Genomic DNA, 141,678 nt, shown 5'->3' on the forward strand with positions numbered 1-141,678 from the left:
TGCGTTGCGGCACTCTCCTTACTTCTGGCGCCGGAAGGAGCGATGCCCTTTCAGCTTCCTTCCGTGAGCGGTCAGTGCCCTGGCTCTGCAACATCCCTGAGCATCTGCCTGCATCCCTCCGCCCCCGAGCTTTCCCATTGTTCCTCCCTCTGATTTCTCTCCTCCTCCAAGTCTCTCCCTCCCCCTCTGGCTGCTTCAGAACCACTGGTGCTCTCTGTACTTGACAAGGTGGACGTCAGGATGATGGGGGCTGGCTCCCTGTAGGGCGTCGTCCTTACACATGCACTTCATGAAGAAGGACTTTTTGAAAATCTGTTTCTGAATCTTTCAACATTCAGCTTCATTGGATGATGATGAATTGTAGTGTCATGAGAGGGGGAGAAAAAATTATCTTTATCCCACTCCAGGGGCAGAGGAAGGGGGTGTGGTGGGAGCGGCTCGCCCCAGGTGTCTTCGCTGAGGGGGGGGGTGACATTTGGCGCATCGTCCGCCTGTGACTCCCAAGCCTACCCCGACTCCGAGCCGTCAAAGGAAAGGGGGAGCTGTGCCGCTTTGCCAGCAGCATCCCTCCTTCCCCCTTCGTTTTGACAGCTGGGGGAGGCTTGGGAGTCGCAGCGGGCAGAGTGCCTAATGTCCGCCATTGGTGGCTCGCTCTGCCCCTGTGGGTGGCTCGCTCCGCCTCCGGCTGCAGGGCGCGCACACTGCTCCGTGCACCCGAGCGGCTATCCCATGCCTGGGAGGGCACCCTCCACAAAAGTCCCAAAGCGTGCCCGCCCTGGGCCACGCAGGCATATGCTCCACTGCTGTCCAAATCGAAAGTTCAGTTCTGCAGATTTCCACACCACAATAACAATCATTCATTCATTTTAAAAGTCCTCATGAGAATTCCAGAGCATTTTGGTGCAGATTTTTTGTCTAATGTACAGTGGTACCTTGGTTGTCGAACTTAATCCATTCTGGTTGTCGAACTTAATCCGACTACTGGAACCGTTCAAAAACCAAGGCACGGCTTCCAGCTGGCTGCAGGAGCAAACTGATGTGAATTTCTATCAGGCACCAAAATGCTTTGCTTGGCATCTTGTGCTCGCCCCTCTCTCCAGAGCACAGCACAATCACCATCGCACACTCACACTTCTCTCCAGTTTCCGCCGTTCATGTTCGGAAGCCACCACCTCTTCTGGCTATGGCAAGAAGACACAGAAGACAGCGTGCATTAGATTTCTGCATACGAAAGAGATAAGGGCATCAGAAGCAATGGCGGAGGAAGAGGAGTGCGGGGGGAGTGCACCGCCCCTGGCAGCGCAATCCCGCCCCCAGGACATGCGCTAGCCCCACCCCCGCCTGCTCTCCGCCCTCCAGTGCTGGAGCATGAAGCTCCACCACCGATCAGTGCATCAGGCCAAAACCCTGTCTAGTGCAGCACTCTGTTCTTGCAGCAACAAACAGCAAGGACAGCAGGATCACATGCAACTGCCCTGATACCATCATGAACACACCATAAAAAGGAATGGATGGTCCCTTAGATGGCCACAAATGCATACCTTCACTTTGCGGGCAGAGAGGCGGTGCACCAAGGCTCGCAGCCTTTCCAACTCCACAGAACCCTTGTTGGTTTGAGCTTGGGACTTGGGGCTGTTGCCTCGGGCATTGGCCAAGTTCAATAGCTCTCTGCTAAGCTCTTCATTCTTAGCGACCTACAAAGCAAAGCAGGTGAGTGTGTTATGGAGCTGCTGGTCATCCCTTGCGTTGGGAGCCAGCTATTTCGAGCTGGCCAGTTTTCAATTTCTAGGTGTTGGAAGTTTAAGGAGCTGTTTTGGGTGCATAAAACCCTTTACAGCCTATACAGCCATCACCACGTAGTGCCCTCCGGATGTTTTCGGACTACAACTCCCATCAGCTCCGCCCAGCATGGCCCAACCATGGATGATGGGAGTTGTAGTCCAAAACATCTAGATTGCACAAGGATGGAGAAGGTTTCCGTGGAAGATAAGCGGCCCATACTTCCTGTTCGTGCTCCTTGCCCAGTGCAAGATAATTGCTCTTCAGAACAAGATATTCATCTGCCAGCTCCTTGCGGTTGGTCTCTAGGGCACTCAAGCGCTCTTGTAAGGCATCACGCTCCCCAGTTGTCTTCTCATCATGTAGCTCCACTTCCAGAATACGGCTCTCGAGGGCCAGGATCTGGGAAAGCAAATTCCAGCGAGGGAAATGTATGCAACTGTCATAACATGGCTTGGGGAGAAGGGAGATTTGTAAAGATCATTGTCTTTGATGCTCAGCATAGCTGTTTTCTTTTTTTTTTTGCAAGTGGTTTTACATTTAGAAACCACTTAGAGGCCATTTTGGCAATTCAGCGGTGTATAAATTAAATGCAGATGATGATGGCAGCTTTTGTGTGGCTTTTATATTTAAAAATAAATAAATTCAAACAAATGCAGATTCATTTTATAATATTCACATACCCAGCCATATCTTGTTTCCATCCTACAGCTAGACATTTCTCTTTTGGGAAAGATACTCTGGCATACGAAATATATACAGTATACTCAAGGACCATTATTTCCCGTCCTGTTTTATGTAGCAATTGTCTATATCAATCAGTTGAGACTCCCTATCACTGGAGAACTCATGCTTTCTAGTGCAGAGCAAGATCTATATTACTTATGTTCTAAAAACTTGGGGGGGGGAATTTGAGGGGTCTTTATAATAAATGTGGGCTGGTCCTATGAACAGGATTGTCTAGGAAGCTGCCCACTGATCCATCATGCCCAGTATAGTCTACACTGACTGGCAGCATTCCTGGCTGCCCTACCTGCCCTGTCCCTCTTAGCTACCCCCAGTGGGCCATTCTGGGCCAGCCCTGCTCTTCAGAACGACCCTTCAAGCCAATCCTCAGTGGCTGACTCACCTCCTTTCCCTCTGATTGGCTCCAATCAGCACAAAGGGTGAGGAGGCTCATTTTCATAGGCTAAAAAGCTCCCCTGTCAATCTGATTGGATGGCTTTAGGAAGCTGCTGCAGAAATGGTAACAAGTCTTTAATCCCCTGTGGCCCTGCTGGACTACTATAGCTCTTTCCAGCTTCTGCATCTGGTTCTGCAAATCCTTGCCCCAGTTCTGCAAAGAATCTTGGGCACTGTCATGCGGTGAGATGATAAAGAAAATGATGGGTTGGGAGTCCATGAACTTTCACTCAACGTAGGCCCATGGAAATGAATAAACATGACAAAAAGTTATGTCAATTACCAGATTCTTCAGTTCAAAGTTTTCTGCTTCATGGCGCTCTCTCATTTTGTTGGTCTCAATCTGGAAATCAACAAAGTCCTTGGAAATCTGAGAGGACAGGAACATGAGAGCATTTGGAGATGCTTCACATGGAGTCAAACCAGCGTTCATGAGATCATGCACTTAATGGGAGGTGAGAAGGGGAAGGGCACTTTTAACAAACTCTGTTCCAAAAGGAATTATTGTGAAAATAAGAAATATTTCACCACATTGCAAAAGTCCACCCCTGTCTGCACTGCTTTTAGAGGTTTTTGGAATTGTTTTTAGAGTGTTTCTATCTGTTTTAGAATGTTGTTTTTGGTTTTGTTTTGTTTTTAACTAGGATTTTTGTTTGCTACCCTCCTTGGGGATGAAGAGCAGCATATAAATACAATAGATAAAATAAATAATAAAATTATGCTGGTTAGGGTCTGAGAGTCCCTGTTTCCTCACCATGATTTACAAAGAAATCCTGGCCTACCTCTCAGGCCTGCCGTAACCATGACCAAGACACTGTGTGTGGAGTATTTTGAACAACTGGATGTGAAGGGGAGAGCAGCAAAGTGTTATTAATTGTCTCTGCGCAGCAGGGACCTTGCCCTATGCCGTACCTTGAGTTTTTCCTCTTCACTATGAAGCAGTCTCGATGACAAGTCGGTTTTGGAGCCACTGACCTGCCCCATTTTCTCCTGCAGCTCCCCAATTTTGGCGTAGAGCCTCTCGTTCCTGTCTTGCAGCTGAACCTGCATGGAAGGAAGGAAAGCCTATTCGGCCCACGAAATTCAGACTAGGCATAGGCAAATTGGTCCAATTCAATTTATCTTATTTTCCCATATTTCAGATCTTAAATTTAATTTCCTTATCGGTTTGTTTGGGGGCGGGGAGTCCTCGTGAAAATTCATCTGCATTTTAGTACCAAATTTTCCTAGTAAATACATTTTTGTATGCCTTTTGCCTAATATACACATTTTTTTAAAAAAAACCATTTCCCCTAATATATTGCATTTTAATTACCATTATTATTATTTCTACTGTGTTTGTAAGTCACTTTGAGCAATGTTTATGAGTAAATGGAGAAATAATAATAATAATAATAAATGATATCAAATAATAATAATAATAATAATAATAATAAGAAGAAGAAGAAGAAGAAGAAGAAGAAGAAGAAGAAGAAGTTGTAGTCCAACAAAGACCAAAGAGGTTCAAAAGCCATCTCAGAGGTTGGATGGTCATGGATGCTTTTTAGCTGTGATTCATGCATTGCAGGGGGTTGAGCTGGATGACCCTTGGGGTCCCTTCCAATTCTTCATTTCTATGAGTCTATGATTCTAAGGCACCAAGAGGGAAAAGGTGGAGGCTACGGGAAGCAAGAAGGCAGCTGAAGACTCGTTTAAAACCAAACACTTACGTTTTCATTGCTGAGGCGCTGAACTTGCTCTCGGAAGGTGCTAAGACGGCTGCTCTCAGTCTCATTCCCCAAGTCCATGTGGTCCAAGGGTTGGTGATGGAGGGCTTGGCGCTTCAGCTGCAAGAGGAGAAAACCTGTATGAAAGCAAAAAAGAAGTGTACCTGAAAGATGATCTTGCCTGTGTAGGAAAGGGTTGCTATCAACTCAGGTTGCTAATGGGTGTGGCTTTCACCTTGTTAACAAGGTGGAGCAAGTGAGAGACTCAGTGTTATTTGTGATTATTATTTGATCGGAGGAGGCCTTGGCCATTCCTTGTTATAATCCAGCAGTCTTGAATGTGTGCCATGTGCTCAATTTGGCGCTTGTACCATTTTTTGAATCCTGGTGGGAAGAAATATCTCCTTTCCATTAGGTGGGGTTCATCCCATTCGTTTACGATGCAATATTCATTTAAAGGTCCAGCTAGCTTCCAAACAATGCGCAGGGAACCATGAATGAATTTGTGCAGGGAGTGGGGAAACTTTAGCAGCCCGAGGTCCTTCATCAGCAACTGGGGTGGGGTGGGGTGGAGCTGGGGCCGTAAATGCCAGGGGTGGGCAACGTCAGAGACCAAAAAGTGGTCAATGGTTGTTGTAACCTTTTGCACTGCAGGCTACATTCCAGCCAGGCAAAAGACTGATGCAGGACAGTAAGCAAAAACACTTATCACAGTAAGCAAAAACACTTATCACAGTTCAAGACATAGATTGTTAGGTTGGAGGGAAATGCAACCTGATTCCTAGGATCTCTCACCTGTACACAATTCTTCATTTTGGGTACCAGTGATGTTGGCACAGTGTGAGGCAGACAGGTTTGAGCCACAATACATAAACTGCTGTAAAGTTCATCCAGTCAAGATCCTCTGTCTCTGAAAGTAGTCTTTTCTCTGACATGACTTCAAGTGGGGACAGCTCTACCATTGGTCAGAGAGAGGTGGCCACCTCAAACACTTGATTTTTGTGTGCTAGCAAGGGTAAGGAAAATTCTGTTTATTTCATTTATTACTTTATTATTGTTGTTTCTTTCTCTGGCTATTTTACTGCCAGGGAGAGGGACGTGTGGGCTTTTCTGCCTCAGGTGGCAAATTATTATTATTACAATGACAACTATTTTATCAATCTATGCAATTTCCCCAAAGCAATGGCCAATAAAAACAGCAACCAAAAAAAAAAAAGACAGATGCATTAAACCACACAAAATAGAGGCCAGCTCTACCATTAGGCAGAGTTTAGCAGCTGCTTCAAGCATCAGGCACTGAGTGGACAGAGGTCCATATGTCATTTTGCCATGGTGGCTGCCCTGTATCGGCTAAGCCAGACTGCTGCTTTCAAGTGGAGTGGACGACGTTGAAGTAAAATTTGCATTTGTTGCTCTTCCCACTTCTGACTTTGGTCCTTCTGACCGCTAGCATGTGGCCCCCAGAGGATTGTGCAGAAGGGGGCTGAAACACGTTCTCCACCCTTGGTATACTGCATGGAGGGTACCATCTTGTCCTTGGACAACATTAAACTGCCTTTACTATTCATCTTAAGTGGGAAAATGTCTTGGTCCTAGGGGGACATTCCAGGGGGAAATTTTTTTACCACTTTGGGTCTGGCCCTGGGAGAAGCTGGAAACTTGTTTGTGAACAATCTCTGCCTACAGGGTGGAGAACCTGTGTTGGTCAGCTGTAGTCGAAACAAAATTTAAAAATTCCTTCCAGTAGCACCTTAGGACCAACTACCGGTAAGTTTGTTATTGATATGAGCTTTCATGTGCATGCACACTTGTTCAGGTATCTGCATGCACACGAAAGCTCATACCAATAACAAACTTAGTTGGTCTCTGCCTGATAGTGATGTCTATTATACCAGTAACCACAAGAGAGCAGTGGAGAGTTTTGCTGTGTATCTTTAAAGGAGTAGCATGCTGCCCCAGAGGACCGATCCCATAGGAAGTGAATGCAGAGATGGACAGCCATTCGGAACAAGCAAGGATTTTCCTTATCATGTGCATTATCCATTTATGGAAGCAGCTGCCTCAAGATGAGATGACTGGCTCAAATAGCTTTAAAAGATAATTTAAAAGGGGACACTTTTAAAGCACATGGCTCTTCCCTCCCCCCCAAATAATCCCGGGACCTGCAGTTTGTTAAGGGTGCTGGGAACTCTAGCACTTTGATAAAGTAAGCTACAGTTCCCAGGATTCTTTTAGGGGAAGTGGCACAATAAGGCTTTAAATGTATTGTGTGGATGCGACCAAATTCTTGGAGGGAGCTTATTAGCCACAATAGCAAAGCAGAGTCTCCAGATCCAGTAACCTTATATACTGGGGGAGTTTAGGGATGCGGGTACTGCTGTGGTCTAAACCACTGAGCCTCTTGGGCTTGCTAATCAGAAGGTCAGCAGTTTGAATCCCCGCGACGGGGTGATGTCCTGCTGCTCTGTCCCAGCTCCTGCCAACCTAGCAGTTTGAAAGCACACCAGTGCAAGTAGATAAATAGGTACTGCTGTGGCGGGAAGGCAAACGGTGTTTCCGTGCGCTCTGATTTCCATCACGGTGTCCCATTACGCCAGAAGCGATTTAGTCATGCTGGCCACATGACCCGGAAAGCTGTCTGTGGACAAATGCCAGCTCCCTTGGCCTGAAAGCAAGATGAGCGCCGAAACCCCATAGTTGCCTTTGACCAGACTTAACTGTCCAGGGGTCCTTTACCTTTTCACTGAGGGAGCTGAACTGTGGATTAGTTATTGGACCTGGACCAGGTGACCAGCCCCATTTGTACATTTTGAAATTTGATAAGCTATGGAACTTTGCTGCTTTGATCTTTTCTTTTTATTTAACCAAAAAAAAATGTTATGTGGTATTTTATGTGCTGTGACTTCGCTGTTATTTTTAACTGATTATGGTCTAGTAATAGTTATCGCCGTCATTTGGAGTGGTTTCCTGTTTAATTATTGTTAGCTCATTTTGAGAGTTGATTTTAGCATGCAGCTATGTTAACCTGCTTCATTTCCACACAACCGCTGCCCCTAGAGAGCTAGCAAACAGGCATCCAGCATTTTGGCTCTACAGTAATTGTATCCCTCCAACGCTTATTCCAGGCTGCCATGGAGTTGTTTGTCGGGAGAAGGTGCAAAGAAGGGCTGGGGAGGGGTGCCTCTCTTATTATGCTGAGGCACTCTTTAGAACAGAGGTAAAACTGGGGTCTAAATGAAATCTCTGGTCAATCTGCAGTCAAATGGCGAGGTTCTGCGACTCCCTTTTGTTTAACAATAGGAAGAACAAAATTGCATTTTCCACCCAAATTGCGTTGTGGAAATGAAGGACGTCAACATGGAATGGCTGCTTGGGTGAAAGGGCTGTGAGTTCAGTTCATTTTTTGGAACTGAAAGCAAATCCCCAGATTTGGAATAGGCTCAGAGAAGGGATAGGCAAATCTGTCAATTTTTGCTTCTCATTTTTCCAGTCTTGAGTTTAGTTCACCACACCGGTTTGCAGATATATATATATTTAAGTCCTCATCAAAATTTGTCAGCATTTCCCTGCAAGTTTCTCCTAGGAAGAACTTACTGACAGTAAGAGCTGTTCAACAGTGGAACAGACTGCCTTAGAAGGTGGCGGACTCTCTTTCATTGAAGGTTTTTAAACAGAGGTTAGATGGTTTTCTGTCAGGGATCCTTTAGCTGTGATTCCTGCATTGCAGGGAGTTCTACTAGATGATCATTGATGTTCTTTCCAACTCTACAGTTCTATGATTCTAACCGTCACTTTTTGTATGCAATTTTGCTCTATATACCATTTTCTGCTCATTTCCTCCAATGTGTTGCATTTTTGTATTTCATTTTCACTAACATATTGCATTTCTATGTAGACTTCGCCCCATAGTGTATGCATTTTTGTGCACATTACTCGGCTGGAGAACTGCATTGCAAAATGTGGGAAAGTGAAGGTTTCAAAGGGTGGCTGCGGTTTGGTCTGTGTATTGCTTTGGAAAGTGCAAATTAGGTGGGTGAGGGCAGGCAGGTTGCTGGGGGAATTGCCCCATTTGCCCTAATGGGCTGGCCTCCACTGGACATGCTGGGCACTTAAATAGATGTGAAGATCGATCAGGTCACCTCCTTTTCTAGTAAAATAATTGATTGATTGGCCTTAAAGAAGGCATGGAAGAAGCAGATAAGAGTCTCTTTTTGTGCAGACAGGAGAGGTTTGCTTAGCAGAAGACAAATGACATTGTTCTCCAGACACTCCTATCATTGCACCATTTATTGCACACAGACATACAGACAACCTTCCTGATATCATCTGGATTTCAAAATCACTGCTTCACATAGCCCTCTCCATTGCACATATGGAAACTGGATTATTATTATTATTAAAAACTTAGGGTAAAAACCAATGTTCACCCTTTGTAGGTGAACATTGGTCCTTTGAAATTAATGGATATGACCAAATTAGAACTATAGAAGTGTACAGTTGGATAGGGTTCCTTCAAAAGGTAAAAATCAGGACACCCTGGGGGGAAAAACTCCAGAAGACCCCAAAATTGTTGTTGAGCTTTAAGGAAACCCCCAAAGTTCTTGAGCTTTTTAAAACAAAAACACCCCCAAAAGGTGATTTCCCTCTTGACTTGTTTAAGATCAAGGACAAAGTGCCGCCTTTTCCCCCGGACGTCAATTCTGCCTTTGAAATCCCAGTGTGGCAGTCTTACAGTAGGAAGGGCACCAAGCATCATCTAGTTCAATCCCCTAAGTCCATTGATTTCAGGACTTACCGTAGTTGGATTCAGCCCTTAGAATTGATGAAATACATCAGTATTTCACGGATTCTCTGTATCTTCTTTCATACCCTTTTATAACAACCCTGTAAAACAGGCCAGTATTGCTTTATGCATTTATTTATCGTTACTTTTACAAATCACCTTTCCTACAAAGTGTTCAAGGTGGCACACACAGTTCTCAACTCCCATCCTTACACCTCCATCCCCTAGAGCTGGACTCCCACTCCCAGCAGCCAGGGATGATGGGTATTGTAGTCCAGCAACATCTAGAGGGCCACAAGTTTCCCATTGCTGCATTCAATCCATCCCAAAAGGCTTCTGCATCCAGAGCCACCACAGACCGGGTCCACTTGTGAGCCTGCCAGGGTAACTGGTTCTGCCCTCTGGCTCCACCCCTTCTCACCTCCACCCCTAGACCCAGAACGGTCAGCAAATGATCAGAGAGAGTCAGTTCCCTTGTGAGGGGAAAGTATTGGAGGAGAGTCACATTCCCCCCCCCCTGCAATATTTATTTACAATTATACAAGTTGAGCAAGAGAGAAGAGAGACTTCCAGGTCTCTTAATAGGTTAGGGACCGGTGACATTTTGGGGGCCAGTGGGAAGATAATGACATTTTGAGATAGTGCTGGAGGTGAGCGGCATAACACAAAATTGCGGGTGGGTGGGTGTGGCATGAGAGAAAATGGCTGAAATGGGGGGCATGGCATAGAAGAAGAAGAAGAAGAAGAAGAAGAAGAAGAAGAAGAAGAAGAAGAAGAAGAAGAAGAAGAAGAAGAGGAGGAGGAGGAGGAGGAGGAGGAGGAGGAGGAGGAGGAGGAGGAGGAGGAGGAGGAGGAGGAGGAGGAGTTTGGATTTGATATCCCACTTTATCACTACCCGAAGGAGTCTCAAAGCGGCTAACATTCTCCTTTCCCTTCCTCTCCCACAACAAACACTCTGTGAGGCGAGTGGGGCTGAGAGACTTCAGAGAAGTGTGACTAGCCCAAGGTCACCCAGCAGCTGCATGTGGAGGAGTGGAGACACAAACCCGGCTCCCCAGATTACGAGTCTACCACTCTTAACCACTACACCACACTGTAGATCTAAAAGAAAATGGCTGTCGCAGTTGAAAGAGTAGAAAAAGAGACAGGAACACAAAATGGTGCAGACATTGCTCCCACCGCTGATCTTGTGCATTGTCAGTTTTTGAGGGGATATTCATGGAGACCTTTCATGGGAGCAATGGTGGGCACAGGGCTAATGGTCCCTGCAATAGGGAAAGGGCCAGAGCCCATGTGAGAAGAATTCAGATGTCGCAACCCTTCTGAACCCTCATAGACCACCAAAATGGTCAGTGTCCACCACCCTCCGGTTTGCTTCGCTAGGATGCTCTCGGCTGGGATTCAGGTCCTCCTGGCAGGTTTCGGAAGTCCAGTTGGCCAGCAGGTCACTGAAATCTGGAGGGTTGCCATTGAGTATACAGACAGGGCTGAGGGATGGCTCTTTCCAGAAGGACTGGGGCAACTTCCTGCCATGCATGGGGGCAATGTGGCCGTACTTCCTCTCCAGCCTCAGCTTCCTGTTCTCAGAGGAGGCTCGCTGCTTGGCGCACCTGACCAGGCCATATTCAAAGAGCTCGGCCAGAGGACCCATCTTCTCTGCGTCCTCTTTGCTGCAGAAAGATCTCCACAGTTGCCTCTCCAGCTGTGCTGGGGGCTTTGAGGGGTCAGGGAGGTCACTGCTGTCGTCTTCTTCCCCAACCTGGGAAATCCTGACTAGGTCAGCGTAGTACAGAACCTGCCCTGACAGCTGAGGGGAGCGGCGGTCCTCGTAGATGTTGCAGGACTCTGAGCCTTCCTCTTTGCTCTTCCGGCCAAAATACCTCTGGATGTCATCGCTGATCCGCTCAGCGAACCGAAGGAGCTGCAGCGTCACCTCTGTGTTGCTCAAGCTCGAGTCGGCAGCGCATCTGTCTGGACTGCAACCTGCAGAATTACCTACTGTTTCCATATCCTCCCTCTCTTCTTCTCCTTCCTCCTCCTCCTCCTCTTCCTCTTCTTCTTCCTCTTCCGCCTCCATTTCCTCCTCCTCCGATAAGTCTTGGAAAATCATTTCCTGGCAGGTTGTGGTGGATAGGAATGAATTCTGGAATGCTGTGGGCAGCTTAAATTTGCTTAGGCTTTGTATTACCCCAGCGGCCATTTCCCCCGCTCCTATCTCCACGCTGTGCAAGTGGTTGAATCTGGACTAAATAAACAGCAAGGAGAACAAAGCGTCAGGTGTCTGCCAGGGACAGGGAATGCACAGTATAGCTATCTTTTCTGGTCATTAGCATCCTCCAACAGGGAACTCAAGTAGTGAGACAGAACTGGACCCACTGAGAAATTAGGAGGAGGTATTAACATATTCCTGGACCACCCACTAGTAATAATTAGTATACTGTAATTTAAAAGGGGGGGTGCCAAAAAAATAAAAACAGAACTCCCCTCCCTGCAACAGCCCAGGGACTACAGTGGTACCTCTGGTTAAGAACTTAATTCGTTCCGGAGGTCCGTTCTTAATCTGAAACTGTTCTTAACCTGAGGTTAAGCTTTAGCTAATGGGGCCTCCTACTGCTGCCGCGCCGCCGGAGCACAATTTCTGTTCTCAGCCTGAAGCAAAGTTCTTAACCCGAGGTACGATTTCTGGGTTAGCGGAGTCTGTAACCTGAAGCGTTTGTAACCCAAGGTAGAAATAGAAATACTTTATTGTCACTGTACCACTAAAGTATTTCTACAGTATTTCTACCTCAGGTTACTCCGCTAACCCAGAAATAGTACCTCGGGTACTACAGAAATTGTGCATACTTTACTGGGGATGCTCTGTGGCTTCTGGAAACCATAACACAGGGGTTGGGGAAAACCTTCCAGTCTGAGGGCCATATTCCCTTCTAGGCAATCTTCTCAGGGTCCCATGATAGTGGTGGGCAAGGCCAGAGGCAAAAGCCACAAATGTACACTCATTCATTCATTCATTCCATTTATGTCCCACCATTTCTCCCCAAGGAGCTCAAGGCGGGGTACATGGCTCCCTCCCTCCCTGTTTAATCCCCACAACAACCCTGTGAGGTAGGTTAGGCTGAGAGGCAGTGACTGGCCCAAGGTCACGCAGTGATTTTTGTGGATGAGTGGGGATTGTGAACCCTGGTCTCCAAGGTCCAACACTTAAACCACTACATCACGATGGCTAATTTCTACATGCACTGGCGCAGTCTTTTACATCTTCTACACAAACAAGGAAGAGACATTATCAGACTTCAAGGGCACATTCCACCCAGCCAAAAGCAGCTGGTTTGCGTGTTTGTGAAACTGGGCCAGCCAGGGAGGGTGTGTGTTGGATTAACAGAAAATAAAAGGAAAATTACTACTACTACTGTGGTACCTTGACTTACGAATGACTCGACATACGAATGTTTCGAGTTACGAACAGAGTTCCATCCGCCATTTTGGATGCAGTTTAGATAGGATTTTTTCGACTTACGGATTTTTAGATAGGGTTTTTTCGACTTACGGATTTTTTAGATTCCCCCCCCCCCCATTGGCTTCGACTTACGCATTTTTCGACTTATGAAGATCTGTTCGGAACGGATTAAATTCGTAAGTCGAGGTACCACTGTACTACTCTTTTAGAAAATTGACTTCAAAGTTGTTGTTCTTTTTAATGATAAAAGGAAAAGGGGGAGGAGCTTAAACTCATCTTATCTGCCAACAAGGAGCATCTGGACAGCAGACCAGAGCAAGCACATAGACCACCTGGTCACAGTTGTCCCTTCCTTGCTGAGGTGATATCAATTCTTTTGCATGTGCAGTCCAGGTGCAGAGGTGGCTTCATAGTTTGTGGCAGTTGAAAAGGGGACATAGGAAGCCACTTTATATTAAATCGCACAATTGGTATCCCAGTAATGGCTACACTGACCAGCAGCAGCTCTCCAGCGTTTCAGACGGGGGTCTCCCCCCGCCTTAACTGGAGATACTGGAAACTGAATCTGAGATCTGCCACTGAGCTACTGTTGTTTCCCCAAACAGGGAGAGCTGTCTTATACTGAGACTGAGTCAAATCACCGGTCCATATATCTCAGTTGTGTCTACACTGACTGGCAGCCGCTCTCCAGAGTTTCAGGCAGAGGGGCTTTCTTAGCCCAACCTGGGACCTTCTGCATGCAAAGCAGATGCCCTACCGCTGACTTACAGCTCTTCCTTAAAACTTAGGAAGTTCTTATACTAAGCCAGGCCATCTAACTCTGTATGGCCTTACACTGACTGGCAGCAGCAGATCTCTAGTGTTTCAGGGAGGAAGTTCCCCCCCCCAGCCCTACCTGGAGGGAGATACTGGGGACTGGACCGGGGGACAGTCTACATGCAAAGCAGATGCTTTACCCCTGAGCTACAGCCATTCCCCTTGCAAAGGCTTCTCTCCCCAGGTCTCTCCACTTACCTGTCCACTGCAGCTCAGCCCCCCACTTCTCCTCTGCCAACTCTCAGCCCTTCCACCTGGGGCTGAAGTATTTATAGTGGCACTGCGAAACTGGTGACTAGCAAATATTTGGCGGCTGTATTGTAATCGTAGACTCGGTAAACAAAACTCTGGTTTGCTTTAATGCCCAGCAACCAGAGAACACTGTAGACAAGGAGCCTGGGAGGACAGGGAGATAGGGCTCACCTTAATGGTTGACTTCCTGGGGGATTTTCGAGTGTTATTCCTGCCGATCCCCCTATTAGGTCTGCTGCCACAGCTGCCAAACCTCCCCTCCCCACGTTGACAGAGGACTCCTTATCTCCAGTGTTGATTTGGAGACGAAATCGAGCCTCGTCAAATAGGCATAAAATTAAATTTCATGGTATTTTGACTCCAGGAGTAGGCATCATCTCCAGAAGCAAGTAACGCTTATCCGACAACGCCTGTGCAAATAGTAAGATGCCAAGCCAGAAGAGGAAGGTAACTAACCGGAGACCGGGGCAAATTGGTCGGATTCATTTTTCTGAGCTTATGTTGATTTCCACATCAGTTTGCATCCCTATTGGCATTCCTTGAAGACCCACCTACAGTATTTAGGCAAGCTTTCCCCTGAGCTTGAACTTCCTGACCCAACAACTGTTTCTGCTGCTCTTGTAACTGCTTGAAGTATTATGCTTTCCAATGGGCTTCTTTTATCTAGCGTAGTTCTAATTAGGGGTTTTTTAAAATTGTTTTGTTTGAATTATTTTTTATTGGGCACTTTGTATGGACTTCGTAGCTGGTTTTATGCTTGTAAAATATAAATAAAATAATAGTTATAGGTACCATTAAACCAATAGTTGTAACTATACATACCTGTACCTTCTTTTTCATAGTTTGGGGTGCATTTTCTCATTTATTGATGAGGCCTAAGTGCCCCCCACCCCGCTCCATTCAGCACCTCCCCTGCTCCCCCCTCTCAGTTGCAAGGCAGCAAACGCCTCCTAAGGGCTTCATAAATCAAATTATTACGTTGCTTCCTGTGATTTACCATACAAATTGGTGCCCATAAATCAATTAGTACGGGAGGCGAGGCAAGCCGTCGGAGCCATTATCTTCAACCCATTAGGGATGGGCTTCATTCGGGTGGAGAAGAGGCCGGGGCTCCTTTAAGAAACAAAAACAATTCTAATGTCTGCTTTTTATACTTCTTTTCTAGCAGCAAAATGTCTGGGGCTAATCCTGGCTGTAGGTGGCCTTAGGGTTGCCTGGTGGGCAAAAGATATAAACCCACAGAAACACTCTTGACACTGATCTGCAGACCCTTCTAAGCCAGGGGTTCCCAGACTGTGGTTTGTGGATCATTGGTGGCGCACACACTTCATTCAGGGGGTCTGCTGTGTGTTCGCATTAGATATACACATTGGTTTGTCATTGTATCTTTTATTGCAGAGTTAAACTATGGAACTCACTGCCACAGGAGGCAGGATGGCTTTAAAAGAGGTTCAGACAAATTCATGCAGGAGAGGGCTATCAGTGGCTACGAGCCGTGATGGCTATGGGCTGCTTCAACAGCCGGAGGCAGTGATTCTTCTGGGTACTAGTTACTGGAAGGCATGGGAGGAGAAAGGGCTCTGGTGCTCGAATCCTGCTTGCTGGTTTCGCACAGGCATCCGGTTGGCCACTGTGAGAGCAGGATGCTGAGCCAGCTGGACCACTGGCCCGATCCAGCAGACCCTTATCTCGAGTTTTATTGTATTTCGGATCGGAACTCTACGGAACGCAAACTGTAACACCACAAAAGAAAAAGAAAAAGTTTCAGTGTACACAAAAGTTTCAGTGTATCTGAAGAAGTGTGCATGCACACAAAAGCTCATACCAAAATAAAAACTTAGTTGGTCCTTAAGGTGCTACTGAAGGAATTTTTTTATTTTGCTTTTACTCAGACCAACACGGCTACCTACCTGTAACCACAAAAGAAGCAAATTCAAAAATAGAGTTAAAGCAGGCATCCCCAAACTGCAGCCCTCCAGATGTTTTGGCCTACAACTCCCATGATCCCTAGCTAACAGGACCAGTGGTCAGGGTAGATGGGAATTGTAGTCCAAAACATCTGGAGGGCCAAAGTTTGGGGGTGCCTGAGTTAAAGAGCGTACATCACCTAGCCAGAGCACCCTGCAATCGCTACAACAGTGTTACGAGTTTGTGGGTACCAGACTTCTAATCCCTGAACCCAGCAAATGTTAAAAGCTCTTTGAGCCAGGCTAGCCTCCTGGGTGATGGGCTAATAAGAGAACAGAGAAGAGGGGGCTCTGTGTCAGATGCCAGATGGGTGGGACCCCTCCTCCAGCTCTCAAGATAGGTAGAGAAGGAAAAGACTGAGTTTGAGAGCAGAGTTATGTGAGCTAGAAGTTGGAGGCAAAAGCTGCAGGCTGCTAAGGAAGAGAGAGAGAACCTTGGCTGATTTGCATTCTCCACTGTGCCTCATTTCCAAAAGGAAACACGAGCCCCTGGGATTTTGCACCGCTCAGAGATTGGGGTAGGGAACAGCAGGTAGGGAAACAATGAAGACCAAACCCTCTGCAATGGTCAAGTGGTCCAGAGGGCAGAGTTTGGGGACCACTGCATTATACAGTTTGTGTCTTGCAAAGCCACACTCTTACTATGGATTGATTGATTGATTGATTGATTGATCATCACCACTGTCTTCTTGTTTGTTTGTTTGTTTGTTTACAGGCACTGCTCCCACCCTGGAATCTGAACCCTAACGGCAGGGTATAAGAAGACGCAGCATTTTAAAATCCAGGGGTTCTTTTGCTGCACAGACTGGGGGGTGACTCCCCCTACCTTCTCTCTTCTCTTGCCGGTCCCTTGTGCCTGGATCTTGTGCCTTTTGCAAGTGCCCTTTGCACAAGCAATGTGCAAGGACCCAGACCCACATAGGAGCACTTAGACTTCTCCAAACATTCGCGCTGGCAGCCCTCCTGCCTCAATAGCCACTATCTAGCCCATTTGCTGGCTTGACAAACATGTTTAGATACACAGACAGATCGGAGCGGCAACTGATAAGCCAAGCCAGTCATCACCCCTTCAATATGCTCCTCTAACGTCACTGTGGCTGCCTCCTCCTCCTCCTCCTCTTAGGACAAATGTGGAGAGAACTACAGCTAGCTTTGGGACACTTGGGTGGGGTGTATGGTAGGGACATAATGGCACCCTGCGTCCATCCCCCGAAGCAGCGGCCTTATGTGACTTCATGACAGGGCTGTACTGGACACCTTGCTCCGTTCACTTGAACAGAACATAGAAAAAGGCCCGCAATTGAGAAAACCTGGTTAGGGGCAGTGCGAGAGACAGACAGACAAGCAGGCAGGCAGAGAGACAGACATAATTGCCCTTCAGCCGAAGCAGAATACACACCATACTTTAAACCACATTTAAAGGACATGGGCTCCCTCCAAAGAATCCTGGGAACTGCAGATTATCTCCCCAAAGAACTACAGTTCCCAGCACCCTTAACAAACTGCGCTTAGATTCCAGTGCCTCAAGAGGACTAGGATGATGGGGGGGGATCATGCTCCCCTTTTTGAAAGGGCACCTGCCTTCACCATCTTGGGTTTCAACGCCCTCGGCGAGCTCTAGTCACGCTCTTGGTGGGTGGGTTGGCTGGCAAACGGCAAAGGGGAAGGTGGCAGGAGAAGGTAGCTGTGTGCCAACTCACTGAGAACGGCTTCTCTCCTTCCCCCTTTTAGGAGACAGCCATTACTCCGGGCCACCATTCCTCCAACTAATAAAGAGAGTTTTGACAGCGCAATATGGGGCCACAGAGCATCTGTCTGGGCATATGCTTCTGTGGCGAGGCCTTGAGTTTTCTCATTAAAGAAACAAAACATTCGCCTTTCTGTGAAGCCGGCTTCTGCCTTATCACACTGCAATGGCTTCTGCAAGCCGCAGCCAGGGTGGCTCTGGGTCAGGGGCTGCAGCTCCCTGATCCCTATAGGAGGATTCTGGGCCCTCTTCTTGGTCTCCATGCAAGAGCGGAGGAAAAATCAATAGCTCCAATATGTCAGCACTCCAAACGAGCTGCAATAATTTGACACCCACCATTAACCCCACAAGCACTCCAGCACAACTCTGCCCATTAGAAGGAGCATTAGGTGGAAAACGCTTGGCGTGCCTGCATTCACTGGGACCGTAAGAGCAAAGAGTTGGTGCGTTGGTCTCTGGGATGGGTCCCTGAGGACGTGGCGGAGCTTGCTTAGAGAATCCCAGAATTGTAGAGCTGGAAGGGTCATCTAGTCCAACCCCCTGCAATACAGGAATCTCCACGGCAGATACCCACCCAATCTCTGCTTTAAAACCTCCAAGGAAGGTCAAAAATTCTTTATTGCGTTAGCGATTAGCCATAGCAAAAACCCGACCGTCATCAACATGTCGAATACAAACAATAAAATGATAAAATACATAAATAGCGCTGAGCTACAAGCATAACGTAAGTAAAACATGAAATACAATAACACAGATAGGACTGGTATTTAAAACTCCTAAGGCTGATTATAGAATTACTGGTAGATACCAAGCAGGTAAGAACAGGGATGGACTTTAATGAATACGTCCTGGAAATGAATAAGTGTGTTAATTGTCCTCTTCTAGATCACAGTCTCTATCAAGGAATCCCTACGTTTCAATGCCTGCACAATAAAAAAACAGCCACTCCAAGTGTTATTTGAGGATTTGCATCTACTAATAAGAATTTCAAGCAGTTGTCTTTAGATATATAATGGAAGGCGGGGTCAAGGAAAGAAGTTTAGATCTTTTTGAATCGTATAGGGGGCACTGAAATAAGGAATGTAGAAGGTCCTCTGTCTCTTTCATACTGCAGGAGCAGAGGCGCTGATCAATAGGGATTTTAAGGTATATACCAGGCATCCCCAAACTTCGGCCCTCCAGATGTTTTGGACTACAATTCCCATCTTCCCCAACCACTGGTCCTGTTAGCTAGGGATCATGGGAGTTGTAGGCCAAAACATCTGGAGGGCCGCAGTTTGGGGATGCCTGGTATATACCCTGGAGGAAAGCCGTGGGTAAAGTATGGAAGCGGGCCATAGAAAAAGCTCTTCTTAATGCAGGCTCCATCTGGTTGCCCAAATAATTAGCAAAAGACCTTACTGCCTTCACTCAAGGGAACCACATTGAGAGACGAGCTGACTTGGACAATGCCAAGTCCATAGCTTCATCTTCCAAGATAGGTGAGTCCATAAGCTACCGCAGGAGTCTGTTCCACTGTCAGACTGCTCTTACTATCAGAAAGATCAGAGTCGGATGTTTTGCTCTCCCGGCGTGCCTGAGCATTTCACGGGGAACCCCTTTACTCTGGAAGCTATGGTTTGTTTCAGATCCATACCATACATTTCTGTAGAGGTAGGGCCACAGCTTAGTGGTAGAGTAACCGCTTTGCATGCAGAAGGCCCCGGGTTCAATCCTTGGTGTCTCCAGATAGAGCTGGGACTCCTCCCTGAATTTCTGGACAGCCACTGCCAGTCAGTGCAGGCAGCACTGAGCTAGATGGACCTGTTGCCTGATTCAGTGTAGGCAGCTTCCTATGTTCCCTTATGCGCCATCCTAATCACTGACAGCTTCTGGAGGGGAACTGCTGGAGGCCCTACACTTGCCGCTGTGTTTCGGTTGGCCTTGACTAGGGACTGAGCCTTTATTGTTGTAGGTCCCTGCCCTGCGGAACTCCCTGCCTCTAGAGGTTTGGCAGGAATTGTACCTGCCATCTCTCAGGTGTCATCTGAAAACTGTATTGCTTAGGCAGGCCTTCACAATACAATTGTTTTTCTTTTTAACCCATCAGTATTTGCTGAAGTTTTATTGACGTTTTTACTGTTGTTGGTTTTTTTAAAAAAAAAAAACAGATACTTTTACTGGTTTTTTAATTATAATCTTGTATGTTGTAAACCACCGTGATATATTTTTATGGAAGTGTGGTTTACAGGCACTTAAATAAATAAATAACATTGAAAGTGCTCTTGTAGAAAAGGGAAAGAAAGCACGCTCCCAAACACTCCTCAGCCCCCCCAAAATGGAAGGAAAGCCCAACAAAACAGAGAGAGAGGGGGGGGCATAGGCTGTATGAACCAGTTTGGATTCAATGGCTGGAATAGCCAGGACCAGTGGCGGAGCTTCATGCTCTGGCTCCAGGCGCGGGGCTGGCGCCCGTTCTGGGGGCGGGGCGTGCCTCCCGGAGGGGCAGGGTGTGTGTTACAGGACTGTGGTGCGCCTCCCGGGGGCACGGCGCACCTCCCAGAGGGGTGGGGCGCGCCTCCCAGAGGGGCAGGGCGCATGTTCCGGGGGTAGGACACACGTTTTGGGGCGGGGCGGGCGCCCACGATGGCGTCCCTTGGAGCTCGGGGCGGCCCGCCCCTACCTTCCTACGCCCCTGGCCAGGACAGTTTGGTAATTGACTGCTAAGTAGGAGTCATCATCTGTCAGTTGCTAGATCTATATTTTTGCCCAGGCTTTCCTTGACCCATAAGGTTGGACCTTATGATTACAGGTGGCAACCATTTTGGGGGGGGGTCCATTCCTGCCCCCTGTGAATATTGACAGAGCTCACATAAACCCACCCACCCCCATTCTGCCCTCTTCCGGGTTGAAAAGGACCCATACGTCAGTGGTTGCACCTCAATTGGATGCATGGGCAATGCCTGTACTAAATGCCTTTCTTTATCTGCTTTCATAATAGTGTTTGGCTGTTGTTGTTTTTTAAATGTTTCACCCCTGTTTGTACGGTACTGTTTTAAGGTGTTTTTGTATATCGCTTAGGAGTGTTTTTTGGTTTTTTTAATTAATTGGCTTAGAAATGCTTTTAAACAAAGAAATAAAATTTCATTCCCTACCAACAAGGCCTTTTAGCTGCTTGTGTAAGACAAACATCCCATCTACTGTGCAATAGAATCAATTGACATAAATCCAGTACTAAAAGTGGCAACATGGAGAAATCATTGGCAGAATATGTTGGTCCCCAGGCCACTCAAAGCCACCATAACAGTAAGATTTCAAAGGAGATAAGATAGGTAGACAGACAAATGGAAGCCAACTGAGGATAGCACTTCTGTCTGGTGAAGTGGGCTCTCTAGACCGCAAAAGCTTGTGCTGTAATAAATCTCCAAGGTGCTGCATAGAAGCCTGTGCCATCCTTAGTCTTTAAGATGCTACAAGTCGCTCTGTTCTTTCTTCTGTTCATTTTTCTTTTGCAGAAAGAGGCTGTTGACGTGTCCAGAATGGAATATGGGCGTCAATGCCCTCTGCTGTCTAGATAGAAAATTGTAGAAAGGCAAGAACTCTGGCCACAAAAGTAACTTGTGCTGGACTAATAGTTTGCATGATTCAATTTTTCCAAATAGTCTCTTATGGATAGATTTATGTCTTGAAGTTTATATGCCAGGTGAAGTTGATGCGCCAGGACAAGGCCCTGTTTCGAAAATTCTTCTTCAGCTGGAATAAGTTAAATATACATTCATCAGCGACCCTCTTAGTAAGTTGATTATCATATAAGCAATATATAAACTAAAGGTTTACAAACATATATACAGAATTGTATAATAAAAACATATAGTCTTACCAAATAGTCTTAAAGTCAACGTTTAATGGTAGCTTAGAGTTAGGTGACTGAGAGTGTGTTTGTAATATATAAAGAAGAGATTGGGTGTGTTCTAATAAAGATTTAAAGAGGCAGTAGTACAAATTCTATCTTAAAGTTACAGTAAGGGTTATAACAAATTACAGAAAGGGAGTAAAATCCTGATGGTTATTTAGACCTTAGGGGAAAACCGTATTGAAAAGATGAATAAATCTGGTTTCTTGTTGTAGCAGGAGTTTATCAATGTTCTTGTGGTGAAAACGATCTGGGGACAGCTTCCAAATACCTGTAACAGAAAAATAAAAAAATTCCTTCAGTAGCACCTTAAAGACCAACTAAGTTTTTATTTTGGTATGAGCTTTCGTGTGCATGCACACTTCTTCAGGTATCTGAAGAAGTGTGCATGCACACGAAAGCTCATACCAAAATAAAAACTTAGTTGGTCTTTAAGGTGCTACTGAAGGAATTTTTTTATTTTACTTCGATCCAGACCAACACGGCTACCTACCTGTAACTGTAACAGAAAAAGAAATCCTCTTCTGTGTGTTTTTGTTGCATGTAGTGTTCCACGAGCGGTACTTCCATGATTTGGTTACGTATTCTAGATCGGTGTTCATTGATCCTAAGTCTTATTTGTCTAGAGCATTTCCCAATATACAGTACATCATTTTACAAGGACATATCCACACATAAATACAGTTTTTTTGTATTGCCATTACTGAAATTCCTAATTTGGAATTTAAACCCAGATTGTTCATTAGAAAATTCCTTAACCTGTAGAGAGTATTTACAAATGCTGCACCCTCCGCATCTAAAATAACCCATTGGCAACTCATCAGCTGGTTTCATTTGTGCCATCATATCAGATTTTATCAAAAAATCTCTGAGAGATTTTGTTCTTTTTAAGCCAAAAAGTGGAGGTTTCTGACATCCAGGAACGCTGGAAATGAGGTGCCAATGTTTGTATATGATTGCTTTATGGAAGGAGTGCGAGGAGTGTATTGTAAGGTAGACACAATATGATTATCTCCTTGATTTCTCATGGTTGGTGTCTAGAAGCAGAGATGCAGATCCCTGGATTACTGTCACCTGTGCTGTCTGAGATGCTGCTACAGCTCGATGCAGTTCATCAAGCCCAGGTTAAGGGGGGTGGAGCGGTGGGGAGAGAAGGGGAATAAAGCATGCCCCAAATTCAATTATAATCTTTTAAAATACTCACAAGGAGAAGGTTTGGCACATTTGGAAGCTTTTTGCTACCTGCATTCACAAGTAGGGAGACCACTTCTGCATTGAAGAGAAACGAGAAAACGCTTATCAAAAAAGAGGATGCCGATTTGCAAGTGCATATGCTGATTTACCATATATCTACAGATGCAAGTTTAGATACAATTACTATACTGTAGAGCAGGCACCCCCAAACTTCGGCCCTCCAGATGTTTGGGACTACAATTCCCATCTTCCCCGACCACGGGTCCTGTTAGCTAGGGATCATGGGAGTTGTAGGCCAAAACATCTGGAGGGCCGCAGTTTGGGGATGCCTGCTGTAGAGGCAATGTAACTAGATATATAATACACCTTGCCATAGTGGGGGACCCCATAGCCACCCATGAGACCATGGTGCCTATTCAGTCTATTGCCCAGGAGCTTGCAAATTCAAGATGCCTCCTGCTCTCCTGTCTAGTGGTTCTTCTATCTTATTCATAGAGGATGCCTTCAAGTAGAACAGCAGTCATTTTGAGACCCTGGCTCACCCTTAATCCAAACATGTATTGCAGGATCCATTTCTTTCTCATTTTTGCCTTGAATGGTGTACTGACCCACCAGAGGATTGTCCTCTGATTCCCCCCTGTTCTAAACAAAATATGCCCTTATTCCCTTAAGGGGTATACAAGAGCCCTTGTAGAGTCCTTTGGAGGTTCTCCATCGGTAGGAGAAAATAACAGAGGCCAACCAGAAAATATTGAGAAGCAAAGCAGCTAATAAGCTTGATCTTTATTGACTGTTGCAACAGGGTGTTCTCCCTCACACAGGAGAAGGACCCAGAACAAAGGTCCCCATATATAGAAATTTGAAATTCCCCACCCTCAAACTCAAGACCAGCCCCAATACATCACACATAAATCACAGAAAGAGGTGGTCTCCAGCAGAAATCTGAGTATCTTGTTTATCTCCTGTCTGGCAGTTTACCTGTTAATGGCCATTTGACTGGATTACCAGGGGGCCTGGCCAGTCTTTTGTTATTCTAACTACTCACTACTCATCTGAAGAAGTGTGCATGCACTCGAAAGTTCATACCTATGACAAACTTAGTTGGTCTCTAAGGTGCTACTGGAAGGATTTTTTTTATTTTTTGTTTCCACTACTGGTACCTACCTGTAACAAGTACTCACTACTCAATTCCGGGAACCAGGTCCCAGGTCTTCCCCATTCATACCTTAAGTGTGTCCTGAAGGCAGGACTTGTGAACACAGACAAAAGGGAGGTTTTTTTCTCATTTCCTCCCTCCTTTCAGAGAAAAGCCTTGTCAGCCTGGGAGAGTCAAAATGGCTACAGGACTGCCCTCCTGCACATGCTTGCTTGGTACATCTATGAACATTATATATATATATATATATATATATATATATATATATATATATATATATATATAACCTCAAAATTCTCACAACACCCTTCAAATAAAATGACTGTCTTCTGTTATGTAGGAGACGTGCCCTGTTACAGAGAGGAGGGGGGCAGGGGAAGTCCTGGTAAAATGCCCAGTCTGAAACCTTGGCGGAATGAATGCATGATAGTCTAGTAAGCTGCTAAAAGTATCCCTGCTAGTCACATAAAATACAATGCTATAGATTGAGCAGGGGATTCATTAATTTGATTTATTGCATATGGTTGTTTATTTCTGGATCTTTCTTAATACTTCCTGGTTCTGTAACTGGATTTGCAATTGCTTTTAGTCAAATACAATAAATGATTGATTATCTTATACAGGGACTTTCCTTTAAGTCGACAAGGTGCAACGAGGCCTTGTGTTCAAATTTCGGAGTTCACAGCCCCGTATGTTTAAAATGAACATTATTTATTTTACTTGCATTTGTGCGTATGCAGGTTAATCATAAAAATAAAAAATAAATCTAAGCAGACTGTACAAAACAGTCCTTTGGGAAGAAGGCCAGGATATACATTTTAAAAATAAATACACAAAAATATAAATATAATATTGTTGTTGTTTAGTCGTGTCCGACTCTTCGTGACCCCATGGACCAGAGCACGCCAGGCTCTTTAACATATTCATATTAAAAAATACCAACAACATTGAGGATACTGTACATATAAACAAAACCAACAGTCCGAAGCGAACTGGCGGCGAGGCGAAGCTCCGCTCAGAAGCAACCAGCGTGCACTGCGGACTTCGGCTCGGCTAGGACTACAACCCCCAGAGTGCCTTTCGCGCCAGCGGTTGCAGGAGGAAAGCGAATAAGACGGCGGCCGCCTCCGTTTCCCCCTCCCCCTTCTTCCCATCGTGCCTTGCGCAGGCTGTAGCGAGTGAGAGGCCGCGCTAGGGTCGGTCTCCGCGGCCTGGGCTCGCGCCGTTGTTCCACCCCCCACCCCGCCGCGCTCCCCTGGTTTCCAAGGAGACGCAAGCCACCCCCTTTCCCTCCGCCGCGCTCTCCGCTCACCTCGTAGCTGACGCCGCCGCCGCCATGTCGGCCCAGGCCCAGATGCGGGCGCTGCTCGACCAGCTGATGGGCACGGCCCGGGACGGTGAGTTGGGGCGGGCGAGGCGGGGGCCTGCAGGAAGGAAGCGAGCGAGCAGCGCCTTGGGCCTGGCGCGGACAGAGCCTTTGGGGGCCCCCGCCGTGGCGGGGCGCCGCCGTGGCTGAGGAGGCGACCCACCTCTCGCCGCCGCCTCCGGTGTCCATCGGCGGGGCCTCGCCTCAGAGGCCCACCCAGAGCAGGGCCTCTCTTCCCCTGCCTGCAAACTGAGGCTTTCCATCCCCTGAAAGAGGCAGCGGCTCTTTCTCTTCTTAATAAATCCATAAGGTTTGAGGGGTTCAGTTTCTGGGAGGCCAGGGATGAGTGAGCGCTCAGGGTATGCTCAGAGGCGCTCTTGCCCGACCGCCCCCCACAGCAATCCCCATCGCCAGGCGCGCTTTATTTCACACGTCCTTGGCTTGAGCCTTTGCGTTGTACCCTGCTAGGAAAAGCCCCTCCCTGCTCATAAGAGAGGGGCATTGGGATTATCCTAGGATTATATGATACGGGGATAAGAAGGACGTTTTTGGCTGATGGGCATCTAAAATGAGGAGCAACTTTTAATTGCTTCTTTCAGTTAACCAGGATAGGTAAGTGGAGCTTCCAAGTCCAGCAGAAGTCTACCTCTTAATACCAGAAGTGCTTGTGTATGTTTTAGGGTAGGGTGAGGACTCCCTGCCTTTGTGGCCTCCTTGTAGGTTTGCCAAGGGGCAGTTTGGAAACTGGATGTTTGAAGGAGTAGATGGAGCATTGGCCTGAGCCAATGTTACTGCTGAGCCATATGGAGAGTTTATAGCAAAAGACAGCTGGGTGCTAGCTGGCCGGAAGTCAAACCTGTCAGGCCAGTTTAAAGTTTGGCTGTGTGGCAAGTTGGCCAGCGTGGTGATTGTTGGTCATGGCAATGTGGGTGGTGAGAGTCACCAAGCACAGCACTTGGATGAAGGTGCCTAAGCAGGGTAGCCGAGTCCCCAGCACCTGCATTATTATGCCTTCAAGGTGTGTCAGTCCAAATGCCCACCAAAGCTGGTGGCGTAGTTCTTGACTTAACATCTAATTCCTGGAAACATCTGCTCAGTAGCCTAAAACACTGTTACAGATGGTATAAGGGAAACAATGAGGTGTTTTAGAGTAACTTAGGATCTAGTGTGTTCAGTACATTTCGAGGGCACTCTTGGAAAGCATTGGCAAGGAATACATATTACATTAATTCCTATAACCCGGACACTTAAAGCTGCCTGAAATGTAAGGCTTTATATGCCAGATTTGTTGGTTTTAGCTCTGTATCATGAGCTGAAAGCCTGACTTTTTCTGGTCTTATGTGGTGAGGCTTTTCTTTTGTAGACTCGCCTGTAGAGGTAATGCTTCGTGAATAAAAGCACGAAGGTAGGCCTGTTCTGTATGGAAACAGGACTTTAGTGCTAGCCCCTTGAAAAGCTGTGCATTCCTGTCAAGGTTTGTATCTGCTTCCTTACTTGAATCAGCAACTATCTGGCACATTTGCAGAACTCTGCAGATAACTTTTTGCACTTTGTTTCGTAAATGAATAAGTGCTCGTTCTTTCTTTGTGTATTTGAGTTGCTTTTGAATTGCTTCCCATAATTTTATTTCATACAAACTGAACAATTGTGGCCCCTCTATTTTATTTATAAAGGTTCAGTGTATCTTTGCCTGCCTACATCAATCTGCAAGGGAGTTGCAGAAAAGCCTCATGTTCATCGAGCCGTGAGTCACAACCAATTTTTAAAGCTGTTATAACAAAAAAAGTGTTTGCTGCTTTTTTCACAAGTAACTTTAAAAGTGTAGCTTAGAAAAGAGAGGAAAAAGGGAAAAATACATTTTTAGTAGACACAACATTAATCCTGGATGCTTGCAAATCCTGGTCTATAGTCATACACAGACTAGCTTTTAAAAAAACAATTGTCACATACCATTACCACTTTGCCTTTACTTTTTATGTATCATTCCCCTGACTTCCTTACTGCAGGTGTGGGCAAGAAAACTTTTCCTTTAAAACTTTTCAACAGCGGGCATAAAAATTCTGCAGCTGAGGTCTTGAAGAAGGCAGATGGGTATAGTATATGTTGGAGCTCGCAGTGTGTATTAACTAACTTCCTTTTTTTGTTGGTTTTGCTTGTTTTTAAGTGGCTCCCAAATGTAAAAATGTTTTCTGAGGGCGGGGAAGGGGGGGACAAAACAGATTATACTCTTCAGGTCAACACCAAAATACGTCTGGTGGCCCTGTGGCACCTCATTGCTTGTTAATAGTACAAGGCAGCAGCATTAACTGAAAAGACAGTGAATTAATAAATAGCTGCTTATTAAAATTCCCAGGTGTTGATCTGTCTTGTTCATGGTGTTCAGAGATCACAGGTTTTGATATCTCCAGAGCCTTCTCCATGCAGAAGAAAACTCTTTGTGGTCTGGATCCTTGGCTGACTCTACTGTCTTTTTACATAGATGTCTGGCTATGGGCATTATTGTGGTCAGCACCATTCTTAGTAAGTGGTGCATGTGACATTAAATGCTGTACTTGCTTCGATTCTCGGCTGTGAAAGAAAAATGAATATTCTCCGACTTAATGCCTTTGTAGTTCTTCAAGCAGTTCTGGGGTTCATGAAGTATTTTTATCTGCATAATGAGGCAAAATAGAAACTTACCACAGGTTACCTTGCTTAGCATTTTAAATGATATTTTCATATTTATAATCAAACATGAATTTCAGGAGATGAAACGAGGCAAAGGGTGAAGTTCACAGATGAACGAGTCTGCAAGAGCCACCTTCTGGACTGTTGCCCTCATGATATTTTAGCAGGAACAGTAAGTACCCTTCCTGATGGTGCTACAGAATATATGGTTTAACAGTTAAATCCTGCGTGGATCATTCTGTGTAGCTATGTGTACAAACTCAAAAAACCCAAGTGGTGTCAAGCTGGCAACCTCCCGTTTCTCTAATAATCAGGATCATAATACTTTGGAGTACAGTGGAATTCTGTGTGATGTTACTTAAACATTATGAAAAACTCTACATGACACTTAAGTGTTCTGGTTATGAAATTGAAGTAGCTAAGTTGAGCCCTTAATCTCATCTGTTATGGGGAGCAGTCCAGTAGTTACCTGGGCAGCAGAATTCACATATATCCAGTCAGCTGATGTAAAAGGGGACATCATAAGGAAAAGCGGTAAGATGTTCTGTTAGTAATGTGTGTCCGTTTTATTTGTGACAATTTCGTATAAAATGTGGATCAGCAAATAACTCAACCTTCTTTTATTCAACAAAAAATACACAGAGCATTAATACAAATAGCAGAATATAATTCAGCCTTGTATTTGAAATGCCAGAATTTTTGAATTTGCATGTTTCAGAAGTGCATAATTGGCCCACAATGGAGTACACCAAGTGAATTTTAACTGGTTAAAAAGAATACAAAATCCTTTTAAATACGTATATTATTTTAAAGCTGTAGGGCTGTGTCATTCCTACTCAGAGTAGACCCATTGAAATGAATGAACTTGACTAACTTTCATTAATTATGATGTATACTTTTAAGTAAAACTTAGTTGAATACAACCCATATATATCAGGCATCCCCAAACTTCAGCCCTCCAGATGTTTTGGACTACAATTCCCATCTTCCCTGACCACTGGTCCTGTTAGCTAGGGATCATGGGAGTTGTAGGCCAAAACATCTGGAGGGCCGCAGTTTGGGGATGCCTGCATATATATTAATATCATCTGACTCAAAATGAACATGTATAAGGTAGCGTTACTTTTTTCACTTTTACAAACCTGGGTCATACATTCCTAGAGATGTAAAGTTTCCGGAAATTTTGAAGCTCGGGGAAAAAAACTCCGGGGTTGTTTTTTTTTGGAAAACTGGAAATTTTCGGAAAAATTGAAAAAAAATGCTACATTAGCACTTCTTTTTTTCTTTTCCAGATTGAAAGTCATTCTGTTACTTTAGATACATAAAATATCGCTATGGACAATTTTAATGGGCATAAAATTAACACAACTAGCCTATTAAAAATATAGTGTATCCAAACAATTATTACAAACAGAATTTACTATTAAAATAATATTTATTTGTATTTGTAACAAATGGAGCAACAAACTCCTGAACTGTTTACTAGTTTATGTGGAACAAAAAACCTCCACAAAACAATTTTTAAAAATCCAGAAGTAACAATTATTCATATTTCCTCTCCACAGTATTAAAAAAACCATTCTCATAAAAAGAACTGAAGAAGGAAGTGGGACTAAGTTTCAATGAATGGGCATGAAATTTAATCAGAATAATTTTCTGAGCTGTAATGATCAGTATCAGTTTCAGTCTCTGCTTCTGCATCTACTCTGTTGTGTCTGTCATTTGCAAAAACAAAACTGAAACCTTTTTCTTTTCTGGTGACAACAGCACCTCCTAAACCAGGCATCCCCAACCTGCGGCCCTCCAGATGTTTTGGCCTACAACTCCCATGAACCCTAGCTAACAGGACCAGTGGTCAGGGATGATGGGAATTGTAGTCCAAAACATCTGGAGGGCCGAAGTTTGGGCATGCCTGTCCTAAAGGAATAAATGTATCTTGTTCTTGCATTGGAGAGTTCAGTTTGTAACCTAGGATTTGCTTGCCCTCACAGAAATTAGAATAATCTGATACCATACATATTTTTTAGAAATGATTTATAAAATATTTGAACCCCTTATCTTAAAAGATTTTATTCATCATGTTAAAATAAAACATTCCATAATCAATTTTTTATTTTTTCTATTTTTCCAATTTTCCAGAAAAAAACAAAAGAGGCTTCAGGGGGAAAACGGGGGGGGGGGACTGCCCCCCCCGAATTTTCCCGTTTTCCCCCTGGCCTTCACATCTCTATGCATTCCTCTAAGCCTAACCATATTTTCGCATGAATGTAAAGATTTCAGGTTGTTTTGTCTTCTTTTCTCCTTTTTCAACAGCGCATGGACCTTGGAGAGTGTACAAAAATTCATGATTTGGCACTAAGAGCAGATTATGAAATTGCAAGTAAAGAGAGGGACCTGTTCTTTGAGTTGGACGTAAGTGCTTTGTGTTTTTTTTCTGGTAATGAAATGCTGGTATCAGATTGGGCAACAGTAAGTCTGATATCTCGCTAATCTTGTGATATTTTCCTTTGTAAGCTTCCTGCAAAGGTTAGCAGAAGTTTTCTATACCATTCACAAAACACTCAGTGATTTCTGAACTATGCAGAGTTACAACTAGTTGTCAGACAGAGACTTCGAAAATTGCACTCTAGATTTTAATGAGCAGTTTGTTACTAGGCACAAAGTGTCTAGGGCAGGCACTCCCAAACTGCGGCCCTCCAGATGTTTTGGCCTACAACTCCCATGATCCCTAGCTAACAGGACCAGTGGTCGGGGAAGATGGGAATTGTAGTGCAAAACATCTGGAGGGCCGAAGTTTGGGGGTGCCAGGTCTAGGGTTTCTCTTCAGAGAAAAGTTGTCATGCTGGGCACTGGCTCCAAATAATCCCAATGCAACAAGCCCTTAAAACTATTGCAGGTTAATTTGGAGATTACGTAGTGTTTATTTTTATAGGCATATATTATTATTATTATTGTTGTTGTTGTTGATAATGTGATGTGCTGCTGCTCTGCCCGAAACAGGTGCGGTCACTAGGGCCTGCACTCTGAGATCAGAGTGGAGCCCACTGGTCATGTAATCAATACCACTGAGCTAAATCTAGCTTGTAGCTCTTTAAAGCAGTGTTTCCCAACCTTGGGTCTCCAGCTGTTTTTGGACTACTACTCCCATCATCACTAGCTAGCAAGACCAGCGGTCAGGGGTGATGGGAACTGTAGTCCGAAAACAGTTGGAAACCAAAGGTTGGGAAACACTGCTTTAAAGCTGCCTTTGCCAACCAGGTGCCCTCCAGATGATCTGGACTACAACTCCCATCAGTCTTATCCAGTACATGCTTAACTGAGCAGAGTTGCCGTACCCTCTTTCTTCTGAGGAATCCAGCTCAATATATCCTCTGCTGTACCTAAGAATTCTAAGAGCAGCGTAAATAGTATTTCAGTTATTTTAAACTTCTACCTAAAATTGTCTTCGTTGCCATTTTGCCATTCTTGTTATATAAAACTAAACAAACTAGCATCACTGCTAGGGTTTAATAATTTGATGTACCACAACAGCATTAGGATATTGCTTTGTACTCTGAAAAAAATGGGTTTTCTAAACACACTCCTGCTTTTATCCTGAAGAAACATCTCTAGTTCCCCTCACCATCAGTTGCTTTCATCTGCCCCTTACTGTCACTATCACTTTTGATCTGAAATACAGTGGTACCTCGGGTTACAAACTCCACTAACCCAGAAATAGTACCTCAGGTTAAGAACTTTGCTTCAGGATGAGAACAGAAATCGTGCTCTGCTCTGGTGGCGCAGCAGAAGCAGGAGGCCCCATTAGCTAAAGTGGTGCTTCAGGTTAAGAACAGTTTCAGGTTAAGAACGGAATTAAGTTCTTAACCCGAGGTACCACTGTACCAACAAGAGGATCGTGTTCATCTTTGGGCATCTCTTCCAACAGGGAAAAGAATATTGAAGCAACGTTCTGTGCATACACCCTTCCTACATGTGTGTCAGCTTTGTTTGTTTGTACATCTGTAGGCAATGGACCACTTGGAATCCTTTATTGCTGAGTGTGACAGAAGAACTGAACTGGCAAAGAAACGACTTGCAGAAACACAGGAAGAGATCAGTGCTGAAGTGGCTGCAAAGGTACTTCAGTCGGGCAAAATCATGTGTGGCAGCCTCCTTTCTCAAAGGCTGTATCAGCAGTTGCCATCCTATTCTCTTGTTACATGGGGCTCCCAGTGTCTTCTGATTTACTGGACCAATTAGATTCATACTTGCCCAGCTTCAGCAATGCTGCATCCCCAGATGTTCCCAGACAGTTCAGTTGGCATCTATGTGAGAAGCTGGTCCTACCGTAAATGTTAAATGCACGAGCTCTTTAAGTTGGGTGGTCCTTAGTTCAAGCTGCCTTGAAGCTCATGTCAAGGTGTGATATAAAACGTAATACAATTTCCCTAGCCTTATAAATAAGCCTGCAACACTTATCAGCATGTAATAAATAAATCTTACTAGCCTGATGGGGGCTGGAAAAGGAGGATCGGAGAACTGCAGGAGCATCTTCATTTCTGTGCTGCAGGAGGAGGTGGAGCCTGCTGTCCTTTAGCAGCTGCCTTGGTTTCTTTGCTAGACTTTGTTCTGTGCCTCCCCCACCAGCCCTTAGGTTTTTTAAAAAATTCAAAGGTCAGAGTAAAGAAGGCTGGTGCTGCAGTGATATTGCAATCACAAATTCACTATCAGCCTAGGGATAGAGTTAGCTTACCTTGGAAGATTACTTGGATGAGGCATTTGCCTTCCAAGCATTTATAAATTAATAAACAATTAAATAAGCAGTGGCTCATTTTTGTTTCAATATGTGTTCTGCCTTTCTACCAAAATGTGCTCAAGGCAGCTTGAAATGCAATGCAAAGTCAAAGGAAGCAGGCTTCAAGCCAGTTTACTGCATTAGAAGGGAATACCCCATTCTCTATTTTCCCTTGAATCTTTCACATAAGAACTTTTCCTTTAGACCAGTGATGGCCAAACTTGGCCCGCCAGCTGTTTTGGGACTACAACTCCCATCATCCCTAGCTAACAGGACCAGTGGTCCGGGATGATGGGAATTGTAGTCCCCAAACAGCTGGAGGGACCATTAAATTCCTTGGGTGCCCAGACCAAAGTCAGATGCCAAAGATGCAATCTACTCCCTTGATCACTAAACACCATCTCTCCTCTCCAGGCAGAAAAAGTGCATGAACTAAATGAAGACATTGGCAAACTTCTGGCTAAAGCCGAGCAGCTGGGGGCTGAAGGGAATGTGGATGAATCTCAGAAGATACTGATGGAAGTTGAGAAAGTCCGAGCAAAAAAGAAAGAAGCAGAGGTTTGCTTTGCTCTCTTCTTAGTGATGATGTTCTGTACAAAAGTTACAATTCGTTTTTTATTTAGTCTGCTTTAGCTGCAAAAATGCACCATACTAAAGCAAAATGTGGAGTTGTCTCAAAGCAAAACTAGGTGAGGAAATACTGATGACTAATTACTGTCTTTCTTGCTTGAAATGGCAGCTTCTGAGTATTTCCGAACATTTTCTGGTTTAAATCCTGTGTGAAGGTGTGTTAGCATCCTAACACATTATGTGCAGGATTAACTGAGCTGTAGTCAGATAGTGGCTACTATTTCTAGTATATTGGGGTAGGTAAAAAGGTAAAGGTAAGGGACCCCTGACAGTTAAGTCCAGTCACGAGCAACTCTGGTTGCGATGCTCATCTCGCTTTACTGGCCGAGGGAGCTGATGTTTGTCCACAGACAGTTTTTCTGGGTCATGTGGCCAGCACGACTAAGCTGCTTCTGGTGAAACCAGAGCAGCACACAAAAACGCCGTTTACCTTCCCGCTGGAGCAGTACCTATTTATCTACTTGGACGTGCTTTTGAACTGCTAGGTTGGCAGGAGCTGGGACCGAGGAATGGGAGCTCACCCCATCACGGGGATTCGAACTGTGTGGTTTAGACCACAGCATCCCTAGGGTAGGAGTACATTGTTAATAAGCTGGGAGAAATTGTTTAGGGTAGAGAGATGAAAGCGTAAGATAAACACTGTGGAAGTATTGATACTCAGCTGTCTGATCTTCCATAGGAGGAATACCGTAATTCTATGCCTGCATCCAGTTTCCAGCAACAGAAGCTGCGTGTCTGTGAGGTCTGCTCTGCATACCTTGGTCTCCATGATAATGATCGCCGACTTGCTGATCACTTTGGAGGCAAATTGCACTTGGGCTTCATTCAGATTCGTGAGAAGCTGGACCAGTTGCGGGTGAGAACTCCGGTGTGGGGCAGCTGCTTTGGATGCAGAAGGCCACGGTTCAATCTCTGCTTTACAGATGCCCCGAGGGGGGATTGTAGCCCTGCTTCATGGCTCCTGTGAAATGTGGTTACATGAACAATATGCTCTTGTGCACTTTTGTAGCATTGTCCGTCTCTTGCTCAAGCCATTGGAGAACCATCCTGGTAGAGGATGAATTACTGTAACTTGTGGGTTTTTTTTGTCAGACTTGTGTTGTAGCAGGCGTCTGTGTTTAACAAGGTTTGCTATCTTTTATCATAGAAAACTGTGGCAGAGAAACAGGAGAAGAGGAATCAGGACCGGTTGAGACGGAGAGAAGAAAGAGAGCGAGAGGAGAGAACGGGTCAACGGTGAGTGAACTCTAGGAAGTATTTTCAGTGGAAAGTTGTGGTGCTATGGCTTAAGGCTGCTTGTGCTGCTGTGTGAAGATCTCAAAGAAATGGTGTGGCAAAGAGCAGGCATTAGTCACACTTGGATTGTGGGCAGTGCATGGCACATCAGGGCCATGTATTCTGGTTGCTTCCCCTCATGTCAGGAGAAAATGTTGTCCGGTGTGGGCTTTGGAAGGGGGCAGAGAGGGAGAAATGGGCATGTTGCTGCTTGGGGGAAACTAGCAGGCCCTGCAAGCAAGCAGCAAATGACACAACTGTCCAAACGGCTAGGGGTTTTGCCCTGAAAAAGGTAATTAAACGTGCCTTGCTTTATCACTTGTAATTGTTTCATAGCCATTTTTCTGAGTCAGCTTTAACATTTTTATCATCCTTGGCCTTTAATTCCTGGTGTTTAGAATTCTTTTCCTAAGTGTTATTTTGCTCTAAAAGAATATTTGTCCATTTGAAAGATTCCCATAACTGTTAATCATTAACTTACTTGAAACAAATGTTGATTTTTGCTAGGTCTGGATCCAGAAACAGAGATCGCAGAAGGTGAGTGTTTTAAGTTGGTAAAGATGGTTCTTCATTCTGGGTAAGGTGACTGGCATCCCTTTGCAGTTCTTTCTCTTGCTGCCATTCTGTTTTAGCATTGGACCAGAGGAGGAAGAACCCCGGTGCCTTTTCCAGTTTGTAGCAATTGCTTGCTTGACCAGTCCCTACTGTGGTTTCAAGGAAGTGTATTTAGGGTGGGTAAACCACAATTATTTGGGTTTAAAATATTGGATTGCTCCACTTGATAGAGACTTGCCTGAACAAAGTCCTTGCAGCATTTTCAATACATACTTAAAGGCCTTTTCATGCATCCATTCTTCCTGTATGGATGTTAGGTTGGCAGTCTCAAGAGGGTGGTCTCATGTTGAGCCAAAGCCATTTAGATTCTGAGAGAAAGCCAACCCCTTTAATTTTGCCTGGATTTTTGTAGCAAACCATTGTAGCTGCTGAGACCCTGGGAGAACATGCTCCTTGTGGCTGAGAGTAAAAGTGGAAGAATGACCGATACATCTTTGCCGAGAATTGCCTTGAATATGCTGTAGCTGTTCAGGAGCACAAAACACCACCTTCTTCTCTACACTGTCACATCTGAAATGGAAGCTTTGCATCTTCCTCAACCAGGAAGTGCCCAGGCTCTTGCGGAAGAAGTGCATAATCTGGGCAGAGGTGATGTAAAGGCTGCCTTTTCAGCATGGTGCTGTGGAGGAAATGGAAGCTGAGGGAGTATTAAATGTGCAGAAGAGGAAGAAATTGTTCCTGTTCTGCAGTAGTGAAATATAAAAGAGCTCAACTTAATCCAAGTAGTAGCTTGCTTGAACTAAATGCTCAAAGGATTAAATCACATGTATTAAGTCATTAAGAGATGTTATAGGACAGTGAGTGAAATGAAAGTACTGAATGCTATTGTGTTAGGAAGCATACAAGGTCCTAAAATTACTGGAATTAATGCTTATAATCAGCGAGTCACTCTGATATAGAAGCATTTTAGTTGTTTATTAATCTTAAATGTGATTGGCAAATCAGACATTGCTAAATTTCCTGGACAGCATAAGGGGTTGAGGAAGCCTGTTCAAAATATTTTTATGCAAAGCTGAAGCTATTGGTGTTCTGTGAGGTATGTCTTTTTCATTTATGCATTAAGAGAAGCATGTTTTTATGTAGGATGTTGCAGTCCTACAATACTGGTCAGACTAAACAGTATTGCCCAGGTTCAGTTTCTTCCCTGCTGGTCATTAAACTCATTGGGTGGCATTGAGCAAGTCACTTTCTCAGCCATAACCTACCTAACAGGGTTCTTGTGAGGATAAAATGAAGGAAGAACCCCGAATGTAATAAAAACTTGAAACTGAATTTCTTTGCAAATGCAGCAGTGGGGAAATGCAGCTGCTGTTCATGTCAAATTTTCTATATTTCTGGGTTTTATACTGCTTATTCCTGGATCTTGCAGGTCGCGCTCTCGAGAGCGGAAGCGAAAACGGTCGAGGTCCATTTCCCGTGAGAAGCGAAAGTCCCGCTCCAAGTCCCGGGAACGAGAGAGGCACAGGCGCCATCGCAGCCGTTCTGGCAGCCATAGCCGAGGCCACCGGCGGGGATCCAGAGACAGGAGTTCAAAACACAAGTAGGCTTGGCTTTTGCAACCTCTTGGGGAAAGGCTTTTTGACTTGTAGTTTAGCCATGAGAAACGAGTTCAGCTGACTATTGGAGAAACAGTGAGAAAATAGAGATTGGTTCAAAAATCAATGAACTCCTTCCCAAGGCTGGGAGAGAACTGGTTCACGTGATACAAATAAGCAGGGAATGAAGTTGAAGGCATGTGCTGCTTTCTCCCATTGTCATCCTAGAAGGTAGGGTGTGTAGATGTTGTCCATGAGCTCCAAAAGCCATTTGGGACTCATTGGATTTCTCATGGACTAGACCTGCAAGAGTGACTTTGCACATCACCAGAGAAGGCTTCCCTACTTCTTTGCAACACTTGCATCTGCTCAAAAGCATACTAGTTCCTCTGTAAGTAGAGAGAATTCTCTCGGACCCAGAATGTTTGTTTGGAATGGTAAGATCTACTGGATTTGAGACAGGCAGATACTTTTCTAATTGAGAGAGGCCCAAATCACTAGCGTTAATCTCTCAGGTGCTGTGTAGGTTTTGGTGGCCTAGTGAAATTGGAGTTCTTGGTGGAACTTGCAATCAAGTAAGTGAAAAAATCCCAAGGACTCAGGCTAATATGACGATTTATTAGATAAATGTTTTTCAAGTCTTAAATGAAATATTCCTTATATAGATGAGATGAAAACTCCAGGAAAAGGCCCTGTTTCGATATTCTTCCTCAGCTGGAAAATTGAAAGACCCTATGTTAATACTCCTATCAAAATGTTGTAATATCTTTAAAATATACAAACATATAGTTTACACATATATAAAGGAAATATCCAAAGCAAAACAGTCTTGCCTACGATTCTTAGAGTTTCAAGGTCGAAGTGTACCTATTGTGTCAGAGTAACTGACTGTATACGTTTGTGGAATTAAAAGGAAAGATGAGGTATAGTCTGCTAACAAGTTAAAGAGACAGTAGAGGAATCATAGGCAATAGACTATTGGATAAGATCTGGACTTGATTGATTAGAAAGCAGTGAATATAAGAGGAATAGGCTGAAGTATGGGAAGTCAAATTTAAATTTGTATAATTCGGCAGAAGATTTGAATTAATTAATTGATATTTGTATAATTTGTATAATTTGAAAATGTATTAGATGTTTAAATTGGAAAATCTAATAAAAATGTTTATTAAAAAATAAATAAAACCATCTGCAAAAAATCAAATCCACTCTACAATACACTTCTTGTACTTCCACCATAAAGGCAATCATATATAAACATTGGCACCTCCTTTCCAACGTTCCTGGCTGTCAAAAACCTCTGCTCTTTGGTTTAAAAAGAACAAAAACCCTCAGAGACTTCCTGGTAAAATCTGACATGAACAAATAAAACCAAGGGATGAGTTGCCCTTTGGTCACTTCAGATGTGGAGGATGCAGTGTCTGTAAATACGCCTTACAGGTGAAGGAATTTTTCCGATGTACAATCGGGATTCAAATTTACCATTAGACACTTCAGCAACTGCAATACTAGGAACTGTGTGTATGCATGGACTTGTCCCTGCAACAAGATGTACATTGGCAAATGCTCTAGACAAGTAAGACTCAGGATCAACGAACATCGATCCAGAATATGTAATCATATCATGGAGGCAGCACATGGAAGATGACTTCTTATTCTTCGTTATATGGAAGCTACCCCCAGAACGTTACCACTGCAAAAATAATGATAGGCTTCTCTTGCAACAAGAAACCAAATTTATTCACCTGTTCAACACGGTTTCCCCATGGGATCTGAACAACTTATCAGGACTTTACTCCCTTTCTATAGTCTGTGCTAAGGCATACTTTCAGTTAAAGTTCAACCATATCACTATAGCTGTAAATTTTCTCTTTAAATCTTCTCTTTAAATTTTTGCAGTAGATTGTACTTATACGTTGCAATTTGAATTATACTACTATCTCTTTAACTTGTTAGCAGACTACACCTTATTTTCCTTTAAATTCCACAAACGTATACAGTCGGTTACTCTGACACAATAGGTACACTTCAACCTTGAAACTCTAAGAATCGTAGGTAAGACTGTTTTGCTTTGGATATTTCCTTTATATATGTGTGTAAACTATACTTTGTAAATTTATATTTTAAAGATATTACAACATTTTGTAATACATAGGGTATTCCAATTTTCCAGCTGAGGACGAATATTGAAACAGGGCCTTGTCCTGGAGTTTTCATCTCATCTATATAAGGAATATTTCATTTAAGACTTGAAAATCATTTATCTAATAAATCGTCATATTGGCCTGAGTCCTTGGGGTTTTGGTGGCCTGGCACACTGTGGTTTAATTGCTTTGAGGGTAAACAATAACCCATGATTACTATTAGGGAGGTAGGCTTGCTGTGAACAAGGGCAGTAACATGCTCCATGGCCAGAAGTGCTCCCAGATTTGCTATAAATGCTTCAGAATTCCTCCACCACATGGTTAACTGGATTCTACTTCTTTAAAAATACTGTAGTTCTGATCCTAGGGAGAAGCGTAACAGGAAGCACTTCAGTTCAGATCTACTGCATGCAAGCATATTAACCAAGTGGCCTCCTGACATACAGCTGTACCTAGTAACTTCCAGCTGCTGATAATCCATAGCAGTATTGCAGGTAGACTGGGGAAACCTAGTCTCTGTTCGCCATGTTCACTGGATTGATAATGTCAACAACAGATGAGCAAGTGAGAAATGAAGAACATTTACAGTTCTCTCCTCTATGAAGAGAAATGAGTATTGGAAAGTAGGTTTGCTAGAAATGGGGTATGTGGAAATTATTGACTTCATGGTTGAGATACTAAATTCATTTTTTAAATCTGTCTTGAACATGAACAATAAAGAAAAGAAGTTTGGACAATTAGGAAATGAGGAAGACCCTGTAATTACTATTGCTAAAGAGCAGGTAAGGGAATGCTTCAGAAAACCCAAACGTACAATAGCCCATCTCAAAGTGTTCCCTTGGCGGGGAGGAACTGTATCAGCCGTGTTTTCTGGAAAAGTTAAAAATTAAAAATGAGAAGGCACAAGAAGTCTCAAAAGAAAATGAAGTGTTTTATTTCTTCCGAAATAGAAATCATACTTTGATATGTTGCCATCCCTAAAATGTCAACATCTCAACAATAGATACTGAAGCTTCAAGAAGATGTAAAATGATAATAAGAGACTGTGTTGGGTAAAGAGTTGAATAATTTGCAGGTGTTTGGGCTGTTCCCATCTTCTGCTTTTGCATTGTTTATCATTTAGATGCCAACACTTCAACTACTCTTAAGTTGTTTTGAGTTGCTGTGGCAAACATGTGACTAATAAATTTAATTAATAAATAATAAGCTTTATAGTGTGTTGATGTAGCATAGAATAATAAAAGCATTGTAGGAGAACTTATATTGACCCCCCCCCAAAAAAAAACTGTTGGCCAAGTCTACTCTAGAGAAGCTCCCTGTAAAATAAAGCTGTTTGTGTTTGAGTTGCTGATTGTCTTTCTCGGCTTGGTAGAAGCTTTAGGGCCTAATTTGTAGCTATCTTTAGTTGGTTTTTGGTATGAAGACTGAATGCTTCTGCACATTGCAGCTTTAGAATTTTTATAAGCCGCTGTGTGTATGCAGCCCCCCCCCCCCCCGGTTGGCTGATCACTTTTGTCATGCTTAGCGTTTGTGTAGTTATGGTAGTCCCTATCCCAATTTCATACATTTATGTCCTGCCATTCTTCCAGTGAGACAGGAGGTGCTTTTAAGGTGCACAGTGACCCTATGAGGTGCAGTAAATTAGGCATGACAAATAGAGAGTGAGAGTGTATGCACATGCACATATGCATGTGGTGGGTGGGAGTCCCCCTGTAGGATGGGGTGCCAAGATCACCTTCTCAGGTCACTGTCCAAGAAAGTATGTCTCTGAACGCCAGTTGCTTGGAAATACAAGTGGGGAAAGGTGGCTGTTGTGCTCAGATCTTGCTGGTGGGCTTCCCATAAGCATCTGATTAGCCATTGTGAGAACAACATGCTGGAGTAGTTGGGCCACCGGCCTCATCCAGCCTCAGGGTTCTTAACTTCATTTCTAAGCCCACTGCTGTACAAGAGTGGCTGTCTGTTAAGATTCCTGTTTTCACAGAGGGTGACTGTAGCAATCGGGGCTGGCATCAGGGGTCAGCATCACTGGGCACTTGCTGAGTCTCACACCATAAAGTGAGCTGCAAATTAAAGGGCTGGCAATATCTCACCTCCCCGTTTTCACATCAAATCTGATAGCGATGGGCATTGTGTCAGGTTTGTTGGTTGGATCAATCTCTATCCCACCGTTCCTCCCAGAGGAGCCCAAGGCAGCAAAGCAGGAAAAAAACATAAATTTAAAATAAAACACCCTCACAGCTGAACAAGTCGTACTTGTAAAGCACTTGTGTAAACTGGGATTTGGTGGGAGGGAGGGGGAAACAGGAAACGGGTCAAATGACTTAACCCTGCATTGTGCTGGCTTCAGGATGTATGGCACAGTTGAAGGAAGGAAATATCGAGATATAGGATGAACTGTGGGATAAAACAGGAATAGATACGTGTGAGAGATGTATAAAAAATAAGTTGTAAAAAGAAACTGGTTACTAGCCAAGAGGGAAGCAGGGGAACTCCCTAACGCACAAAGAAGAGATTTGTAACAGTTTAGAAGCATACCGGTAGCATAGCAAGGAGCCTTGTTTAATATTGATGTCATTGCTGAATTTCTAGGTTTGGTTGAACAGTAAAATAACTAACTGAACAAAATTCATTTTATTGCAAACTTGTGTTACTTCTCTGGTCCTGGGCAGATGGGCCCAGCAGTTATTGCACTGAGCTTATTCCTCTATGTTGCTAAGCCTGGGATTTGATTGACTGATCTCATGCTAGGGTGAGCCATTGTGGTCCATTCCCTAGATCCGGGGCATGGAACCTTTTTGGCTTACCAGAATCTAATTTAAGAGGCAGGTGAGGCTGAACACCTGTCAGTCACCTGACATCACAGGTTGCCCAGTGCAGTCTCAAAGCCGGGAATTCAAAGCACCATGTGCATCCCAGTCATCTGGTACATTTAGAGTTCCCTGCAGGGAGCTTCCTAGCACACCTGATCAGCAGGCTTCAGCTCTATTGCATATTCTCCACAGTCCATTTGAAAATAGTCAGGGATCCTGGCAGACCACTTAAGAAACATCATTTTTTCTTTTAGAAATCAAAGCATATGCATAATTTGTCTTTTTCTAACCAAATCGGGTGGGCATGCTGTTTCTGTGTGATGTTGATTGGAGAGCTTGTCAGCTTTTTCCTCAGGTCAGCATTTGTCCTGTGTTTGGACTTAAGAGTGGACAGGCCATTCAGGACCCTTCTTCAATGGATTGATTTTTTTGGGGGGGGATAAGTTGACTGCACCAGCACCATATTATGAAAATATTAGCCCTTAGCCAGTTTGACAGTCTAGTCTTGATCAAAATAGCATTGCTTCTCATTTTTTGTTACCAGCAAAAAGGGCTGTGCACAGATATCTATAGCTCAGTTGGTAGAGCATGAGACTGGTTAACCTCAGGGTTGTGGATTTGAACCCCACGTTGGGCAAAAGATCCCTGCAGGGGGTTGGACTAGGAGACTCTTGTGGTCCCTTCCAACTCTACAGTTCTGAGATATCGTTAACTGTTCTATAGTCTTTCCATGGGCAACCTGATTGCAGCTTGTAGATTTCAGCTTATGAACCTCTGCATCTAGTGCTTGACCTTGACTCTAGATTTAGGTAGTACCTCACCCTGTGCTTTGTCTACCAACCCTGGAGGGTGGCTCTTCCCGCCCATCTGGGCTGTCTTTCTGCCCATGGTCCAGAAAGGAGAATTGGTAGGCTTTAAGTCCACAGTTCCCTTTTCTGGTCTGAAATGTTTTCACACATACACACACTTTCCATTCTAGAGCCCTACAGTATGCTCTGGTTTGCTCTCCAGATCCTCTAGAGATCGGTCTTCAAGGGAGAAATCGCGGGAAAGAGACAAGAAAGAGAAGAGCTCTTCTGAACGGCGGCATGAAAGCACGAATGGCAAATCTCACCCTAAGAGATCCGAAGAGAGGGAAGCCGGCGAGATCTGAACTCCGGGCGCGATCTGTATTCTACTGTGTATATAGTCTTGAGAAATGTTCTACACAGCCCAAATTTTTCTCATTTATATTAACTGAATACAGCACATCTTTTGTAGATCCGAATTTCTATTGTTTCTGCAGGTAGCAAAGCCAGTAGTGTGACATTTTCCTATACTGTTGACTTGAGACTTTTGTCTTTTAATTGAAAGAAACAAACTCAGTCGCTGGTCTTCAGTCCAGTTTAGCGACTTAAGCAGAATGCAGCGGAAACAGGCAGAAGCTGTGGGGGGTGGTGGGATCATAACGTGCTGTAGAAACTCATGCTCCACCTGCCTACGTTAAAACATCACTTGCCTTTCTATTGCAGACTTGAGTTCATAGCATACTAAAGAACCTCAGCAGCACTGGTACTCCCCACCCCCCCTTTCTAAATATGGCAGGTTCATGTAATGTTTCTGATATCCAAGACATTTAGCTAAATATGAACAAGCCAGATTGGTCAAAAGTAACCTACACCACAGCCTAGCTTAATAAAGTTGTTTTGGGACAGCTGTACAACATGGCACAATATCTCTCTTCTTTTTTGTTGTAGTAGTTGTATTTAGAGCTTGGTGAAAGTAGCACAGCATTTAAAAGTTAAATGGATGTTAATTGGATTATTTTGTCAAGTTATGCAACTCATCAGTGTGAATTTTGCACTTCAGGACTTCATTTTTCTGTGTTTGCTTCCTAATTTCCAGGTTGCCAGTATTGACCCCACTGGATATAAATAATGTTGTTGCCTGATGGAGAGGTCCTGGTGTAAGTGGGATGGGATTCCTCACTGTGCAGCCTCAAACCGGAAGGCACATTAGAGCAATTCCATTGAGAGCAGTGTTTACAACAACACAGAATGGCTCTACCAATTTGGCAGATGAGGACCTGGCATGGGGAGCCCTGTTGTGGGACAAGCAAACAACTCCCACATCTAGATTGATTCTGCAGTTACAGAGGGGTGGGGGTGGGGGAGTGAGATGCACTATTCTTGTTGGCAGTTGTTAAGCAGATTGCAATGTTGTCAAGACTGCATTTGCAGTGACCACCTGAAACACAGCTGGTAGGGGTGTGTCAAAGAGGTAGAGGGGCATAATCATAGCCATGTACTTCAGGTACTTTTAATAACTGCTGACAGCAGCTGAATAAACAGTCAAGGTGCTGCTGCAGGGAGTGGTGTCTAGGGTACTGGGAGTTTTTGACTTTTTCTTTGTATAACTGTGCCTCTTCCCTCCAACTCCCATCTTTTTTTTTCTTTTTTTGTGCTGCAGAATTGTGTTCATCAATGCATGTTTAATCAAGTTTCTTTTCTGTTTTATTCTCACTGCTGAATTCTACCTTTCCCCCTCCCCCAAGAGGAGTGGTTGAGAGTGTGTTCTCTCAGCCTTTTGTGTGTTTGTGAGTGACTACCAGGAGAACTAATGAGCCAGCAGAAGGCACAGATGTGTTTCCTTTGGGGAAATCGGATTGAGACCTACAGCTGCCATTGGGATGGGTAATATCTGGGCATGCTCAGACCTAGAATGTGTTACTCTCTGGAAAGTCAGAGGGCCCAGTAAGAAGCCAGCAAGGCCAGCAAGGCATAGCGTATTGAGTGTATAAAATATTAGGAATCCATCCCTCTGTGGGGTTTTTATGTTTAGTATTTGCAGTTGAGCAGTTTGATCCTTAACAGCACCTTTGTTTGCCTTTGAGGGATATTGGTCTAAGTAACAAAGATGTAAGTAAAATGCTCTTCTCTTGCCAGTCTTATTCACATTAAAAGCTTATCTTTGTGGCTCGGAGTGAACCGTCTGTTTTGGTGTAACCCTTAATGCTTGAAGTTTCCATGAGCAACTCAGCCCTGTCTGTACTGTCAACTAACTGAAGAGATTGGAGTACGTAATTACAGATATTGCAAAAATGGGAAGGAAGGACCTAGGAATGGGAAAACCTTTCTGTGGACTAATGTAGTAGATACCCTGGGCACATGAAGAAAAACTGGCACTGATATGGCACTCTTCAGAGCGCCACTTTACAGTCAAAACTCGTTTTACACCTACCTCTGTGAGCGACTGCCACGGACCCGGAAGTGTTTACATCCGGGTTCCGCGGCGTCAGATGCGCAGACGCGATCTGTGCAGCTCGCACATGCACAGAAGCGATCTGTGCAGCGTGCGCAGAAGCGCTCTATCGGCACTTCGCGCACGCGCAGAAGCGTGCCTTCAGGGAGCAACCGCCCGCCTCCACGGAACAGATTGCGGTCGCAAACCGAGGTATAGCAGGGCTATACCACAAATGGGAGCTGCAGCAGCATGTCACAGTTTCTCCTTAGCTAACATGAGTGCGGATCTGCAGTTCCAGTTATCCAGGATACTATAAATTCAAGCTGGCCAATTCATCTTTCTTCCTCCTTAGCCCCTTTCTGTATTTCTTTTCCAAGGAACATATGACATTCATTTGCTCCTGGAGGTCACCGAAAATGGTCAGTTTCTTTTGAGCTATTTGGTAGGAAGGCACTGCTCCTCCATTTGGGACTTACACAACGTTTTGCATTTCTGGATACCTGGGAGTTCAACCAAGGAGAGTCCACTATCGCCCAAGGGAGTTAGTTCCACTGTCACAGACAGCTCTTGCTTTCAGCAAGTTCTTCCTAATGCTTCATTGGAATCTCCCTCCTTGCCATTTGAATCAATTTGTTTGGGCCCTCCCCGCTGGACCAGTGGAAAACAAGCCTGCTCCATACTCCGTGTGACAGCCCTTTAGATCTTTGAAGGTGGGTCAACCGCTGTCTTCTCCATGTTGAACATACCCAAGTCCCTCAACCATTCCCAGATGACCCCAAAGCCTCTCCATGTTGGGGTGGGAATAAGACAGGCGTGTGGAAGCACAGGCTTAGGGGCTAAATATGGTCCAGCTCACATGCCTGGATTCTGTGCTGGGCCCTTGAGTGCTTTTTGTCTGGCTGGAATGCACCCTTGAACTGTGAGCATGCCTCTTGCTTGGCTGGATAGGGAAGGGAATTGTTACTCCCTAAAAACAGCCAGTTGCAGCAGCCACACAGGAGCGGACAGCATGCTGAGATTTCCAAGCCATCCAGATTAATCACTTGGCAGCCAAAACAACTTGAAACACAGGTTCTTGTTCCCTATCTTCAAGGGCCCAAAGAACTGGAAAGCAGACTAATGACCTGTTGCTAGGAGGGGAAAGTAGTGGAACAGAGCAGATTATTAACATTTCATGCAAGCTGCCCTGTCTAGATAGATGTGGACCCTAGCTTTCAACCTTTTGCATTGCTTAGGCGTACAGTTTTCTCTCCTGCAGTGGGAAAACCTAAGTGCCCTCAAGTTGCTTAAAAAAAACAACTGTTTTATTAGAGATTTGTACATTGCAGTCCCGTGGTCATTATATGGGAAGAAGCCCCCATTGCAGGCAGTGGGACTGACTTCAAAGAGCAAGAGCAAACATGCCTAAGGTTGGGTGGCTATTTACCTTCTGCCCACAAAAGCGTATGGTTTGCTCCGGAGAATTGGGCCAAGTTCAGTGCCCTCAGAATCTATGCTAAAGTTCACCACTAACCACAAGGCAGCAGCTTCTGCTGACAAAGTAGTGCCCCCCTCTCACCTACTTCTGGGCTTTAAGATCTTCACATGGCTAGCAACTTGCCTTGTGCAGATGTCATAGGATGCCAAATCCCCAACAAAGGAGGCCCCCTAAAGCACACGTTTTCATGAGGCAAAGAATGCCTGCTTGAATACAAACTCTGTAAGATTTGCGTCATTCTAGTCCTTGCACCAGACGGAAGCTCACACAAAATCACCTAAGTCTGTTAAAGTCCTGCTTGGGAAAACAGCAGCCGTTATTCAAGTTTTCCTGTTGCAATTGACCCATGTTATCCAGCGCAGAAGCTAGCAAAGCCTCTGGAATCTAGGTGCTTTTCCGCTGGGGGTGTGCCCTTTATTGCTGTGACCTAAACAGAAGTGTTTGGGCCAAGGAAGCAACATTTCTGCCTTCCTCACTCTCCCCGTGACAATTGATGTCAATAGGAATGAGTTACAAGACTCACAATAGGGCCAAGGCCATAATTTTCTCTGGCACAACTAGGGTACCCACAAACCCTAGGAGACAAGTCTTCTGTTTGAAGAACTATCCAATATAAAGAAAAGCATAAGAAGGGTCCTTGAAGGTGCCCATCAATATTTAAGCACATGAAGAAAAGGCTAAGCAGGCACACAGGGTCGCAGTCCTCCCCCTGCTGAAAGCTTTTCCATTTAAAGTACGGTATAGGACTTCTTTCTCCATTGTGTGCACATACTATTTGGCATATGCAAATTGCATGCAAATCTGTCTCCTTTGGCAGCCTTTTGTGGTGATGCTTGTTTTTATTTCATAAAGCTGATACACAACTTGACTGTAAAAAACAAACACAGTTTTTACAGAAAGAATAAAATAATGAAATGATCAGGTTTGTTTTTTTTTAAAAAAAAGGTAAGACCCCTTTAAAACATTAAACAAAATAATTACAATCAACAAGAAGCTAAAAACCAGACTGAAACACATGTCTGGATAGCCTTACCTAAACAATGTTTATAGCAGGTGCTGGAAAAATACAGCAAAGACGCCTGCCTGATATCAACAGGCAGAGAGCTTCAAAGTTGCTGCCATGTTAAAAGATTGATTTCTTACCAACGCAGAACAGGTATGTGTAACCTGTACCAGTTGGGCATATTGAAGTGGTAAATGGGGCATATATCAGGTGAGGCAATCTGCTACCTAGTTCCTGCGGTGTTGAGGTGCAAAAGACACCATCTTTACCTAAATCATATTTTCCTGCATTCTTCTCTTACAAGGCTGTCCATTCACAATCAGGTGGCCACTCGCACATCACCTTAAAAACAGGAGCAAAAAATGGCTAGCTTCGTTAATGTAGAGATGCAATCAGAGAAAGGGATTACAAGTTGATGGCAGGCCCAAACACAAGACTTCCAATTTCCAGACAGAAAGAACAGAACCAGGTTTGTAGAAATAGTTTGGGTTTTTTTTTAATGCAAGACCCGTATTCCATGACTTGTCTGCCACGGATGTAAATCTGTCCAATCAAGTAGCACTGTGGTGCACGAGGCAGAGAGCAAGGTGTGGCCTGTGCAAAGGGGTGCCTGCTCCTTCCCTCCCTCCCGAGGAAAGCCAAAGTGGTTGAAGTGCAAGAATCCCACCCTCCTCCAAACACACACCATCAAAGCCTGTGGCACACAGGCTGGAACGTGGATCGCTTCAGAAAGGCAGTCAATGGGCAGAGGTAGTAGGCCCCGTGCTGGGGTGTGGACCAAGCCAGGCTCTCAGTGTTCATACAGGATTTTCTGATCGCAACAATCCCAGTCTATCAGCTCGTTGCTGCGAAACCAAAGGCTGATCTCTCTCTGGGCCGTCTCCAGGGAGTCGCTGGCGTGGACAACGTTCCTGTTCACGGGGGAAACCTCACAATGAGGGCATAGCATAGGTTAAGGTTCTATCTATCCTACAGCTGTGGGTGGCGCTGTGGTCTAATCCACAGAGCCTAGGGCTTGCCGATCAGAAGGTCGGCGGTTCGAATCCCTGCGACGGGTGAGCTCCCATTGTTCAGTCTCAGCTCCTGCCTACCTAGCAGTTCGAAAGCACGTCAAGTGCAAGTAGATAAATAGGTACTGCTCCGGCGGGTAGGTAAAAGGCGTTTCTGTGCACAGCTCCGGTTCGCCAGATGCCGCTTAGTCATGCTGGCCACATGACCCGGAAGCTGTCTGCGGACAAACGCCGGCTCCCTTGGCCAATAACGTGAGATGAGCGCCGCAACCCCAGAGTGTTCCGCAACTGGACCTAATGGTCAGGGGTACCTTTACCTTTTATCCCACAGCTACAAAAACAACCTACCCAATTTTATATCCCCTTTAACAGTCACCAAAGAAGCTACTTCCACCAAAGAAGTTGTAGCTGGATGAGGGGGACCAAGAACTCTTTTTTGAATTTCTACAGAATTCCTGAGAAGGAACAGCTGGGTCTGTCTACAGCATCTTGAGCTATCCTTACCTCGGGCTGAGTCAAGAAGCCACTCTGATGCAGTAAAATGATGGAACAAGAGTTTCCCTGGACAGAACCTCCAGAGGCAAAGGGAACGTTCCAGGGGGCAATCTGATATCTAATACAGTATCTGTTTTAGGCATGAAGGAGGACTTTTAGGACGTTCACTCAAAACAAAAATAAGGAAAGAACGCGCACATTGGGGAACAAAGGTTCAGCCCAGTCTACTCTTGCTCTGCTAGATTTCTGTTAGGAAGGACATTTAAAAAACCGCAAGGGAAAATTAAAACTTGATTCCCACAACACCCCCCACCCCCAAATCTGTAGTTCTAGCTAGCATAGGCCATTTTGTCATTTTATTCCACTGTAAATGTAAAGGGTAAAGATAAAGGGAACCCTGATCATTAGGTCCAGTCGCGGACGACTCTGGGGTTGCGGCGCTCATCTCACTTTACTGGCCGAGGGAGCCGGCATACAGCTTCCGGGTCATGTGGCCAACATGACTAAGCTGCTTCTGGCGATCCAGAGCAGCACGCGGAAACGCCGTTTACCTTCCCGCCAGAGCGGTACCTATATATCTACTTGCACTTTGACCTGCTTTTGAACTGCTCGGTTGGCAGGAGCTGGGACCGAGCAACAGGAGCTCACCCCATCACGGGGATTCAAACCGCCGACCTTCTGATCAGCAAGCCCTAGGCTCTGTGGTTTTACCCACAGCACCTAGATCACCACAAACTAAGGGAAGAGGATTTTTAAGCACACGCATAGAAAAGTGAAATGTAATATAATGGAAAAATGAGAAAGCAAAGAAAAATCACACAACACGATGCATCAGAACTAACACTGACATTTCAATATCTTGATTGGTTCATCTTTCCCCTTCCCCTATTATTCATACATAGCAGTGTTGAACACTGGTTTCATTTGACCCAGAAAGCTCATTTTCCATACTGGCCCTCTCAGATAACTACATAATGGCAGGAGGAACGATTCTGCAGTGTACTTAAATGAATGGTTCACCAGACCGGGAAACGGGACTTAACCAAAAGAGTCAGCGTTTTGTATTTTTCATGGGTAACCATGCCAGAGACTCCTGCCAGTTTGAAGCTAGAAGCACCAGCAAGTCAAGACCGGCCTGGTCAGAGCTCAGTAACAGAGCACCTGCCTCGCATGTAGAACATCCCAGCTCCCATCTCCAGCCAGAGCTGAGACTTCCTGCCCGAAAAACCTGGACAGCCACTGCCAGTCCGTGTTAACAATACAGAGCTAGATGGACTCATGGTCTAATGTGCAGAACAGCTTCCTGTATTTCCTGCTATTTTGATCCCACTCATACCTGCTGACATGGACGCTGAAGTCTCCCCGGATGGTGCCTGCCTTGGCTTCCGTGGGATTTGTCTCCCCCACCATAGCCCTGGAGGTTTTGACAACGTTGTAGCCTTCCCAGACCTGAAGCAGGACACCATAGAAAAAAAGGGCAAAGACCAGTGGTTCTGACATTCCTGCTAACAGCTAAACAAGACAATATGTCTCTATCAGTGCCTTTCATTAAGTACACAGAGGTGCTCTCCCAACCAACATCACAGATGGGGTGCTTAGAAGGATGGGGTGGGGGCTTTAATGCATTGCAGTTGGCTATGGGCCTGGTTTGGACCACAGGGCCCAACCTGGCAATTTGCAGCGGGGGGCGGGGGCGGGCAATCTTCTGCTTCACAGGAGCTTCCCCTCACCCTTATGCCTTATACCTATGCAAAACAGTTCTTCCCATATCCAAGATACGAGCATCCTCAAAGCAGTACCCAGATTTGGCTTTGCATCCCACAATGCTAGTGGCGAACCTACATTTCTGGGGTCCTGGAAATTGAATTGCCATTGGGGGGGGGGGGCTGTGCAACCTGCAATGAGGTCTGGGTAACCCTTCTTTGGTGGGGCTGTTCCACGACAGATCACAACGTGAAAAGCAATTAACTATTACATCTCCAGCGTCATAACTTTTATATGCCTGTTGTCTTTGTCCATGGAGTTTTCTTGGCAGGGATACTGGAGTGGCTTGTCAGTTCCTTCTCCAGGTGGATCACGTTTAGTCAAAACTCTCCACTATGACCTGTCCATCTTGGGTGGCCTGCATGACATAGCTCATAGCTTCTCTGAGTTATTCAAGCCCCTTCGCCACGACAAGGCATTGATCCATGAAGGGGACGACAGAGGACGAGATGGTTGGACAGTGTTCTCGAAGCTACGAACATGAGTTTGACCAAACTGCGGGAGGCAGTGCAAGACAGGAGTGCCTGGCGTGCTCTGGTCCATGGGGTCACAAAGAGTCGGACACGACTAAACAACATTACATCTCAGTTTTCGATTGAAATTGCTGTACTGTGTCACTGGTGCGATTTAAACATTGTAAGCGACATGGACTAAAGTCGCTTCTGGGACCCCTCGGGGATTAGGGCTCGGAAGTTTAAGCGTCATTCGTTTCGCAGTAGATCTGCCCCTGCACAATGGCTAAATGTTCTCCTTCCTCTATCAGAGGCAGCATGCCTCCGAAGGACATTTGCTGAGCATCACCAGAGTTACACTCAGAGGTCCCATTGGTCTGCTCCCCATTGGAGCTTCTGGTTGGCCAAGGTGAGAAGAGGATGCTGGACTAGATAAGCCTCTGGGTATTGGTGAGAGGGGATGGGGGACGGGGAAGAGAGACTGTCTTACCATGGCAACCACAGGCCCCGAGGTCATGTACTTGATCAGCTCGTGATAGAATGGCTTTCGGCGCAGTTCGTGGTAGTGTTCTGCCAGGATGCCTTCATTAGCCTGCCAAAACAAAGGGGCATCTGATGTTCAAATGGGCAGAACCTCCATCCTATGAGACCCCGAGGCACGCTCCCGTGTTGGCATGGGTAGACTGTCTTTGGGTCCAAGGGATTCGGGCTTTTGTGGGTTCATGAACCTCTTGCCCCAGATGTGCACCTTGAGGAAGGGCTACCTGTCTGTGTCTTCTACCTTGTTGAAGGTGGCTGATGATTAACATTTAGATCCCCGGGAGGGATTGAAACTTCCCTCCCCACCCCACCCTGGAACAAGGCTGTGGGTCATGGATAACTCTCCTCTTATTGGCTGAACTCTACAGAAACAGGAAGGAGCACTCCAACCTACCCCAATGTTTCCTGGCAAGCCTTGATTTCCCCCATTTCAGCACCCAATGAGCGTACCTGGAGCAACTTGAGGCCCACAAGCTTGAACCCGCGTTTCTCAAAGCGTTTGATCACATCCCCCACCAGCCTCCTCTGCACCCCATCTGGCTTCACGGCTATCAGTGTGCGTTCCTGCAGCCCAGGGACACCTATTGGGCAAAGAAAGGGTGGTTAGAGCCAGAGATCATGGCTGTGATGAGTGGGAACTGCAACAAAGAGTTGCAGCGTACAGTGCTCCTGTTCAGTGTTGCAGGAGCCAGCCAGCCAGGCCTCCTTTCAGAGTACTCTTTCATCCTCCCTATCCCCCCTGGTTTTCTGTATGTAGGTTGTTTCCCTGGGCTTCAATTCAAACCTTTTGGAGTCCTAAGTTTAAGATGACAGGGCACCAGATCTCGAGGTGATTCATCCGAGTTCCCCAATTTTGAGATGGCACTAAATTTCACTACAATTTCCACCTGTTTAGGGCTGTGGCTGAATTTGCCATCGGCTGAGGATGATATACATTAGAACAGTGTTTCTCAACCAGTGTGCCTCCAGATGTTTTGGGACTACAACTCCCATCATTCCTGACCACTGGTCTTGCTAGCTAGGGATGATGGGAGTTGTAGTCCCAAAACATCTGGAGGAACACTGGTTGAGAAACACTGCATTAGAACACTGTTCTATTTCTGAATGAGTTCTGCAACAGTTCCCCCTCCATTTAGCCAAAGTAGTAAAAAAAATAGAATATGGTAGAAATTGTGATAAACGCACAGAAAGCAGCCAATTTTGCTCTGGCGGTAGCAAAATGTGCCGCGCTTACTCTGACCCTCAGATAGTAGACTGCAAGCTGTCAAAACTAATGTTGCTGTTTTACAATGTTTGCTTTTTAAAAGTATTTGCCTGTATAGAGATGCTGGGTTGTTTTGTAGGCACGATGGCTGGCAAATCAATCTGAACATCCCTAAAAGTGAAGGCAGTAAGGAAGCATTATTGGAGGGGCAATGGAAAGCTCAGCCCTCTTTTCCACTAGATGCTCCCTCTCCCGCAAAATTTTGGGAATACAGTACAGCAAAAAGCCTTTGATGCCCAGTGGTGGGTAGCCACCTAGCCCCTTTCCCAGAGGGCTTTGCTTCCTGCAGGAGGAAAGTTACAGCCCTGAAAAGCAAGCAGGCTGATTAGTCACTGGGGACCTACCTAAAAGCAGGTGGATAGGATTGCAGCCTCAAGGTGCCAGCAGGGGGCAGCAGGAGGGGCGGATGGGCATATTTTAAGCTAATACAGTGGTACCTCAGTTTAAGTACACAATTGGTTCTGGAAGTCCGTGCTTAACCTGAAGCGTACTTAACCTGAAGCGAACTTTCCCACTGAAAGTAATGGAAAGTGGATTAATCCATTCCAGACGGGTCCGCGGAGTACTCAACCTGCAGCGTACTTAACCCAAAGTATGAGTGTAATTGGTTCTGGAAGTCCGTACTTAACCTGAAACGTACTTAACCTGAAGCGAACTTTCCCATTGAAAGTAATGGAAAGCGGATTAATCTGTTCCAGACGGGTCCGCGGAGTACTTAAACTGAAAGTACTCAAACCGAAGCGTACTTAAACTGAGGTATGACTGTAATACCTAGCATTCGTATCATGTAGTTAAGTGCGCCAAGCACCTCCTATACATTAAAGATAGGATGTTACATTTAAAGCCAAAGCTGCCTTCTGTGCCAGGAATCCCAGCTGCAGTTGACGCAGTGGGGTCGACTGGTCCACAAAAGCTCTATGTCACAATGAATCTGCTAATTAGTCTCTGAGGACGCCACTGCCAGGAATCTCTTCTGGGGCATTTGCTATAATAAGCTAAAGTGTCTCCTTCTCGGGAAGTCACATACACTGACTGTGCAATCCTTACAACAGTCCTGTACGGTAGGCCAGTTAAGAGTCCTTTCAGCTCTAACCAAGCTCCTTTAACATAAGGTTACCAGACGTCTCAATTTCCCAGGGAGTCTCTGGATTCACAAATCAGCCCCCTGAAAAAATCCATCTGTTTAACAGGAAGTTAAAAAGTGTCCCCGGATTCATTGAAAAAAAAAATCTGGTAACCTTACTTTAACATGTAGTAATCTCATTATCTGGGGGGAAGAAAGGGACTATTTTTTTTGTTGTTTTCAAAAGGAGAGTGTGATGTAATTCAAGGGCTCTGTTTTCCAGAGAGAAGAAAAAGTAGCAGCTATCCTCTTCAACTACGAAGGTCAGTTATGCTGCTCTCTGGGGACGAGGGATCCAAAAGCCAAAGCAGGGGGCCACCTTTATTGGGAACAACTGAATCATCGCCAAGTAGCAAGACAGCATTCTCCAGCACACTTCTCGAAAGCAAGAGTGGGGTGAGACAAACAGCTAGATAGGAAGTTTGAAGCCCCAAGTTGGCATTTTATGTACTGATCTTTAAATACAGAAGTGTGGGCCTGGTAATGTTGACCTCTGGTCAGCCCTGCTAGCCAGTGTGTCAAGGAGAGGGAATTAGGAATTATCACTGCCCACAGATAGATTTTCTTCCAACCTGGTGTGTGGATACTAGTTTGCATGGTAAAACCATCTTAGCCTGAAAGAGAGATGAGCGCTGCAACTGCATAGTCGCCTTTGACTGGAATTAACCGCCATGGGGTCCTTTACCTTTACCTTTTTTACTAGTTTGCATGCTAAAAAAGGGAACAAGAGCAGCATCTGACCACCACCCTGGGAGCCAAGGCCAACACAGGGGCATGGAAAAGTAGGGCTGGAACTCCCAGCTCTTCACAGTCTCAAGGCAGAGGGAACTTCACCACAGCTACATCCCCAGAGGATGCTAAGCTGTGCCAACAGAATTCAGAAAGATTCCTGAATTGCAGGGAGTTGGATTAGATGATCCTCCTGGTCCCTTCCAACTCTATGATTCTAGGATGCACTTGGAACAGGTCACCCCGCCTCTAGTTTGCACAGCCCAAGGAAATGCCAAGCCAGATCTCATAACAGCCCCCCAAGCCAAGCTAGCAAGTACGGTACTAGCTTGGGTGGGTAAGCAAAGAAAAAGTGCCAAGGGGTACAAGTCTTACGATTCCTTCCAGGAATACCCAACTCCTCATAGTTGCGTGCAACCAGGGAGTGCCCTGCTGTGTCTCTCTAGGAGTATCGCATGATGGAGAGATAGGACTGTGCCGGACTCCGGCTTGGCCAATTGTCAGGGACCGTGGGAACGGGAAGGGTTGCGGACTGAAGAGAGTCGGTGTGTGCGCGTGCGCGCGCGCGCGCGCGTGTGACTGTGTGGAAGGGCCCGGGCCCGGCGATGGCTGACTTGGATTTGCCGGCCGGAGTCACCACAAGGCGAGGGCGCAAGTTGCGCGCCCATCCTGGGGGCAGGGAGGCGCTTCGCGGGCGAGTTGTTCTGCAGCCCCTCGCCCGAAGGAAAAGAGCGGAGGCAGGAGCCCACCCCGAGGGCGCTTCGCCCCGCAACTCACCCGCGCTGTACAGCCGCCCCCCGGGGAGGCGATCGCAGGGCAGAGCCCCCAACGCCCCGAGGCTGCCCGCGCCCCGCTGCCCCGACGGCAGCAACAGGCGGCAGCTCCGGCCCACGCAGCGCTGCAGGAAGCCCATGGCGGCTCGCCCCGCAGAAGGGGGCCGGCCCGGACGGGTTTATAGACGAGGGCTTGGGGGTGGGAGAAAGCCCGGCTGCGGGGTTGCTGCTCCCCCACCCCCACCCGCCGGTCCGCCCCCAGGCCAGGCCGAGCAAGGCGGCCCCCCCGGGGGGGAGGCGTGGGAACGAGGAGGATCAAGTTACAGGGAGGCGGCCCCCTTAAAGAGACCCGCAGCCCCCCACCCCGGGGGCGGGCGGCGCGCTTCTTTCGGCCGCCTCGTCGGCTAACAGGATTTGCAGCAACTTTCGGCTCCGGAAGCTGGGGGCGCCCATTGCTGATGGGCCGGACGAGCAGAGACAACGAGGGTGGGCGCACTTACCTGATCTTGGGGTGCCGCCCGTAGCTGCTTCCGCCGGCAAGGAAGGATCAGGGAAGGCAGGCGTGGGGGGAGAGAGGAAAAGCTGGTTGAGTGCTCCTAGGCAGGAATGGGTGGGTTTAGTTTAGTAACAAGTTTAGTTTATTGTTACGGTTCTCGACCAGCATACACATATATACGTAAAACAATCCAAAATACAATCTAAAATATAAGCAATAAATATAAACCACTTTAACCATTATAAAAAATTATTAGATTAAAGAAGTTATCACTACTTGGGAGGGTACAGCAAATGGGTGGGGTTTTTTTGGGGGGGGGGCAAAGCAGCCGTTTCTGAAACAGCAAAAGGGGGATAGGAAGTTGTTTTATGAAGCAAAGCAAGCTCAGACCATTTGACCATCTACTAAGTGGGTACTTTAGCGGGGGCTAAAATACTTCCACATTAGCTGCAACACGCATCAATCCAATAAAACGCATCAATCCAATAAAAATATGTCCCAGAGGCGAGCACACCTCACTGCAACAATTGGGTGCACCTTGCCTGCCCCTTCCCTTCCTCCGTTCCCCGGGATTAGATTGTAAGCTCCTAGCAGCAGGGACCCGTGCTCTATTTGGTAAAGCACAAAACACACTCTGTAACGCCAGCCTCCAGCAATTTGGCACCCACCCAGGTGTTTCGTGCTGCAGCTTCCAAGCTGGCTGTGGCTGATGATATTTCTAGTCCAGAACAGCCAGAGGAAGAGGAGGAGGAGGAGAAGAGGAAGAGGAAGAGGAGGAGGAGGAGGAGGAGGAGGAGGAGGAGGAGAAGAAGAAGAAGAAGAAGAAGAAGAAGAAGAAGAAGAAGAAGAAGAAGAAGAAGAAGAAGAAGAAGAAGAAGAAGAAGAAGAAGAAGAAGAAGAAGAAGAAGAAGAAGAAGAAGAAGAAGAAGAAGAAGAGGAAGGAGGGGGAGTTTGGATTTGATATCCCGCTTTATCACTACCCTAAGGAGTCTCAAAGCAGTTAACATTCTCCTTTTCCTTCCTCTCCTACAACAAACACTCTGTGAGGTGAGTGAGGCTGAGAGACGTCAGAGAAGTGTGACTAACCCAAGGTCACCCAGCAGCTGCATGTGGAGGAGTGGGGAATCAAACCCGGTTCACCAGATTATGAGTCCACCACTCTTAAGCACTACACCACACTGGCCACCAGGTTGACAAAGACCGATATCAAAACAAACAGCAACAAGAAGTTACTAAAGGGATAAAGCGATGGGCTATGGGAGTTGCTCTCTAACACAGTTGAAACGTTCTTAGTTTATGGGATGGGTTCCTGTAGCAAATAATTAACATTGGTCTTTATAACACCAAGATATACTGCTCTACTTCAGTACATGCTTGGAGTATTAGAACAGTAGTTCACATGCTTTCCCCCCTACGGAGCAGTTGAAAATTGCTGAGGGACTTGAAAGACCAATTGATTTTTGTGCAAGTTGTGGCCTCAAAAATCTGTGTGGCCAATTGCTACATTCAGTGCAGATTTTTTAATATATAAAAAACCTCTGCCTTTAGAAGTGTCTCCCTCATCCTGAGAGCGGATCGTCATCCAGTGATGAACAAGGAGGGAGGGAGGGAGGCTGGATTCATGGGTGCTGTTGGCGATCTTGCAGATAATATACAGAACATCTAATTAGAGGAGATTAAGAGGAAACACGAGGCCCCGTTTGGAGAGGGGCCACCCTCCCTTCTGTCAATACAGCTGCAGCCAAATACTCGCAACTCGTGGAAAAATAGGGGAATTTATAGACTTTAGAGAAACTTTGCCCTTTAAGCTGAGGTTGTGTCCAAAAACAAGCTATATTTTCCTTGGCAAAACAAACCATTATGTAGCTGGTATCACTGGCCTTCCTAGGTGCCTTCTTCATTAGCATTCCACCCTTTAAGTGGTGAAAGGTGCTGCCTGATCACAACATTCAGTCCTATATTTCTCCCTGGACTTGAACCAAATTGGCTGAAATACTTCCCTAAAACACAGGCCGGCAACTACCAGCCCCTGGGCCAAACGAGGCCCTGCAGGTGTTGCCAAACGCTGCTCCAGCTGCCAGCCAGATGGAGAACCTGTGCAGGGGAAATAAAATGCTGGACTTAAGCCTAGGAAAACCTAGAAGGGCATTTCATTTACCATTCCCTGCTCAGAAGTCTTCCGGATGCCAACCATGTATTAAAATCACAAGTGCTTTTTCCCCATAAGCAGGAGCTATGTTGTCTAGGACCATCTTCGTACTTGTCCCCATCCCACCCCTGTTGTTCCAACAACCCTGAACTGGCTCCAATTCAGAAGGCAAACAGCGCTCTTGTACCTGCTGGAAGTTCGTAGCTCCCAGAACAGTGACCCCAGAAAAATATTGGCAGAAGCATCAAGGACAGAGGGTTGTTTTCCCCCTACCCCACAACTGAACGAGCCCTGCTTAGTTCTCTTCTCCTCGTTCCCAATCCTAACCTTCGATTCTCCAGATGTTGTGCCACGTGGATCCATCAACCTTTTAAATGCCATGGACAGGTTTAGACTGGGCACCAGGAAGGAGCCATGTGATGAGCGCTGGGGCACCAGTAGGTTGTATAGAGGGGCATTGGAATCTTCAATGCTAGGAGCTTTTGAGAGCAAACTAGACATGCATTTGGTCCAACTAAATGCAGGTGGACTCAATGTCCAAGGCAGATAACCACTCTTGACCTTTAAAGCTCCTCCGAGTTTTGCCCCCCTTCCTGCCAAATAAGACCAGTTCACAACCTTTTCTCTTCCAGCTCTACCAATATTCATTCAGCTGACCAAATATGGTCATTTCAGGGGAACAACCCTGACTCCCTTGCTATTCCTCATGCATGGAACTCTTCAACCCAAAAGGTCCACAACACAGCCTCCCCTTTCAGATCCCTCCTTAAAAGTCCACCTCACCCACGAGCCCTTTGATTTGAACCCACAACGTTCTGCCCCCAAAGACCTGCCTAGCATCAACTGAACTGCAATGGCTTTTGGGAACAAACCTGCCAACTCTTCTGCCTCATGGGCAAACATCCAAACGGCATTCATGAAGAGGAGCTGTGGTGGGGTTGCTCACTTCTGAGGAGCCTCAAGCACTGCAATTCCCAGTTTGTGGAAAAGAAGCTGGTGTGCTTGCCTGCTTGAAGGCTATCGGGCCATGGCTATTGTCTGAAAGCATATGAGATGTAGCAACTGCGCTGGAAGCTAAATTGAGTCTTATGATTTGGTCAGTTCCTAGTCAGATGACTGCTTGGGAACAATCTGCAGTCCACCCTGAGCACCATGATGGAAGAAAGACTATTGTTGCAGACCATCTGCTTTGAATGCAGAAGGTCCCAGGTTCAACCCTTAGCATCTCCAGGTAGCGCTACCTATCTGAAACCCTGGAGAGCAGCTGCCCATCAGTGTAGACCAGGGGTCCCCTCCAAATGTTTTGGCCTACAACTCCCATGATCCCTAGCTAACAGGACCAGTGGTCAGGGATGGCGGGGATTGTAGTCCAAAACATCTGGAGGGCCGAAATTTGGGGATGCCTGGTGTAGACACTACTGAGCTAGGTGGACCAATGAACCAGAGCTTCCTACGTTCCTAAAATCAAGCAAGCTTCACATTGGAAGAGTATGTGCTCTGGGGAAATGGGACAACCAGTTGTTCTTAGCAGCAAGATTTGAGCATCTTCCAAAACTATGACCACTGACCCATTGATCTGGACAGAGAAAACATGCACTTTCACTCTGGGTAAACATAGTGAGCAATGCTTTCACAAGGATGCTGACCCCCTGAGCAGGCCAGGGACAGGTGGAGTGTCACTGTGGCCGAAATCAAACAAGACAAACAAGACTTGTCTATTAGCAGGCACAGTTTTTAACGTGTCATCATCCAGCTCCCAGCCACGGCTCCTCCCTCCGATGATAGTAGCCATAGTGAATTCTGAACAACCATTCTGGCCAGGGGTGGTGGTGGAAGCAGAAGATCCAGCCTCCTCTAAACAGCGGCTTCTGTTTTAATGCAGTGTTTTCATTGATGCTTCTCTCACGCAAGCCTCTTTTGGGAGTGCTAGCCTCAAAGCCAGTATAGAAACATCTTGAATGGAATGAAGACCCAGCAAGCCACAAAGTACAATGGCAAGGAAAGACTGGATATCTGAAGAAGTTCCAGTTCATGGCATTCTGCTGGCAAAATTGCTCAGACCATGTGCCTGCAATTCGGCGAAGCACAACAGCAGGTTCTCATACAGTTATTGATATGTTTTTCTAAAGATTAAAGGGCCAGTATAATGTAATAATTAAAATGTGGGAGTGGGGCTAGGTGCTAGGTTCAGGTGCACACAGAGCCTAGAGTTCACAGGGGTCCACCTGAGGTTAGTCGCTCGCCTAACTTACCTCAAAAGGTTGTTGTGAATAATAAATTAAAGTAGCCCATGTAATGCCACCATGAGTCTCTTGGAAAAGCAGGCTTTGAGCAGATATGAAAAACCCTATAGAAGCATCATTATCTATCACTGAAAGTCATGTAGCAACCCATAGAGATCACTCTTCAGGAATGTGCACAGATCCAACTGCACAAGCTGAACGGGAGTCAACAGGGTTATGCAGCAGAAGGGAAAAAAAAAGCTAATTCTACTTTAGGTAACAGAAGTATAAGGTCCGGATTAAGGGAAGCAATAGTCCTGCTCTATTCTGCCTTGGTCAGACCACACCTAGAATACTGTGTCCAGTTCTGGGTGCCACAATTTAAAAAGGATGTTGCCAAGCTGTGTAGAGGAGGGCAACCAAGATGATCTGGAAACCAAGGAACAGTTGAGGGAATTGGGTATGGTTAGCCAAGCAAGGAGGAGACTGAGAGGAGATATGACAGCCATCTTCAAATATCCAAAGGGCTGTCACATGGAAGATGGAGCAAGCTTGTTTTCTCCTGCTCTGGAGGGTAGGACTCGAACCAATGGCTTCAAGTTACAAGAAAGGAGATTCCGACTCAACATCAGGAAGAACTTTCTAACAGTAGGAGCTGTTTGACAGTGGGATGGACTCCCTTGGGAGGTTGTAAGCAGGGGCTGGATGGCCATCTGACAGGGATGCTCTGGCAGAGACACCTGCATTGCAGGGGGTTGCACTAGCTGACCATTGGGTATCCCTTCCAGCTCTATGGTTCCATGAATTAGTCTGAAGCCCGGAGTCTATGCCCTCCCCAAGACTTCCCGAAAGGCCTTGAAGGTACCTAAATAGATCTCAAGCCCGTCTAAAACAACAAAGTAAGCACTTTTTTATTTTCATTAAGCACATTTTAGTATCACAATGGAATGATGAGAAAAAACTTTTCTTTAAAAAAACCCCCACGAAAACAGAGCTCTGTCTGTCTGTCCGTCTGTCTGTCTCCCCGCCGATGGCAGGGGAGGCTTCAAGGCAATTAAAAACAAAAAGTTGATGGGATGTTCCCCTCCCCAACAGCAAGGTGCAGGAGGGGAGGGACACAGGTGGAATGATGTGAAGGTGGGAACATCTGAAGTAGTCTTTGGCGTTTCTGCCTCATGATTGATGCACAAGACCAGTCACCGGAACCTGCAAATCTGCAAATGCCACAGTATTAAGACAAAAACATCCAGCTATAGAGGAACAGCCTGCAGATGGGCCTTGAGACACCCTGTAGGACACAGAGCTGCCACAGCTCAGCTGCGAGGAGGAGCTGGAAGGGGAATGGACAAGGTGGGGGCACAGCGTGCAGCTCTCCCAGGCACGGGGGCCCACGTGAGAGGTGCTTCTGCATCCAGCCGGCCTGGTGAGATCGGGGAGCGGAGGCAGCGGCAACACGAGGAGCACAGGTCCACTCTTGACAGGGATTCGAACTAGAGTCCAGTGCCGAGAACTATAGCTTCACAGTCCCGGGGGGCAAACTGTCGTTGCAGAGTCTGTAGTAGCGCAGGTCGTTGACCAGCCTGTGCACGTTCTGTGTAAATGAGGGCAGGTCCTGGAAAAGGGGTGGTGGGGAGACATGGGAGAGAAGAGACAGCCAACGGTTAGGACAACAACAGAAACAAGATTAACCAATCTTTCCCGTTCTTTGCCCCAAAGGAGTGTTGACACTAGGGAATGCAATGGCACCGACTTTGCCCAAGCACTTCCAAATATCTCCTGGCTCCATTTTCAACAATTTTATTCAGCAGATTTAAACTAGGTTGTGTGGGCGTGAGCATAGCTGCCAAGTTTTCCCTTTTCTCGCGAGGAAGCCTATTCAGCATAATGGAATTTCCCTTAAAAAAAGGGATAACTTGGCAGCTATGGGCGTGAGACGGCCTGAAATGTCACCATAAAGTCTTATGAAGGAAGAGCAGAGTTGTTATGGGAAATAGAAACCTTTGTAGTAAGCAGCCCTGAAACAAAAGCAATGTCACACACACACACACACACACACACACCCAGAAGCTGCCACAGTCAGGCCGTTGACCCTTTTTGCTCAGTACTGTCTGCACTGGCTGGCAGCAGCTTTCCAGGGTTTCAGGCAGGAGAAACTCTCTGCATGAAACCATGAGAAGGTGCAGTCTGATGGGACACACAGCTTTGAACAGAGTCCTGAACCAGCCATTACTCCGAGAGCTTCCCTTCCTCTTTGAGACCTCTTTAAATGTGTAGTGCAAATGGCACCTATCACCTTAAATAATCATGGCTTCCCCCAAAGGACCCTGGGAACTGTGCCTTGTTAAGGGGGCTGAGGGTTGTTAGGAGACCCCAATTCTCCTCAATCAATCCCTCTGCCCATGTAACTCTGGAAATTGTTGCTCTTTGAAGACCCTTTTTAAAAGTGAGGATGCTGGGGGCCTTCTGCATGCACACCATATGACCTTACGCTATGGGTCCTACTACCACAACATCAGGGCAAGGGGCAGGGCTGTAGCTCAGTGGCAGAGCCCATGCCTTGCCTACAGAAGGTTTCAAGCCCTGGTTATCTCCCATTCAAGAAGAATCAGGGTAGTTGTGGAGGACAAAGACCCTTGACAAAGATCCTGGAAAGCCACTGCCAGTCAGAGCCGATGATCCTGGGCTGGGTGGGGAAATACTCTTGAGCTACCCTACAGTCCAAGGGAAGGAAAATAACACGACAATGAAGGTTTTTTTCAGAGCTTGTGGTGGTAAATCAGACATGGCGGGAGAGGGCCAGAGGGGAGCTGACCACAACTTCACTTGGCGCGAAGGGTGGGTTCTACATCCTGCCTGTGGGGATCTGGCAGGCTACTGTAAGAAGATGATGCTGGTCTAGATGCCAAACCACTTTGGTCTGATTCAGTTTCAGGGTCCTTCTTATGTTCTCATTCAATAATAAAACGTTAGAGTTCAAGGAAGTTCTATTTGGGGCACGGTTGTGTGTGTTGTCAGTCTGTCCGTACAGAACAACCCCACCCGAAGGCTTCAAGCCAGCCTCACCCTGTCCATTTTGAAGTTCCTTCCAAGCACGTTTTTCTGGTTGGTGTCCACACCATCGCAGCTGGCCAAGAACCCCGGGAGAAAGGCTGAGTAGAAGCTATCAAAGTCCACGGAGGCCATGTTGTAGATGGCTATGCCAATTTCCTCTTGCAAGAGGTCGTGTGATTTATGGAACAGTACCTGAAGCAGGACATTCACAAACTGAAAAAGCATGGATGTCCGGAATATCTTCTGTGGGGAAAGAGAACAAGGGCATTCAGCAAGCTCCTGCGGTGCTCAGCAAAAACAGCAGCTCTGCGGGATCAGTGAAGCTGCAAGCTGCTCTGCAAATGGGGAAGCCTATTCTGCCCTCTACAGGACGATCTGATAGGCCTCGATTGGGTGGCTCATGGCAGCTGAATTATGCCACACCTCCAGGGTCCAGTGCAGGGTCCATTCACCTCCATGGATGCAGAGGTAAGTGAAAACCCTTGGCAACTTGGCATTCACCACTCCGCCAGCTGAACACACCTGCCCTAGCAAGCTTGCACAACATTTAAAATGGTTAGCTCTTGTGATAATGTGGCACTCACAATGAAAATGTGGGTAAAATCTGCTATGATTAAACAATGACAAAGCGTTCTGTCACAATGCCTATAGTGTGTCTAGGGGCCCCGTTTTCCAGGGTCTCTGACATGCTCATTCAATGTACCTGATCCTCTGCAAACTGTCCGCCACTGGGCATTTTGGGCAGTGGTTTTGGGAGCAGTGTATTCAACACAGGCATTAGAAAAAAGCTCTTCCCGTTTCCCTCTCCAAGTTGAAGGAGAATTAGTTTCCTTGTTCTGCCTGAGCGAGAGTCTTGTTCCTCTCTGCACAGGCCAATTAAATTTATGACACAAGCCAGGCCTACCGTGTTTCCCCTATTTTAAGACGTAGTCATTATATAAGCCATAGCAGGATTTTAAGCGTTTAGGAAATAAAAGCCATACCCTGAAAATAAGCCATACCTCCGAGGAGCGAGACCGCTGAGTGCCCCAGCCAGCCAGCGGGACCCAGCACGCTGGCCGCGGCAAGAGTATAGAAAAGCAGTGCCCCGAGCCTCTGGGAGCCGGCAAGAGCAGGAGGCGGCTTGCCAGGTCGGCATCCAGCAGTGCGCGCGGAGCACCCTGAGCCTCTGCGAGCAAGCCGCCGGTTCCAGTGGCGGGGCGGCAGGCCGCCTCGGGCAGGCAAAAAAAGAGAGGCCAGGCTGCTGGCTCGGGCGCGCGGAGCGCCCCGAGCCTCTGAGAGTCAGCAGGACGAGGAGGAGGCTTGCCGGGTCGTCGCCCAGCAGCGCGCGCGGAGCGCCCCGAGCCTCTGAGAGCCAGCAGGACGAGGAGGAGGCTTGCCGGGTCGTCGCCCAGCAGCGCGCGCGGAGCGCCCCGAGCCTCTGAGAGCCAGCAGGACGAGGAGGAGGCTTGCCGGGTCGTTGCCCAGCAGCGCGCACGGAGCGCCCCGAGCCTCTGAGAGCCAGCAGGACGAGGAGGAGGCTTGCCGGGTCGTCGCCCAGCAGCGCGCGCGGAGCGCCCCGAGCCTCTGAGAGCCAGCAGGACGAGGAGGAGGCTTGCCGGGTCGTCGCCCAGCAGCGCGCGCGAAGCGCCCCGAGCCTCTGGGATTGTTGTTGCTGCTGCTGGCTGCCGGAGGCTCGGGGCGCTCCGCGCGCGCTGCTGGGCAACGACCCGGCAAGCCTCCTCCTCGTCCTGCTGGCTCTCAGAGGCTCGGGGCGCTCCGCGCGCGCTGCTGGGCGACGACCCGGCAAGCCTCCTCCTCGTCCTGCTGGCTCTCAGAGGCTCGGGGCGCTCCGCGCGTGCTGCTGGGCGACGACCCGGCAAACCTCCTCCTCGTCCTGCTGGCTCTCAGAGGCTCGGGGCGCTCCGCGCGCGCTGCTAGGTCGACGACCCGGCAAGCCTCCTCCTCGTCCTGCTGGCTCTCAGAGGCTCGGAGCGCTCCGCAGCGCCGGACGAAGCACTGAGCCAGCGGCCTGCTGCCTTGGTGCCTGGACCCAGCTGCTGCTGCAGCGCCGCACAGAGCGCCCAGCAGCACCCCAGCCAGCTGCCTGGCCCCTCCGAGGAGGCCTTAAGGTACAAGACACCCCCTGAAAATAAGACACCGTGTGTTTTTTTGAGTAAAAAAAAGAATAAGACGGTGTCTTAAAAAGGGGGAAACACGGTATGCTCTTCCAACACGTAAGCAACAGCAACTCCAGCGAGGAGAGCACCCGAGTGTATGGACCACTAGGGGGCAATAAGCAGGAAGAACCAGAATTACTAGCCTTCTGAACTGTCCCTCTTCTGCCAGTGCTTTGTGTAAGCAAGATACAAACTATACTGTTGTATACATTGGAAAGTGGGGAGCTTACCTTGTGATACAGCTTCTGCTTTGTGTTCAGAGTCTCCAAATAGAACAAGTTCTGTTTAAAAAGGTGTATGTCAGGCTGCAGGAAGGACTGGCCAAATGCCTATGGAACAGGGGGGAAAGCCTATCAGGACATCAGACATTGAAGGAAGTAACCAGGACATCAGACATTGATGGAAGCTCTTTGAATAGCCATTGGACCAATGATAGGGAACCTGATATTGTCTAACCTCGAACATCCCTGCCCACTGGCCACACTGGTTGTGGCTGATGAGAGGAAGAGTCTTAGTTTGACCACATCTGGAGGGCTCCAGACCGGCTACCTCTGTATCGGACAGCAACCCTCGTGTCAGGGATGTTTTCTTGTTGTAAAATCTCACTTCCTTGAGACTGTCTCGCATCAAGTTATGAGTTGAAGCAGGAATGGTTGGGATTCAGTGGCCCTCCTCCAAACACAGACTGAGACTTTGAAGGAAACAGGGCCAGGGAAGGAGCTTTTCCTATTTCTCCTCAGAGCGCCTCAGGGAGTTAAACTAGAATTTGAGAATGGCTGAATAGACTAGAGACTGGACTTTGACCATGGCGGCAGCAGCAAGCAGACAACTCCCTAGCAGGATGCAGACATTCTGGGCCATGCAGAACATTCAGAGAGCGCTAAGCAGAAGTGCTTCTCCCAAACAGGATGAGCCAACTGGAATGCCAACAGCCAGAAGCACTTGGCTAGAATCAGCCATTACTGAGCTGTCAGCTTTTTAGCAATCTTCTGCTTACAAATTAACAGTGTTCAGCACTTGGAATGAGAAGGGAACCTGAGCAGGAGTTGCCTGGAATGGCCCCAAACACCAAATAACTAACAGGCTCTCAGTAGACAACAGAATTAGGAACAAGTGTGGGTACAGAAGGAACAGCAGTGTATTGAGAAGAAACTTCTCCAGTGGGTTCAGTGAATAACTCCAGGGTTCAGGTGAGGCCTCCACAACAGCTACTTGGTAAAGTAGATGCTAGAGATTTGCTTGAACATCCAGACCAAGGAGTTAACTTGCTTTTCTTAAAATAACACAGGCCGTTCCTATCACACCGCTCCACACCTCTAGGAAGTCACAAAGTTAAAATATGCAGTTGCACTAAGCACCGCCTCTTTTGAAAAGGTCTTGAGCCTTCAAAGTGTACAAAGAACACAATGCAAATCAAGTGGGCCCTTCTCTTAACGTGTCAGGACAGCATTTGGACTCATGGGAAAGCCAGGGACTGTTGCGTTCTTGCAGCTGGTAAGCCGTTTTAACCATTCTGCTGTATTGGAACAGAGCCCCATTTCACAGTGTTACCTGTTTCCTACAGTTGCCAGCCAGAAGCACCTGGGCCCCCACAAGCAAGGAAGCAACACCACCAGCCAACTCCCGTCCAGGTACCTGCATAATGGTGCTGAATTGTGCTTCGTTCTCCATCTGCTCGTCAGCTACGCCTCTCTGGACACTCGCCAGAATGCTGGACTTGAAGAAATATCGCCAGTTGTGATGAAGGACCCGGAAAAGCAGCTCAAACAGTTCAGCTTTCACATCGGGAGAGGATCGCTTGGGGACAAAGGGAAAGCACACAGGGAGTCACCACTCGCCCATCGCCAGAACGGATCTCATTACCAGCACAGCCCAATGCAGATGGTCAGAGAGGGAGGCGTTTGTTATGTAGCAGAAGAAGGCAGAAGTCATGGGTTGGCGCTGCAGTTGCACACCCTTTAAGCACTGCCCCTCTCGAAAATAAAATTTAAACGAAAGATGACCATCTGATTTTCAATCCATATTCCACCCAATGAAAGTTAAAGGCAGCTAGCTTATTTCCATGCAGTATCCTGTCCTCTTCTTTCCACAGGGAAGCAAAATAATAAACAGTGTCGTTGCTTTCCTGGCAATTTTAATTCCTGTGGATAGTTTGGCTGCTGCCTACCTCCTCCCTGCCATTGGTATTACGATGTGTGAACAAAGCACCCGAGGACAGATCACTTGGCAGTGTCTGAAAAATGGATCCTTTTTAAAGGAGTCCGTTTGTGCATTTGACTGTATACATCTGATACGGAGCAGCCCTAAGGGCTTCTCAGGGGTGTGGCTCCGCTGCTGTCCCACGATTCAGACCCTGCAAGAGCTTCTGCCTTGCCCCATCCCCTTCTGTCTCTCGCCCAGCCCCAGGATGGCCCTACCTCCGCCACGATTGGGTAGACTTGCTCCATGCAGAGTGAGATGATGTTGGGTAAGAAAGGCTTGAAGACTTGGCCTGGCTCTTGCACCACCACCTGAAGGATCCTCAGAAATTTCTCTACCACTCGGCACCCAGTGCTCCCGTCATGGAGGATGCTCTCGGCCAGCTGCTCTCTAGGGACACAACACAAAAAACAATTAAGCTTTCGGGAAGACTTGAGTCTAGCTGCAGAGCATTTGTTTACAGGGAACAAGTGCATGGGGAATTCCCTGTCCCCTCTGAAATCTGAGCTACGTAGCAGTCTCAAAAGCGAGCTCCATCCCATTATTACATATTCATGTTCTGTGTCAAAGTAACAGTAGCAAAAGATTAGCAACAGGAAGGTGAGCGGGTTACCTGGTGAACATGTTGAGGAATGTCTGTATGACCTGCTCGGTGAAAGGCACACCCATCTGCACCCTCAGCCCTTGAAAGAGGGTGAGGAAGAAGCTCAGCATTTCATCTGTTACATCTGGAGACGGGAAGGCGGAGGAGCCAAAAAGGAAAGCATTAACAAAAAAGCAATGTTTTGACAAGTGACTGTTCTTGGGCAGGAGCCACCTTTGCTATTTGACACTGGGACTGGCAAAGTGAATCCTCCCTTGGCACCTACGGCACAGCTAATGCCAAAGGCTTGACATCTTAGCCCTCCTTAACCAGCAGCTCCGTGAAATGGACAGCTAAGCAGCTGGTGAAAAGGCTCTTGAGTGTTATCAGTGTAATAACATGTACAGCCCCACAGTCAATGGCAAGGCACTGGATTAGTGCACAGAATGGTTTAGATTGAACTCTAGTGGCTGGCTGCGGAAATGCAGGACTGTAAAAAAAAATCTCTGACGTCTGACCCTAAAAATCACTCTCTCTCTCTTTGAATGATAAAAAACCCAATAAAATAAAATAAATACTTGAAATGAACAATAATCTCTAGCGAGCAACCATACTTAGTGTTACAGGTGTACACCTACTCAAAAAAGAAGTCATGCTGAACTCAGGGAGGGCTCACACCCATTACTCACTTTGACAGTTAAATTTTTGTCATGCTTACAGGCATTTGTGATTTTAGATGCTCTGCTCCTCTTGCAGGCTCACACCCTTGCTCTAGCTTGATTTTTGGCACCAATGTTGGACCACAGCTAAGGGTTGGATGTGAAGTTTTGTGTGACAGCAATTAACGTGCTCATTTTACTATATATAAAATTTCCATGTTCAGCCACTATGCAACATTTTATACACACTTCGGTTTTTGTACCTTTTGGTATAGTACTTCCATGCAGTAGCTGCTGCTTAGCTTGTTTTATTATCATTTTTAAATGTTATAACATTCAGATAAATAAAGCTATTTATTTGATGCTCATGTTATGTTTGAAATGATTGAATTTTGATTACTTTTGTAATGAAGCATTGTATTTGTATCTTTGTTACGCTGTGAGCTGCTTTCAGCATATTTATGTGGAAAAGCAACCTACAATTTTAAACAAATAAACAAATTACAAGTGGGCTATGGGTCATAATCTAGAGTTGTATCCTTGGGTTGCAATCCAACATGCTTTCTGTAGGTACTCAAGAAGAGGGCATGTGCCACCTGGAAACATACAGAGCTAAGTGCTAAGACTTAGCAATGCAGGATCAAAACTGAAGTTCTGGGCTTCAGCACCTCATGAGCAGTGGCATAGTAATGGGGGTGGGGTGGGGGGCGCGCTGCCTTGGGCAGCAGGCTGGGCTGGGGACAGCAGGCTGGACGGAGCTGGCCACCTCTGACGGCTGCCGCCCTCTTACATATGTAGTAGGAACATAGGAATCTGCCTTATACAGTGTCAGGCCAAGGCTGTTTTAAAGTTCAGAGGCATAAAATAATTTACACACAATATATTTTAGCTCTTTTTGCCTTTCTCCACCCGCATTATTGCCCCCTGGTGCCCTGGGCGACTGAGCAGGTGAGAGTTATTTCCCCACTTTAGTGATGGCCACCAGATAATAAAGATTCCTACTGGCTGAGACAAAGCAAGCATTACTCCAGAAAGAGCGGATCGTGACCAGTTGGGTTTAAGCTGGTAGAGCTAGAAAGTTGGATTCTTGGCTCCCCTGCACTACAAATTCCCAACTTTTACCTGGACAAAATATGATAAAGCATTTCTTGCTTGTAGCCATAGGCCATTGCATGTACAATAAAATACAAAAGAAGTAGCATAAGTAAATATAATCCCACTCAAAATGAAATGATAGTTAAAGTCAACTTAAAAACCATTTGGGGTTGCCCTTAATTTCTGCTTGCTTAAATTAACGAGTCACCTTTGTAAACCACCCACATTTGGTTCGAAAGCCTCATTCAGATTTTCTTCGCTGCATTGAAACCTGCTAGGACCTGTATTCGAATTGTTCCCTGTACATGGAAAAGATCAACGTTGGGACAGCCCAGTGGCATGCATAATGCCATCTTGATTCCTGATGAATATTCTCAGCACAAGTGTGGGCAGGTGGGGCAGGAATTAATGTGGCGCCGGCAGCGCCTGTACGACCATGCCAGCCCAATGGGACTCCTTGCCAAGTACAGGTGAGAGCTCCTGAACGACCCCCGCCAGGAAAGGCTGCCCTGTGGTTATACCTGACTGATGAATGAAAGCTGGGAAGAGGGCTAGCGAGACCTGCACAGACTCCTGTAGTGACTGGTAACAGAGCTGGCGGGACTTGGTGGCTTCCCCAGAGATGCTTTCCACGATATCTTCCAAGACGCTGAGAGTCTGATGGATAACTGTCTTGGCTGCAAAATCAAGAGAGGACATTAAAACCATCAGCCCAGGGCACCAGTGGGTGGTGAAAATAGATAAAAGTTAAGAGGTGGTAGCCTGAAATTCCCAAACCATTTGCCGTGAGAAAATGGCTAGGTTTTCCATAGGAAATTACAAAGTGTGGACCCAAGACACCCATCCCAGAGGTGCATCTCTGTAAGATTCCCTACTCTGTCCTTGCCTCTTCCTAAACAGCTTCTACTGAGAATGGGTCAGTCTGTCCTGTCTCTGAAGAGATGCAGCATAATGACCAGAGTTGTGCAGCCTGTCTGGACAAATCCAGGATCCCAAACGAAATGGGGCCAATCCAGGATTTGTCTAAGCAGCCCCAAACTGCTCCAGGGTGGATCCATCTGAAGTGATCCAGGGCTGCCAAATGAGGAAACAGCTGGTTGGTGGAAAAGGGAGGAGGAGGAAATGATGGTGGCAGAGAAATCACCTCCTTATTCCCTCTTCACACCGATCAAGTGTTTAATTAGGCTTTAAATCCCAGATTAAACATGCAGTTGCAAAAGTCTAAATCCTTTCCATCTCCCCCTCACCAACCACAGGTTGAATTAGGATTTAAAACCTTAATTGAAGTGCTGCACAAGTCTCCCCAATTGGGTTCTGGTGGCGACCCACCTGGGACCCAGGTGGCGCTGTGGTTAAACCACTGAGCCTAGGGCTTGCTGATCAGAAGGTCGGCGGCTCGAATCCCTGTGACGGGGTGAGCTCCCGTTGCTTGGTCCCAGCTCCTGCCAACCTAGCAGTTCGAAAGCACGTCAAAATGCAAGTAGATAAATAGGAACCGCTACAGCGGGAAGGTAAACGGCGTTTCCCTGTGCTGCTCTGGTTTGCCAGAAGCGGCTTTGTCATGCTGGCCACATGACCCAGAAGCTGTATGCTGGCTCCCTCGGCCAATAATGCGAGATGAGCGCGCAACCCCAGAGTCGGTCATGACTGGACCTAATGGTCAGGGGCCCCTTTACCTTTTTAAGTGGTGAGCCTGCTGCAGTACACACTGCTTCCTGCCAAACAGCTGTTGAACAGGGTACCATAGCATCAGCAAGAGCTCCCACATGCGATTTTGGAGCCCTTGGAGTATTCCCCCCCCCCGGACTTTTGGCTCACTGACATCCTTTTCAGGCTCTGGGGAAGGTTTCCTTGCGAGCCACAAGGACCTTCCAGCTGTCTCTTGCCATTTCAGGTTAGGAATTGACTGATTGGTGCCACATGTATACACAGTCGCACACAAGTGGGGGGGGGGATGAGTGTATTTATATAGTACCATTAGTGAGCACGACACTTTACAGAGTACGAGAGATGCATTTGTCCAAACCTCGCAACCCCCAGCACCAATCCCCTTATTTTCCCCAGAAGGACCAGCTGGAAGGGAAACAAAACTGATTATTAACCTCTCCTGGACTTAGGAGAACTTCAAGATCTCAATGTTACTGACAGCTATAAGTAAGGGTTAATTGCCAATGGACCACTGGGAACTGAGTGGATGATCAGTTATGCAAAGCTGCTATGGGATACTTTGGCCAGAATGTCAGAGAGGTTTACCGATCCTTCAGTTCTGACTGTGTTAGCAGCTACTCTGCCATTGCTAACAAGGCCTGTATTGGGCAAACTTACTATCGTCCTGCTGTATTTTCCTCTGGGGCAAGATGGCACTGGATTTCAGGCTGCGGTAATCCCTGGTGAGGGCGGAGATTAGGCTGGCGTGGTTAGCCGAGCGAATGGCCCACTGCTGTTCACTTTCTGGGAGGTTTGGCCATGGCAGCAGCAGGATATTTGAGAGCGCTCGGCACACGAGTATCTGAGCCTGCGGAGAATAAGACAGATCAAACAAAAAGAAAAGAAAAGAGGTGAGGAGGGAGAGAGAGGAGGAGGAGGAGCTGAGGAAACACAATCAACAGCTCCAAAAGGGAAAAGGATGCTGGTGGGATTGCCTTGACACAACACTGCACAGACATGCCAACAGCAGAGCCAAAAAGCTTAGAGCCAACAGGCTTACTGAGCATTAAGCAAAACACACATGAATGGTTCAGATGCATGCTGCTCCTCTCCCCTCTCTTTATTGGAAGCAGCTGTGAGATCGGAAGCAGGCCACTTCTAAGCTACCCAGAATTACTTCTTGTGTCTGAACCATCTACAGCTAATGGACGTGCAGTGGTGTTGCTCCGCTATCCAAGCCAATACAATGGCGGCTCGCTCACTAAGTCCCACTGTACCTTATCAGGGAGGCGCTGAGCAGAAGTATCTGTGATCCTGTTGAACATTTTCTGGACAGCTGGAATGCTGATAAGAAACACGGGCCGTACTGTGGTGGCCAAGGAGACGAGCAGGTGGCAGGAGGACAACAGTAACTTCTCTTGTACCTGAGCAGGGCAGGGAGGTGGGGGGGGGAAGCAGGAGGACAGAGATCTTCAGCCTCTTTTGTAGCTGAATCAACAGAAGGGTTTGATCCAGAAGATTCAGAAACGGTACATAAGAGTGAATGGGTTTGTTGTGACTGCTGCTCCACAGAGGGGCAGCTAAAGGACATGAACTGGTCTTCTGGAACCCCTTCAATAGCTTATGAATGGGGGGGCCAACCAGCAACAACAACAATAACCTAGCCAGAATCTTGCTTACGCCGCTCTTTCAGCCCATGATTACAAGCAGCAGCAAGAAGTTTAAGACCTCTCAGGAGTTCTGAGGGAGAGCCATTTATCAAAAAGGGAAGCCAGCCTCCCCAATTGGCGACAAAGAAGACAAAAGACAGGAGCAGCCAGAACCCAACCTGAAAAGTTTTGGAGAGGACTGCAGCTCCACCATCACTCTAAACAGCACAGGATGGACAGAGTAGAACCAGGTTGGAGGCAAAGTTCTCAGGCTCCAGTTCTAATCTTTTGTTCTCCTGAGCACTCACTTTGAAAGGTTACCTCCCACCCAAGAAAGGGAAGCTCGTACTGCTGCAAAATGGTAGCTCAGCCCAGCACCAGTTCACTGACAGTTCAAATGAGGCAGCTTCCCATTATACATACTGACCAATAAGACCAGTCCGCAACCTCAAAAGCTAATTTACGTCCCCTGCACAAGAATGGCCACCTTGCCTGGGAAAAGAGGGATAGTTTCAAGGCTTGGTTTTGTACACAATGGCTGATGCCTCTGGGTCATGCGTGGTACCTTAGAACTGATTAATGGAGTGATTGCTTCCAGGGCAGTAGAGACAAGGGAGACAAATTGTGTGGGGTTTTGCCGATGAACTTCACTGTAGAACTGTGCTAGCCAGTGACAGTAAGCCTGCAGGGCTGCAAGGGATTGTGCATGCCTAGAGAAACAGAGAGAGACAGAATCTCAAATGTAAGCTGAAGGGAATAGAAGTACACAGGACCAATAAGCTTCAGGTCTACTCATTTCCAGTTGTGTATCTGATTTGAACCCTAGCTTCCTAGGTCTAACATGCTAATCCAGCCTTTCTCAACCTTGGGTCCCCAGATGCTGTTGGACTGCAACTCCCATCATCCCTGACCACTAGTCAACCCAAGGTTGAGAAAGGCTGCTTTAACCACTACATCATGCGGGCTCTGCGAAACTGGTTGGCTGGGCTCAGGTCATAGCAGCCCATGACATCATTTGGCTGGGGCAGTTGCATCATGAGGGAGTGAGCAACACTGAGGAAAGGATATGAGACACATGAGCTGGGTCTATGGAGTCAAGGAGTGAAAACATCTGACATTCTTAGTTGGAGGCAGTGCCATAATCTATTAAAAAGGACTGTTGACAAGCTGCTACAGAGGTTGCACAGACCACTGACCACGCAACTCCCTCCCACAGGACATGGAGAAGCAAAACTTTGGGCACATTGTTTAGCCTTGGGATGAGGAGGATCGGCAGCTGGGAAGGGACGTCTGGTGGGGCCTGGGCTGTGGTCATTCAGATTTTGCTGGGCCCCTCTGATTTCCCGTGCAGGAAAGATCTTTCGCAACCCTCAGTTCCCTTGCATAGGAACAAAACATGTCTTTTGGTTTCAGTAAGGAACCAGACTTCAAGTGAGCATTTCCAAAACACTTTCTAACACTGCTTTTTTAAATATATATATACCATACTCACACATCAATAAGGTCAGGTTTCAGGACAGATGGCACAGCAGTTTCAATATTGTAGAGTTTAATCTGGGACCCATATAGAGTTACCTTGACCAGTCTGTGGGAGGAGGTAAGAGGCAAGGAAATGAGGAAAAGTGGGACTCAATAACATACAGGATCCTCTGCTATCTTGAACTTAAACCCTACTTTAACTTGGATGCACAGAATCTATGCACAGAAGGGAAAGGAAGGGAACGTGTGCCCAGTTTTGCCCATTTATAAGTAATGCTGTTGGAAGACATCTGGGGGGCTGATATTGTGATCAATTGCTTTTAGCAATTAAATTTTTAAAAAATGATTTTCAGGTTTATACATTTTACTAATTTTACAATCATTTTAACATTTCAAAACTTGACTTCCTTCCCCCTTTCTGTAGTTTCTTAATATTTTTTAAATACCTTCTGCATATCCAAATTAATTTACGGTAATCTGCTCATTTATTCATCTACTTTAAATATATACCCTTATGAAACTGCAGGTTATTACAATAATCCTGCCAATGTTCTTATCTGTTTACAATTCATCTGAAAAAATTCAATAAACCAATTCCATTCTTTTATAAAAATTTTGTTATCTTGATTTCTTATTCTTCCGATAAGTTTCGCCATTTCTGCATATTCCATAAGTTTTTTGTACCCATTCTTCCTTTGCTGGGATTTCTGCTTCTTTCCATTTTTGGGCAAGTAACATTCTTGCCACTGTAGTCTCAAACATGAGTAAGTTTCTATGCAGTTTAGGTAGTTCTGTTCCTATAATTCCCAAAAGAAAAGCCTCTGGGTTTTTGTTTTTTTTATACAAATGTTTATTTGTTTCTAACTTCTTGTTGTTTGCTACTTTGAGCTATTCAAAGGAAAAGCAGGACGTCCTTTTTGGATACAGGGCTTCATAACAATTATAAGGAGTCTGAAGACATCTGATTTAGAAAGTTCCGAACCCTCATCCAGCCTGCCAAACCTTACAAGTACCGGTAGTATGTTTTACTGCAGGGGTGGGGGGCTGGATCTGACAGGTGGGCAAGATCATGGCATCCCCATCTGCCTTCAGTGACTTTGACAGGTGGGCAGGACCAAACCCAGCATGCCTGCATTTAGTGCTGAATGTAAATATCACTTGCTGCGGGAACAGATCTACCTTGGATTGCATTTCACAGCAAATTTACAAAGGTGCCAGATGCAAATCCCAGTTGCAGATAAACAACCAGAGGTGCACTTTCAGGCTCATTAGTCCTTTGCAGTCCTGGCTTTGCCTGAGGTCATATCACATCAGTGATGAGGAAATAGGACTTCCTAGGTCAAATCAGGATCCTTGCCTGCTTTGGCCCACAGGTAAGAGGCTTGCATGCCTGCCCTACCACTTCCGCTGTTACTCCCAGTCAGTGAAGGCAATACTGAGCAAGACAGACCAGTGGCCTGATTTGGTATAAAGCAACTTTCTATTTTCTCCATTGGAAACACAACACCCATGATCACGGCTGCATATTGTAATCACTGGTGTTTATATTTTGGTGCTGTAATGGGATTGCTTCATAGCAGGCATCCCCAAACTTCGGCCCTCCAGATGTTTGGGACTACAATTCCCATCTTCCCCAACCACTGGTCCTGTTAGCTAGGGATCATGGGAGTTGCAGGCCAAAACATCTGGAGGGCTGCAGTTTGGGGATAACTGCTTTATAGTGTATTTGAATTCTGGTGTATTATTAAAATTCTTCAGCATTTTAACAATGCTGTGCTATTGGTTTCTATGTTTCATTTATTTCTTTTATCTAAATGCATTTATATGCTGCTTTATCAATAGCATTTCTAGGCAATGTGTGTAAACTGCTCAGAAGTCACCTTTGCATTTGGCAGCCTAAAGAACAGCAGGATTCTCTTAGGACTGCACGTAAAGACCTACAGGAGGCATATCATAAAGACAGACAGCGGCTGGAGCTGAAATGCCAGCAGCTATTAGCAGCCCTGTCCCAGAATCCAACGCTACAAAAGGGTCATGCTGCCTACCTCTCCACTACAGTATGAGCATCGCTGAACCTCGCGGCAAACATGTCCCCCGTGAAGTACTCGGCTAACCGACCAACCGCTTGGAGCAAGGAGCTGAGGTCGCGCAAGGAGCAGTGTAAGCGCCGGCAGTCGTTCTCTGCAGTGATGTTCAGCCTGTGACCTGAAAGGACAGCATGAGCCAGTGGGAATAAAAATGCAAGGAGAAACCGGAATGCAAGTGCTTCTGCTAATAGGGACAAATTACTGCCCATTAAGGTGATTTAAAGAAATGGCTGTCTCCTGCACAAACTCTTCATAGAATTCAAATACAAAGATTGTCCGAAGCCATAACCTTGTACACACACAAGGCACTCATATGAGAAATCTAATTATGCAGATAGCTTGCCAGGAAATGAAACATTTACCGTAATTACATTACATGCATTTGCTCTGCATTAGCTGTCTTGCAGGTCACAGTTCAAGCACCGAATGCAAGCAAGATTGCTAAATTAGGCCGCTTAAAAAGGGGCACTGTTAAAGAGGACATTGGGGTTTTAATCTTCACTAATTATTTGCAGCTCTTTTCCTCCCAAAAGGCTAAAATATTTTTCAGAACAGGGACCCAAACAGTAGAAGTCAAAGTAGTTTAATCAGAGATAGAAAATCCTGATTGGTTCGAGGGGGTGGGCTCCATACAACTGCAACACAGAGAAGCTGCGTGTTTCTAATATCCGCTGCTGAAGAGCACACACTGGGATTTAGTACCTCCAATTAAATAGCAGGAGTCAAAGCAATCTTAATTTAACCAGAGGTGCCATCTTCTTAAGAGGATTGAGGGTGCCGTTGTCTCTTAGGAAGGTGGCACCTCTGGCCACAAAAATTAAGATTGCTTTGACTCCTGCTATTTAATTGGAGGTACTAAATTCCAGTGTGTTTTCTTGTGGGTGTGCTCTTCAGCAGTGGATATACTTTGGTGGGGATGGAGTCGAAACTGCCCCAGCCCCTAGGAGTTGGTGTGCCTGTTGTGGGTGGTTACCAGCCATTTTGACCCTGAACATGCCTAGACTACTGTAAAACGCTCTACATGGGGCTGCCTTGCAGTCTGTGCAGAATGTGGTAGCCAGATTCCTAACTTGTCTGGGTCTTCTGATCTTCTCTCAGGCCTCTCCTGCATTAGTTGCAGAGCTTCTTGGTCTGTTGCCGGTCCAAAAAACAGCCCATCTCCAAATATACCTTTCTGTACCTTAACATCTTCAGTAGACAGCCTTCCACAGAATGTCCTCACCGTCTGAGGAGAGGTGGTTGCGTGGCAGACAGGCAGGGGGCTTTTCCCAGTGGTATCACCCCAACTATGGAACAGCTCACCCTAAAGAGCCTTACCTGGCATCATTATTGTTATTTTGGTTCCAGGCAAAGGCCCTTTTTATTATTTTCATAAGCCTTTGTAATCTCATTCATATATATATATATATATATATATATATATATATATATATAGTTTTACAGTCCGTTAACTGTTTTATGCTGCTTCGGTTTTACTGCCTTATTAGTTATACCTGTATTTAAAAGTTTACTTCGATTGAGACACTTCAGAAATAAAATTACTTAGGCGTCATACAAGGTGTTTAAAAGGTAAAGGTAAAGGGACCCCTGACCATTAGGTCCAGTCATGACCGACTCTGGGGTTGCGCGCTCATCTCGCATTATTGGCCGAGGGAGCCGGCGTATAGCTTCCTGGTCATGTGGCCAGCATGACAAAGCCACTTCTGGCAAACCAGAGCAGCACATGGAAACGCCGTTTATCTTCCCACTGTAGCGGTTCCTATTTATCTACTTGCATTTTGACGTGCTTTCGAACTGCTAGGTTGGCAGGAGCTGGGACCGAGCAACGGGAGCTCACCCCGTCACAGGGATTCGAACCGCCGACCTTCTGATCAGCAAGCCCTAGGCTCAGTGGTTTAACCACAGCGCCACCTGGGTCGCCACAAGGTGTTTAGCCAAACTGTATTATTATATGGAATTTTATTAAAGGGCAGGATATAAAATACACACACACACACCCGGAAAAACCTCACTTTAGACAAGCTATATAAAGCACATGTTAAAACACCTTTTTTTAAAAAAGTGCATATGAAAGTCATAAGCTAAAATGAATTTACAACAGGTAGAATGTATTAACCTCTAAATAACACAGAGTAATATAGTTAGACACCATACAGAGTAAGCAAATTTTAGCTACTGGGATGTTTTTGCCAGTATAAATTGCTGTTAATGTCAGTATGAACGTGCACATACTTAAAGCAGTTTTCCCAAGTTAAAGAATGCTAGCCCAGTGATCAGCCCTATATCATAGCAACACAAACAGCACAACACACATGAGATTTCAAACACTGATAGTTTGCCTTACTTGTTCCTGAAGTGACTATGAATTGTTGGAGCCCCAGATATACATCTAGATTTTCCTGGAGAACTGGAAACTGAGGAGAAGAAAACAAGCATAACTACAAGGTTCTCAACTACAGTAACCATGTATGGTTCCCTGCTGTTTATAATCTGGACCTAAGCACAATTCATCTGTCACCTAAACCTTCATGGACAGGGAAAATAAAAGTTCAGGACTGGTTCAATATCATAACCTTACAATGAAAAATGATGTCAATGGGACACTGCAGGAAAACGATTCCCCTGGGGAAGAAGTTTTTCCAAAACAGGACTTGCTTCCTAATGGTCTGCAGCAAGATCCCGAATGCTCTTAAATACATGTTTGCAGAACTGCATGGGTCCCAGTGGTCAAGAGTAACATCCTCCATTGCCGTTACCCAGCATTCACGTGCCCCAAGGGCTTCACATTCGTTACTAGGGATGTCTATGAAGATAAGCAAGGTAAATCACTGTTCCCATTTTTTGTAAAAGACTGATATCCCACCTTTACGCAGTGCCCACCAAGGTAGCATATATGCAACAGTGACACACAAGAATACACAAAATAAAGCAGATTAACATAAACAGCGTCAGCCTTAGCAACAGGGGGGAAATAACCATGAACAATTCCATAATGATAAAAGGTAAAGGGACCCTTGACCATTAGGTCCAGTTGCAGACGACTCTGGGGTTGTGGCGCTCATCTTGCTTTACTGGCTGAGGGAGCCGGCGTACAGCTTCCAGGTCATGTGGCCAGCATGACTAAGCCGCTTCTGGCAAAACCAGAGCAGTGCACGTAAACGCCATTTACCTTCCTGCTGGAGCAGTACCTATTTATCTACTTGCACTTTGATGTGCTTTCGAACTGCTAGGTTGGCAGGAGCTGGGACCGAGCAACGGGAGCTCACCCCATTGCGGGGATTCGAACCGCCAACTTTCCGATCGGCAAGCCCTAGGCTCAGTGGTTTAGACCACAGCGCTACCCGCGTCCCTTCCATAATGATAACCTGCCAATAATCACCCCCATCATAATGGGAGGACTTATGCTGAGAGTGCAGCTTGCTTTTAAGGTTCCATAGGCAATTTATGGTGAAGGGAGAGCTGGATCAGATTTATAGCACAGTAGCCTATGGTCAAAACTACATGGCACTAAATATATCATTAGCAACAATGCCTGTGTTTTTAAAGGCAGTATTAAGATTTCACTCCCCGCACCTTCCATTTTTCACCGGAAAAACTGCACATGAGAAAGGGAGGTTAAACCTTTCCTTCTCCAGTCACATTCCTGCCATAAACTGCCCTACACTGCTCTGCAATTACTCTTAGAAAGTGTTCCTATAGGTACTAATGTGACTCCCCACACCCTCAGGTTAAATATTGCAATGGTGTGGGAAGGGGGGGGGTATGTTCCAGTTCGAGTTCCACCCAGCTGCCTCCCCCAGCTTAGTATTTTTTTAAAACCCAGATGTAATGGCAAACAAGGTATACAATGTCACATGCTAATATTGGCCAGGGAGGGAGGGGTTTAACCTGTCTCCAGTCTCTTGCAAACTTCCTCCAACAATGCATGTAGCACTACCGGTACATGTGGTTTGTCACATTGATCATTTATAGCTACTGTTCTGCTAGTGTACAGGTCAAGGGTCAAAGGACGAAGTGCTGAAAAACAGAAGCACCAACACCAGCTCCCAAAATGTGAAAAGCCACACCGCCCCCCCACCCCCACTGCAAGCCTTTAAACACACACCATGCTGCTAGAGAGTCATTTGCAATATAGGTTTAAAAATGCACCATCTGTTGGCAAACTGCAGCACCAGAGTGTCCCCAAACTGGAAAGCACCAAGAGATGAAAAGGGCAGGGGAGGGAATCCCTGCCAGAAGTGTCAATCTCACACCAAGGAATTCTAAGTGCTAATCTAGCACCACCGGACAAGGAGATGGCATGCTGTGTTACTAGCCGGCAGGTATGTCACAGCTTTGCAACAGGGAAGCAAGACGGGAGACACAGGGAAAGGATCAGATGCCTTGGCTGCCATCCCAGGAGTCAATGTCATGTGGCAGGAGTTAAACCACATAGTTGTTCCAGCTAGGTCTATGAACTCAAAGTCTACCTCCTGGTGGGGGAAAGTTTAGCAGAGCCATCTCACGCTACTTCTGACTTGGCATGCTCCTTGTGGCAATAACTACAGAGAGGTTGTACAAGACGTGATTTCTGCCAAAGGACAGGCGATGAGAAAACATCTCGAACTGGATCCCAGGGTGGAGGTGTGCCCATGTGAGTGTGCATGATCTCGTGACATGCGCATGCCAGCATGTCACTGTTAAAGGAGTGGCCAATCCTCAAAGTGGACCCTAGTCAGAAAAAGGTTACGTCACCTTTTCCCACCACCACCTACTTATCTGGCATGTTTGTATCAGGACAACAGAACCTTGGGGTCAGGCTTTCAGTGAACTCAATGGAGTGAAGCCCGCAAACAGGCAATTCTTCTAACCACCTGGAATTCCTGCTACACCTCACATCCAAAAGCAACTCTTTGAAGTAACAATGGCATGGATCTGAAACTCTGAAAGACAGGGAGAGTAAAGCTCACTCTCTCTACTTACCAGGGTTGAAAAGGCATGCGTTGGCAGGAGCTCCATTACTTTGGCCACGACTTCCAAGCTCTGGCGTAGGTATCGCTGCCACTCTGTCTGTTGCTGTGAGAAAGAAATACCATGGTCAGCTGTTTTATTTGTCTTTGCACCAGGGATGTTGAAACAGATTTTCCACAAGTAGAAAAATGAGGCGATAGAATGCTGAAGTGGTAAAGTGGGCAATTCCAGTTCATGCTGGGGGTGAAGAAATGCCATTTTGGAACACTCTGACAACTTAAAAACAAATCTGCAAGTAAAAATTCAAAAAACCTGGCACACCTGCAAAAAAGGTTCATAACCCCCACGCCACACTTCCCAGGCTTGCAATCATAAGGCACAGGACATTGGAGGTGGTGCAAAGTTCTGTTAGCCTTAGCTATGCTATTCTGCACATGCCTTCAGATTCCATAATGTGCAATGGAAGCATAATGTTTTCTACTTTCACAGTTATTATGATTCTCAAGTCTACAGTCCTCTGCTTCTTACATCATCATCCAGCGTCTCGTCATCCAGCTCTTCCAATTGGGCCTGGTTGTACCTGAACTGTATCCGATTTAATACTTCTGTCAGCAGCAGAACCAGGGCATCTTCGTACCTGGGAAAGAGCAAAAGGAAAACCCCAATCAAATTTGGAACCATTATCATGGAAGGAAATGATAGTCCATGGGAAGTTATACCAACGTTACTTAAACTGGAGAGATGGCTAACCCAGTCTGATCTGCTGCAGCTCTGAAAGGAACTAGACTCTCATATCCCACTGTTTGTAGTAGGTTCTGGGGCCTCAGTGCTGACCATAATGTTTCCTCTATGCCGTTGGTCTTCAACTGGTAGGTTGGAACCCATCACTAGGTCACAGCCTGGTCTAAGGTGGGTCGCAACAGCAGCACTGCCACCATACAAATATATGGCAAAGAAAGAAAGAAAGAAAGAAAGAAAGAAAGAAAGAAAGAAAGAAAGAAAGAAAGAAAGAAAGAAAGAAAGAAAGAAAGGGGTCCCCAAATGCATATTTGGGTTAAAGGTGTGTCTGGAAAGACTGAAGACTGCTGCTCTATACTACTGCCCTAGTGCAATATCAGAGACATGCTAGGAACAATGGGCAAGTTCACACCAGAATCTAGATAATCTATCAGCGTGCAACTGAACGTGTGAACTGCACCATTGAAATATAATAGGCACCAGCTGATATGCAGATGTGGTTGTTTTTGTTTACAGGTTCCATCTGTAGCAGCCCAATCTATCAGATTGACTCAGTGGGGAGAAATAGGAAGCAGGGCTCCTTCTAACAGCTTTGCTGAAAGCCCAGCTCCATCAGGCACCTCCTACCCCTGAACTACCGTGTTTCTCCGAAAATAAGACACGTCTTATATTTATTTTTCCTCCAAAAAAACACACCACGGCTTATTTTCAGGGGATGTCTTTGCTGACTTTGCCTTTGCCTTGCTGACTTTGCCGCGCACTGTTGCCTTTGCCGGCTCTCGCTGGGTCAGGGCTCGGCCCAGCACGCTGCTGCCTTTGCCGGCTCCCGTTCACCCGGAGCTCGGCGCAGCACAGCTGCTACGTTTACCGGCTCTTGTTGGGCTTTGGCGGCTCCCGCGGGGCTGGAGCGCGGTGCTGCTGGGTTTGCCGGCTCCCGTTCACTCAGAGCTCGGCGCAGCACAGCTGCTGCGTTTACTGGCTCTTTCTGGGCTGGAGCTCGGCGCGGAGCGCGCTGCGGGCTTTGGCGGCTCCCGCGGGGCTGGAGCGCGGCGCTGCTGGGTTTGCCGGCTCCCGTTCACTCAGAGCTCGGCGCAGCACAGCTGCTGCGTTTACCGGCTCTTTCTGGGTTGGAGCTCGGCGCGGAGCACGCTGCGGGCTTTGGCGGCTCCCGCGGGGCTGGAGGGCGGCGCTGCTGGGTTTGCCGGCTCCCGAAGGGTCGGGGATCGGCGCAGCGCCGCTGTTGGCTGTTGCCGGCTCTTGCGGGGCTGGAGCGCGGCGCTGCTGTGCTTGCCGGCTCCCGTTCACTCGTTTACCGGCTCTTGTTGGGCTGGAGCTGGGTCAGGGCTCTGCGTGGTGCGAGCTGCGGGTCGCGCAGGGTCCTGCTAGGGTAGTCCGAGGCTCTGCACAGCACGTGCTGCAGCTTCTCCCGGCTCCCGGTCCTTTTGCGCTCCACGTGGGCATCCGCTTCCAGCTAGGACAGGAATCTTCCTTTTCCTGTTCCTTACGGAAGCGCCATTCAGCACGGTACGGTAGGTACCGGTCCCCCCCCCAACACGCCTTATTTTCGGGGGATGTCTTATATTTTTTGAGCTTTAAAAGATCGTGCCATGGCTTATTTTAGAGGCACGTCTTATTTTAGGAGAAACACGGTATGCAAGCTGGTAATTCCCTCCTCTTTGTTTTATGCCCCTTTTCTGTGTGTCACCCACCCCCCACCCCCACCCCCAGATTGGAAGCCTGTAGGCAGGGACTGCTTTATTTTACTTGATTGTACATAAGCCATTCTGGGAGTCTTTTGACTGAAGAGCAGGGTACAAATGCTCTAAATAAATGTAAGAGGGTGCTTTTGAGGGTGGGACTGCTCTTAAAAAAGGTAAAGAGAGCAGAACTGCTAATGCCACCAGCAAGGAGTTGATTCTATTCTAGACATTCATAATATCCACAGAGAGAACCCTATCACTGTGCTAAAAGAACTGCAACTTTAAGGAGCTGCGCTCAAGCTTGGTTTTCTCTTCTCCCTCCCATTCCTTTTTCCTTGTGTGCCATGCCTTTTTGGATGGTGAGCCCAAGGATTGGAGACTTGTAAGCACCTCTTGAGATTATTTTTTGATAAAGGGTAGGGCTTATAGACAATAAAAAAGGCATGGCATGCATCTGACATGAGACATCTGAACAAATGGGTGTTGTTGCTGTTGTTCTTTGAAAAAAGGTTTGCAAAATAGCAATTATGGGGTGATATTCAACTAAGTTTTACTCAGAGTAGACCTAGGAAAATTAATGGAACTAATTTAGTCATAACCATTAATTCCAATGAGTCGACTTTGAATCAGACCTAGTTGAATATCACCCCCAGTGTTCATTGTATCAAGAACACAAAGAATGTTTAATTCTTTTAAATTCCTAGGTAATATCTGAAAAATAAGTTTTATTATCCCTTGGTCTGACACCACATCTTTATTCAAGATAAGTCATTGCTAAACGCAGTGTGAGAGAGGAAGTTCTCACTAAGGCCTTGGCAGAAAGCAACATTTCATTTAAATATGAGGACAATTGAGCTATTCAGAAAGGAATTCCGTTATGCATAATCAAATCTGATTGCTAAGTGTGTACATGCCCTGGTGCTGCCTCCCCTAACTAGCTGTGCTCCAGATGTTTCCAGACCAGCCACGATGGCCAATAGTCAGAGATGATGGGAGTTTTAGTCCTTTAGCATCTGGGCCATACTAGGGTGGGGAAGCTGCCCTAATACATCATCTGTTCATCTTCTCTGATTTTATTCTTTTGCACACACTCTTCATGCTTCTGACACCATCTTAAAGTCTAAGATTCACTGTGCTACATCCATATATATTGTTTCTCTCTTTTATTTGTCATTCTAAGTTCCATTTCAAATCCAGGCTACACTTCCACGCCTGTTTTCCACAGGGTTAGCTCAACCTGCACTCTCACAGGCCTGGGCACTTTTAAGAGTGAGAGAAAGCACACACACACAAAAGGAGCAATTTGGAGTGAAAGTTTGTTTGTATATTCCGGGGGGAGGGAATCTATGTTATAAGGTCAAACTCAAGTCGCGATTTAGCAATGCTGCTGGTTTGAATTTCAAAATAAAAGTGTTCCCTGTAACTTGAGATATATCTACAGTACTGATGCACCATACTCACACCAGATATTTATCACCTTGAGATGTTTAGCGTTTCTTGTTAAAAACAAGCAAAACTTTAGTCCTTGACAGCTTCAAAGATATGCTAGGAAAGTGTGTCAATGAAATCTCAATAGGCAGAAGTTGAACTGTACTGTATTATTAGTTTCCTAACAACGCTCTCCACTCTTCCCCACGGCCAGAATGTTATGCAAATAAATACAGTGGTACCTCGCAAGACGAATGCCGTGCAAGACGAATTTTTCGCAAGACGAATGCGTTTTGCGATCTGATGGTGATCTGATGATGACTCGCAAGACGAATTCGTTTTGTGAAAAATTTGTCTTGCGAATCGCGGTTTCCCATAGGAATGTATTGAAATTTAATTAATGCGTTCCTATGGGCAAAAGAAGAAATTTCAATGCATTCCTATGGGAAACCGCAATTCGTAAGACGAATATTTCGCAAAACAAATTGACTCGTGGAACGAATTAAATTTGTCTTACGAGGCACCACTGTACTATGAAAATTGGTTTGACTTGCTTAACTCATACAGGTTGCAGAAGTCTGCTTTTCCTGATGCAGGAACCAAATACAGATATACATCCTGTATTTTTAAATGCCCAGAACCCCAGTCATGCACAAGGAACTGATGCCCTTTCCTACAAAACCGCAAATACCGTTACAACATTTCCAGGTATGGCTTCATTTTAAAGACTGCCCTTCTGAGAAATGTGGTGTTTACTGCCTGAACAAATGCAGAACTCAGCCTATTTTCTCACGAAGCGCCCCAATTGCAAAACAAAAATAAAAAAGCAACACACCACTGAGTGACATCAGCCCCAGCAGTGACATAGCAAGCTGCAGGAAGTACTTGCTGTCCCACTATTCTTTCATAAGAAAAATGCATTGAGAAAAAGCACCCTCCAGCATATGCAAAACGCAGGTGAACAAGCTAAAAATGTATTTCTCCCACCCCCACCTGCTTTGAGGGAGTCTGCGGACATCTTATCTTACACGCTCTCATGCTCTTCTCAGTGTGGTTATTTGAACGTGCAGTCTGGGGAGATTTAAACCCCAAGATCCTGTATTCGAACCAACATTTCCCTTCCACTGAGGGGACTGAGCATGCAAACCCAAGGTGTGCTCCCAAATCCCTTCCTGCAGACCATTTCAAGGGACAAACAACTGCATTGAATGAGCTCTCTATCTTAAGCACGCGGAGAGTCTGAGCAAGGAATAGGGTCAGGCCAGGATGTCATCTGAACTGGGAGGCTGGCAGGAGCACCCAGACTAGGTGATTTGTACATGAGGCTCTGCTGGGAAGAGGCTTAAACTACAACGGACAGGAAGCCTCAAATGCTGTTCCTGTGGTTTAAGCACACTTACGCTTATAGGTAAACACTTCTTGTCCCTATGACAGCTCTACAACTTCCTGCCCCTATGACAGCTGTAAGAGTTGTATTAAAAAGAAACACGTCCGGAAATAATGATGCAACTTCCCTCTTCTTGCATTCTTACAAGTAGCAAACTCCCTCTGTGACCAACTAATCCTTTCTGGCTGCCAATCTCCTTAATCCAAGCCAGTGAGATTTGGGCTGAAGCGGTTAAGGAGTGTTTCATTTCCCACTACATTAGGTCTGCATACGCAGCTGTACAAAGCAGCAAAATGGATTACCCCTCTTCATATAGAATGGGACGTGAGGAGGGGTGTTACTTTTTCTGAATGCTCCTATATGGGGGGAAGGGTCAAAAACTAGAAAGCTAGTTTGAGATAGAACTAATATTCCTTGAATGCCAGTTTGATTTTTAACTTTATGGTGCTTTAAAACAACAACTTATATATGTGGGAGAGTATTCAAAATACCCCCCGCCCCAAGCTACAGTGATGTGAAATGGTACAGTCCATTCTGGCACATCATTCTGCAGCAAGTTTGGTAGATCAGGCTTTCATTTCTAGCTTAGAAACATATCTGAATGCAAGCGTCTCTCCACTGTGCCCAGTGCAGTGCACCCAAATGGACTCTGTGAGAACAACAGCAAGTAAAAATAAAGCTGGCCTTTTCCGCTGCGATCCTGAATGCCTCCGCGCAGAGCAAGGGCAACCAGAGGATTATATCCCAAGTTGCTAGAAAAAGGACAAGCCTTAAAAAAACAAAAAACAAAAACCACCCTTCAAAATGATGCCCAGGGAAGGAAAGAAGCAGCAGGAAAAGCTGTGAGCAAGTGAGCAAGGGATCTTCCACTGCACTGCCAATCTTGCTTACCTGTTTAGAACTGCTTCTTTATCTGCCAGACGGCTCTTTATCTTACTGGTTAAGTAGTCCAAGAAGAGAGTCCAGATGTCTAAGCAGGAGAAGTAGCCTTCATGGGTAGGCTGAAACATGGAAGTCAACAGACAATTTTTAACAGTAGCACAAACTGAATATGGAGAGAGAATTGTAATAGGTACTTGATAGACAACGGAGCTTCTCTTCCTTGCCTCCCTCCTAATGTCACCTTAGACCACATTCACACCATACATTTAAAGCAGAATCAAACCACTTTAAACGGTTGTGGCTTCCCCAAAGAATTCTGTGAACCAGTTTGTTAAGGGTGCTGGGAATTGTTTGGAGACTCCTATTCCCCTGCCAGAGCTACAATTCCCAGAGTTCCCTGGAAGAGGAATTGGTTGTTAAAACATTCTGATAAGTTTTTAGGTCCCAATTTTGTTGAGTCTTTTAATTCTTATTTTCATGAGCAGTTGCTCTGAGAACCCCTTGGGGTTTGAAGAGGGAGTAATGCATATGTTCTTTTTTAATATATTTAGGTTCTGTTTTAAATTTTCTTACTGTACCCTGGAGCTGGGAAAAACCCAACAATGCAGAGACAAAACAATATATGCAAACACCATATCCTGGCACAAAAGCGACTCATTCCCCATATCTTTGAACAAGCCTGAGAGATTCAAATGCTTGCATCCTGCATTTGAAAGAAAAGCTGGTCCAAATAAAAGGTACATTTTTTAAATCAAAACTAAAAACTGTCTCATTTGCTCCATATTTTTGTTTTCCTGGAAACCAAAACAGCTACCGAGATTTGATCTCGGTCAAGACCTCTGTGTTGTGTGGTACTCAATATAATATTTCCAGGCATGACAGGAAATCACTGAAATATGCACCCAGGGCTTTCAGCAGTCAATCTGGAGACCAGAATTGCTGCTATTTTGCAATGGAAGAGTAACATTTTTAATTCAAATGCAGTAAAAACCTGACAGAGTGTTTTCAGGTGAAACCTTATAGGATAATCAACTCTAAACAAAGCTGGATTAAGGAGAAGAGACATGCCAGTGCTGTACCTGATGAAACGTATACTTGAACAGCAATGCAAGGAATTCAACCACGGGAAACTGGGAGTAGGACTCGATCCTCCTCAAGTGGACACTCACAAAGAGGCGCAGAAAGTCAGTAAACTTCTCTATGTAACTACAAGGGAAAGACGAGAGAAAACCTGATCAAGTCAATCTGAATACTGACAGAAGCAACAGCAGCACTGAAACATTTAAATTTACTTCATACCTCTTTCATTAAATAACACATTTTGCAGCCATTTTAAAAGCAATTAAATTAAATCCCTACAGAAATTACCTACACGGCAGGAAACCCTTCATTCCATTATTACCTGAAACATAGCAAGAAAGAGATTCTCTCGTCAACGGCAACTTTGGCTTTTGTCAAAATACCAACTCAAACCTTCTGCTAAGAAATCCCATTATGTATTTCGCTGTCACCTATGTTAGCTGAAACATAGTTGTGCATCTCAAGCCACAGCCCGCTATGCCACATAGCATGCCAATTTTGAAACCAGAAGGACTTCCAAAGCTGGCCTTAATAGGGAATGATGGTTGGGGGGAAAGGGGTGGTGCGTCTGAAAACCAAATGACCCCAGTGGATCCATCTACAGCACAACTAATATCTTCTGATATCAAGGTACTGAATTATGAAAGAACACAGGGCTTTGGCAGCGAAGAACAAAGCTGTTCTCTTCCCAAAAAAACTTTATAGTCCAGGGATTCCCACTCCCATTGCCTCTGCCCATTGGCCCTGCTAGCTGGGGTTGATGGGAGTTGGAGCCCAAGAACATTCGGAAGCCTGCTGGTGCTCCATCACTGTTCAAGTCGAGTCCCCACCTGAAGGCAGAACAATCACACAGCTGCAAAACCCTCCAGATCTTGGGAGAGGGGAAGCTTATTAAAAGAACACTGCAAAACAGAGATACACACTCAAATTCCTCAAGTTGTCTTTTTTCCTAGCCACAGAACTTAAAAAGAGTTCCTTGGTGCACAGCACACTCAGAGACCCTGGACAACTTTACTGGTAGTCTTAACATCTTCCGTTTTATACCTTAAGTGCCTCTGAAAGAGAGACAAAATTATAATACAATAATTGTTATTTGTCGAACATTTCTTTCACACGCTCAACTTGCTTCATGTCTATTATCCTGGGGGTCCTTAGATCGGTCCCGAAATTTAGACAGGTATTGTGACACTCTAAGTATCAGATGTGGGGGAAATGAGGCCACCAAGAGAATTAAAACTTAGAACCGTCATTCTAACTCAGAAAGGCCAATTCATAGCAGCTCTCTATACCAGGATTTGGCAAAGTCCAACCTGCTCCTGAAATATAGAGCACTGGGTGGTGGAAGTATTAAGAAGAAATTGGCAGGTAGATTTTATGTAGTGAATGAGGAAAAAGTAGGCCAGAAAGTCACAATAGGAAGACTTTCCCCCCAAATATGAAGGAAATTTGAGACGCCGGCTCACATTTGATTTGCTGCTCACAAGTTTAATACTCAGTTCATCTAATCCACATAAAAAAACGAAACAAGCACAGCATGGTTACTAGTGACATGTAGGACCTAGCAGATGTTTTACATAATGTGCCCTCTCCTTTGCAGCAGAAGTGTCTACTAGGAAAGAAGGAAGATCGTATACAGTGGTCCCTCGACTTACGAACTTAATCTGTTCTGAATGCACATTCGTAGGTCGAAAAGTTTGGAAGTCGAAATGCAGTTTCCCATAGGAAAAAATATTCAGAAAAATTCGTAAGTTGAGGAAACCGCATTTAAAACTGCCAACGGTTTCCGTTCGGATGTAGAAAAATTTGTAAGCGTGTGGCCATTTGTCCCGTTCGTAAGTCGAAACCTACGGATGTCGAGTAATTCATAAGTCGAGGGACCACTGTATTAGGTAAAACATTGGGATGAGTGGGTGTAGAAAAAACTGGGAATTGGATAAGGTATGACTAGGCTGGATGCTCTCCAGGTGCTCACAGCCTAAGAAAAGTCAACCCTCTCAAGCACAAACATAGGCTAGTACTGACTTATAACGCCACTACTTCTTGTTTTTGACGTTAGCCTTCCAGGAACATTCATAGAATCATAGAGTTGGAAGAGACCACAAGGGCCATCCAGTCCAACCCGCTGCCAAGCAGGAAACACCACCAAAGCATTCCTGACATATGGCCGTCAAGCCTCCGCTTAAAGACCTCCAAAGAAGGTCTTTTGTAGAAACATTTGTAGAAACAAACAATATTGTCAGTTGCACCAATAGATCCCTTGAATCCCTCTCTGGCAGCAATTTGAAGCACAAGGAGTGCTGAATCCTATAACCATCTCTGGCAGTTTCCACTTCAACAGCTCCTCTAGAAAGCCAAGGTATTTTTGCTTGATTGTCAAAAGTCATTGACAAAAGCAACCCAAAGTTTTCTCAGTACATTTCTGTTTAAAAAACAAACAAACTTGACTTCCCCAAGGGCAGTTCCCACAGCATACATTTAACACATTCAGCACTCATCTAAAACACATGGCTTTACCCAAAGAATCCTGGGAACTGCAGTTTGTTAAGGGTACTGAGAAGTGCAGCTCTCCAAGGAGAAAACTACGGTAGTTCCCAGAATTCTTTGGGAGGAGTCAAGTGCTTTAAATGTGCATTGAATGTGCTTTAAATGTATAGTGTGGATGTGACCCAAGGTTACTAGTCTCTTGTTTAAAAAGAGTACAAGTAAATCTATATGTATTTAAAGGAACAGAAAAACCAACTTATTTTGCAAAGCTGGTTCAATAGCACAAGCCACTGCAGCTCTCCTAAGTTACTTTAAAACCTCTAAGAGTTCTGAATGATTTCATGCCTACAATTAGCATCCCCATCTGTTTGGAATTTGACAGAAGAGGCCAGATAGAAAAGGAAGACCCTTTTACCTCACTATGTCTCTTTGGCTGCTTTCAGCAACAATCGAATGAAGGCAAATTCAGATCTTGTACAACCTCAGACCTGCAGCCAAACTGTAATGAACGGGGGTGGGGGAGAGAGGAAGAAGGAATACAAACACCACAGTCGCTTTGCAACGTCAGCCTCCCACAGCCAACGTACCTGGTCACACCTACCTGCCCACCCTTCCTTCTTCGTCACGGGACTCTGAAAAAAGGTGATTAGACACACCATGCATGACAAGAAGTCAGTAAAGACCACCTTGCAGTAAACAGAAAAGATCAACAATATCGATTAGTCTGGGCTGGCTCTCCCTTACCTCTCGTCCAGTTCCTCCAGCCGACTCTTCACTGTATGGGCATTGTTCTCCTTGGTGATCTTCTGCAAGAGGTAAAACGTCTGCTGGAACATCCGCAGCAAGTACTCCTCAAACTCCACAGGCACACAGTTCTTTGACATCAGTTCATTGATGCAAGACATGGCAAGCACCCCAAGCCGGCCATGTTCTTGATTCAAGACAGAGTTCTGGCTGCTGCCATTGAGGGAGGACATCTTCCTGGCTCGGGTGTCGCAGCCAAAGCGGGCAAAATGGAATATGGTGGTGAGGAGGGAAGGGGTGATGCTCGTAGATAGAGGGATCCAGCTGAAGAGGTGGGCTAGGCACTCCAGTGCCAGGGAACAAATGTACTCGCTCTCTGTGTCAAGGACGGGGATTGGCTGGTTCAATAGTTTGGCTGTGCTGGGACTCTGCAACAAGCTACTTAAAAGGTCACCTGGGGAAGGGAAGATCGACAACCGTCTACTTTGCAGAATTCACATGGATCAGAACCAAGCTCTTTTTGGTGCAGAGCTTTTGGCCATTTTGGCACACAAACCAGGAAACACAGATCTGGTAAACTGTGGTCGGGATCTACCACCACCTAGTATATTTTTATCCCATCTTTCCTCCATGGAGCTCATGGTGACATTTTACAAATATAATATATATGTTTTACACACACACACACACACACACACACACACACACACACACACACACAAACTTGTAAAATTGGAAAAGTATTCTTCAACAACAAACTAGTGTAGAGAAATGATAAATGGAAACATCAGCATTATCATTCATACTTCTGTCACTTGAAATTCTTACAAGACAACCCTGTCCTTTATTCAAACAGACTTGTTTTTATTCCAGTCCCATCCCTGTGGGGTAGGTGAAGCGAAAGGATAGCGGCTGGTCCAAGATCACTGATTATAGCAAGTCAGATCTCTTAACATTCATATAACACGCTTAACTGTTCAAAGCAGTTCACATATTTTCTCTTGGTGATACTAACAACACTAAGTTAGACAAGCATTAGCATCCCTAAACTTCAGAATACATGTAGGTGGTGGTGAGGTTGCGTAACATCCAGCTAGTCAAGGTTCTAGTTGAGGCAAAATTCGAATCAGGGACATCTCAACTCCCTGCTCACATTTTTAGACACTATGTTTTATCATTTCTGACTTTCCACCCACTATTTCACAGACTGAAGTTTCAGCTGCAGCTTACAGCAAGCTGCTCACAAGCATGTTTGTGCAGAGGATCAGATTGAGGTTCCCAAACTTCCCAACATTTTTCAACCTTCATGGCATTTAGCAGTTCACAGCTGCACACTGAAGTCCCCTGATGAAGCATCTCTTTCCAGGTGCATTTTTTCTGAGCAGCCATTCCCTTTTGTATGTTTGAAAGATATGATGAGGTTTAACTAAGCACACAGAGAAGTCTACCAAGCTTCTCCCCATTTACCGTAAATCATGCATTAGTCTGAACAGAATTTATTCAGCACTAGTGTATTTCAGCCCGTTCAATAACGGGCGCTAGAACATCCTGGGGTTTGGAGAAGCGCTTGCGCAGCGCTTCTCCGAACCCTGGGACCTGTCCTTACTGTCGGCGGCAGGGGGACAGGAACGGAGGAGGAGAAAGCGCTGCTTTCTCCTCCTCCGTTCCTCTCTCCCAGCCGCCGACAGCAAGGAGACATCCTGGGGTTTGGAGAAGCGCTTGTGCAGCGCTTCTCCGAACCCTGGGACCTGTCCTTGCTGTCGGCGGCAGGGGGACAGGAACGGAGGAGGAGAAAGCGCTGCTTTCTCCTCCTCCGTTCCTCTCTCCCAGCCGCCGACAGCAAGGAGACATCCTGGGGTTTGGAGAAGCGCTTGCGCAGCGCTTCTCCGAACCCTGGGACCTGTCCTTACTGTCGGCGGCAGGGGGACAGGAACGGAGGAGGAGAAAGCGCTGCTTTCTCCTCCTCCGTTCCTCTCTCCCAGCCGCCGACAGCAAGGAGACATCCTGGGGTTTGGAGAAGCGCTTGTGCAGCGCTTCTCCGAACCCTGGGACCTGTCCTTGCTGTCGGCGGCAGGGGGACAGGAACGGAGGAGGAGAAAGCGCTGCTTTCTCCTCCTCCGTTCCTCTCTCCCAGCCGCCGACAGCAAGGAGACATCCTGGGGTTTGGAGAAGCGCTTGCGCAGCGCTTCTCCGAACCCTGGGACCTGTCCTTACTGTCGGCGGCAGGGGGACAGGAACGGAGGAGGAGAAAGCGCTGCTTTCTCCTCCTCCGTTCCTCTCTCCCAGCCGCCGACAGCAAGGAGACATCCTGGGGTTCGGAGAAGCGCTTGTGCAGCGCTTCTCCGAACCCTGGGACCTGTCCTTACTGTCGGCGGCAGGGGGACAGGAACGGAGGAGGAGAAAGCGCTGCTTTCTCCTCCTCCGTTCCTCTCTCCCAGCCGCCGACAGCAAGGAGACATCCTGGGGTTTGGAGAAGCGCTTGTGCAGCGCTTCTCCGAACCCTGGGACCTGTCCTTGCTGTCGGCGGCAGGGGGACAGGAACGGAGGAGGAGAAAGCGCTGCTTTCTCCTCCTCCGTTCCTCTCTCCCAGCCGCCGACAGCAAGGAGACATCCTGGGGTTTGGAGAAGCGCTTGCGCAGCGCTTCTCCGAACCCTGGGACCTGTCCTTACTGTCGGCGGCAGGGGGACAGGAACGGAGGAGGAGAAAGCGCTGCTTTCTCCTCCTCCGTTCCTCTCTCCCAGCCGCCGACAGCAAGGAGACATCCTGGGGTTCGGAGAAGCGCTTGTGCAGCGCTTCTCCGAACCCTGGGACCTGTCCTTACTGTCGGCGGCAGGGGGACAGGAACGGAGGAGGAGAAAGCGCTGCTTTCTCCTCCTCCGTTCCTCTCTCCCAGCCGCCGACAGCAAGGAGACATCCTGGGGTTTGGAGAAGCGCTTGTGCAGCGCTTCTCCGAACCCTGGGACCTGTCCTTGCTGTCGGCGGCAGGGGGACAGGAACGGAGGAGGAGAAAGCGCTGCTTTCTCCTCCTCCGTTCCTCTCTCCCAGCCGCCGACAGCAAGGAGACATCCTGGGGTTCGGAGAAGCGCTTGCGCAGCGCTTCTCCGAACCCTGGGACCTGTCCTTACTGTCGGCGGCAGGGGGACAGGAACGGAGGAGGAGAAAGCGCTGCTTTCTCCTCCTCCGTTCCTCTCTCCCAGCCGCCGACAGCAAGGAGACATCCTGGGGTTCGGAGAAGCGCTTGTGCAGCGCTTCTCCGAACCCTGGGACCTGTCCTTACTGTCGGCGGCAGGGGGACAGGAACGGAGGAGGAGAAAGCGCTGCTTTCTCCTCCTCCGTTCCTCTCTCCCAGCCGCCGACAGCAAGGAGACATCCTGGGGTTCGGAGAAGCGCTTGTGCAGCGCTTCTCCGAACCCTGGGACCTGTCCTTGCTGTCGGCGGCAGGGGGACAGGAACGGAGGAGGAGAAAGCGCTGCTTTCTCCTCCTCCGTTCCTCTCTCCCAGCCGCCGACAGCAAGGAGACATCCTGGGGTTCGGAGAAGCGCTTGTGCAGCGCTTCTCCGAACCCTGGGACCTGTCCTTACTGTCGGCGGCAGGAGGACAGGAATGAAGAAGGAGAAAGCGCTGCTTTCTTCTCCTCCGTTCCTCTCCCGCAGCCGCCGACAGCAAGGAGACATCCTGGGGTTTGGAGAAGCGCTTGTGCAGCGCTTCTCCGAACCCTGGGACCTGTCCTTGCTGTCGGCGGCAGGGGGACAGGAACGGAGGAGGAGAAAGCGCTGCTTTCTCCTCCTCCGTTCCTCTCTCCCAGCCGCCGACAGCAAGGAGACATCCTGGGGTTCGGAGAAGCGCTTGTGCAGCGCTTCTCCGAACCCTGGGACCTGTCCTTACTGTCGGCGGCAGGAGGACAGGAATGAAGAAGGAGAAAGCGCTGCTTTCTTCTCCTCCGTTCCTCTCCCGCAGCCGCCGACAGCAAGGAGACATCCTGGGGTTTGGAGAAGCGCTTGCGCAGCGCTTCTCCGAACCCTGGGACCTGTCCTTGTTGTCGCCGACAGGAAGGACGCGGGACACAAACCCCTACTTCGTCGCCGCTGCTTCGTGGCCTCCTGCCGCTCCTCTCACGGGCCAGGGAGGGTTGTGAGGAGGAGGTCTCCGCCGGCCTCCACCCTCGCTTCCCTGACGTTCTGGCCAGGAGCGGCGGTTGGAGGAGGCAGGGGGGGGGGAGAGAGTGCGCGCGTGTAGTCTCTGCTGTCCAATCCCTGTGTCGCTGGGGCACATGCGCAGTGACCCAGGGACACACGGGACAGCTTGGACGCAGGGACAACTTGCAAATTATTATATAGGATGATTAAGTTTTTCAGTTACGTGAACTACCCTACTTTTCCGTGTAAATGACTATGTTTGTTTCTTTAAAAATCATGCTAAAAAGTGGGGGTCTTCTTATACATGGATAGTGCATAGGGTGGACGTTTGATTGGCTGCTGCCACAACCGTCAGTAGCCATTGTGTGTGTTATTGGTTGCTGTGTCAATGGGCGGTGTTGACTGGTTGCCGTTGCGACAGGCGGGAGGTGGAAATTCTGACATGTGCGGGTGGGCAATTTTCGGCATTCCCCCCTAAAAAAAGCTCAACAACCCTGGGTAATCCTCCCCCCAAAAAAGCTCAACAACTCTGTGCCATCTCCCCCCATTTTCTTAAATTTGAGTCCTCCAAAACAGGGGGTGTCTTATACACAGAAAAGTATGGTAAGTTGTATTACTCCTCTCAGTTTTTGAAGCGAACAGGTATAAATCGCCACATTCTGGCACACGCTCACAAGCATTATAAATGGCACATCTGCCAAGAATGAGATGAATGAATGAATGCACGTCATCAGAAGGGTTCTTTACAACATTGCCCAAGCAGCCAGAGTGCCACTGCAGCATGGCTCCTTGCCACATTGTTGGGGTAAGTGTCAGAAGCCCTGGATCATAAGGCAGGAATCTACAATAAGGTTCCTTTTCCAGCCAGGGAACTAGGGCAATGATTGCACACCATGGACACTTTTCAATATGGTTTACAGAGTAAAAAGGTGTTGTACTGCAGCAGCCCCCCTACAGCTTGAGAAAGGAATCTCTTTTCTGTAATGGACAACAACTTCTCATAGTGCTTCCCACATAGCTAGGTCTTAATCCACAGTTCAAAAATCATTAAGGATTAGCTCAAACCTTACCACTTTCTCCCGAAGTTGGAGATGGTGGTGGAGTGGCAGCAGTGACACTGTACTTATCCCAGATGCTTTCCAAAATACCTATCAGGAAAAAAGAGCAAAATCCCCAGCAACTGCATGAGAGTTCCCATTATACCACATTGAGTAACAGTTTCATGTAAACTAAGGCTGTTCCTGCACCCGGTGAAAGCATTGTTCCAAGCCCGAGGGAGGAACTCAGTACATGCCTTGCAGCAGAGAGCTCCATATCGTTTGCTTAAATTAAAATTTGTGCTGTAATCTTAAGTCAGAGGAAGTTATGACCTTTGTCTCACCAGGGTCTGATATTATACAAGGGTGCTGCCCCCTCCACCACCACATGTCTGTCATTTCCACTAACCTGTGAGAAGCCCAAGGACAGTCTGAACCTGCTCCAGGAGCAGTTTGCGCAACTCTTCCTTCCTTGCTATGCTGAGGTCCTCCCGTGGGCATGCCAACTCTTCCGATGTTGTCTTCAGCATGATCAGCCCAAGTGGAGTTGTCGCAGGGGATTGGATCAACTGTTAGGAAAGTCAGGTTTAAGTATTAGCAGACAACAGCTTCTTTGAAGATGGAAGATAAACTACAGAGTTCTAAAGAGGGGGGCAAAAAATTTAGCCTTATCTCTACGGTGTTTTTGAACAGGGAAGCTTCTGCAGGGCAAAAATTACCTGGAATATTGAATGAGAAAAGAAAGCAAAAAATGGTACCAGCATGATACAGGAATTGGTCCTCCAGTGATGCACTCTGTTGTAACATGTAAGCGGCACCAATAATGAGATTTCTTTGCTTGGGGGACATACATTAGGTGTAACGGCTATGCAAAGTTGACAGACATTGACAAGACTGTTCTCACATAACACAATACCTGCTTTTCCTGACATGGAGATGGACTGCCATGCCAGAATAAGCAATGTGTGAAGCCTATCTAAGCAATAGTACAGATTTTTAATCATTTGCTTGAAAATACTAGCTCCCTGTGATATGGCAATTCTAATATTACGTGCATTTATAAAATGCTGTTTTCTGAGGGCAGTATATATCACATAATTCTAACAGTAACTTTGAAAATTTTAGCTATGGCACTTGGGTTCATAGCATACTCTCTTAACCAGCTTATACTAGAACTAAAAGTTAGCGGATTTTAGGCAACTGAAGATGATATATTTATATGTCAAGCCAGGCTTTAATAGAATTAATGGAATTTTAGGAAACACATCACAATTCTATCCTTTGGTTTCCCCTTCTACAAGAAAACTGAAACAGTACTGACATATTAGGCCATCATTTCTTCTCTCAAAGTTTTCATTTGGAAACATTCAAGAAAGCCAACTTCAGTCAAAGATTTTCTAGGAACTGCCTTACCTGTAAGATGTTTGTAAAGAAGTCATGGTAGAACATTGGCCAGTCTTGCCGGCCAATATCCACAATGACTTTGCAAAGTTTGTTCCTAATGAAGTAAGGCAGAGTTTTGTGGTGAGTCAAAAGAAGCTTGGGCAGGCAGCTGCGAATCTCCATTTTATCTTGTGACGGGACCCCAAGCCACATCTTGTTAATCAGGTTCTGGGGGAAGAACAAAAGAAAGTGAGGTGTCATTTTGTACCAAACTTGGGATCTTTGAAATATCTTGCTTACAGCTACTGTTAAGAGCTGACAGTCATGATATTAAATCTAGAGGCCATAATACCAAATCAAGAAAAATGCTGACTTCAGAATATTTACTTAGTAATGGCATTAAACAGTAAAATATTTGCTTACAATTGAACAATGTATTCCTAGTTAGTAAGGAGGGGAAATCGTAACCCTACTAACTGGCTCCTATAGCATGCCCCTGTTCATGGCCAGAGTAGAAAAAAATTAACCTTTTAAGGCAGCTAACAAAAAAACAAGGGATATTTTTAATGGTGATCATTAATACTAAGGCTAGACTGAAATTCTTGGGAATTATTTCATTAAATGCAATAAATAAACAAGATAATGGAAATCTGTCTGCCAAAAGGAAAACTCATCTGTAAGAATAACAGGTGACCCAACATTTCCTATCTTTAAATCAGGGTTTCAAAAATCAATTCAAACTCATCATCTCTGCTGATGGAATGGGAAGTACTCATAGTGCAAAAAGCTGTCATTAAACACAGAGCAAATAATCTGATGGTATAACGGAAGAATAATCTAAGGCAGCCTTTCCCAACCTTGGGTCCCCAGATGTTATTGGACTACAGTACCTATCACCCGCAACCATGCTGGCTAGGGCTCATGGGAGTTACAGTCCAATACCATCTGGGGAACCAGGGCCATCCATAGCCCTGGACTAGCTCGAATTATCACCACAACAGAGTTAACTGAGTGAAACAGAACTTATAAGAGGCATGCTTTGAGCAAGTTTACCCTTGCCTAGTACCTTACCTCAAACACTGTCAAACTATACATCATTACATAGTCATTTCTTGTGCTCGACAGGAAATAGAGGCAGAATCTCCAGGCGCCAATCTGCTGGGCAAAGTTGTTCAGGAGCTCCTCTGGTTAAAAACAACAACCAAAAAACTGTGTTAAAATTCATAGAATTTCAAGTCATTTGGCAATTCAATAGCTTGTTCCAAATAAACTGCACCTTACAAAGGGGGCGGGGAAGGGTTCACAGGTTATTATGCAATTGGACTTTGGGGCAACCTGGAGTACAAAATGTAGTTTACTACCTTCCTGAACATAAAAGTAAGGAAGCTCAGGACTGCTAGCTCTCTGTGTTTATCACCCAATGGTGGAAAGCAGGGAAGGCCAAGCCGCTTTCTAAAGGAAACAACAGGCTTCTGTATTTAGGTAACAGACATGGGAGTCTGGCAGGTCCAAGGATCACACTAGACATGATGGTGCTGTAAGACTGGTCTCTTTCATTGCAGCCCTGACCTGATCACATGTCAAGCAAGGAAAGGGTGTGTGTCCTGTGTGCGTTCTGTTTTGAGAACAAAGGAAGACATAGGTAAGAGGTACTAGTCTCTCTCCATGTCCACTGCTTATGCCGGGTTCATTTCTGGTACTTCTGGAAGACAAGATTGTGGGGTGAGGTAACCTGTAGAGGGAGGGGGAGCAATTTCAACTCCTCTTCCTCCTCGTGTACGCCTTTCATTCTTAAAATTAGAACTCCTGCTTTACACATGATTGCGCCAACTGCACATTTAAAGAGGTGGGTCAACCTCTGCATCTAAATTTGACTCAAAACAACTTATCCAAGGGAGTCAAGGGAAGGATAATAGGTTCTCATTATGGTTCACGTCAGACTTGAATCACCCTTCAAATGACTGGATACCCAAAGATAATGGCTCTGAACCTAGCTCATGCCTCCCCGCAGAGAAAAATTCTTTTGAAAGAGTCCTCTGGGGGCATATTGTGGTATGCAGATTATTCCCATGCTGAAATGGATGCATGAGGCAGCAGCAAGTGGGAGGAAGTAAGAACTTAACAGAGACAGTTTTGCAGTTCCACAAGAAGTGAAATAACTCACACATACTTTCTGAATTTCATTTGTACATTTCCGCTTTTGCATCTATTAAGTAAAACAAGGCACAGAGTCTATAAGGCAGGGGTACCTGACCTTTTGGGGCCCCGGTGACGCACCTAGAAATGTAAAACATTGTTGCTGGCACCATAAAATCTTAATTTCACAGAAGAACTACTGGCAATCCTCAGAAGAGTAAAAACCCTCAAACAAGCCAGTCTCCTTAAGAGTCATTGTCTCCAAAAGTGTGAGTGTCTGGAGGCGGTTGGAGAATGGATGGTGGCTAACAGATTGAGGTTGAATCCTGAAAAGACAGAAGTACTCTTTTTGGGGGACAGGAGGCAGGCCGGTGTGGAGGACTCACTGGTCCTGAATGGGGTAACTGTGCCCTTGAAGGACCAAGTGCACAGCCTGGGAGTCACTTTGGACTCACAGCTGTCCATGGAGGCACAGGTCAATTCTGTGTCCAGGGCAGCTGTTTACCAGCTCCATCTGGTATGCAGGCTGAGACCCTATTTGCCCACGGACTGTCTCGCCAGAGTGGTGCATGCTCTAGTTATCACTCGCTTGGAATACTGCAATGCACTCTATTAAAAGACGCCTGCTTCTTGGGAGAAAAGCAATGACAAACCTAGACAGCATCTTAAAAAGTAGAGACATCACCTTGCCAACAAAGGTCCGTATAGTTAAAGGTATGGTTTTCCCAGTAGTGATGTATGGAAGTGAGAGCTGGACCATAAAGAAGGCTGATCGCCGAAGAATTGATGCTTTTGAATTATGGTGCTGGAGGAGACTCTTGAGAGTCCCATGGACTGCGAGAAGATCAAACCTATCCATTCTTAAGGAAATCAGCCCTGAGTGCTCCCTGGAAGGACAGATTGTGAAGCTGAGGCTCCAATACTTTGGCCACCTCATGAGAAGAGAAGAATCCTTGGAAAAGACCCTGATGTTGGGAAAGATTGAGGGCACTAGGAGAAGGGGACGACAGAGGACGAGATGGTTGGACAGTGTTCTCGAAGCTACGAACATGAGTTTGACCAAACTGCGGGAGGCAGTGCAAGACAGGAGTGCCTGGCGTGCTGTGGTCCATGGGGTCACGAAGAGTCGGACACGACTAAACGACTAAACAACAACAACAACACTCTATGTGGGGCTATCTTTGAATGTGACCTGGAAACTACAACTAATCCAGAATGTGGCAGCTAGACTGGGAGCAGCTGCCGAGACCACATAACACCAGTCTTGAAAGACCTACATTGGCTCCCAGTACGTTTCCGAGCACAATTCAAAGTGTGGGTGCTGACCTTTAAAGCCCTAAACGGCCTCGGTCCAGTATACCTGAAGGAGCATCTCCATCCCCATTGTTCTGCCCAGACACTGAGGTCCAGTGCCGAGGGCCTTGTGGCTGTTCCCTCATTGCGAGAAGTCAAGTTACAGGGAACCAGGCAGAGGGCCTTCTTGGTAGTGGCACCCACCCTGTGGAACACCCTCCCACCAGATGTCAAAGAGAACAACAACTACCAGACTTTTAGAAGAAATCTGAAGGCAGCCCTGTTTAGGGAAGCTTTTAATGTTTGATGGATTACTTTATTTTAATGTTTTCCCAGTAGTGATGTATGGAAGTGAGAGCTGGACCATAAAGAAGGCTGATCGCCGAAGGATTGATGCTTTTGAATTATGGTGCTGGAGGAGACTCTTGAGAGTCCCATGGACTGCAAGAAGATCAAACCTATCCATTCTGAAGGAAATCAGCCCTGAGTGCTCCCTGGAAGGACAGATCCTAAAGCTGAGGCGCCAATACTTTGGCCACCTCATGAGAAGAGAAGACTCCCTGGAAAATGCCCCGATGTTGGGAAAGATTGAGGGCACAAGGAGAAGGGGACGACAGAGGACAAGATGGTTGGACAGTGTTCTCGAAGCTACCAACATGAGTTTGACCAAACTGCGGGAGGCAGTGGAAGACAGGAGTGCCTGGCGTGCTCTGGTCCATGGGGTTACGAAGAGTCGGACACGACTAAACGACAACAACAATGTTTTGTTAGAAGCAGCCCAGAGTGGCTGGGGAGGCCCAGCCACATGGGCGGGGTATAAATAATAAATTATTATTATAATTATTAAAGATAATACAAAGATTGGGAGCAAGACCTTGGCAGTGTCAGAGAGAGGGTATCTGAGGGCACTGTGATGCCCATGGGTTCCATGTTGGGGACCCCCACCTCTATGACAGCACATCATGTAGGAAATGCTTGAAGTAGTAACAATTCATTCTGAGTAGTTCACTAATTCACAGCTCAAGGGGCACTGTAACACATCCATTCATTCAGGTTCTGGGGGGCTACTAAGCAAGGCTTGATCAAGCACTTAAGCACAGATATTGGTACTTTGATCATCCAAATGACATCTGTCCTCCAGTCAAGGGAGGCCTAGGCTATGTGTTTCCAAAAGCTCTGGTTGTTTTCAAAGAGCTTTAAGCATGCAGTGAAATATGAAATGAAGTGGACATCTAAAACAATATACAATTGGGTTGCATCCAATGGTAGAACTACTCAGAGAATATCTTAGCTGGATAAAACCCACAGATTTTAACTAGGCAACCTGTTGCCTTCCTTTCAGTTGTCATGCCTAGCCAAAGCCATTTGGTTCTGAGTTTGGAGAATGGGGGAATGATACTGAGCTTACCAATCTCACGCTTCCTTTCATTAGTAGTGCAATTGTGGAAAAACTCTGTCATTAGACTCTCCAAAGCTCGCAGCGAGGCCTCTTCTGATGCCTGACAATGACATTTCAAGAACAATGTTAACATTAGGTTCCCCTAGTTCAATCTAATATTTCTCTAGGGTTTTTTTCTTTAATTAATCTATCAGGCTACCTTTGTTGGACCTAAACATTCCTTCTACCTTTCTTCTCATGTTCTCCCACCCCAAAAATTCTCCCCACACAAAAATAAAAAAACCCCAAACCCTCCTCCGTCTTGTGAGCAAAATTATGCAGTGTAGATCCATTTAAGTTTTGTGTTTACAAGCACATTTGGGCATTCTTTTTACAGAATTTGGAAGTTTGGAGACAGAGTACACAAAGCTCTTAATGGAACAAGGCTCTGTTTAAGTACCAAAGCCAGGGCTTACAGATCAAAATTGAGCATACCTAGGAAGAAGAGGCCAGGGGAATTTGCACACAAGAGAGGAAGGGATGAGTAAGGTGAGCCCAAACAAGCTCGTCTAACAGGGCCTAAGGTAAGGCTGCATGAACAACATATACCTTTAAATTACAGTGGTACCTCAGTTCCCGAACACCTCGACTGTCAAACATTTCGGAAGCCAAACACTGAAAACCCGGAAGTAAATGCTTCCATTTTCGAACGTATTTCGTAACCCAAACGTGCGCTGCGGCTTCCGCTGAGTGCAAGAAGATTATGTTCGAGAACCGAGGTACCACTGTACATTCAAATCACATGCCCCCCCTCCCCCCCCAAAAAAGAATTGTGGGCACTGTAGTTTACCCTTCAAAGAGCTACAATTCTCAGCAACTCTTAACAAACCACATTGCCTAGAATTCTTTGAGGGGAGAAATGTGCTTTGAATGTGCTCTAAGTTACAGTGTGTACACAGCCTAGTCATCTTACTAATAGTTATGGATGAACAAGATAGCTGAAGTATTGTTAGAACAGGTAAGAATTTGCTTTTTAAAATGTTACACAGAGAATGAAGCCTAACTATTGTTGCATGTTCAGTATTAAACGACAAAAGCAGGCAGCCAGAGCTCAAGGAATCCAGCATTGCAACTGTTCTAGGGAGCTTTCCAAGACTATGCCTGAAAAATATTTTTCGCTTTTAACATACAAAACTGCATTTCTAGAGTGTCCACCCTGTTACAACTGGACTTCCTCATTTTCCAATGGAAAGTAGTGGTAAGGCAAAATATACTTAACCAGTTCTGAACTCAGAAACACCTTTACAAAAGCTACATTTAGACAGGCTTACACACTGCAGTTTGTATCTTAGCAACAGAATACTGCATTTTCATATTCTCTTCATAAGCTTAAAATAGAAACCTATCCCTGAAGAATGTTTGTTGAAAGAAGGTTATTCCAATAACGATAAAGAATGGACGGTTGTCAAAACCAATCCTGCGTTTATATTCTCTAAGGACTCTAAGTTATTCTTTAATCACATTTTTGACAGCAGATGCAAAAGCAGAACTGTACACAAGTTTTTCTACCATACTTTTTCTTTGGTTCTCTAAGCTACTTTGTACAGTATGCTATTACATACAAATATTTTCGAAAAGGTTTTTGTTTAAAAATCTTTCCCGGCTCCATGCTTGGCCAGAATGCTCAGAACAGCTATTCTGTACTCCTATGCCTTGCACTGGGATTCAAACTCCAACGCCAGAAGGGGAAGGTCCCAAGTTCCACCTCCAGCATCTCCAAGTAGGGTTGGGAGGGACCTGTCTGAAACCCTAGAAAGCTGCTGCCATTCACTGTAGACAATACTGTACTGTACTGAATTAATTGACCAATTGTCTAACTCAGGTTAACAACAACAAAAGATAACTTATTGCCAAGTACTGTGTCCCACCGTAGCAGCAGACAAGTACCAGGTAGACCTTCCAAGGTTACCTTCTGAACCCTATTCTGGGAAACTGGGGTCTCTCCTAGCTTGCCATGGCTCAAACTGTTCCTTCTGATCCACTTTTCTTATCTGTAAAATGGGAATCTCAGCCATGCTGCAATTTCACCCGCAATTCCAGATGTACTCAACTCTGAATCCCATGTGCACTGCCAGACATTTACAAAAAGGATGTGTTTTAATTCCATCAGTGCATAATTCAAAATAAAAGGCTCTCTGGAAGAGGGTGCAATAAGATTTGGGGAATTTTTTTTAATAATTCCTATACTCCAGTGGGCTGGGTTCCCAGCCAGCTCTTTAGAATACAAAAGAAACTCCTTTTTTAGATTTCAGCTGCTATGTCTAAAGAGTAGTGAAGCAGTGTTAAAAACTGAGATATGAAAGCTAGGAGCTAAATGGCACCTTCAACCTAGATTATGGGCGCAACAACGGAATGTCTGGGCACGCTTTTTTATAACAAGAATACAAAACTGAAAATGAATGAACCACAGCTAAAATATTATGTTCATTTTTCACATATGCCCACCCCCCTATTATTCTTAAGAGGGTCTCTTCTCCAGTCTTCAGAGAGTAGCTGGAAGTGGGGAGGCAGGAAAAGGTCCTCCTTTCCTTCCACTCTGCAGTTTTAATCTGAAATCTTAGGCGCAGTTCAGCACCCAGAGCTCAGAAACTGCTCGAGCTAATCAAATTCCGTCACAAAATGTGCCTAGAGCAATGGGAGTTGTGAACAGTGTAGTGAAGTACTCCCTGCACCCCCAAACACTGGGACTAATGAATTCAACCTTGGTTCTGTTGGAGCATGTGCTTGGAAATGGGATATTTTTAAAAGCTGTAACATTATGAGCACAAGCTGTTAACCACATTTGTCTTCAATCAGCAGCTCAAAACAGAATATTGATTGCAACAATATATGTGAGGTAAATATGGCAAATCCTGACCAAATGCTTAACCACATGAAACACTTAAGGCCAAGGGAAACAAGCATTTTCGTTGAAGCTCTAATGCACCACACAGCCCCGAACTACTAGTCTCTCTCTTTGAGGCAGTCTCCAAGGCTGCCTCAAAGGGAGCAATGGGCCCGGAAGAAGAGTGTCGTTGAGGGTGGATGGTGAGCAGCACGTGGGGCCAGTCTCTGTGTGTACACACACCTGTTAGTTGCCCTCCCCATCCCCTTCCTCTCCCTTCAGCCCAACTGCCGTTTTCTCCTCACGCCACCTTCAACCTCAAAAAACCCATTTGCGCGCGGCATCATATACACCACAAAGCTCAACAATTTTGGGGGTGTTTTACTTTTTGAAATATGGTTTTGAAATATGAAATAAGCCTAGGTTAAGTCCAGTCAAAGGCAACTATGGGTAGCGGTCTAAACCACTGAGCCTCTTGGGCTTGCCAATCAGAAGGTTGACGGTTCGAATCCCCGTGACGGGGTGAGCTCCCGTTGCTCTGTCCCAGCACCTGCCAACCTAGCAGTTTGAAAACACGCCAGTGCAAGTAGATAAATAGGTACCGCTATGGCAGGAAGGTAAATGGCGTTTCTGTGTGCTCTGGCACTCGTCACTGTGTCCTGTTGTGCCAGAAGCGGTTTAGTCATGCTGGCCACATGACCCAGAAAGCTGTCTGTGGGCAAACACCAGCTCCCTCAGCCTGAAGTTAGAAGAGCACTGCCCCCCATAGTCACCTTTGTCTGGACTTAACCGTCCAGGGGTCATTTACCTTTTTACCTACAGTATATACAAAGGTGTGTGCTTGATTATGCTGGGTAATCTCATTTATATTAGGTCTAATTTAAGACAAACAAACTTTCATCTCCTCATCAACACAAATAAGCCTTTCTCTTTTCTGGTCTTTCATAGTTGTCAAACTTGAAAATCCTTGTTCACAACAGTACAGTATGTCGTGGAGAACTGCAGAAGAATAGCCTCTTGAAGTGAGGCATGGGTACTGCTTATGGTTGAATATAAAAATTATTTTGACACTGTACTATACTATATTACAATGAAATGCTTAAATGTTTCTTGAATCTTCCTGCCATCCTCTCCTGCCTGCCACACCAGTATGGTTGCGCTGTCACACCCGTTAAGAACCACTGATCTAACATATTTGATGTGTGCATGGTAATCATTTACAGCCTAATCTAACCACATTTTCCGACTCATGGTGTAATCTCTCACAGATCCTGAAATAAATTTTACAGCACTTTTTAGCAGAGTAGTTCAGATGAAGCCCAAACTATAAGGAAGTCACACTCTGTTTTAGTAGGGCCAGCTCAGCATGCTTTGCAGCTAGATGAGCATTTATCCAAATCTGACATTCTAGCCCCTGTACTACGAACATGAGTTTGACCAAACTGCGGGAGGCAGTGCAAGACAGGAGTGCCTGGCGTGCTATGGTCCATGGGGTCACGAATAGTCGGACACGACTAAACGACTAAACAACAACAAGCCCCTGTACTAGTTAGGTTCTCACCTTGAGTAATTCTGATAGGTAGCAAACAATTCCACAAGCTTAGAGTGCCTGCCAGTGTGAGGCTTCTTAACATAGCTTGAAATATAGATTTAGGTGCTCTTGAATCAGCCAGCCTTCTCTGAACAAGTCTACATAAACTGGCATGATTTATTCTGATAAAAGTAAGGGTATTCAAAATGTGAAGCAAACAAGGTCTGGGGGCAAGAGAATGGGTAGGCCTGATGCACTGTGTTTTCACAAACACATACAGTAATATCTTCCTTTTAAGAAATGGAGCAAAGGTTGCTTTTTTAAAAGGAGAGACCCAAGTTTACTTAGAAGTGACATGGAAGCGAGGGGGCTGGGCGGCGGCAGGGGGGAACGTACACTAATCTTCAACTGGAGGATCACGGTCTGATCCAAGGTAGGTCACAACAGGAACACCACCCTCATGCAAATATATGACAAAATATTTTTAAGGGTCCCCAAATGAATGTTGGGGTTAAAAGTGGGTCTGAAAAGATTGAAGATACCTGTCTTATTACATTCTTCTTTTGCTCCCTCCACACCCCCGTGATGAACTCAAGGGTTTTAGGCGGTCTCCCAACCAGGCACAAACCAGATTCACATATGCTTAGCTTTAGCAAGGTAGCCACAGAATATGCCTTCTGGCCCCACCCCCCTGGGATACTCAAGTAGTCAGACCAGGTCAAAATAAATCAAGAGTGCATCTAGATTTAATGGAGTGCCCTCCACTAAGGAAAAGTGCTAAAGTCAGTCTGGCCAGATTTGAGAAGATTGAGGGAATCGGGTTTCTTATGCAAGCATACGGGTATATCACAGCACAGGTAATTAGGTGTTAGGGTAGTGCTTTGACAAGTACTCAAATGTTCTGGGTCAAGTTCTTAATTGACAATCACACCAGGGGATGTAAACTGAACCCAGCTCTCTTCTGGGGTTTCTCAGGATAGTTAGAACAGCATTCCTCACACTGCTCCTGGTAAATACAGCACACTCAAAAGGTTATCCAGCCAGCTAATAGAAAACAAATATTAACAGGCATTAAAGAGATCCTTCACCACCTCCACTTAGGCATCTTTCCCCAGTGGACACATGCTAGAGCCAAACTACCTTTCTAAATCAGTGGGGAACAACATAGAACTTGATAAAGAAAAACACAACACACTTCTTACCAGAAAGATCAATCACAAAGTGGGGACTGAAAACAAAGAATTGCATGGAGTTCATATTAAATTACTTGGACAAGCAGGAATGTTGTCTTTGATAGCAGAGGAGAAATACTGAAATAACAGACTCCAGTGGTTTTAGATGTGTGTCATAGCGAAGCTGTAATGAAGAAGAGCAGTGCCCTCTCATTACACACAGTACACAAAATACACCCAATATGTTTCCTCAGTTCAGTCTGCTTGTTCCACTATTTCTCCCTATGTAGATTCTTAAGCTACTTTTGAGGAAGTGGGTGGAAGATACACATCCGTCACTTCAATAGTCAGACATATTCAGTGAGAAAAAGCCTGAAGAAAAACGCTGAGCACCTGTCTGAGATGAAAACTTCAAATCTGGTTTTGCACACACATTTTAATCAGGGGCCCATCAATTTTGACTGGCCTTGGTAGCTGGCCACATTTCTGCTTGCCCTGATCCTGATCCCCTGAAGAAGGAAAGGCAGTGGCTTGTATGGCAGCTGCTCAAGGTCCACTGCAAGTTGTGAGGAGGGAAGGCGGGGGTTCTTTGCTTTTCCACAATGCTGAACTGCAAAGAGGTGACAGTTCATGCCTGTTGTGCTGAGTATAGACATTCCAGCAATCAGAGAAAAGTCTCGCTGCTCTCAAAGTATTTGCATGGCTTAGGAAACCACCAGGGAGATTCTCTATCCTTTTCTTGGTTCAGTAGTAGTATAGGAATTCTCCTTGATATTGCCCTCACTAAATTACCTTGACTACAGTGTTAGAAACTGGGATAGAATGAAGATCATGTACAGATGGTATTTAACACCAGTAAAATTATCCAAGATGTATAGAATGAGTAGCAAAATATGCTGGAAATGTAAAGATAAAGAGGGTGAATTTTATCATATGTGGTGGACATGCAAAAAAGTAAAAAGATTTTGGGAAATAATATATAATGAACTGAAAAAGATTTTTAAGTATACCTTTCCCAAAAAACTGGAGGCTTTTCTATTAGGACTCATAGGAGAGGAGATTGCAAAGGGAGATCAAAAATTATTTATGTAAAGTCCTAGCTACAACCGCGGCTAGGACTTTATTAGCCCAAAAATGGAAAGTACAGGAGTTACCGACGATTGAGGAGTGGCAGACGAAAATGATTAACTATGCAGAGTTAGCTAAGTTGACCTGTGGGATCCGAAACCAGGGAGAGACAAGGTTCCAAAAGGAATGGAGTAAATTTGTGGACTATATGGAGAAGAACTGTAGAAGTTTGAAGACACTTGCAGGACTGAAATAAATCCTACGAACTGACTTTAAGTAGGTGGACCAAAAGGAACTGCGAGATAAGAGTGGGAAAGAAAACTGAATGATGGGAGGGAAGGAAGTCAAAGCTCGGCAGAGCAAGAGAAGTAGAATAGTTGAATAGATGATAAAATGGGGGGAAATTTTGTTGTTGTTTGTTGTTGTGTTTGTTGTTTATTGTTTTGTTGTTGTTGAATGTTGTTTATTTGGAAAATTTAATAAAAAATATCTTTTTAAAAAAGAAAGAAACTGGGATAGAAAAGCTAGGAGCCAAATGGCTCGTGAGATCTGGGTTGTGGGTGCAAAAACAGAATGTTTAGTTGCCATGGGGGTGGGTCAGTAACACTTTCTTTTTTTTATTTTGATAAGCATGAAGTACTACACAATTCACATAAGCGACACATTGTTAACATCACATTTTAACAGAAATTGTTAATACAGTACATGTTTAATTTGGTGTTTACAATAAAAATATTGGTATCATACTTCAGTTTTCAAAACACTCTACTCTTTATTGTTCAACATACTGCCTATCCTTAACATATACTTCAAGGCTTCAAAGCACATACATTTCAGTAATCCTTGAGTGTCAGTCTGGTGCAAAAAATGGCACCCAGACCTTTTGACGTGCTCGCAAATGGAGAATCTTTAGGCACGAAATGCGCCTGGCTTCCTGCTAATTTCAAACCCTGCTCATCCAATAGGTGAATGCGATGTTAACAATCGTTACAGGGGAAAGTGGCATGAGAAGCAGGAAATCACTTGGGTATGACATAACCTATGGGTAGAAGTGATTGCTCTCCTGTGCATGAGCCTGTTCAATAACTTATCCCACACCCAAGACCTTTTCGTCCCCTGCATTCAACAGAAACTTGGTTTGCAGAGATGGTGGAGAGAGCCAGGGTGGATTTGATTTAAATCAAACTGATTTAAATCACGATTTAAATCACGATTTAAATCACTAGTCAGTAAGGCTTGATTTAAATCATAGTTGATTTAAATCATAAAGACTAATTCTTGCTGGTATAACTTTATTATGCAAGTAGATGAAGATTTTTAGAATAACAACTTTTCATATTAGTTTTTTTATCCCCAGTTTAATAGGTTAATCATTCATATTTGGACAACTTTACTGTTGTACTTAGGAAGGAGAAAAATAATCATTACCTTAATAATAACAATTTAAATAGATTTATTCAACTGAAACAATAACATTTCAGCAAATGTTATTTGCTTAAACAAACATCCATGTTTGTTAACTAATTTGGCTAAACAAAAACAAAATATATATATATTAAGAAACTTAGACTGTCAGCCCAGCCTACACATGAAAAACTTAAATACTGTCCAAACAATCAGAAAAATATTGTTTCTATTCTATTCACTGAACTTCTTGAAACTTAGCACTGAAGGGGTTGCTTCTGTATTCATAGGTTTGTAGAACAATAGGATTAAGGTCTTTTTCTCAACTCTGTTCATGTTATAACATTTTTGCTGTGAAGAAGAGGCATGTGATCTCTGTTGAGTCAAATACAGTTTTGAGAACTGCAAAAGTAAACCAAGCACCTGTGATAATATCTTGTAGGCAGAGAAACTGCCCAATAATCTTACAAAAACCTCTGGAAGAGGTGAATGGATTAATGGAATTTATTTACCCCATAAATTAAACATATACAACCTTATACTACATAATTAAAAAAACTAATCTTTATTTCATGATGGAATAACCTTTGGATGGTAATATTCTTTCCTCAAAAAGCATTTTATTTAAAAAAATCCAATTTAAAGCAAAAAAATCGATTTAAATCAAAAAAATCCGATTTAAATCAAAAAAATCCGATTTAAATCAAAAAAATCCGATTTTTTTGATTTTTTTAAAAAAATCATTGATTTTTATCCACCCTGGAGAGAGCCATTTCCTTCATACTGCCCAAACTGTGGAATGATCTCCTAAGTCTAAGAGAGGCATTTCTGCCCCACTTGTTGCCCCTTTTAAAGAGGCTTTGAAACCTGCATTATTCCAGCAGCATTTTTTATACTCAGGCCTTGCTTGGTTTATTTTGCTGCTTTGGCTTTTTTTTGTCATTCTACCAGCATTGTTCAACTGCATTTCATATTGCTTATTCATAGTGTTTTAACTTTAAAGTTGTTGTACTGTAAGCTGCTTTTGAGTGGCATATGCCACTCAAAGGTGAGACATTAAATTTCATTATAAATAAATAACTTTAATTAAAACTTTTAGAGCTAGGTGCTAACAATACAATGAACTATACATTGTATCATGAATTCTAGTCCCATCTCTGCTATGAACCTTATGGATGTCTTTAGGCAACCTATCAACCTTTTATCCCTGCTTCCTCTCCACCACTGCAATGTGAGGATAAGAATATTGACCTATATACTGTATAAAGATTATTGAGATAACATGGTATAATGGGGCACAGGTTAAAAATTCCTCTCTGCCATGAAACTAAGTGGGGTACTCAGGGAGTCTTTATCTCACATCCTAACCTGAGAGGGCTGTTGTAAACTGGCATAATCCTTTTGTACACCATCCTAGGCTTCTGCAATAATGTAAGCACTCTAAATACCCTGCTCAGTGCTCTGCAAATGCTATTGTTGCCATCAACAATATCAGGATTTCACAATTCCGCTTGCCATGGCAAGTGCTCTGCTGCCCTCTGACGAGCCCCCAAGCTTCCTCCCAACCTTGGAAATGGAGAGAGGGACTGGAAAGATTACCACAGTTGTGCTCACCTTCTAGTGATAATTCTCCATCTTCATGATAGCATACCTGGCACTTGGGTTTTGGTACTGCACCTTCAAAAGCATAACACCCTTTTCATGGCGACAACACCATACCCCTAATGTGAGAGTCCTGAAGACCAAAAACTTTTGGTTGGCTACCAAGACCAGTCAAAGTTTGTGGACCCCCAATTGTCACCACCATCATCAAAACACTACCTGTGCCAGCAAGTGCTTTAACCATACATGCTTCTTTTCAATGGAAGATGGTTCTAACTAGTGGCCTTTATAGCAGCAAAAAGCTCTTTGGTCAATGATCAAAACAGCACTCTGCTGCAGAATTATACTAAAGACACAGCATGCTCCACCTCTCACTTACAACTTGGAGAAAAGAATTCAATAGATCAAGTCAGTATGAGTCAAGTTGCTGAAAGAGAACAGGAAATAAAGTGGCAATGAACAATTCTAGCTTTGAGTCTCATGCATAGAAGTGCAATGATTAAGCCATCCAATTTATATAAGAGTGGGGTGTGTTTGGTGGAGGAATGTTCGTGTATACATGGAATTTTCTCTTGGATAGAATGCTTAAATAAGAGGGAGAAGTATATGACTATAAACATTCAAGGCACCCAGTAGTCCAAAGGCAGCTAAATATTTGAGGCCAGGTCTGAAGAAGCCATTGAAAAAAGTGTCATCCATTTTTCAAATGACACACAATAGCATCATTTGCTGCAGAGTCTCTCCAACTCTTATTACTACATCCATGTCTCTCATGGTTGGTTACTTGCTTGCATTTTTAAAATTCTTTTGACACAAATTCCTCTCATCCGCTTAACAGATTGGGATGGCCTAGCATCAACTGTTCATGCTCTGGTGACCTCCCACCTGGAGGACCACTACAATTTGCTTTACTGTACTATCTTCGCAGTCTGGAGACTACAGTTAGTGAAGAATGTGGCTGCTATACTGTTAAGTGGGGTAGACCAGTGGGACCACTGATCCTTAGAGCACTGCACTGTCAATCAGTGAACGACTGGCAACTATTCAACATATTAGTACTAGCAAACAAAGCCCTAAATGGCTCAGGACCCAAGTACCAAAAAGAGTGTATTTTCCAGTATCAGTCACCTTGGGCCTTATGGCCACCAGAGGAGGCCACATTGGTGGTGACCCATGTAATGGTGTTCTTGGTGGTGGTTCCACATTTTTTTGAGGTTTTAACTGTACAGTATTGCTTTAGTAATCACATGTTTGCTGCCCCTGGACTCTTTTGAATGGGCAGAAGCTACTTTTAATGAAAAAATGAGCATTTCAATTTACCCATACCCAACTGATTGTACAACCATGTGGTGGCCAAGGTTGAACACACCACAGCAATGCAAATTTATAGACCTCACAGTTTACTATTCTTTGTGCAAGTAGCTCTAGAGACACACAAAGGCAGCATGGAAAGCTTAGTTCAGGCATAGGCAAACTCGGCCCTCCAGATGTTTTGGGACTACAGCTCCCATCATTCCTGAGTCTAACCACTGGTCCTGTTAGCTAGGGGTGATAGGAGTGGTAGCCAAGTTTGCATATGCCTGGCTTAGTTAGTCAAACCACCTACAGTACATGCCAACTTCAGTGCCAAGATGCTTGAAAGCTGTATTCTTGAGTACAGTATATGAGGCAATGTACATTTACCTAGGACAGATTCCAGCCAGATACTAAATTGAAAACCATGAAAATCAAAACATGGATTTTCAGTCTCCAACATATAAAACTTCCCAAACCCTCAACAGACTTGTCTCCAAACAAGTCAATACAACTGCAAGATTAGAGGATTAAGACTGCAGATTAGATAGTGAGTCCATTTCCAAATGTCAACCCTTTATTTAATTTCCAGAATGGTTTCTGCAGCTCTGCAGATGCATAAACTAATATTCCTCCTTAAGGCCCTGGCTCTGCATAAAGGACTCTTCCTTGATGACAACCAGCTACCTATGACAGCTGACAGGGAATAATATCAGAATCCTAAGTCGCAAAGTTCACCAATGTCCAATATGCTTTGTTAGCACACTATTAGGCTCTGAAGCCAGTCCTTTGAAACACGACTCAACTGCAGGTACCCAGGTACCTTCCAACAACAGCATCTTACTGGAATGCTTTTAAATTCCTTTAACATACTTGGAAAGATATCCATCAGCAAAGCATCCACTCAGAATTGTTACTAACATGCAGCCTTAGGCAAATCTATCTCTAGGCCTAAGCACCACACCCTCCAATTCTTTACAATGAGGATAACACCACTTTCTTTATAAAAAAAAAAGAATTGAGACAAAATGTTCTGAACACTTGAAATGCACAATATATGCTAAGCATTATTATACTCCCAAGATACACATATGGCAATACAGCACATGTGACACATATGGCAGTGTATCACATATAACAAGATATCACACATGATCACACTATCAGAAACAACCCAATATACTACATTTAAAACTTACCATTGTGGCTGGGGAGGCGTCTGGGATGATTTGGGCTCTTGAGAGCTTGGCTTCTTCCCCTCCCCTAGCTCATGTCATTGTCCAAGAGGTAGCTTCCTAGGAGGACCGTCTTCCTCCATTAGGGTAAAAAAAATTAAAAATGGGAGAGTGGGAAGAAATCACCCACCCTACCCTCTTTTCACTCCCTGCCTTTGGCTTCAGGAACCCATCGGAGCGCAGTAGTTAGCAGAAATATTTTATTATTATTATTATTATTTTTAAAAAACACCCCTAACTTCCCCGTTTTCTAAAAAGGAGGTCTTCAGAGCAGGGTATTTATGCAATGGGTTTAAAAACCAGAGATCTCCCAGGCACTCCAGTGCAACCAGAGGCCTACCCACGGCGGGGGAGACACACGCAGTGTATTCTCTGGGTGGGAATGAAAAGGAGGATCCTTTCAGAGAGGGAACAGGGGGGGGGAGGTCTGAGGGCCTGTGCTTGGTGCTGCCTATCTCTTGTTGGTTGGGGGGGGCGTTGGGTGCCTCTTAGGAAGGAAGTGGGGCCTTCCTGCCTGGTGGGGCCTGCCTGTCCCTAGGAACCCACCTTCGCCCCCTTTCCTAGCCCCCTCCTCCCTTCAGCTCACACAACCCCTGTGCAAGTCACCGCTGAGCCTTCCTCAGAGCGCTCCCCCTCCTTTATCTCCGGGTGGGTTTTCCTCCTCCTCCTCCTTCCTCTCAGCCTCCGGGGTTGGGGGAGGGGAACCACCACCACCACCACCAACCAACGCTGCTGCTCCTGTGCTAACGCCCCGCCCACCTCGCGCACGGCCCCGCCCACCTCGCGCACGGCCCCGCGACCACAAACTCTCTTCCTCTCTTCCCACCCAGCCCGCGCCGACCTCGGCCTTCCTTCTGTGACGTAACAGGAAGCGACCTGCGAGGGCGGATCCCGACAGGCGCGCGCGGCGGAGCGGGCCCGGGCCAACGACCAATCCCGGAAGGGCAGGGGGGTGACGCCACGACGCGCGCGCTTCGGCAAAACCCCAAACAGCCAAGGCGCCGCATAGCGAGCGACCGCGGAGGGAGAGGCGAAAGTGGTTTGTCCCCTCCTCCTAACCAAAAAATTAACCCTTTTAACCTGCTGCTTTGAGGGCACAGCAAGAGGGTCTTCCTCAGAAACAATAAAGGCGGAGAAAGAGCTTCTTCCCACCAACAAGCGGTCTGCCTACCTCGCTTCTTACTGCCCACCCCGCAACTCAAATGAGATTCCTCTGCTCTGACAGTTTGCGTGTGGAGAAATAAAATAGGTCTGTGTGGCGGTGAGGAGGAATTAAAGAACCTTTTAATGAGGGTGAAAGAGGAGAGCGCAAAATATGGTCTGAAGCTCAACATAAAAAAACCCCAAGGTCATGGCCACTGGTCCCGCCACCTCCTGGCAAATAGAAGGGGAAGAAATGGAGGCAGTGAGAGATTTTACTTTCTTGGGTTCCATGATCACTGCAGATAGTGACAGCAGTCACGAAATCAAAAGGCACCTGCTTCTTGGGAGAAAAGTGATGACAAACCTAGACAGCATATTAAAAAGCAGAGACACCACCTTGCTGACAAAGGTCCGTATAGTTAAAGCTATGGTTTTCCCAGTAGTGATGTATAGAAGTGAGAGCTGGACCATAAAGAAGGCTGATCACCGAAGAATTGATGCTTTTGAATTATGGTGCTGGAGGAGACTCTTGAGAGTCCCATGGACTGCAAGAAAATCAAACCTATCCATTCTTAAGGAAATCAGCCCTGAGTGCTCACTGGAAGGACAGATCCTAAAGCTGAGGCGCCAATACTTTGGCCACTTCATGAGAAGAGAAGACTCCCTGGAAAAGGCCCTGATGCTGGGAAAGATTGAGGGCACAAGGAGAAGGGGATGACAGAGGACAAGATGGTTAGACAGTGTTCTCAAAGCTACCAACATGAGTCTGACCAAACTGTGGGAGGCAGTGGAAGACAGGAGTGCCTGGCGAGTCGGACACGACTAAACGACTAAACAACAAGTGTGGTGGTAGCCAATGCTAGTCTTACTCAGAGCAGACCACTGAACTCCCTGCTAATGAACTCCCCCCTGTTGCCTTATTGGCTTTTGGTGGGTGTACTGCGTTGCGCCCGCCAGGCGCCCTAATGACACTGAGGGTTGAGTTCAGAGAAAGAGTTTAATTCTCTATATAGAGAGACCCTCTCTTCACGACAAGAGCAAAGAAAGACAGTTTGCATGAGGCTTTTATCCACTTTTGGGCTCCTTTCCCCCCTCCCCATGAATCCATTCTGTAAGTGTGTGCAAGTAAAGGGGTCAAGGGTTACATATACAGGAAGATTCCTTTCCTGCACCTTATCATACACGTTGTCAATGTAAAACTCAGCAAAGCCTTCAGCGGTACCATCAGCCTTCAGCAAGGCTGGTCTGAGCGTCAGGCTGGAAGTGCATCATCCGCTGATAAGCCCCTCGTTCTGTCTTCCAGACAAGGCCAGTCACTGGCCTTGATAGCTAGCAGGGCATCCTGTCATCCTGCCTGTCTCGCACTTTGGCACAGAGGCATTGAAAGACACTTGATGCATTTAAAGAGAAAAGCAAGCATCTAAGGAATATGGGACTGAGCCACACAGTCAGGACTATACAATGCAGGCAATGCAAACTATATGATCACATTTAGCTCAATAATACAATTAGCAAATCTCTTCCTACACCCCAAAGAATCCCGGTGGGAACTCTATAGTTTACCCTTCACTAAGCTACGGTTCCCAGTACTCTTAAACTACAGATCCCAGTATTCTTTGGGAGGAGCCATGTACTTTAAAGGCACGGTGTGTATGCAGCTAAAGGTCTTTATAATCTATTTTGACCCTGAGATAGTATGTGGCCTATATTGTCCTGGGAGCTGACATGATTAAATGTCCGTCCTTACAAAAAACAACAACAACCCCCAAACAAATACATGTTAGATTTTTACTTTTATACTACTGACACTTCACCTTTCTTGTGTCTGCTATAGAGAGAGAGAGAAATCCTCGCTTTCCCTAAAACTCAGAGAAATCCAAGAAGCTGCCAAACCCTGGAAGACTCAGGGCAGACGAATGTATTCCTGCATGCAGTGCGTAGTTAAACTATGGAATTTGCTAGCACACAGTGTAGTGATGGCCACCAACGTGGGTGCCTTTAAAATACTATTCTCTAAATTCACGGAGCATAAGGTTCTCCGTAGCTACAAACCACAATGCCTGTGCTTCACCCCCACTGGCAGAGACTCTATGCCTCTGAATACCAATTGCTGGGAATCACAGATGGGTCCTGTTTGGGGGCTTCCTATGGTTACATATCTGGTCGGCCACTGCAAGGACAGGATGCTGGACTTCCTGGGTTTTTAGCCTCATGCACTGTAGAGCTCCCTGGAAGGACAGATCGTGAAGCTGAGGCTCCAATACTTTGGCCACCTCATGAGAAGAGAAGAATCCTTGGAAAAGACCCTGATGTTGGGAAAGATTGAGGGCACTAGGAGAAGGGGACGACAGAGGACAAGATGGTTGGACAGTGTTCTCGAAGCTACGAACATGAGTTTGACCAAACTGTGGGAGGCAGTGCAAGACAGGAGTGCCTGGTGTGCTATGGTCCATGGGGTCATGAAGAGTCGGACACGACTAAACAACAACAACAACAACTGTAGAGCTCCTCTTATACAGTATTCTTATGTAGTATGCAAACTGTACCCTCTGCTGGAAGAAAAATGCCATATCACCATCATCGGTGCCTCCGTACCACTGTCATCCGTGCCTTAGAATTTGGTCTTTATTGGATGTGTGGGGAACCACTAGTAGGTTTCAGCCTTATCTTTGCAGAATATTAAGAGAACTGGCCTAAAAATGGGCATTACTCCGCAGTCTTGAATGCATCATTGCCCCATCATTGTTGTTAAGCATGTATGGCAGAATTTCACATACACAGCAGACATTTGTGCAGCCAGCCATTCCCTCCAAGCAGGGCATTCCAGCCGATCCCCATTATTCCATTTTTCTTTCCCATTCTACATTCCATGGCTAGTGAGCACATTCAGTTCTCACTGGGCTGTTGGATTCCCCCCTCCAAAAAATGTTTTAAGGCTACATTGCTGCAAAAATTGAGGTTCCCTTGAGAATGCTTATTTAATAAATTTACAGCGAAATTCAGCTAACTAGTGTCACTGGTGGAAGCCTGTGCAAGGAGCTCTGCTAGTGCAACAGGACTCCTCCCCTCCTCTTGTGCCCCCAAAATGACCTGGGAGGGGTCAGGAGAAACCCCAAAACAGCACGTAGAGGAGGAACAGGGAGGTTGTTCTGTCAGGCAAGCAAAAATGCTTCTGCTGGTAGAATGTTTGTAATAGTGCAAGACTGAATTCATCCCTTGTTATGCTATACATTCATTATTTAATAAATGTATGTACCATATTTCAAGAAAATGTGGTTTGTAAGGGACACACCAAATGTACAATAAAATACAAATTATTACCATAAAACACCACAAAAACCTCAAAATATTTCAAATAATACATTACTAAAAGCTATGGGGAACATTCACACTGATACCCCCTTCTTGTTTCTTAGTTGCTTAATTTTGACAGCCCTGTGGCCACTCAACACCTGAATTCTCCATTCGGAGGAAGATTTCAGGGCAGTGAGCAAACACAATAATAAAATGACATAAAAAATCTGAACTAAAATTATAACAAGCCTGGGTAAAACAATGTTTTTGGCAGGCACTGAAAATACTACAGAAGAGTCTGCAGGAAAACCGCTTGAGGCTCATCTTCTAAAACCTGACAGTGCTGAGCTGTGCAGGCAGTCTTATGTTAATCTTCACACAAAAATGACATCATCAATGCCCATTCAACGAACAGCCTGCATGTGAGTGACTGATCAGAATAAAGTGTGCTTGTTTTTCATGTTATTTGAATGGAATAAATCATGCATGCAAATTGTACACCAAGTCATAGGTAACAAATGCAACTGGAAAAACAACAACAAAACAAGTTGTAAAAACAGAAGGAATGCCTAAGACTCTTCTTGCTAGGGGTATATTTTTGGGGTAGGGCTGGTACTGCTTGTAACAGGGCTGGGGTATTGATCAGGGGGGTAGACCCTTGAAGTTAATGGAGATGACTAACTTAGGTACATTTATTTTAATAGGTCTGCTCTGAGTAGGACTTATTTGAATACAATCCAACACCTCCAGGGATGATGAGAGAAACAGTCACTCCAGCGGGAAGATACCAGTTTGTGTTCCGGACACTTTTCCTTTTCTTCTAGATGTGGCAGTCATTTTGTGTTGTGCCATATCCCCATGGCAGCCATTTTGTTAGGCCGCATGCCCCACAACTGCCATTGTATGGCTGATGCATGCACAGCATTTTCTCAACATTCCAAATGTGCTCACTGGCCCCCAAACGTTGGCTACCATTCTAAATTATGTAAAGGCTTTGTTTAAGTTGAAAACCAATGCATTAAAAACCAGTTAGTGCGCATGCTTGTTTAGGAAATACAAGAATTTTAGAAAAGGCAACTTGATTGAACTCAACAGGCTGTATTCTGGGTTAATCATATTTCGAGTTTGCCCATTGGAATGGATGGGCATGGCTATCTTGGGTTCATTAATCTCAACGGGTCTACTCTGAGTCGAACTTGGTTTGATGCAGGCCATTGATTAAATCCCTCTTTCCCCCCCTTGATGATTTGCATTGCCTTAATTTAAATTCACCCACCTTAACCCATAGCCCTTCACTGTATGCACTGCTGCATAGTTCACACATTGTTGTTGTTGTTTAGTCGTTTAGTCGTGTCTGACTCTTCGTGACCCCATGGACCAGAGCACGCCAGGCACTCCTGTCTTGCACTGCCTCCCGCAGTTTGGTCAAACTCATGTTCGTGGCTTCGAGAACACATAGGGGCTTCCTATGCCAATGTTGCCCGCATCTAGGATGGAAAAACATCCGATGTGTCTTCTGCAGGCCCTATGAAGAGTTAACTTTTTCTAATCCCCTAAGCAGCTAGAATTATAAATCTATAAAGTCTTTCCAAATCTGTTTCTGAGCTCTCCAGCAGCTCAAATTAAGTTAAATGGATTAATATGCAAATGGGGTATAAAACTTGCTGGAGTGTGAAGCTGTCTTTAGCTTTGATCTGATCAGCTTTTGGGAAAGGGGCAGGATCCCCTCTGTGTCTCTGGGCAGAATAGTGTTGATACTGACATCTGTTTGCCCCCCCCCCCACTCCAATTTCCCTGGCCACGGGGTTATCTGGTGGTAGGGACCTGTTCGGGGAAGCCACCCATCATGTTAGAGTTCCCAGAATGGCCCCTGAGAGCCCACTAAGAGCAGGCACTCTGGGCCAATGTAATATATTAGCCGCAATGACTCGGTTCCACCTCCGCAGTCAGAGACAATAAGTGGGGGCAGTGCTGTTGCGCTCATGCGCTGCTTGCAGGTTTCCCATGGGCATCTGGTTGGCCACTGTGAACACAAGGCGATGGTCTATATAGGCCTTTAAACAAAAGAACATAAGAAAAGTCTGCTGGATCAGGCCAGTGAAGCATCTAGACCAGCATCCCATTCTCACAATGACCGATTGGATGCTGGTCTAGATGCTTCACTGGCCTGATCCAGCAGACTTTTCTTATGTTCTAGTAGCCACTCAGCCATGAATCTTACTCGGTCACTCATTGTCTCAGCCTAACCTTCCTCGCAGGGTTGTTGTGCAGATAAATTGCAGATGGGGAAACTGCGCTGCGTGAAGAAGCAATTTATTTTGTCTGTCCTGATTCTTCCAGCGTTCGGCTTTGCTGGGTGTCCATGAGTTCTAGTGGAATGGAAAACTATGACCTCTTACACCCCTAACATATGTATGCAGTTAGTTGCTTCACAATATTCCTAATGATATGTGTGTACTGTACTAGATTTAGGTTTTCTTGTATCTCTTTACATTATGAATGCACACAATTTATCAACGAATTGGTCGTAATGCTTTAAAAAAACCCACCTACTTCTATCCAAATCTCATAAAGAAAACTCAAGCGGTGCCATTTGATTCAATCTGGAGTGCATCAAGAAGCTAAGAATAGGGTTAACAAAGAGCAGCCGGGGGGATCAAAGTAGATAATTTCTGACTTGCCCATTAAAGATCTTATTGAATTGAAGAGGGATTATACACATACACACACACATTGAATTATAAGAAGTCCCGTCATCAAAGGCACTTATGGTTTTGCTTGAAGGAGCACGCCATTAAATCAAAGAGCTCTGTCTTGTTTTGGAAACTGGTTAAATGTGGCTGTCAGATGTAGAGCAACCTTTGATTGGCAAGCGATTCAAATGGAGCCTGGGAACATCACTTCCTTGCTATTTTTAATCAAAGTGGCGTCAGATCCAAGCACTGAGCTTCACCATTTGGGGTGGTGAATGGCTTCTCCTTGATCCCTGACCTCCCTCTCATCTGTTGCAAGGCGCCAGGACTCTCCTGCACCACCGAGGCAAGATGAAGAGATTGCAGAATCAACTGTGTAACCCAGAGATGGGAAACCGCAGGCCTAGAGGTCTAGTGTGGCCCTCTAGGCCTCTCTGCCTGCCCCCACCATGGACTCTCCCCAACCGTACCTTGCATCCTCCTTGAGTATGCCTCTTGCCTATCTGGATGGATGGAGCATGGATGGATGTGCATGTGTAGACTCTAGCCTACTGCACAAAGGTGAACAGAACACTCCTTGCACCTCTTGACTTCTAACATCATGCACCACGTAAGCATTATCCCCTAGTGTTGGTAATATAAGGACTACAAGTTACTCTTTATTTTCATCTCCCTAGGGACTTGTGTGTTTCTTTTTTCTTTTAATATGATTTTTATTGATTTTCAAAAAATGAAATGAAATGAAATAAAGAATTAAAGAAAAAGAACAAAGGAGAGAGAAAATAAAGTTACATCATAATATCATAAACATTCCACATATCCAGATTACTATGAATCTCTTGACTTCCCCCATCCCATCCATGGGGTCCTATTAATTCTATTTTCAACTGCATATCAATACTTCTCCGATTTTTCATATTTCTAGATTATCTGTACTTTCTGTTACCATACAAGTGTAATTAAAATCCTGTTAATGTTTTGACCCGTTTACAATGATTTGTATATACATAATAAACATTTCCCCCTCCCCTCCTTTGCAATTTCTTGTCTTCTTGATTCGCGAGCTTTCCAGATAGTTTTGCCATTTCGGCATACAGTCCATCAGCTTGATTTGCCATTCTTCTTTAGTCGGGGTTGTGTCTTCCTTCCACCTCTGGGCTAACAACATCCGAGTAGCTGTTGTAGCATACGTGAACATTTTATTCTGATCTGATGGGATCTCTGTACTGGGACTTGTGTGTTTCAATGAGGGTTTCAGAACAAAGTGAGCAATTATGAGATTTAATATTCTTTAAAAAATGGGGAGCCATAATTTTTTTAAACTATGGAACTCTTTCCCACTCCCACAGGAGGCAGTGGTGGCAACCAACTTGGATGGTTTTCAAAGAGGATTGGACAAATTCATGGAGGACAAGGGTATCAAGGGCTTCCAGACACGATGGCTATGCTTTGCCTCCATGGCTGGACGTAGTAATACCACTTGCTGGGAATCTCAAGTGGGCACAGTGTTGTTGCCTTCACGTCCTTCCTGTTTGCTTCCCATTGAGGCAGCTGCTTGGCCACAGTGAGAACAGGATACTGGGCTAAATCAAGCCATTGGCCTGATCCAGTAGACTCATCTTATGTTCCTTTGTTCTTCCTTTCTCTCTTTCTTTTCCCCAGCAGTCTGGATGCATCTTAAACCTTGAAAGTATGGTCCAAATATGTCTGCATAACTCATCCTGCATTCCAGCTCCAGATGATTAGGAACTGAGGAACTGAGGAACAACCATATCACTCCTGGCTTCTCCTCCACCTGCTTGGTTTAACTTACTGCCTGATAAAAGAGTTCTGTGGGACTCAAAAGCTTGCTCGCTAATTTTTTATAAATTAAATTTCTCATCTAAGTGTGCAACTTTCAAGTTAGGGATGTCAGATAATTCTGACGATAACAGAAGTGGTAGCAGAAATTGCCCATGTTTGCTTATTCTTCCCATTTCCAGAATGCAATAGAATCCAACAAACTCACAGGCAGTATTCACTGTTGTTGCTTTCAGCCCTGTACAGTAGGACCCAGGACTACCCTAGATTGTTGCCTTTACACTCTGTTTGTAAGCCGCTATTAGAAAATCCAGGACAAAATCAGGGATGGGGAACCTATGCCCTTACTCCAAATATTGCTGGATTATAATTCCCATCATCCCTGATCACGGTCCATACTTCCTGGGTCTGATGGGAGTTGGAGTCCATAGCTCAGTTGGTAGAGCATGAGACTCTTAGACTTAGGGTCACAGGTTCAAGCCCCACATTGGGCAAAAGATTCCTGCATGGCAGACGGTTGGAGTACATGACCCTTGGGATCACTTCTAACTCCATGAATCTAACATCCAGAAGACCACAGTTTCTTCTCTTCTAGACTAGATAAAACCTTGGTCTGATCCAGAAGAGGTCTTCTGTTCTTATCCACGGTCACACACACACCCCATCACTCTCTTCTTAAATTACACTAAGCCCCAGCCACACTAAACCAATCCCACCATCCCTGCTGATATTCCTGCCACAAGTGGTGCCCCCCAGCAGTGCTCTACGTATGTCTGCGAGATGGCCTAGAAACTTAGCTCTTGTGGGGGGGGGGGAAATATCCCAAATCATTTAAATGACAGTGCATGAAATATGCTGGCTCAAAACCAACAACCAGGCAAAATCAGCCACCCGACTATTAAAACCTTGCAATTTCTCTGAGACTGTGATCAAGCTAATGGGTTTTTATTGAGTTCTGTATTGTATTTACACTGAAGGAAAGGGACGGGGAGGGGGAGAAATTAAGCATGGGTGAAGCCAAAGAAAGGTCTCAGATCTGGACACCCGGCAATGTGATTCTTCGGTTTTCCCAGAACTGCTGTGGTTTTAGGAGTGACTCAGGCTATGTTTATGAAATATCATTGATGCATGGCGGGCCGGATGTCCCCAGAGAACAAGGACGCTGCTTCCAAGTTCCTTGCTACCAGCAACTATACGGTGCCTTTTGGGTTAGCCATCTATTGCTTCCTGGAACTCATTAGGGGAATCCCAGGAGCCCTGATGTTTGTCAGTAGATTCTCTCATTCCCCCTCTTACCACCTGGAGTTTGTTCCTCTCTCTCTCTCTCTCTCTCTCTCTCTCTCTCTCTCTCTCTCTTTCTCTCTCTCTGCACCTCATTAGCTGACACATTAAATTTTTAACATTTCTTTTTGTGGATGTGTGCTTGTACTGCCTGCAGCAGCCTGGGCCGGTCCTGGAGATTAAGCCCCTTGCCTTGGTGCTAAGGTTGCATCAAGTAGGGGAAGTTTCAGGATTGGGGTAGGGGGCCTGATAGGGATGAGCTGATCTGTCAAGTCTGGGTTTCTCTCCGTTTTTCGTTTTTCCAGTCTTAAATTCAGTTCCTCACATTTGCACATCAGTTTTCAATGTGTTTTTTTGTTTGGTAGGAAAGTGATTGTGAAATTTAATCAGTGTTTTACTGCAGATTTCTCCTGATATGCACATTTCTGTGTGCAATTTTGCATAATGTACAGGATTGTTGTTGTTGTTGTTGTTGTTGTTGTTGTTTTGCAAAGCAGCCTTCCCTAATAAAGTGTATTTTTTGCATGTTATATGTATTTTAATGCACACCTTTGAATATGCATTTTTGTACTCATTATCTGGCTTGAGAGCTGCATCACAAAATCCAGAGAAGGGCAAACTTCAAAGGATGGGTGTGGTTCAGTTGGTATGTTGTTTTGGAAAGAAGTACAGCCCTAAGTGTTGCATTTTATAGAGGACAGTCCTCTTTTTGAGGTTATCCTCCATTTTGAAAGGCTGTCTAGTCCAACTCCAGCTTGCATGTTGTGATTTAACGATAGCTCGCACCTGACAATGGGGATGTGAAACCAGGCCTTTGCTGGGACAGTTCATAGCTTTCTCTTCAACACACTACACTGATGTCACACAAAGTCTGCCATTTTTAAAAAACTCTAATCAGCAGCTTGATCTTGATCAGAAGAGAGTATAATTTATTATATTTTTTAAAAATTTCATTCTACCTATTTCTCCAAAGAGACTCAAAGTGGCTTTGTACAGAATGAAATTCTATGAAAAACTTCCTTGGCTGATCTCTGCAGGTCAATCTGCTGCAAAAAGCACAGGAGCAGATCAGGACAGGTGTGTATCTAGTCAGCTGGCAATCCCTAACAGCAATTGTACTCACTGCACACATCTGGATGCTAATTCATGGTTCTGAATTTGTAGGGGATGCTTTGATTCCCCTCTAAGCCTGATGCTTACAAAGAAGCAGAACTACTGAGATACAGTACTGGCCTTAAATGTCACCAGCATCAGAGGCCAAAAAGAGCCCATCCTGATCCCATTTGTCCAGATAATACCATTATCTCTGCCTATCACACAGCCCCAAGGCTGCCCAGAGGTTTGTTCTTTTGGAACCTGTTCCAAGCTGCAGGGGGAAAAACAATTGTTCCATTCTGAGAGTTTGTTGTTTTGTTCTATACGCTCCGGAGAATTTCAATATCATCTGAGAACATCAAGGCCTTGAAAGGCCTTGCACTAATGGGGATGATCTTACTGTCTAGGAGGGCCCTGGGAGGCGTCTGCAGAGAAAAACCGATCTAAGTGGTTGAATGCAAACACTGGGGCCAAAAGTAATGCTATTCTGAGTGTACTTAAATGTCTTACCCAACCCCTAAATAAAACTTTTTAAAGTTGGGTTCCACTGAATGGAAACCGGTCCTCTTTTTATGGATTTATATCACACATTTCCATCTTCAGAGTGCTGCACATCCCATTAACTTAGTCATCTTTACAATACTCCTGTAAAGTAGGTCTGATTATCCCCATTTTGCAGACAGGGAGACTGAGAGTAACTTGCCTAAGGCCACTATGTATTGCAAGGTTAGGGGCTGCTGCCCCTGCTCCTCCACACACCAACCTGTCAACCCCTTTGCCAACCCTCCTTCCCTACACCTCTTTACCTGCTCAGACTCCTCTTCCTTTATACCTCACCCATTCCTTTATAGCTTGCCCTGAGCCCTTCCCATTACAGCTCACCTCAACCCCTTTTAAGAAGGGGGTATGCATTTCAGAAAGCATTTTTAATTTTTAAAAAAATGCCTCCCCCCATGCAGCTATGTTTAACCGGGGGTGGGTGGGGTAGGTGCATGGATCACAGAGTGCAGTGCTTTCCCCCTTCCTTTAAACAGCTTGTCTGGGCCCCCTGCTGGCCCCCCTGTGTCATGCTGGACTTGGTGTGGCCGCCTATTGGCGGCAATATGAACTGCAGCATGACGACAGCCTTACATTTTTATTATACGGGATGATGTAGGCAGAGATGGCCTTGATAGTTCTAGCAAAGTGACCGTATGACCTTCCTTTTGTCAGGGACATTGGCTGAATGGTGACAAGAATGAGTCCTCTGAATGGCTAAGAAATACCTGAGAAGGAGGGCTATCCCCCCCCCCCCAGCTAAGGATGATGTGATCTAAACATCCTCCTCTGAAGAGAAACTGCCATTTGGGTCAGACTCAGAGTTTGGACCCTGTAAGCATCTTATGGTGCTGGACCCTAGCCTCTTGTCCATGATGTCAGGTGCCGGTGTCAGCTTTGGATCTGACCACCACTGTTGGAGGCAGGATGCCTCTGGATACCAGTGGCTGGGAATCAAAATTGGGAGAGCGTGCTGTTGTGTCCAGGTCTTAAGCTTCCCATCAGCATTGGTTGGCCACTGTGAGAACAGGATGGCAATCCAGCAGGGCACTTCTTATGTCTTTGGTAGCAGAGGTAGAACTCCCACCAGAGACAGGACCCGGAATGATTGTACATGTTTACCTCTGGACCTTTTGTAGGACACAATGCTGCCTGGGGGAATGTACCCAGTGCGCATCACTTTAGGTTCCTTCCCTTCTGGCCTGCTCAGGTTCCCTCCAGAACAGCAGCGACGTCCCATCACTGTCCCAGCGGATTGTGCCGTCCGGCCAACTGCTCTTTACGAGCTGCATTCGAAAACCTCCTGGCCCCCATAAATTAATAAGCGATTGATTTTTCCCATTAGCGGGGCCAGGGCTAGGCCGGGGAGATGCATTTCAAACTAAGGAACACTAAATAATTCAGAAGGAGAAATGACAAAGCCCCATGCTGGGGGGGAAAGCCAGGAACCTGTGCCCACCACCCCTTGCTCTCCGTGCCCCAGAACGCAAGGTCATGGCCATGACACTCTCAGCCTACCTACAGGGAAGGACGTCAAAACTGTCAAGTTGAGGCTTCCTTTACAGGCAACGCAGGCTGCTGACCACACCAGCTTTTTCTACACAGAAGAATTCTGTGCAACTCCCCTAAAGTCTGCACTAGTAGTTCTGTGTACACATTCCTATGCCTGTGTGCACGTCCCTATGCCAATCTAAATGAGCCCATTAAAAAAGAATCAGAATCAGCTGTGCAGCTTCCATCCTTTGGGAGCTATCGAGGGCCCACTGCTTACAAAGGAACACAGAAGACAGAGCAGATGGAAATCTGGGATTGATCAGCTGAGAGCAGCAGAGGCTGGTCTGTTGGGGCAATGGGGCGCTGCACCACCCACCTCAGTCTGTCCTCAGTCAACCCCTACCTCTTGCCTTCTTGCTTGCAACTAGCCCAGGAGATGGCTCTGGCTGTCAGCTCCCCCCCCTCCTCAGTCTCTGTTTTGCCCTGGTAGAACTCAGCAGGGAAGACTATGGGGAACTAGTTGCCTCTGCCTGGCATTAGTTGTGGTTCCCCCTACTGTTGGGCTTCCTGCCTTCTGACTTACCAGTCCCAGTGGGCACAAGTCACCACTGGCTGAGAGGTGTTTTTTTTAAAGAGCCAAATGCACTTTTTAGGCCCTCTGGTAACCCATTCCATGTGCCATTTTTTCAGATCTAAATCCCCCCACTGCTTCAATTTGCCTAATGAAGAAGGTTGGTTGGTGTTCCCTCTATCACCCATTCAACGAATGGTCAAAAAAATAACATTTGGAAGTTTCTCCCAGTTTGTTTTTAGCAGACCACAGCATCATAGCAGGATCTCGACTTCTCTATTGCTGACACAGTCTCAAATTCTTTCAGCCTGGCTCCTAAATTCTGTGCCCTCCCCCAGGCACAAGGCAATAGCTCTCCATCTAGAGGTTAGGAAAGGCTTTCTGAGGACATCATAGACACACAGAGACTGAGCAAATAAATGAAAAAGATGTCTGGGCCAACTTCATTTGCTCCAGGCTTCATCATAGAACAGCAGCGTGAGTCCAGACCACCCAACCAACCCCAATCTGAATCCTCCTTGAGTCCCACAAAATTGTAGCCTTTTCTCTTAAATGGTAGGAAGGGAATGTCTCGTGTATTGGTTAGTGTGTGGTGGATTTTAATCAGTGAGACCTCGATTCAAATCCTTGCTCCACTATGGTGGCCTTGATCTGCTTCCTCTCTCCTTGCCTAGCCCACCTTACAGTGTTGTCCCAAAGGTTAAAAAAAAGATGGCCTGAGATCATTGGATGGAGGAATCCAAAATCAAATGTTTCTTAGCATCGCTTGAGCCAGACCACATAAATATTTTTGGCATCCTTCCGTTGCAAGCAGGTGTGAATTCCAGGTGTATGAAAGATGACTTGTGTGACAATGCAGCTTAGGCACTGAATTTAATTATTGCAATGACTAGTTCGCATATATGCAGAATGAACAGTGCTCTGTTGACTGTGCACACTTGGAGAACGGCAGCTGAATGTATGAACTGACTCCACTGAGAAGCACTTGGGGATGGGCTATAGCTTAGTGGTGGGATGCATTTTTTTTTCACGCAGAAGGTTCCCACGTTCAGTTCTAGCCTTCTCCACCTGAAGCATCTCAAGTAGCAACCCTGGGGAAAGAAAGCCCCCTTCTAGTCAGAGGAGACCAGAATGAGGCCAGTGGACCCATGGTCTGCTGTGATGAGCAGGGTCTGCATGAGAAACATCAGAAGCAATGGGTTCAAATTACAAGAAAGGTGATTCCAACTAACCGTCAGGGGGAACTTTCTGACGGTAAGAGCTGTTCAACGGTGGAGCAGATTTCCTCTGAAGGTGGTGGGGTCTCCTTCATGGAAGGTTTTTTTTAAAGCAGAGGTTGGATGGCCATCTGTCAGTGGAGATTCCTGCACTGCAGGAGTGCAAACTTGCTATGAATGACGCGTGAAATCCTTTCTAAACCACTTTCCACACACTTCTTGGTTCGACAACTAGTGAGCAATAGGGTGGCCAGGGGAAATAAGCTCCTCCTGTGCTCTGCTGAATTAAAAAGTGCACCTAGTAATACACAGAGGAGCTTCTTCACAAGACGAAGGCACAGGCAAGGATTTGTGTGATGTTGCAGAATATATTACAGACACAAGAGGGCTGTGCTGCAACACTGGAGAATGAGAAGAGGTCAAAGCCCGAGGCTGTCAAGAACAGGACATAGGTACTACTTAGATACAGAAGGATCTGTCCATTTCAGTTCTCTCAATTTCTCATTTTTTCCAATCTTAAATCCCCTTCCCCACCTTTTGCAGACATTTGCAATTTATTTATTTTATTATAAAGAACCTCACAAATATTCACCAGCACTTTTGTGCAAATTTCTGCACACAAAATGTGCGCATTTCTATATGCAGTTTTGCCTAATGTGCACTTTGCAAGCCATTCCTCCTAATAGAATGCATTGCTGTGCGTGATTTTCACCGGTACATTCATTTTTATTCATATTTTCCTGTTTTTCTAAAAATTGGCTGGTTGGCGAACTTGCATAGTGAAATTTGGGTAAGTGCAATTTTTTAAATGTTTCAGTTTGCATATTATTTCGGAAGGTGCAGATTTGATAGATTCAGCTTCAAGTGAGACCTGGATCCAATTTCTCCTCCATTCCTAGCATGACTCAACTTGTGCATCTGCAGGTTCCTGCCTGTCACTTTCCCTGGTCTCCAAGATTAAACAGACATATGGGTCTGTGCTGCATGTCCATATTCTGACATTCCCTACTATTAAGGGATCGGCTGGCTGTGTGTGTCCTCAAAGACTTAGTGGGGTACACCCATCTTGGTAGCTGTGCTCATAAATAAAAGGACTGCACTGGGGCTCAGGAGATCTGATCCACACTGGAGCTCCAAGCCTGGCTTCTACTGCCAGCCGACCTAGCAGCAAAATAATACAAAACAGAGAATAAACAAGATATGGTATTGATTTAACCTACTTTAATGCACAATAGTTAAGGGGAAAGGTAGGGAGAGAGGAACGGCTTCCCCACTGACCCCCATCTTTGAAAATCAATGCAAGCTTTGGCAGGGAGCTGCTGGCCCTCCTCAGGGGCCTTCTACCTCCCCCTTGGGCTGCCAACTTTCAAAACTGCTCCCGCTCTTCTGCAGTTTGAAGCATAGCCCAGAGTACAAGAATTAGGTTTTTGTTTTTTTTGCCACAGCTTCTTTTGCTTTTGAAAGGAGAGCTTCCCCTGCTTACAGTGGGTTGTTGTTGAAGGTGCAGAGGCATGGGCAGTTGAAAAGCAAAAAAGAAACCCCAGTCCTTAATGAGACAGTAGCAACCTTCCACCCCACACCTCCTAGAGACTGATGAGAGACTGGGAGAGTCTGTCCTCGGGCACATGAGCTCCAGTAGCCGTTCGGTCCTGGAGAACCTGTAGATGGAGGAGCCTGGGTTGCTGGCAGCACAAGAGTTAACCCGCCAGCCTCTCCGCGTGAATCTTGAGCTATTAATACCCACGCTGCTTTATCTGTCAGAGGGAGCCGGCTGCTCTGTCAACCAGACAAGCCCTGCGGAACTGGGTCTCTTTGGCGGACCCATAAGTTTTTATTCCCGGGGCGAGAGAGGCTGTGTGCGCTTGGCCAGCCTGGGCTGCTCTCCCGGTCGGTCTCCTTGGCTGCGCAGCCTGAATGAACTGTCAAGGAGGAACACTTCTCTCTCTCTTTCTCTCTCTTTCATGCACACGCATCTCTTTCCATACAACTTGCTGCCACCAACTCCTTCTCCTGTCCCACAGATCCGGACTGCTGCAGCTGGCGACGTCCACGCAGATGGTCCCTGGAAGAGAGAGCTTCTCTCATTGTGCTGCTGGGATGCTTTGAACGCCAGGTGGAACGGTCTGTCACGGCAATCTGGCCAGCCCAGGACTGACCTCCTGTCCCTTCCAGAAGAGGGACGGCACTTTCAGAGGAGCATCGCCACCGCCAACAACTGGGACGTGCAGTCAAGACTACCTTGCACCTGCTCCTGGGAGAGGGTGCCTGGTGATGGTCCTGGCCTGAAGGGAACATCTCCTGTCTTGCAAAGCTCCTCACTTGGAAGCCTGATAACTTCTCTGCCTTCTGCGCCCATGCCAGGGTGGGCCTGCTCTGGGGTCTGGTGGTCCACAGCCCAAGAGAGGGGTGCCGGCAAGGTTTGACAAAGAGGGTCCTGAGTGGAGGGGAATATACTGAGGCCTGCACTCCTGTTGAGCAGGAGTTGGGGTCTATAGAAGCTACAAGGTGGGCTGAAAGGCAGGGCTGTGGACTCCCCATGGCAGGAGATGGTAAACCCTTTGAGAAAGAAGGTGTAAAAGCCTGCTTTGGTCTCACTGCCTGTCAGGGGGCCTGTTAAGGGGCCTGAGATTGGTGAGACCCCTTGCTTAGGCCACAAAATACCACCTTGGCCCTGGAGGCTCCTGGTCCAGCTCCCAGCCTGGCAGGGTCTCTGCAAGGGGAGCTGTGACAGCTTTGCACGCTGGAAGGAGAGGCAGGTCATGAGAGAGACCAAGGGCTGAGATGCTTCCTCTCAGCAACTGGGCCGGGACAGCAGAGGGCAGCCCCGTCCCGTGCAAAGAGAGATGCTAGCGATGGACTGGAGTTGGTTCGCCCCCTTCCTTGCATCCTCGGGGAGATGGATTCCTTCTGCTTCGCCTGCTTTCAGAAGGAGGAGCTGCAGCCCTTGCAAGTGAACAGGTGGGTCAGAGGAGACTTCCCTGCACGATGGGCAGGTGTCGGCATGTGCGCGGGAGGCAAAGCGGTCTAGGGATGTCCTGTGTCCCATAGTAGTCAAGGCTGCGTATTTATATAGGCCCCAGGGGCTCAACCCTAACTGGAAAGCATGCGCTCTGACATGGGACCCTGATGTTTGCGGGAGAGTTCTGATGATCCCACCGGTCAAGAAGAGGCCCTTTGTACATGCCTGGCCACACTGTTGCTACTCTGCTTTCTTAGGACCGAGTTCTGACGCTGAAACCAGACTTGTTTCTGGCATGAGCAAAAATGTCAGCATGCATAGCATTTCATTAGTTAGGTATCTATTGCAATTACATCACACCTTTTTCTCCAAGAGGTTCAAGGTGGAGTACATGCCTCTCCCCTTCCTCAATTAATCCTGGTAACAACCCCGTGAGGTAGGCTAGGCTGAGAGGCAGTGACTGGCCCAAGGTCACTCAGTGGCTTCATGGCCAGGTGGGGATCCTAGAATCGTAGAGTTGGAAGGGACCCAGGGGTCATCTAGTCCAACCCGCTGCAATGTAGGAATCTCTCAGATCCTAGTCCACACTAGGAAGATTACACAGAGGAAGTTGTTTTATAGTAGGTTAGTCTATGGGTCACCTCCAGCCAACTTTTACTAAAGAGGCACAACCATGGAAATGAATAGATCCAAGCAATGCCATGCCAATTAATTTCAATGGGGCTGCTCTGAGCAGGACTAACATTGGATACAGCCCCATGGGTCCACAATGCTCAGAATTGCCTGCTTTTGGCCAGCAGTGGCCCTTCAGGGTCTTTACCCGAAGTTCTTTCCCAGCACCACCTGCCTGGCCCTTAAACTGCCGATAGCGGGGATTGAACCCAGCACCTTCTGCATGCAAGGCCAGTGCTCTACCTACTGCACCACAACCCTTGCCAGAGAGGCACTGCGTGGGCTCTCCACTTTGCATGCTGTGCTTATAGATCTCTCCCAAGGTTGACGGGTTGCAAACCCAGCAAATTAACCCTCAAAGGTTATTTCCAGGGCTTTGCTTCAGCCGCCACTCACCATAACTCAGTTCCTCTCAGGTGGGCTCCACTGCCATTATGAAAGATTCATGGTGAGTTCTGGCACCTCTATTTCTAGTAAAATAGCACGGGTTATTTCCTTATATACTGCAGTTTTATTCCACCTTCCCCCCAAGGAGTTCAAGATGGCGACATCCCTGGTTCTCTTCCTCCCCATTTTGTCTCCAAGTATGCTGACTCAATGCCAAAGGCAATATCGGGTTGTATGCAATTCAGAGTAGATCAACGGAAATGGGAAAAAAACCCTCAAGTTAGGCTTGCCAACTGATTCCAAGAGGTCTACTCTGAGTAGGAAAAACATGGAATCATACAAGCCCATGTGATTCTTGAACTCAGCTGAGCTGTAAAGCATGAGAGAAAAAATCCATTGTGGATTTTGTGGCATTTTTCTACCCCAGTGCTCGTCCAGATGCCCATTCATCCTGGCACAACTCAACCTTTAATGGACGTGGTTAAACAATGCTCAGTTTGTATTGACACAAGAGTAGGAGTGCCGTCTTTACTTTAACTCTTTGCTTGCTCTCTGCTCCTGTGTGTTGAATAAGGAGAGGCTTTTCCCGACACGGAGGCCAAACACAGGGTGGTTGGGGCCCCCGGGAGCATCTCTTGCGACATTTCTGGGTGTCAGCCATACTGAAGAAACACAGGAGCAAGGCCACTCAAAGAGGAAAGAAATGATGGCAACCCCTACCTGTGCCCCCAACAGAAGGAAAACAAGCAAACAATATCTGTGTTGCAGATGCCTCTCTGTCTAAAAATAGTTGTGCAAACCAGCCTTGAAATACATTTCAGAGAGGCGTCAATTTGTGAAACACCCTTGCTTTAGAAACCACGGCGGAATCTGAAACGTAGGAAGCTGGGCTTAGGCTGAGTCAGACCATTGGTCCCTCTAGCTTAGTGTTGTCTACACTGACTGGCAGCAGCTTTCCAGGGTTTCAGCTCCCAGTCCATCTGGAGATGCCACAGGGGATTGAATTTGGGACTTTCTGCATGCGACATAGATTCTTTCCCACTGAGCTACAGCTCCTTCCTGCAGAAAGCTGCCTTGTACTGAGTTGGAGCAACAGTCCCATATTGGGGTCTTTGGTCCACCCTCTACACTGACAAGAAGTGGCTCCAGACAGAGGTCTCTCCCAGCCCTGCCTGGAGATGCCATGAATTGATTTTAGGACTTCTGCATGCAAAGCAGATGCTCTGCAATGGAGCCAGGGTCTCATCCCTTCCCCACAAGCCCTTCTCAGCTGGTTTTGTTTGTTTGTTTTGGCAGTCCTTGTTTCAGGAGTCTAAGATGCCTATTTTACCTTCAAATCTAGGGAGGAGTGCTTGAGTTTCCTGGGAATTACCTTTTCGTGCCAGACTCTCTAGCAACCACTTTGGGAAGGCTACATCGGAGAGACACGATTTTTTTTAAAGTGCAGGGTGGTGGTGATGGTAGTGTTGTGGGGTGGGTATGGATTAAGGGCCCCCTATTCCCCCTCCCATAAGTAATGGAAGCAGTGCAAAGAAGGGGGAGATCACAAGACTGAGAAGGACCAACTCAGCAGCAGAGATAAAAGGGGGAAATCTCTGGGTTGCCAAAGGGCAGCCAGACTTCTTCTCCCTGCATTCCTTCTGGGTTCTGCTCTTCCTGTTCCTTTAATAATAGCAGCTGATAGGCATTAGTAGTTGATAACGCTCTGCTCCAGGCTGTGGGAAAGCTTCCTTTACGGATTTCTGCCCATGAAGCTGCTATTAAAGGCACAGGAGCAGACCAGTTTCTGGTCAGTTGACAACCTAGCCTGAGTTCTGCTGTCAGCCACTGGGAGGGGTGGGGCTACAAGCAAGGAACCATCATCTGCCACCCTCCACACAACTCCCATGCAAAATTATTCCAGAGGCAATGCGAGAAGGACCTGCCAGGGATCATGAACTGAAACAACCAGACCGTAGCCTCTGACCTGACGGGACCGCCTTTGATAGGCTAAAGACCTCTTTTCTCACTGTAGGGCCTGGATCCTGGCACGTATTGAACTAATTCCTAATCCCAGGGCAGCAGTTCATGGCCAGCAACTAGGCAAAGCTCCCCTGATCCATTCCAGTGATTAATGTGTGTGTGTGTGTCCCCCGCTCTGTGTGCTGCGACAGAGGCTCTGGGTTACTGAATCGGCAAAATGCAAAGAGCCGAAGGGAGACTGGCACTGTGGGTGGTTCCAGAAGGCCACTATTTTAAGGGTGGGAGTCTGTCACACACCAGCAAACTCAGGTTGTGGAATTTACAGTTTGTCCAGCGCTCTTGCGCAACAAACCCACTTCCCCAAAAGACAGGAAATGCAATGGAAAGTGTGGGGTGACACTCGCTTTGACGCAGCGTTGTCTAGCCTCCCTGCAAACAATTCAGAACAATAGCATTGTAGAGTTGGAAGGGACTATGAGGGTCATCTAGTCCAACCCCCTGCAATGCAGGAATCTTTTGCCCAACGTGGGGCTCGAACCTACAACCCTGAGATTACGAGTCTCATGCTCTACTGACTAAGCTATCCCAGGAATTGGTTGTCTGTGTGTCTTTTAATTGGTCTAATGCAGGGGTCAGCAACCTTTTCCAGCCGTGAACCAGTCCACCGTCCCTCAGACCATAGGGTGGGCCAGACTACGTATATTTTTTGGGAGGGGAAAAGAATATGCCCCACAAATAACCCAGAGATGCATTTTAAATAAAAGGACACATTCTACTCATGTAAAAACACACTGATTTCCGGACCGTCCGCGGGCCAGATTGAGAAGGCGATTGGGCCGCATCCGGCCCCCGGGCCTTAGGTTGCCTACCCTTGGTCTAATGTAACACAGGGATGGGGACTTCTGGCTGAGGGCCAAATACAGCCCTCCAGACCCCTCTATTGAACCTCCAGACTCTCTGCAGTTACACCCCTCACTGGCGCTGCTTTGCCTGGCTGGAATGTGCCTTTGAACTCTGACAATGCTTCTTGCTTGCCTGGATGAAAGATAGAGAAATCTATTACAGATAATAAGATTGCGCAGCTTGAAGCGACTGGGTGCAAAAAACGGGACTCCTTTTAGAAATAAAACATTGTTGTGGCCCACAATTTAATTAGAACTTTACTTGCAGAAAAAGATGCATGGGGGGGGGCTGTTTGTGTGTACATTTAGATACTAGCCTCCTGTACAAAGGAAACACTTACATTGATTGCTGTGCCTACTTTCCCCCCTATTCCTGTGCAGTTGTAGTATAACACCCCCCCCCCCCGAAGATGCCCAGAAGGGAATGTGGCCCGCAGACTAGGGGCAGGGGAGAAATCAGACTCAGCTCACACTTATTTTTAAATATTTTATTTTTCATTTTCACATTTTACAGTTAAATCACAAATCTAAAATTACACATACTATTGAAGCATGCAATCGTGATTCGACATTACCACTTTCCAAAACAATATGCAAATTGAAACATGGGCTTCTTTCAAAGTGTGCTCTACCCCAAATTTTGCAATGCAGTTCGCCAGCCATGCACACCAAGGAATATATAGGAAAATTAGCATACAAGGTGAAGATATGCATTAAAACGCATATCCTAGGGAAAATAACAGAGAGACACATTGAAGGAAATCGCTTTGCAGAAATATGTATATTGGGCAAAATAGCACACGCTGATGGTGTGTATTAGGGGAAATTCTCATTAAAATGCTGCGGAACCTGCCCCTTTTCCCAAAAAGAGGAAATGCCTCACCAACAATGGGCAAAAGGATGACATAGATTTCCATAAAGCTTGCATATGCCTTGCACATGTAGGAAGAATTGCTATAATTTTATCCCTGCTGTGATTAGGTAAGCTGTGGGGCAGCCTGCTCAGTCTGTTGCCCAGGTGTGGGCAGGCAACTTCGAGGCCTCTCATCCTCTCTAAAAAAACCTTATCTTTTAAGCTGGACTTGGACCAGCCAGTCCTTGAAACAGAGAACTGCCTGCTGACCTGACCCCCCCGCCCCCCGGGACCATTCCACTGCAGTCAGATCCTAGGACAAGTGCTCCATTCTGGGGGTGCCCCTGCGTTTGGAAGGTGGGCTCTACCTTTCCTCTGCAGTTTGGAGAGCCAGCCATTGTGCCTGCCTCTCTCATCGCAGGCCCTCCCTGCTGGGACCTGGGACTTGTGCCTGACCCAGCACGCCAGCCGGCAATGATGGAAAAGTGTGATCAGAAGCATATGTCTGAGCAGGCTGTCGCTGGTCGGGTCTGCTCTTCCCAGGCTGCCGGAGATTGCCGCAGGAAAGTGGGGGGGGCAAGCGGGTAAGGAAGCTCTCCACCATACCCTGTGGCACTACCCTCCACCATACCCTTTTCTTTGCCTATTAACTGCTTCTCTGGCTGCCACTTTATCAAGATCCCTGCATTTGACAGTGCAATCCGTCTTCAGAGAAAGACCCCGAGGACCATCCAGATTTGGAAATGGTTTTCTCCTGGTTGAAATACTGCAACTGTAATTCCTGAAAAACCCCCAAAACCATTCCATATTTTTGCTACATATTGAGGCAAAAAATCACATTGATGTGTATGAGGTGTTAGGGGAGCGTTAGGACCTCTGCTGGGGGACACGTTGTGTGGGAATGTTCAGGGTCGCAGGAGAGGGTATTTTGTTTATTAATATCCTTCCTAACTTGCGCTAGCAAGTTCCTTTACGCAGCAGAGTTTACATTCCCCTTGTTACATGCACAGCAGATAGCTGTAAGCCTCTCACTATTATACAATTCAATCTGTCTGAGATTGAATTGTACGTTCCTGGTAAATTCCCTTCAATCCCTCATAAAAGTATAAAGAGCCCACAATCTTATTCAAAGTCAATAGAAGAAGTTTACTTACACCAGTCCACAGTTGGATCCCTGAAGGCAGACTTAGTTACAAATATGTACATATTTACCCCAAATATCTACCCCGTAGGGGGGCAGGCAATCCCAGTGCCTCTGCTAGCTAAGAGCTAGCAAAGCAGTCCTAGCTAAAAGCTGGTGAAACGTAGAAGGAAGTGAAAAAGAGAGAGGTGTGCTGCGTGACTCTTCCTTTTGTTACCTGGACAGGTAAGGTCACGCCCACCTTTTGTCACATGCAAAGGAAGGATGCTCCAGCCAGGAGGAACAGGAAGTTTCGTCTGGCTGGACCAAACATTCCCTCGCATGTCTTCTCTAGCATTACAAGGAATGTTGTACTTGACTGCTCCCAGTGGATTACATCCCTCAGTTTGTCCACCTTTGGTCCTCACCTTGCACTCAGCTCTCACCTGTGGCTCCCAGAAGCTGTCAGCTTGCAACAGCAGCCACGCCCTGTGAATGGTTTCGACTGGCCGGCTAAACCAGGTGAGGGTAGCCAATAGGTCTTAAACCCTTAGTGAGTTAGGGACTTCCCCTGCATGCAAAAACCATAGCTGCCAAGTTTTCCCTTTTCTCGCGAGGAAGCCTATTCAGCATAAAGGAAAATCCCTTAAAAAAAGGGATAACTTGGCAGCTATGGCAAAGACAGGCTCTGGCAGACTGAGCAGATGAGACCAATAATTGGTCCAGTGGTCAAGAAGGCAGTTTACGTGCTGTATAAAAAATCAGAATGAGCAAGCATCTGATATCGCCCTAAGAAGCAATCCCAACCTGCTGGATTATTTCAGAGCCAGAGCTAAGAGTTTTTGTCCTGGAATGAGCCACAGCCTGAGCAACTTGCCTTGAAATAGCAGCCACCTGTCTCGTTGCAAGCTAAAGATTGCAAAGTACTTCTGAAATTGAAAGTGCCATATAAATTAATTATTAATTGTCCCTTTCTTGGCATACGCCAGTTATTGATCAAAACATCATTATGTCTCAAGGCCTAATGATGTTGGTTCCCCACCAACACCATGGGGAGGGGAAATCAAGGAACCGCCTGGTCACAAGCGGATATATTTACTTGCAGAATGGCTATCGTTATTATGGCATAGTTGTCAGGATCTGTGGGGTGCTCCAAGGTGGTCAAGCAGCATCACATCAGACAGCAAGTGAAAGCTTATGTGATGGAATGTTCATCCATGTCACCCATCTAAAGGAGGGAAACTCCCTGCACATAGAAAACTAGCACCTCAGGGAATAGGCTGGATCAGGGTAACCAATGTGCCACTCCTCCAAGTGTTGCTAGACTCTAGCTTCCATCAGCCCCAGGGATGTTGTAGTCTACCAGAACCTAGAGGGCACTAGGTTGGCCTCCTCTGGGCTAGGTTCACCCTGACGGGCAGCAGCACTCCTGGGTTGCAGATATTATTTTTCCCCACCCCTAGTACCTGGAACTGCCAGCAATCGGACCTGGAACTTCCCTCATGCAAAGCCTATGCTCTGTACCACTGAACTACAGTCCTTCCTCAAACGTTTCATCCCATACCACAAATTCCAGGACAATACTTCATAAGATCATGATCATGATAAGAGCTATTTAACTTTTAATATTGCTTCCCCCCACTTCCTACCCTGTCCCTTTTTCCTTGTGTGCTGT

General features: G+C 45.9%; 5 protein-coding genes and 1 long non-coding RNA gene across 30 annotated transcripts in view; 1 reads left to right on the forward strand and 5 right to left on the reverse strand.

Annotated features, from left to right (window-relative positions):
• CCDC78 (coiled-coil domain containing 78) overlaps window positions 1–4,858 on the reverse strand; it is a 15,313-nt gene extending 10,455 nt beyond the window's left edge. Inside the window, exons 1-6 of one of the 2 annotated variants that reach the window (XM_035131445.3) lie at window positions 4,671–4,858; window positions 3,874–4,005; window positions 3,245–3,331; window positions 2,002–2,181; window positions 1,542–1,694; window positions 1,131–1,181 (exon numbers count right to left, since the gene is read on the reverse strand). In XM_035131445.3, the coding sequence (XP_034987336.2) occupies window positions 1,131–1,181; window positions 1,542–1,694; window positions 2,002–2,181; window positions 3,245–3,331; window positions 3,874–4,005; window positions 4,671–4,748 (681 nt within the window). In that variant the 5' untranslated portion in view covers window positions 4,749–4,858. Of the gene's footprint in view, window positions 1–1,130; window positions 1,182–1,541; window positions 1,695–2,001; window positions 2,182–3,244; window positions 3,332–3,873; window positions 4,027–4,670 lie in introns of both variants that reach the window. The other variant, XM_060282405.2, reaches the window with a different exon arrangement.
• Window positions 4,859–9,962: 5,104 nt separating this feature from the next.
• On the reverse strand, window positions 9,963–14,892 carry PERCC1 (proline and glutamate rich with coiled coil 1). Of its 3 annotated transcripts, none has more exons than XM_060282436.2 (2): window positions 13,922–14,049; window positions 9,963–11,695 (listed from the first exon to the last, which is right to left on the reverse strand). In XM_060282436.2, exon 2 carries the CDS (start codon window positions 11,648–11,650, stop codon window positions 10,781–10,783), a length of 870 nt encoding a protein of 289 aa, XP_060138419.2. In that variant the 5' UTR covers window positions 11,651–11,695; window positions 13,922–14,049; the 3' UTR covers window positions 9,963–10,780. The 3 variants fall into 3 exon arrangements, 2 of the variants coding, with proteins under 2 accessions (XP_060138419.2, XP_088513240.1); XM_088657114.1 differs by lacking the exon at window positions 13,922–14,049 and adding an exon at window positions 14,798–14,892 and having other exon boundaries at window positions 10,634–11,695; XR_015946878.1 differs by lacking the exon at window positions 9,963–11,695 and adding an exon at window positions 13,278–13,312 and having other exon boundaries at window positions 13,922–14,055.
• On the forward strand, window positions 14,131–44,704 carry LUC7L (LUC7 like). Of its 14 annotated transcripts, none has more exons than XM_088657113.1 (13): window positions 25,089–25,328; window positions 26,971–27,041; window positions 27,304–27,388; window positions 28,042–28,136; window positions 30,278–30,376; window positions 31,970–32,080; window positions 33,153–33,296; window positions 34,048–34,224; window positions 34,516–34,604; window positions 35,151–35,180; window positions 36,628–36,798; window positions 39,658–39,719; window positions 42,730–44,704. In XM_088657113.1, the coding sequence occupies exons 3-12, from the start codon at window positions 27,385–27,387 to the stop codon at window positions 39,683–39,685; spliced, it is 948 nt and encodes a 315-aa protein (XP_088513239.1). In that variant the 5' UTR covers window positions 25,089–25,328; window positions 26,971–27,041; window positions 27,304–27,384; the 3' UTR covers window positions 39,686–39,719; window positions 42,730–44,704. The 14 variants fall into 14 exon arrangements, with proteins under 14 accessions (XP_088513232.1, XP_088513239.1, XP_088513237.1 ...); XM_088657111.1 differs by having other exon boundaries at window positions 42,762–44,704; XM_088657103.1 differs by lacking the exon at window positions 39,658–39,719.
• Window positions 21,720–24,037, reverse strand: LOC148683686 (uncharacterized). Its single transcript, XR_015946880.1, has 3 exons — window positions 23,940–24,037; window positions 22,786–22,850; window positions 21,720–21,852 (listed from the first exon to the last, which is right to left on the reverse strand). It is a non-coding gene; the product is annotated as an uncharacterized LOC148683686 (long non-coding RNA).
• A 2,551-nt stretch (window positions 44,705–47,255) lies between the features above and the next one.
• On the reverse strand, window positions 47,256–55,755 carry NME4 (NME/NM23 nucleoside diphosphate kinase 4). Of its 3 annotated transcripts, none has more exons than XR_015946879.1 (5): window positions 55,607–55,755; window positions 52,164–52,294; window positions 51,664–51,765; window positions 49,678–50,469; window positions 47,256–48,460 (listed from the first exon to the last, which is right to left on the reverse strand). XR_015946879.1 is itself a non-coding variant. In XM_060282472.2 (5 exons), exons 1-5 carry the CDS (start codon window positions 55,740–55,742, stop codon window positions 48,243–48,245), a joined length of 603 nt encoding a protein of 200 aa, XP_060138455.1. In that variant the 5' UTR covers window positions 55,743–55,755; the 3' UTR covers window positions 47,256–48,242. The 3 variants fall into 3 exon arrangements, 2 of the variants coding, with proteins under 2 accessions (XP_060138455.1, XP_060138454.1); XM_060282472.2 differs by having other exon boundaries at window positions 47,256–48,363; window positions 50,294–50,406; XM_060282471.2 differs by having other exon boundaries at window positions 47,256–48,363; window positions 50,294–50,469.
• Window positions 55,756–61,356: 5,601 nt separating this feature from the next.
• Window positions 61,357–116,884, reverse strand: XPO6 (exportin 6). Of its 7 annotated transcripts, XM_088657102.1 has the most exons (26): window positions 115,988–116,443; window positions 103,865–103,955; window positions 100,099–100,211; window positions 99,058–99,255; window positions 98,054–98,213; window positions 97,678–97,755; window positions 92,471–92,532; window positions 92,328–92,358; window positions 89,531–89,564; window positions 89,242–89,368; window positions 88,172–88,281; window positions 82,556–82,664; window positions 82,040–82,132; window positions 79,422–79,491; window positions 77,036–77,195; window positions 75,004–75,096; window positions 74,077–74,221; window positions 73,140–73,286; window positions 72,541–72,730; window positions 70,737–70,892; window positions 68,492–68,606; window positions 68,097–68,268; window positions 67,315–67,476; window positions 65,910–66,008; window positions 63,533–63,763; window positions 61,357–62,081 (listed from the first exon to the last, which is right to left on the reverse strand). In XM_088657102.1, the coding sequence occupies exons 1-26, from the start codon at window positions 115,988–115,990 to the stop codon at window positions 61,980–61,982; spliced, it is 3,051 nt and encodes a 1,016-aa protein (XP_088513228.1). In that variant the 5' UTR covers window positions 115,991–116,443; the 3' UTR covers window positions 61,357–61,979. The 7 variants fall into 7 exon arrangements, with proteins under 7 accessions (XP_088513228.1, XP_060138453.2, XP_060138452.2 ...); XM_060282470.2 differs by lacking the exons at window positions 89,531–89,564; window positions 92,328–92,358 and adding an exon at window positions 116,804–116,884 and having other exon boundaries at window positions 92,471–92,924; window positions 115,988–116,096; XM_060282469.2 differs by lacking the exons at window positions 89,531–89,564; window positions 92,328–92,358 and adding an exon at window positions 116,630–116,727 and having other exon boundaries at window positions 92,471–92,924; window positions 115,988–116,096.
• Window positions 116,885–141,678: the final 24,794 nt, after the last annotated feature.

Source organism: Zootoca vivipara, chromosome 13, assembly GCF_965207765.1.
Source record: "Zootoca vivipara chromosome 13, rZooViv2.hap1.1, whole genome shotgun sequence".
NCBI classification, from domain to species: domain Eukaryota; kingdom Metazoa; phylum Chordata; class Lepidosauria; order Squamata; family Lacertidae; genus Zootoca; species Zootoca vivipara.

Bases quoted from the DNA above. Each gene is read 5' to 3' on its own strand.
- LUC7L (XM_035131976.3), top strand. From the start codon at position 25,268: ATGTCGGCCCAGGCCCAGATGCGGGCGCTGCTCGACCAGCTGATGGGC. The intron at 25,329-28,041 runs GTGAGTTGGGGC...CATGAATTTCAG, and splicing joins GATGGGCACGGCCCGGGACG to GAGATGAAACGAGGCAAAGG. The intron at 32,081-33,152 runs GTACTTCAGTCG...TCTCCTCTCCAG, and splicing joins GTGCTGAAGTGGCTGCAAAG to GCAGAAAAAGTGCATGAACT.
- NME4 (XM_060282471.2), bottom strand. From the start codon at position 55,742: ATGGGCTTCCTGCAGCGCTGCGTGGGCCGGAGCTGCCGCCTGTTGCTG. The intron at 52,295-55,606 runs GTGAGTTGCGGG...TTTGCCCAATAG, and splicing joins GGGGCGGCTGTACAGCGCGG to GTGTCCCTGGGCTGCAGGAA. The intron at 48,364-50,293 runs GTATGAGTGGGA...CCCCGTGAACAG, and splicing joins TTCAGCGTCCATGTCAGCAG to GAACGTTGTCCACGCCAGCG.
- XPO6 (XM_060282470.2), bottom strand. The intron at 82,665-88,171 runs GTAAGCAAGATT...GCTCTTTCCCAG, and splicing joins AAAGAAGCAGTTCTAAACAG to GTACGAAGATGCCCTGGTTC. The intron at 70,893-72,540 runs GTAAGTTTGCCC...TTGATTTTGCAG, and splicing joins GAAAATACAGCAGGACGATA to CCAAGACAGTTATCCATCAG.